The following is a 117,748-nucleotide window of genomic DNA, read 5'->3' on the forward strand; positions in this document are numbered from 1 at the left end:
GTTATAACAATGAATACAAATACAACAAAGACAGAGTGATAACAAATGAGAGTCAAAAGCAAACTAAACTGAAATAAAAAAAACCACACACAGTTAAGTCCCCTCTTTCAGACATGAAAGAGATCAAGTCAAAGTAAGAATAATGTGGTTACGGACAGAAACAGATAAATCAGAAAAATGAATCTACTGCCTACAAATATTTATACTGCTCTCTACCTCCACACAAACACAACAAACATCATCATCATAATAATAATAATAATAATAATAATAATAATAATAATAATAAAGCGTCCAGGAATATTGGTAACTGAAGTAAAATAGAGGATATTCATAGATTAAGGGAAGCATTATTTATTTATCTTCATATTGCACAATTAGAAAATAGAATTTAATGAACGTGAGGTAGTGTTGTTACACACTCATATACAGTAGGGGGCGGTATGCACCGTAAAGTTCCTTGCGATCCACCGCAATAGAAAAGAACAGGAAGAAGAAAGACGCTTTTCGTGACGTAAGCACGGCTCTTACGTCGGACGTAACGCACGTTTGAGTCCAGGAGCGCTGTTTGAACTGCACTTAAAAATTGGGGATATTCTTCAAGTTTTAAATGTAAGAAGAACTTTTAGACACACTTTAAGCTTCTTACGTCGGTTGTTACATTGTGGTTCTAGTAAAGCCGGACGCTTAGTCAGACTGAAGCCTTATTTCAGTTAGCCGACGGTTGTTTTCCTCGGTGTTAGCAGTAGCATCCAGGCTAACGTTAGCTGCAGAGATATAGAGGAGCACCATTGACTCTGTCTCATAACAGCCTGTTCACCCGCTGTGCAGGATAAAGGTTGCAATATTAATGCAGATATAGTGACTGACTCTCTCTGTGTAGTGTCAGCCATCTACGTTGCAGCAGTGAGCCAGAATGTATCGTCCTAAGCCGACACTGAGGGACCGACAGCACCTGTACAGGCTCATCATCAGCCAGCTGCTCCACGACGGCTACACCAACATCGCCAACAACCTCATCAATGAGGTGAAGCCGCAGAGCGTCGTGTCGCCTTCCGAGCAGCTGATGCAGCTGGCAAAGATAGGTGAGAGCTGAAGCTGGCCCAGCTTTCACCATAGTGACGGCAGTTTGTTCCTCTAAGACCAGAGGAGGGCAGAAAACCCCCAAACTACTCGGTTAAAAGTAGAACTACTTCAACATATTTATTACTCAAGTAAAAATGAAAAGTATCCGTCCAGGACATTACTCAAGTAAGAGTCAAAAAGTATTGGGTAAGAAGTCTACTAAAGTACTGAGCAACCGATCAGTCATTTAATGTTTAAACATTACATCATCAGACAGACCAAGGTATAACGTTAAATGGAAATTTATGCATTTTAAAGACAGAAATGACAATAATTTATCTAAGTGACAAAAGATAACAGGCAAAAGACAATTTTTCCAAATCAGTTTCTTTCAATAAAAATCTTGCGAAAGTTTAGTAAAAACTGCAGCTGACTGGTGAATTTTTGGTTAAAACATGTTTGTTTTTCATTCAGCGGGTAAAGAATCCAGAAATGTTACTCGCTTAAGAGTATTGATACTTCATAATAAAATTACTCAAGTAAAAATACTCATAAAAGAACTTTTTCTTTTTTTAAAGTTACTCAAGTAAATGTAATTGAGTAAATGTAACTAGTTTCTACCCAACTCTGTCTAAGACTAACTGTACAGCCTGGACTCTTGTCACAGGGATGGAGAACGACGACAGTGCTGTCCAGTATGCCATCGGCCGCTCGGACACTGTAGCTCCTGGTGTTGGCATTGACCTGGAGTTTGACGCGGATGTCCAGACCATGTCCCCGGAGGCGTCGGAGTACGAGACCTGCTATGTCACATCCCACAAAGGTCCTTGTCGCGTGGCCACGTACAGCCGGGACGGCCAGCTGATCGCCACAGGCTCGGCTGACGCCTCCATCAAGATTCTGGACACAGAACGCATGCTGGCTAAGAGTGCCATGCCCATCGAGGTGAGGCAGGCTGAGGGCAGGGGACGGGTTAGACTCACTGTTGCTCCACTAACACTGTGCTGCTTTTAGGTGATGATGAATGAGACGGCGCAGCAAAACATGGAGAACCACCCCGTCATCCGTACGCTTTATGACCATGTGGATGAAGTCACCTGCCTGGCTTTCCATCCGAGTGAACAGATTCTAGCATCTGGCTCCAGAGACTACACCCTGAAACTGTTTGACTACTCCAAGCCCTCCGCTAAAAGAGCTTTTAAATATATACAGGTCAGAGAATGATTATCTCAGTGGTCAGAACGGCCGTTTGGGAAATGTCCTGCTGCTTTTGTTCATATGCCTGTTGATTTGACATGAAATATTTACATCCACTGCTGTTCAAAAGTATTAATAGTTCTTTAAGCATTTTACTGTCGCAATAACACATTTTGCTGGACGATAAATTGTCCCTGAAGTTATCGCGATACACGATAATATCGTTTTGTTTTCAAGTAATCTAGTGGTAATGGCATAATAATGCAAGAACACATTTTCAAAGATCAGTAAAAGTTACATTCTAATGAACATTTAACACTGGAACTGGAAGACATTTTAAATATCCAACATAAACAAAACAGAAACTGCAAATAAAATGAATCATGAAGTCTCCGTAAACAAAATCGTCTTTCAAACAAAGGGGACAGTCGAGACCAAAACACCAGACTGAAGACTTTTGTCATCCAGTTATTGGTAGGAACAGAGAAAAGACAAAAATGCTAAATCATACAAATGGAAATCATTGAGCTCATTTCAATTTATCATGCGATTAATTGATTTATTGCGTATTGCGACAGGCTTATTTGTTACAGCCATAAACTTCAAGGTTTTACTCAAACCACAACAAATAAACCTAGCAAATTTGTCTTAAAGCAAAAAAAAAAAAATCATAACTACGAAACAATGTTGTAAGAGGAAAAATGTTACTGCAATAATTTGAAGTTCCAAATCTCTGGTAGCTTTCTAACTCTTAATTTACTTCACATCCTCCGTGCTCCTTGGAGGGCATTTCCAGGATTAAACAACCTTACAGACCTCCCAGGCAAACGTCCAGAAAACTACAGAGCTGCTGAAACACAGAGTTCCTTTAAATGATGGCTAGAAATCCATTTTGTTTAGAGCTGCCTTTGATTAAAAACCGGAGCATTATTAATTTTGGTCCGTATCCCAACTTTTCCTCATGTAACACAGTTTTGTTTCCGAACATGTGCTGACCCGTTTTTAATCCGCCACCCAACAGGAAGCGGAAATGCTGCGTTCGATCTCCTTCCACCCCTCCGGGGACTTCCTGCTGGTGGGAACGCAGCACCCTACGCTGCGCCTCTACGATGTCAACACTTTCCAGTGCTTTGTTTCCTGCAACCCGCTGGACCAGCACACGGACACAATCAGCGGCGTCAGCTACAACCCCACCGCCAACAGCTACGTCACCTGCAGCAAGGACGGCAGCATCAAGCTGTGGGATGGCGTCTCCAACCGCTGCGTCACCACCCTTGAGAAGGCGCACGACGGAGCAGAGGTGTGCTCTGCCATCTTCTCCAAGAACTCCAAGTACATCCTGTCCAGTGGGAAGGACTCCGTGGCCAAACTATGGGAGATCTCCACGGGTCGGACCCTGGTCAAGTACACGGGTAAGGAACGTCCGAATGTTCAGGGAGGAACGTCACAATAATGATTTCTGCTGGACGATAACTTGTCCCAGAAGTTATTGAGAAAAACGGTAATATTGTTGTTTGGAGACCATTTTCAAGTCACATAATGGCAATAATGGCATAACAATAATGCAAAAACACATTCTGAAAGAGATCAATAAAATTTAGATTCTAATGAGCATTTAACACTGGAACTGAAAGACGTTTTAAAAAACAATAAATAAAATGAATTATGAAGTCTCTGTAAACAAAACGGTCCTTCAAATAAAGCGCTAGTTGAGACCAAAGCACCAGACTGAAGACTTTTATCATTCAGTTTAAAGATTTTAGCAACAGTACTAAAACCCCAAACAGCACACACTGCAGGAGGAGACACAGACTTCAAGAAGAGAGAACAGCAACAGATTGCTAAGCCAGTCACACTAAGCAATAAATTAATTAATCGCCTAATAAATTAAATCCGACACAGTCGTTTCCATTTGCATGATTTATCGTTCTCCTCTTTCCACCAAAAACTGAATAACAAAAGTCTTCAGTCCGGTGCTTTGGTCTCGACTATCAGATTTTTTGAAGGACAATTTTGTATAGAGAGACTTTATAATTCATTTTATTTGTTGTTTTGTTTATTTTCAGTATTTAAATTGTCTTCCGGTTCCAGTGTTAAATGGAAATTATAAATTCAAGTTTATTGATCTTTCAGAATCTGTTCTTACATTATTATTATAACATTGCCAAAATGACCTCAAAACAACAATGTCATTGTTTATCGCAATAACTTTTGGGACAATTTATCATTCAGCAAAATTTGTTTTTATATGTAACTAGTTTAGTAGTTGATTAATTTCTAACTGGAGTAAACTGGCTAAAGAAAAGCCATCCGCTGAAAGAAAAACACCCTCAGAGCGGTAATTAAGCCAAAACTGTCCAAAAAATAAATACTAATAAATATTAAGATTAAAAACCTTGTCTGCAAATATTCTACACAGAATTCTTCAAATCACTTTTTAGCTTCAGGTCTAAATTCTGTATAAGCATAACACTCCGGTTTACTGTTTCCTGATAACTTTTCCAGAAAATGAAGGAACTTCAAAGCATCAATTAAAAGGCAGACTTCACTAGCACGACTTCCTGAGAAATGGTGTGGCCGATGTTGCAACTGGAGGGGACTTCTGTCTGTTCTGAGTAGCCAGGCGTTAGTTAGTCTGAATTTCTGACTGATGGAAAACTTTTACCGATAAACCTGAACGCTTTATGATTAAGTATGCAGGACCTTCACTGGTCAAGAACTTGTATTTTGCAGCACAACGCTGGCCGCTGTCAACATGGAGGGTTTTCCTTTGTGCTGTAATTGCTGAAGGGGAAGTGTTGCGTTGTGATGCCCACCTCTGCCTGCTGGTGTCGCTGCTGCTCCAGAGCAGCCTTGACACGCCAACAGGCAGAAAAAGAAGGGAGATGGAAAACTCACTAATTGGCAAAGATTTAAAAAAAAAAAATCTCCAGGAACATGTTTGCAGCTTTTAAAGCTCAGGATGTTGTTGGCAGCAGGTGGATAATTTCACCACAAGGTGAGCAGAAATGAGAAGAGTTCCTGGTACCTTCTCCTTTTCACACTACATTCAATCATTCACTTTTTAATTTTGTTTTATTTTTAAGCAGTTATGAGGCATGGTGATGAAAGCTGAAACTGCTGCGTAAGTTACTCAACAGGTTGTTGCTAGGTAACCAAAGAGAGTGAATGAGTAAATTAGTTGATGCCACTTAGTTGGCTTAGCTGACTGTTTGAGCAGCTAAAGCCCTTTCTCTGCCTCCATCCCCCAGAATGCTGTGCAGTTCAGTGAAATAATTGAAAATTCTATCTGATGTATGATCTGTTGTTATTGATCACATCTATCATGATGTATATTATTGATTTATTATTCCAGCCCCAAAACCCAGTCATTTTAGCCCTTTAAGTTCTATTAGCTAGATTTTGAAAAGCCTCTAGAATTCTGATTGATTTTATGGAAGTTTTCAAATTTATCCCTTTTTTACGCAATATTGCAGTAGATGTACACATTTTAACTAGAATTCCACAGTTTTTTTTTCACAACTACGTTTTTGGTCATATTGACAAAATTTATTTATTCTTCCCGATTTAAAAAAAAATATATATATATTTGTTTGTTTCTTTGTTCTTTTTTGAGGAACTATGCCAACATTTTGAGCCGCTAAATAGTTTTGTCTCCTGTCTGAGTATAGATAACTTTTGCCATGCCGTTTTGTTTGAATAAAATGTCTTTTTCACATCAGAAACCAAATGATTTACATGAATAACAATAAGTGCCTGGCTCAAAAAAAAGGTTGCCACCACAAATAAGGTCACATGGTCTAAACATCACTCATTCCCCCAAAGATTTATTTCCATCCAGTGTCGCTTTCACTTTTCACCAAGATCATATATTGATAATGGGAGAGTCCGATCACTGCACTAAGAGTTCACTTCACATTGCGTGTGGAAATACTTTTACTTGAGTAATTTTATTATGAGGTATCTCTGCTCTTACTTGAGTAAAATTTCTTGATTCTCAACCCGCTGGATGAAGAACAAACATGTTTTAACCAACAATTCACCAGATACAGACACACAGCTGCAATTCAAGTTTATACGTTTTTTATTGACAGAAACTGATTTGGAAAACGTTATTTTGCCCGATTTTGTTTTTTCATGTTATATAAATTTACAGTTTTGTCCTTTGAATGCCAACATTTCCACTTAACTTTATATTTTGGTCCATCTGATTATGTAATTTTTAAATGTTAAATGATTGATAATTTGATCAGTTACTCTGTACCTGAGTAGACTTTTCACCAAATACTTTTTTACATTTGAGTCATTTCTTGGATGGCTATTTTTCACTTTTACGTGATTAAGAGTGTGTTGTGGTAGTGTTACTCTTTTTGGGTACTGTGCCCACCTCTAACTAGCAGACACACACACACACAGGATGTGTGTATGGTTCTTGCAGTAGAGTACATTGGTGATGTTTTTTTTATGTGGTGGTTAAGATCTGAAACCACCTGCAGCAGATGACGGTAAAATCATTTCAGACATCATAGCTGTGGTTGTCATAGTTTCTGTGTTTTATTTATTTAATAGAAAAAAGTCAAACTGAAACTTTACCTCCTACTCTTTGTTAGCTATGAACTGGTGAAAAACAAATCAGTTTACAAAAAAAAAATCCCTTCTGTTGGGTTTAAAACAAATGTATTTAGACAAGAGGAGATGGAACTACACCATGTGTTTAAAAAGACGTTGATATTGGAAATAAATTGCATATCTAATGGCAGATCAGAATCTTAGGGTTGGTTTAGTTCATGCAATCCATTCAAGATGATCTCAATTCATCTGAATTGATGCCTTCACTTCAATTTTATTTACTGAAGCCACTGCATACCCACACACTTTTTTTCTTCAGTGAACACTTCCTCTTGTCTGCCCTGGCCTATGTAACATTTTTTAATTTGTAAAACTGAAATTCTTGTGAATTCAGGCACTTGGTATTGCAGATCTAGTTTTCTAAGCTTTGCCTTTGTAAAGCTTGTAATGTAACCTCTGCATTAGGCAAATGAATACCCTAAACCTGAGGTGACATGTTACCTGACATGTTCCTATATAAATGTATATTTATTATACATTTATAAGAGTTCAAATGAAGTTGTTTTAGGAACACAGACGAAGCCTTTACAGACTCTACTTTTAGCAGAAACAGGGATTCTGAATTGCAAAAGGTTTTAACTTTTCTTGTTTTTACCTAATTGAACTTTATTTTAACTATTTTGTATTAGGTTGTATGAAATGGAATCTGAAGAGCCCTTGAGACGACACATTTTGTGAACAGGTGCTATATATCACAGTTGAATTCAATTCAAGTATTTGGTTAATGCTCTGAGAAACTAAAAATACAAGCTATATCTCATACTCTCCAGGCCTCAGTTAGCGTTTAAATTTAGAAATTTAAGCGAAACGGAGAGAAAAACACTAACCAGATGATTGATTCGATTCTGACGGGTCTGTTTGGATTCACGATTCAGTTTGATTGATTTTGTGATTCAGTTAAAGACATCACGCAGTACAAATTTTACTTGGATAGGGAGTTGCAATCTCAGAATGCTCCAAATAGTAGAAACGAACTCTAACCTGGTGCATGAGTAAAAATACGATTACTTACATTAAGAATTTAACAAAATGCAATGACGTACATGATTAATTCATGTACTTTTTATTTAGCATGACTTGACAGAAGTAAAAAAAAATGCAGTGAAATAAATTTAAACCATCCAAACTTCACCTGTATCAGGATTTAGATGTAAAATGTTTGGCCACACAATAATGGCTTTCCATTGAGGTCGGGTCACATGCAACATTTTCCCATCTGATATGCGTCAGTCCAACAAGTTATGCTGTCCGATATATAGGAGACGTTTGGACTGTTTTGTTCTGACGTCTTGTTTACAGAACAGTGTAATAAACATGAATGGTCTGAGTTGTAAAATTTTGCCAAAATTTTACAACTCAATAGTTAGTGTTAAATAATTAATACTCATTGGCTCTTTTGTAGCAGTTCTCTGGGTCTAAAGTCCTAAACTTAGGCTGTGGGCAAACAAGGAAGAACAACAATAGAGTAGTGAGTCATCGGCATGTAAGAACTGTTGAAAAAAAAAGAAAAGGTTCAACATGTTCTGTTTCAGCATATTGAAGTGTGTAGTATAGTACCGTTTATCGACTTCTACGGAAGTCTATAGATACAAGTTCACACTTGAAATTGTCTTTAGCATCTTTATGTTTTTGAGGATTTAGATCCTTTGCTCCAACTGAGATATTTGCAAGAGACTGCCAACATTTCCAAATCCAGCTTTGTGAATGCAATTTAATTACATTTATTTCCATAATGCCAGTTCACAGCAAATCTGTCTCAGGGTACTTAACCTGACAAATCAATCAAGTCAGTTGACTGAAGTTTTCAATCAAAGGAAACACAGCAGATTGCATTGAGCAAGTTGACTTTACAGCAATCCCTCATACCCAGCATGCATGTAGGGACTGTAGAGACAAAAAACAAGAAGAAACCTTGTGCAGAAGCAGAACATGGCTCAGTATGAATGGCCTTGACCCACTGGAGGATTCACAAGACAGAGACACAAATACACACACTAACCTAGTAGTACTTTCGATGTCAATGAAAAGTCAAAAGTTGATGGCAGCTCTGCTGGTTTCCAGATCTAGATAATAAAGAGGTCAAAAACTTGGTTATCTGCTGAGACTCTGGCTGTTTCTCACTTTCTCACAGGCCAAATAAACCGCTGACATGTGGTAGAAAAGTTTTCTTTGAAACACGTTCTTTCCTCTCTGTTGGTCCTCTGGCTTCATCTTTAACATCCCACCGTTAAACACAAAGAGCTCAATTTGAGTCGTCTTCGCTCGGTAAAAGCCAACCAAATACAGCCTAGAAGCACGTAGTGTAGTAACTCTACTGATCAGGTTTTTAATCATCGGGCAGAACCAATCAAGCTGAAACTTGTCCGGCTTTGTCACCAGATGGTTTCACGGTGCGTCTTTTAGGACAGATTAGATGATCTTTCCAAGCCCTTGAAATTGGGAAACGATGTGATCTCCTGTTTTTTGTTTCTCAAACTTGACGTGTGCGGTTGGTTGGTCTAGGGTTCTATGGCGACTCTACTAACGTCTGAGGCGAAAACCTGCAGGGTCGTACAGGTCTGTAGACGGTACAGAAAACCTTCTAAGCCTGGAACTGGGAGCACTGGGACAGTCAGTCAGTGGTCCACCATGTTTTTGAGTTAAAAAAATTGTTAGTTGACAGGAAATTTGAAAATAATACTAGGAAACTTTGGAGTGCTCACTTCTAACCCAGAAAATGAATTAGATTAGTCACTCTTTGGCTTATTTCTTCTAGAAACTGTAGAGTACTCACTATTTAGACCAATATTAAACTTCCTAGATTAGTTTTTAGATTATTATGCAGAGCGACTCCTATTACTGCAACCCAGAAAAGGAATTAGAATTAGAACGAACTTAGAATCCAAAACAATCTTTCAGAACAGGAACATTTAGTTTTTATTATTACTTATAAAATGTGGAGTTCTCATTACTTTTACAAATTTAGAGCATAGTTAGAAAGTCCAGAGAATACTTACTTATACTTATGTAGCATTCCAGAAGTCCAGAGAATACTTATACATACTTATTTAGCAACCCAGAACAGGGATTAGAACAAACGTAGAATCCAGAAAAACTACCTTAGCAACTACGTACATTTTAGGCTCCTATTCTTCCAACCGAGAAAATGAATTAGACCAGAGTATATTTACTTATATCTATCTACCAACCTTAAATAGGAGTATCTAGTTTATATACATGGATCCACATTATTAGACTACTTTTTAGACTCCGGTTCTTCCAAACCAGAAATGAAATTAGACCAGAGGATTCTTATCTAGCAACCCTGAACAGCAGCACCTAGCTTACATACTTTAGATCAACATTAGATTATTTTTCTTCTTTTGCTCTTTCCTTTGGTTTGTTATTTTGTTTGTTTGTCCTTTTAATTCCTGTAAAGCACTTTGTATTGCCTTGTTGCTGAAAATGTGCTGTTTAAATACAATTACCATCACCTTTAGGTAATTACGTGTTATTGGAAGACTTTAACAATAACTAAACACCAACTACAAAGTCTTAGTCAAACACACACACAAAAAAAACATTGCTCAGCCTGGTGGGGACACAAGTTAAGCCTGGAGGCCCGCCAGGCTGATGATACACTGGAGGGAAACCCTGCGGTGGACTGGACTAGACGGAGTTGAGGGCCCTCTAGTCTTCTGCCGTGGATTTAGCCAGAATGACCCTTCATGGGTACATGTGGCGTTTTGTGTTTCAGGGGCGGGGCTCAGCGGTCGTCAGATGCACCGCACGCAAGGCGTGTTCAACCACACGGAGGACTACGTGCTGCTGCCCGACGAGCGAACCATCAGCCTCTGCTGCTGGGACTCCAGAACAGCGGAGAGGAAGAACCTGCTCTCCCTGGGCCACAACAACATCGTCCGCTGCATCGTCCATTCGCCCACCAACCCGGGCTTCATGACCTGCAGCGACGACTTCAGGGCCCGCTTCTGGTACCGCCGCGCCACCACAGACTGAGCCTCGGCGGGGTTGCTCTGAGCGGCTGTCTATTTCACTTCGAGTTCATTTGAAAAATGTGGCGGGGCCTTTGTTGGAACATTTCTAGAGAAAAGCGGCAACATTCGTAATCGCTAAACCTCAAGAGTGAAACGTCTGGCCACCGCTTCCCTACAGAGCGATCCGCTGAGCGTCGGCGTTTAAACTGAAAGTAGGAAGCAGGAAGCGTCAGCTGTGACAATGTTTTTGTTCTCCTGATGACCTGTACATTTGCTTCACTTTTCTTCTTTTTTTTTTTTTTTAAAAAAAAATGTCTTTTGCTTAATTTTGTGTCTGTAATTTAGATTTTTTTAAAATAAAAACAAAAGTGCCAAGAAGCTCTGCTTATCAGTTTGTTGGTTAAAAAAGTCAGCTTAGAACTCCTAACCACAGCTATGGTGATATCCTGTAGATATTTTAAGAAAACAGTTGCTGCAAAACGTGTGCACCACAACACACAACACACACAGCACTCACCCACTCGAGTGACCTGCCTGCTCTAAAAGGATTTAGTTTCTTAAAATATGAGGGGCACTTGGGAGAATCTGCTGCACTGAGAAAACACTAAACATTAATTAAACATTAATTTTGGTCACATTTGAAGTGCAAATATTTTAGTACACTTGAAACAAGACTAACTTACAAATAACTTTTTAGCAAGACACAGGAGCTTGTTTTAAATTCATTCCTTAAATGTCTGAAGTGAAATAATCTGCCAATGGAAGTAGCACTTTTTCATCAGCATTAAGGAATTATTTACTCAAAACAAGCTCCTTTCTTTGCTGAAAAGTTACTTGTAAGTTAGTTTTGTCTTATTTCAAGCATACAAAAATACTTGCTCTTGAAAGTAGAGCAAAATTACTTTGTAAGATTTTAAGTGCGATTACAGTGGATTTTTCATCCCTCCACACAGCAGCCCAGTTCTCCCAGACGCTACATCCACGTTGTCCCGGCAACCCTGAGAAAACCAACAAGAATGTCCAGCTACAAACAACCCCTTCCACCCGCACTCAGTATCTTCAGAAATCAGTCCCACATTGGGAAGAATATGACAAACTTGACCAAAAAAACCCCATCATTTCTGGAGTTAGTTGGAAAAGTAAACTCGTAGAAATTAGCATAGTTCCCCTTAACAGAGCTGATTCTCTGAAGTCCGGAGTAGAAAAGTGTAGGGAGAGTTGCAGCATTAGGTGGGGGAGGGGGAATTTGCTGTGTGACCAATTGGAGCTGCAGGAAATGCTCTGGCTCTGTGACAGGAGCTCCGCCCCAGCCGGGGCTCTGACAGCTCAGACGCAGCGAGGAGCTCCGCCGGGCAGCTCACTCACTCACTCCGTCCTGCTGCGATGGTCCAGTGAGGACGCGCTGTGGACACACTGCAGATCAACCATGGTGAGTCCTGCTGGGCTTTTTCTTCCCCCCCCTCACCCTGAGGGGAGGTCTGGTGGATCTTTAGCGGGACGTGTTTGTGTGTTTGCTGGGTCCAGAACTTGGTGTGCTGTTGCTGGGATGTCAGACTGAGCTGCTGGGACTCGGTGTGTGTGTTTTCTACGAACCGCTTCAGCTTCCACTCGTGAGACTGGAGGTTGCAGAAATGAAAACAGTTTTTTAAATATTTCTGTGAGGTCGGACGGAAGGAACCCAGGAGGAGCTGGGCAGTCTGCAACATCTGGGAGAAGAATTAAAAGTTTCCCCCAGTAAGAGAAGAAGAAGAAGAAGTGATCCGTGGTTCCAGAACTGAAGGATCCGTTGCTAAATATCCCAGAGTTACTGTGATCTCACTGTAGTGAGAAAAATTAAATGCATCACTCTGATAATTCCCCTTTTGCCGCTCTATTCAACCGAACTCATCATCATCATCACCCACTCTGTAAAAATAGACTGCTTTGGCTGATGAGTAATTTGACTGACCTGGTGGAACTTCCGTTCTGCAGGGTTATTTGGAATCGGAGTCGTTCTTTTTTCGGTTTCGTGAGGACTATTTCAGGAAGTCTCATGTGCTGCTGCTGCTGCCGGGAGCAGAAACCGGCCATGGCAGCATCAGGACCAGTTTTAACTCCATGTTCCCTTCGTGCTCTGCGTTAAGCTGACGGACTCGCCTGCTGGTTTTTCCCACAACCAAATGAGCAAAGTTGACTCGGCTCTAAGTTCAGTTCAGGATCCAGTTCAATAAATGTCAGGCTTGATACGGACAGCAAGAAAAAAAAAAAAAACATATATATATTTATCACGTGTGTCAAACTCGAGGCCCGGGAGCCAAATGTGGCCTGCCGTAGATTCTTCTGTGGCCCTCTAGACTCCAAACTACACCAGTTTATCAGTTGTTTTGTTGTTGTTGTTGTTGGAAAAAACCCCTAGCTTTTGAACAAATATGTAAAGCTCGTACAAAATCAACAGATCCTCACATTTCTTTCTGATTTTTTATTTTTTTTTCTCTCTTTTTACTGCAGATTTTTCTCAAAATTAGCTAAAAGCTAAGCATTGGGTTTAAATAACAGCTGCCTCAGTCTTACTTGATGTCAAGTTATAGTCTGTGACTGATATGGCGATTAATAAAAAGTCACATTTAACGTCATATTAGCTCAAATATAAAAAAAATCCTTACAAATATTTCTAAATTAGTGCCACAAAATCTGTGATTTTGATTTTAAAAAACCGACAAAAACTGTTAATAATTACAGCATGGACTGATCAGTGTGAAAAGATGTTCAGATAAATGATTTAATTTTAAGAATAACTTATTGAATGCTGAAAAAAAAGTTATTTATTGATATTTTTGACAGTTTAATGGCTTTTATAATACATACTGGCACAACGGGCCCTTCATGAACATTCAGATCTTTGATTCGGTCCAAAATGAAAACGAACTCAACAGCCCTGCTCTACATCATCCCGGGTAACATGGCAACGTTTTGAAAAAGAGATTAATTTTACAACATGAACGTTTGACTTCCTTTAACCAATGAGAAGGAGGCGAGTAGTCCGTGATGAAGAGTCTCTTCCTTGTTCGGTAGAGCAGTGAAGGACATAAACACTAAGTTCTGCCTGACACGGAACCGAACGACACGAATGCATCAGAACCTCTTTAACCTCTGGATCTGCTGGGTTTTTAAAAAAAAAAAAAATTCTTTTATTTTTCTCTCTTTTCCATCAGATTGATCTTTATGCTCGCTTCCTTTGTTTTGCTACTGCTGCACTATTCAATATCATTCATTAGTTGGTTGAGGTTATGAAGAATGATGCAAAGTAAAGCGTGTTTTTTACTCGAGCTTGATGTGCGCAGGCGCGGCAGCGTGCTGCGATGCAGACGCAGCAGATTTTACTAGCGGCTGTGTAGTTTGCGCCCACGTATCCATCTTCTTTTTTTTTTTTTTTATTGTACTCATGTTTCATCAGCCCATTTATTATTGAACTGTTTTGTATTACGGTGCAGTGAAGCCAGCTGTGTGTGTGTGTGTGCGCGTGTGTGTGTGTGTGGGTGTGTGTGTGTGTGCGCTGGGAGACCAAATCACACTGTAAAAACATTAAGTCGTACCAAGTGTTTTTGATCTAGTTTCTAATGCGAATGCCTTAGTACATTTGAAATAAGACAAATCTAACTTTTAAGTAACTTTTCAGCAAAATATAGGAGCTTGTTTTAAGTCACTAATTCCTTAATTTTGATTTAAAAAGTGCCAGTTCCATTGGCAGATTATTTCACTTTTGTCATGGGCAAAAATTGTCTTGTTTAACTTGACATAAGCTGCGAAAGGAACTAGAACCTTTTCCTCAATATTAAGGAATTATTTACTTAAAACAAGCGTCCATGTCTTCTTGACAAGTTATTTGTAAGTTAGTTTTGTTTTATTGCAAGTGTACCAAGATGCTTGCACTAGAAACTAGAGCAAAAATACTTGGAAAGATTTTGTGTTTTTGCAGTGCGTGAAAAAGAACGAAGAGGCTTGAACTCAATCCCTCCCCCCAAAAACGATCCGAAGGAGGAATGACGAGTGCTGCGGTTTACGACACTCGTGGAACGACAGGAAAGCGGCGGCTGCGTGTTCTGCTTTGTTCTCCATGAGAAGCGCGAGCGCGCAGGGACGAGAGTGAGGAAGTGACGGGTGACAAGAAGCCAGAGTGTGAGCAGTGAGATAAGAAGCGGCCGCGCCGCTGTTTGGAAGAGCTCAGGCTGTCCACGCAGACTGTCCTGCATGTCCCCCCCTCCGGTGTCCCCAGCTTGTCCCACGTGTGGCGTTGCGTACTGCGTTATTTCTGCTCACTCTGGTCACTGCTTCAGCTAGACGTGCGCTTCTAACGTCATGAAGATTGGGCGTCAGTTTTATCTGGCGTTCTGCCAAGTTGCAGAGAAACGTCACATCATCTGCGGCCGTCGACGTCGGTTTGTTCAAGAAACCTTTTCTTTTATTCACTCTGTGGAGAATTATCCGTTCTCCCTGCTGAGTTCTTGATGTATGAGGTTGAAGAAGAGTCAGTGAGTTGAGTCCATGAATTCCATTTATTAACACCAGAATACAGCTGGTCCATTTCTCATGCTACCTTTAGGAGCTAGCAGGACAAAATGGCAACCAAGAACAGTTTGTGATCTACTTCGTTAGCCTCCATTTACACTACGCTGAGGTCTGCCGTGAAATGTGGAGGAGAAGCAGAATCCCTGTGCATCAAACAAAACCGTTTCTGTGTTTTTGCCCAGAGATTTGTCCGTCTAATGTGGAACACTCGATTTCCCCCACAGAATTATGGGAAATCTAATGTTTCACCTTTGGCCGGGAGGATCGCTGAATCTCTACGTTCCAGTCAACGTCTACTCAGACAGGAAGTGGTCTCTGTTGTGCAGTCTCTGCTGCACGTCTGGAGGGATGATGGATGAGGCGCTGACCCGACGCCGGGGTCGCGACCTGTCTGTCAAAGGGCCAAAGGCCGGAGAAAAGAAGGTGGTGTTCCCACACGGTGGCCCGGTCTGACGTTAGTGCCTCTGTGTAAATAGAAGGCCGACCCTCAGGGTTCAAATACTTTGTTTCATTTGTCGTGGCAACCATCATATAATTTAAAGGGACGGTTCAGAATTCCTCAAGTGAGACTTTAAGATCCGTAAAAAGCAGTAACAAACGACGCTGCTGCAGTTTGGGCCAGTGCTGTTTTCAGAACCTTTTAAGGCGCTGTCATGTTTGCATTAACTTACGCAGAACGCCGACGACTTCCTGATAACACAGGAAGTGGAGGTTGGAGAGGTGCGCCACCAGTGATCGTCCCACTCCCTAGGAATGGAAACATGCGAAATGTTTCCTGAGATAGAGCCTAATATAAAAATAGGGCCGACATGCGTAAAATAGAAAACGCTAAAATAGCGCTTTGTTTTATTTTAAAACCATTTTGATTCCTCCTCAATATTCTCAGACGGATCCTCTCTGCATGGTTCCTTCATAATTCCCAGAATTCAGACAGGAAACGGGTCGAGATGGAGGACAAGAGACAATGGTTCCCACGTTGGGACCAGAACCCCTTGACAGCAGCATCCACATATGGGCTAGACCTCCTCTACTGCGCCGCACCGCATCCCATAATGCAACAATTTTAAGCGGCGCTAATCGTAACCACAAATCAACCTGCAGTCTAAGAACCCAACAAACTTGACAAATTGTTTCCCTTTGGCTTTACACAGAAACAATGACTGCTCCGTCCCTCGCTTCTGCCAGAGTTCTGCAACCGTGTTTGTGCAGTGCTGTGTGACTCAAAGGCGGCGTTGCCAAACTCGTGGGTGACGTGTGTTAACTTTGGGTCAGTATTAAGTCATAGATAATTTGCTCCCGGCGGCTTGTGAAGAGTTGAGCAGCCAGTCCGCCGCGGCGGACATTTGTCTTCGCTGGAGCCGCAGCTGAAACCGAAAAGATCAAAGACACCGACTCATTGTCGAGTTTGTTGCTCTCCAATTTACAGTTGTGGTATTTTCTAACCCAGGAATCGGGTCATATTTCTAATGATGACGATGCCAGGTCGCACTGCAAAAACACAAAATTTTACCAGGGATTTTTCTTTCGGTTTTAGTGTAAATATCTCACAACACTTGAAAATAAGACAAAACTAACTTATTAGTAGCTTTTCAGCAAGATACTGGAGCTTAATTCCTTATTACTGATTGAAAAGTATTAATTCCTTTGGCAGATTATGTCACTTAAAACAATTCATTTTTCCCATGATGTAAGTGGAATTATCAGCCAATTGAACTAGAACTTTTTCATCAATCTAAAAAAATTATCAAATTAAAACAATCTCCTATATCTTGATGAAAAGTTACTTGCAAGTAGTTTTGTCTTATTCCAAGTGTACCAAGACGTTTGCACTAGAAATCTTACCAAAAATACTTGGTAAGATTTAGGGGTTTTGCAGTGTATAGCCCTGCTGCAGTGTCTCTTTTTTTCTGTATATATCGCTAAAAGATCCTTTCCTCTCATCCAATCAATTCCTTGCTCTACCCAAATGTTGCTAAATTTGTCTAATGAATTTAGCAACATTTGGGGGCAAATCTTGTTCGCTCAACCTGTCGTGTAAGACTGTTCGAAAGTCACAGCAGATAAGTTGTAGATGGGGGAAATCTTTCATTTCAAAGCCTCCTTCAGTCGGTGATTAATGCCTGTTAGTTGTGCTGCTGATTTTTGGGAGCTTTCAACCGGGTCGGACGGACAAACGAGGCGAACTCCACGTTCGAACACTGGCTTAGGTCCGGCAGGGGGACGGGCAGAGGCAGCTGGGGCTGTGAGGGGCTCGGGGCCCAGCTGTCCGTGCGGCTGATCCAAACAGGCAGGCGCGTGCAGGAATCCCAGAGTCACAGCTGAAGCTGACATTGTTACTGCAAAGCAGTGGTCAGCGCACAGACACACGGCCAACACAAGGCCGTGGGGGGGCGGGGTGTCCTCAGGACAATCCAGCTGAACTCCGAGCATTTCAAAGGTCAACTTGTGGTTTGAACGACTTTGAAATGAGGAATTTAAATAGCAAAAACTAGACCAGGTTGTGGTGGAAGTGCTATGAATGAAACTACCTATTTTATTGTTTTTACACACATGTACCATGACAGAACGGGTCGCAAATAGAGCATCAGACATTGAGGATGCAGCGAAAGCACGTAACAGTCACGGCAGGACCACTAATCTGTTTTCCAGAGTGAAGGTAGAAGGGAAGCCTTAAAGGGCTGGCCATTGCTGCATGTCTGTAGCATGACCCAAAGGATTAGAAAGCCAGTGTGTATGCGTGTGTGTGTTTTGCTTCGAGGTCTGCTGTTGTGAGCGCGCTGCGCAGGCTCGCATCGCGACAGGTGCCGAGTGTGTCGATGTCTGATGGTGAAAGGCCTCTTTGTTGCAGGGAGGGCCGGGCGAGGCCTGCTGCCTTTATTTATCCCTGGCTCCATGGCACACTTCTTCACATGTGTGAGGCTGACCACTCAATAACAGGGAAGTACAGACAGATGGAGCGAGGTGGGTTGAAAAGGTGTGGGAGTGTCTGGTCCGTGGCATGAACCGTGGCATTCACGCCGCCCACCGGTGGCATTTCTAGATTTTAAAAAGCAGAAAACCTGAAAATGAGCCACAAATGAGTCCTAAATTTGAAATGAGTTATTAATCAGTTTTCTCGCCGATTTTTCTACAGATCGGTTTGGTCGGCTGTAGTAAAGGCCGTTCTGGTAAACCGATCTGTTTGTAGTCGATTCCACGATTATCCAGGCACTGCAAAGACACAAAACTGGTACCAAATAATTTTGGTCTGGTTTCTAGTGCAAATATCTTAGTAAGCTTTAAATAAGACAAAACAAGTAATTTCTCAGAGCTTGTTTTAAGTCAACAATTCCTCAACATTGATGGAAACGTTCTAGTTCCACTGGCAGATTATTTGACTTGACAACAAGATATTTTCCACGTTGTAAGTAAAATAATTTCCCAATGGAACTAGAACGTTTCCATCGATATTAAACAATTATTTACAAGCTCCTATATCTTCCCAAGAAGTTACTTATAAGTTATTTTGTCTTATTTCAAGTGTACTAAGATGTTTGCACTGGAAACTGGACCAAAGAAACTTGATAAGATTTTGTGACCGCTGCGTTTCACTGTCTTTGTGCGCCAAACTAACCAACAGCAGATTGTTACGATTTTAAACATCGCATGTCCCAAATTCTTCCCTGCAGCATGTGAAAAGGTCACTTTGTAGACTTTACACCTTCTTGATCTGTCGAGTATTTAGAATTTGTCCCAACATTTTCTCAAAGTCCACACAGGAACGTGGCCTGCACCCATTGTCTTATCGTCGGACTCAAACTCTGCTGCGGGCAAGGCTTTGCTCAAAGGCAGCTGCCACCGCATGCTTGCGGGGAACTTTCAGTAACCACCTACACGCAACAGCACCAGACACCGTGCAAGATGATATTTCGACTGCGAAAAACTAAAACGTTTTACCGCGAACACCTCCTCACAGAAATGCTCGGTGCCGCTGATAAGTCTGTGTGAATCAGTAAGGCCAGCAGTGCATACACCCGTGCAACACATCTGACCGCCGAGTGTTGGCTGTGAACTCATCAGACTTTGCGGTTCTAGTTTAGAAATATATGTCATCTTCCTCCCCCCCAAAAGGTTTGTCTTCCTCACAGCTCTCTCACCACAAGAGCCATCACAGCAAAAGAGGATGTCACTGTTGCTACACTTCCTGTGGCCTGGTCAGGGTTCGATTTCCCATGCGTGGGATGTGGCATGGGCACGTAAAGCACAACGGGGGAGCGCAGCGGGCGAAGAAGGGATGCATTCGGACAAAGCGGCGGCGGTTCGCCTCGGGCTTGGTACGCGATGAGCAAAACGGGCTCCCGCTTTGCACAGCCTGCCAGAGGAACGGTGCAGAAACGTGGTTTTCATTTATCTTTCTGTAGGAAGCACAAACAGGAAGTGAAAATACAGAGAATGTTAGGCCGTTTAAAACCAAAACTATTTCATTTGCAACTACATCTGGTATATGGTCTCAACTGGGTCCCGATACGGGGTCTCTTGTGGTGTAGTTTACTGCTGTAGATGATAGAAAGACCCCTGAGGGTTGAAGAAGGCACAGATCATCTGCGGTGAGTGGTGCGGTCTTCAGATTCAGGGCAGAGCGTTGGTAGCAGTGAAAAGGTGTAGATGACACGACGTCCTGCACTTTTTGGTCATGAAAGCTGTGAAGTGGGACTTGCCAGGCCAGGAAGCACATTGAGGGAGCAGCAGGCCACATCAGAGACATGTGGGTGGAGGACCCAAAAGTTAGACTCAAGTAAGAGAAGGACTACTTCTACATAATTTTACTCAAGTGAAAGAAAAAAATTAGCCGTCCAAGAAATTACTGAAGGAAGTATTTGGTAACAAGTACTGAGTAACTGGTCAAATTGTAAGTCATTTACCATTATTAAAGAGCTACATGAAAATATAAAGTTAAGTGGAATGTTTTGTATTTTAAGGACCAAAATGACAATAAGACAATAAGAGTTTATAAGTAACAAATAGCAAAAGTAGGCAAAATACATATTTTCCAAATCGGTTTCATTCAATAAAAAAATTCTGAAACTTTAACAAAAGACTGCAGCTGCGTGTCTGTGTGTGGTGAATTTTTGGTTAAAATAAGTTTGTGGCTAGAGAATCCAACATTTTTATTCAAGTAAAAGTAGCGATACTTCATAATAAAATTGCTCAAGTGAGTAAAAAGTACAGCGTGGTAAAAATACTCCTGAGAGTAAAATTTCTTCATTGTCTTTTATCCACATAAACTTGAAAAACAAAACTTTGTGACCATAGATGCCAAAGCTGAACAGGGTGGTATCGTTACCATGATAATGGAAGAAAAAAACCCAAAAAAACATTTGGGTTAAATGTAACCAATATTCGTGTGACAATATTTAACAATTATATCCCAATTTAATATTTACTAAATATTCTGCACTGTGGCAGAGTAAAAAACACTCCAGACCTCCTGCATAGTGGAAGCTACTTTGTCTTGATTGTAGATCTCACTGACGGATACGCTCCAGTCCGTACCTAAAGATCTCCATAGCGACAAGAAACATCTTTCATCATCCTGTGATGACTAACACAAGTTAATTCTTATGTTTTGCAAGAGGAAGAACAATTTGGTTTTTGACAATGGGTTGTATCTTTGGTCTTTTTTTTTTTTTCTAACATACTGCCTGCTTCATCATCCTCATCTCCATACTCTCTGTTCTGCGTTCCAGAGTAAATTTGCCAAGGCTCTGTACGACAACGCCGCGGAGTGTGCGGACGAACTTGCCTTCAGAAAGGGCGACATCGTCATGGTGATGGAGCAAAATGTGTCGGACACCAGCGGATGGTGGAATTGTTCCCTGCACGGCCGACGTGGGCTAGCCCCCGCAAACCGACTGGTGCTCCTGCCACAGACCGTGACTGCGGCAGGGCCCCTAAGGCACAGCGCGGAAGAACCCGCTATGAATAAAGCTAAAAGTCACGTCAACGTGCAAAACATCTATCAGATCCCGAGCCCACCCCGACCCATCAGCACCGTCACCTACGAACGCATGGACATGATGTGCAAAGACCCGTCTTTGCCCTCGGTAGCTCCAAGCAGCCAAATCCCGAGGCAGGAGACAAACGGACTGGGCCTGAACAAGGTACAGAAATTTCATTTGTGTGCAGTTTAAGTAAGGAGTCAACCGTTGTTCCACATATTTTGGTGTAAAATCACACCTTGTCCTCCTCTGGAAGGGTAAAACCTACATTATTGGAAATGTACACTGTTGGGGAGAAATGCAAAGCTGTGAAACTCCTGCTGGCAAAAGAGCTTACATATGGGGGACCAGGGGGCTCTCTGTCAGGATAGGCATGCTGCAATATGGTCTTTATGGGCCTATAAAAGACAAACAGACATGGACTTCAGACACTTTTAACTACAAACAGCAATCCCTACTGCCTGGGACCTCAGAAACACACACAAATTTGTACGGGTGCAGGTTGTTGGGAAGAAATGCAGCCATGTGTTCATGATTTCCTCTTCTGCTTCAGGGTAGTGGTGTTCCCCTCGACAGTAGCCACCTAATATCCACTGAGCAGCATGGTTTCTATTACAAAGCTGTGTTAATTGGCCAAGTGTATGCATAATGTGCTTCTCAACAGGCTTCAGAGAAAAACACTGTCCCCATAAATGTGTTTAACGCAGGGGTCAGTGAGGTAGCTGCAGCTTTGATCATGGCACTAACGACATGCCGTTATGTCTGCAGCCTCCGTTCTCCAGCCTTGCTTCCAGCCCAAAAAGGGAAGTCTACGATGTGCCGTCCCAAGCAAGACAAACTTCTCTTTTAGTTGTAAGCATACTCATTGATCAAAATTGGTCTTTTTTTTTCCTTCTTCTACTAATTTTTATTTTTTATTTTTTTAAATATTGCCATCTGGGTGAGGTTCAGTCAGATAACATCATGGGTTTATGTTCTTTCCTTTTCAGGAATCATCACCTCCAGGCCAAATCCCAAAGACAAAATTTCTTGCTTCAGTTTTAGAGCCGGAGAACACGTCTGACACTCCGGAGAGTTTAAGGAGCAACAGTCAAACAAACGCTTATGTAAGTTTCAAATGTCTTCAGAAATGATTAAAACAAGATTTTTTTTAGCAATGTTCCGTCTTTGAAATGCTGTCTCACTATCAGTCACATTATGGCTTATGAGTTCATCTCTTGTAGGTTCACAATTTCAAATTATATATACTTTTTTTTTTTTACTGAGCCAGGGCCAACAGATATGAGCATTATTTCTTAATAATTTTTGGGGCTGCCTAGGGGCCCATCCACAAGTGATGAGGAAGCTGGAATCGTACCTACAACCTTCCAATCACAAGGCGATTACTCTACCCACAGAGCTACAGTCACCCCTGAATGTCCTAAATAAGCACCAAACTTGATTATTGATACAAAAACCGTTTTGTGCAATGCTTACTTCATTGAATGCTTTGTTTTTAGAGAATTATAGGGCTCCTAATTGAATTGGTTTTTTTTAAAGGTGCATGCAGTTCCACCATCTTTGGCTCAGGACTATGCCATCCCTGTTCCCTCAGGCACAGAATACCAACATAAAGTTCCCATTGGAGTCAGAACTCTTCCTAATCCCCACAAACACGAGTGGATCTACGACGTACCGGCGGGTTCTGAGAAGCAAAGTTTTCCCCAAGGCACCTATGACACCTTGCCACCCAGAGCTACTTGCAGGCAGCTCTATGACGCTATACCTGCTCAAAAAACCAATCCAAACTCTTCAATCTATGATACACCAAAACCTTGCATTGCTGACAAGCTATGTCCCCCTAAAGCATTCCCCTGTCCCCCACTCTCAAACATACCTCCAACTCAGCAGCCGCCAGAGGAGTCACCATATGATGTTCCACCCAAAGAAGACCCTCTCCCCCAGGTGGTGAGTGATCCTCTAGGAGATCATAACTCCCTTGAGAGAAGGGGTGACAACAAAAATATTCTGGAACTGAAAAGGGTGCGTCTACAGCGGATGAGGAACTTTTTGGCTTGTACGACTTTTCATGACCTCCCAGGAAGCGGGATGGCAACGGTACCAGAAAACGAGCAATTCAGACCAGGTCTCTCTGCAGTACTTAGTCAAAGAATCAGCACGGCCTCCAGCTCTTCCACCAGCTCTTCCACCAGCTCTTGTGACTCTCTGGCCTTAAGCTCACCGTCCCCTGAGCCTCTTCGAGAAGTGGCACTCAGCCAGGAAGAAGCTTGCCGAAAACTCCTTGAGCTTCAGGATTCTATTTGCGGGGCTATGCCCCAGCTCATGGACTTCGTAAGCAGTAACTGGAGGTGTAAAAACCATTTGGAGAAACACCTGAAAGAAATCAAGGAAGCAACAGAGACAATTGTATCAAGTGTGACATGCTTTCTCAACTTTGCCCTTGATATTAAGGGCAATGCTCGTCATTTAACTGATACTAACCTGCAAACCAGGCTCTACAAACAGCTGTCCATAGTAGAAGATTCTGGTGTGATCCTTCAACAAACGGCGAGCTCTCTGAACACGGCTGGCTGGCCACTCGATACACTCTGTCAGGATGCAGGCCAGACCCAGAACCCTGACCAGCTTGATCGTTTCGTGATGGTGGCGCGCACTGTACCTGACGACGTCAAGCGCCTAGTGTCCATCATCTATGGGAACAGTAAGCTTCTTTTTAAAACTCCTCAAAAAGACCAAGAGCCTGTGAGCAACAGAAGTCCAAAACAGACCAAGAAAAGTCCTGACAAAACAGAAGGACAAGAATTGCAAGAAGACGACAATGACTACGTAGAGCTACAGGTGAAAAATTCTATGTTTTTTTTCTTTTTATCAATGTACATAATACAAAGCCGGTTTTGGCTGTTGTTCATACTTTTCTGTTTTTCTTAGAGAAAATTTGAAGAAAGGAAGCCAGAAGAAATACTTAAAGGTCCAAAAGAAAACATCTCACCAGCCTCTAAACAGGTACGTGACTAAGCAACTCTTTTTGTTTTATGCATTTCGTCTTTTATCTTTTATGAGATGCCTGCCTACAACTTGCATACGCTTCAAGACAAGTTTAATGAAGAACACTGTGCCGTGGAAAAGTTTATATCTTGTTGCTTTTTTCCCCATATTTTCTGAAATCACAACCACAAATTCCAATGCATTTCTTTTTGATAATTTATGTGATCATCCAAATTGATCTTTGACATTCACTACACTTTTGAACCACCTTTGTGCTTGAAAATGGTATTTCTCAGATACATCCTATGTCAAGCACAGAGGTTTGAATAAAACAGCCATCCACATGGAGCATCACATGTCTCAGTGGCAGAGCAGGCACATTGTACACAGATGTCCTCAACACAGTTGGTCCCAGTTTGATTCCCAGGAGTTGAGTCCAGCTCCACTCACAGCTCCTTAACTTGCCAGTGACGGCTCTATAGGCAGGTTTTGATTTGGGGGATTGGCGAGCCCGGGGCCACACCCTCGCCTGCTACCCCACTCACATAGCACCTATGTGAGTGGGGTAAAGTGGGAAGGGCTTCCGATAGCTTTTCAGGCCTGAAACTGCCTCAACCTAGGAGCCAACTGAACCTCCTGTCATTACTCTATGAGCTCCACTCAGACCTAGCTCCTGGTCTCACAAGGTCAGCTATTTCCTGTGGTCTGCCATTCATTAAAGTGTTTGACCCGCTCTTTGTCCTTACCCTCTTCCAAGTCGAATTGGCTGCAGGCAGATGCCCCAAACAACATAGGTTCCCAAACTTTACTCAAACCTTAACACTAAGCTTTCATGAACAAATACAGTTGTTCTTAAAACTGCCCACCCATCATCTTTTCTTTGACTGCAGATATTACTTATTATTGTGTTTATATAGCTTTTTTCCGGGCTGCGCAGTTGGTAGCACTGGTGCCGTGCCGACCTGCGCTCTTTGTGCATGGAGTTTGCATGATCTCCCTGTGCATGCGTGGGTTTTCTCTGGGTACTCCGGCTTCTCCTCCCACAGTCCAAAAACATGACTGTCAGGTTGATTGGTCTCTCTAAATTTTCCTCAGGCGTGTGTGCATGATTGCTTGTCTCTGTGTTGCCCAGCGATAGCGTACCCTGCCTCTCGCCCATTGGCAACCGCCTCCCCTCATAACCCAACAAGGGAAGCATGTTGGATAATAGATGGATGGCTTTTTTCCTATTTTATAGCAGCTTATTCATTTTTCAGTCAAAAGGCCATACTTTTTGCCAGTCCAAAGTTGCAAAGTTAAGAAAAAATGCTCTTATGTGAATGTTAAGGAAATATGAGAAAAATATATGTCTTTTCTTCTCAGGTTGAGAATAAGCGTAACTCGTCTGACTCCAGCAGCAGCACAGAAGAACACCAGCCAACCTCCTTGTCAGAGCACAGCCGACTTTACTTCGGAGCGCTTCAAAAGGCTATTGGTGGGTTTGTGGAAAGCCTTCAAAATGACCAGCCACCGGAGAAGTTCATCTCACAAAGTAAGCTGGTCATCATGGTGGGCCAGAGACTGTTGGACACTCTTTGCAGGGAGGCCCGTCGTCGAGGGTCCTGCAAAAGCCTCCTGTGCAAGAGCAACCACCTGTGCGCTCTCCTCAAGCAGCTGGCCGTGGCCACCAAGAAGGCCGCTGTGCACTACCCAGAAAAGCAGGCCCTGCTGGAAGTCCAAGACTTTGCTAAGGAACTAGCCCAGATAGCACAGCAATTTCGGATATCGCTCGACCTCTGAGCGGAGGCTCCAAACTAATTTGTTTGAAGAGCAAAAGCAAACGTATCGTACATCAGCCTGTGTTTGTTTCCATTTCAGTGACTGCCTTGACAGCTTTTTGATAAATGTCGGGTTTAATAACAAATGCAGGCGTTTCCAATATTAAACGTGGATGAGTGAAGGAGTTATCTTTCTAATGAGCACAGATGACTTCGTTGCACTTTTGGCATACTGGAATGTGCTGTCCCTGATTTTCAAATGCAATTTCAGTATAGGGTTAAAATTCGGTTTTGTTATTCTAATTCATATTTTCGTTCGGTGAATGTACTTTGTCGTTTTTTGTGGGTTTTTTAAATTTCTATTTGAAGAAAATGTCACCTCCGAGGTAAATGTACATCCTGCCTTCTGTAAATTTTCTGTACAAAACACCTTCAACATTCATAAAGTTCAATGTCAAAAACCGAAATACGTTTAATTTTCACTGATGTTATGACTAAACACTGAAAGCCTAATGTTAGTCAGCTTTACAGCTTTAATGTTGGGGTCTTCTGGACTTCACGAAGTCCAGAAGACCCCAAAGCACTTCACAGTACATTCAGTCACTCACACACACATTGTCCTGGCAGTCTGACAGAGGCCAGGCTGACACGCACTAGCGCCACCTGTTGGGCCCTCTGAAGATCAGCAGCAGGCAAGGTGGGTGAGGTGTCTTACCCAAAAGACACAGAGTGACATCAGTTTTCTGTGGTATTTTTATGATATTTTGACTCTGCATCCTGTCAGTACACAAATGCTAACCTTCCCATAACAAGTTTGACCGCAAGTCAAACTTATGAATCATTTTGTCCTTTTTACAGACATTTAACACACCGACCGCCAGAATAGAAAACACAGCATTGTGGACCTTCGACATAAGCATGAAAACCTACTTCTGCTGTAGCTTCAGCTCAAAACCAACAGCAAAACCATTAGAAGTGATTTTATTACTTGCACAGTGCCAGTCATCAACAAAATGTCACTTCAAGACAAACGGATCCAGTTTCTGCATCCAGCAGCATGCAGCTACTGTGTAATCACACAGGCAGATTTGTGGATCAGTAAGGTTTGTGGAGCAGAAACAGAATCCGGTGATCTGTGATGAACTGGCAGCTCTAAGAAAAGAGGAACCGTCTGGCAGAATCTGGGCTAGAAGCTGATATTCTGCCAGATGACAGACATTACAAAGATGAACCAGGGAAATAACCAGCAGTGGAAATGACTCTTCTCAAGACCAATTTTCTTGTTCTTTGGTATAGAAGTAAACAAATGTAAAAAAAAAAAAAAAAAAAAAAGAAAACACACATATATATAAGGTGTGCACATTACTGGTTTGCTGTGGTGGTGCAGGGGTTAAGCACATTCCACATACGGCGTTGTTAGTCCTCTGCCCGGCTGTCGCAGGTTCGATTTCCTGGTGATCTATGTTGCATGACTTCTGTATTTAACTACTTAACTGTCTTAGCACTTTCAAATAAAGCCATAAAAAAAAACGTTTAAGCATGACTGGACACAATACCGGCGACACATCACTCAATAAACAGGTGATTAGGTTCGCAGCATTACGCAGCCTCTCTGTGTTCATCACAGCGCTGCGCCTCACGCACGCAAGTTTAATGAGGAAATGCTGCCCCCTACCGTTAACGATTCACAACTTCATCCATTCCACGAGTGCTGGAATCAGTACTGACTGATTTCTACGAGTCAGTTAATATTATAAAACTGACTTTCTCTGTCAGTTTGATGCACAAATATGCAAATCTGAGTCGACAAAGATTCACCAACTGCCAGAGATGGGTAGTAACTAGTTACATTTACTCAATTACATTTACTTGAGTAACTATTTTGGAGAAAAAAAATTGTACTTTTAGGAAAATGTTTATTATGTTGTATTACTTTTATTTGATTCATTTTAGTATGAACCATCGCAGACACAGACACACACCTGCAGTTTTTGTAAAGGTGTCTCATGTTTTTGTTTTTTTTTATTGAATGAAACTGATTTGGAAAAATGTTCTTTTGTTTCATTTGATTATTTTTGTTATATTGTAATTTTCCACTTAGCTTTACATCTTGGTCCGTCTGATGATGTAATTTTTAAATATGAAATGATTGATAATGTGATCAGTTACTTAGTACTTGCTGCCAAATACCTTTTTTACTTTTACTTTTGAGTAAAAATATGTTGAAGTAGCTCGACATATTTTGTGGTACTCTGGCCACCTGTGCTCACTAGACAGACGAGATCATTGGCAAACACCTGGTCTGGTATTTACTTTGGATGGAGCAGCTCCTCTTTCTAGGAATCTGACTGAATTTATGTAGAGAAGCACCGAAAGCCCAGGAAGGAGAGCATCTGTGCTGTTTTCCACCCAATACCCCCTTGCCAAAATCAGATGAAAAAATAACCTAGAAGGAGTAAATTGGAAAAATATCCCAAAAAAGATTTTCCTGAACAACACAACAGAACAATTAAATATGGTTTTCTGATGAGCTCTCTCTTCAGAGACATTATCTGTTAAGGATCTGAAAGGTAATAATCGCATTGACTTGTTTTGCCTCACAGAAGCCTGGCTGCAGCAGGGGGATTATTATGATAGCATAAATGAGTCAAACACTTCCTCCATTATTTGATTTTTTTTTTTTTTTTTAGATTTCTCAACGAACTTGGTGAAGAGGAGGCGTGGCGACCTGACACATAACGGGTGTGTCAGCGTGACAAGAGTGTAAGCAGCACCGTGGAAACCGCATAATGGCTAGAGGAATTTATGGAAACGGTTTGCATCTTCCTGATTGAACATTGAACTGTCAGCATATGCAGTCGAGTTAAACAGCATGCTAAAACCCGATGAAAAAAAACAGTCCCATCAATTAGAGGACCTGATATCGTTGAACGTTTGTTTAATGGAAAACACACACATGACATACCAGACACTGAACAACCGTACATGATACCTCCGGCTACATTCAAAGCAACCATTCCTGTTCAATACGCTTTCAAAGTATCCATACAACACCTCAACTACGGTTGATGGCAATAAATTCAAAGCCGGGGGACGAAGAACTCACCCAACACGCTGCAGTCTAGAAAGAGCTCAGCAGTATGGAAAATGTGGAGAACACAAACCATGTGAACTTGAAGATCGCATCAGAAATCTGCAAAGAATTTCCTACGTATCCTCTTCCGGAACACACACACACACACACCCACGCACACCCCCACACACCCGCCCACACACACACACACACATTGCACTTAAAAACGGTCAGGGACTTGGGCTGCTCGTGTCGTTTTGGGCTTGTTTATTATTTCTGTCTTCCTTGGTTTCTATTCTTTGAGTAGATCAGCAGTGTTTCTGTTTTCCTTTGCTTCAGTCATTTCTTACTCTAGATTTATTATCTAGTTATTCCAAGTCACCCAGTTTGTGTACTCTCCCTCGACCCCTGTACCAATTTCTGTCTAGCTCTCCTGCCACCCATTTCTAAACATACACCCCAAACACACACACACACACACACACACACACACACATATATATATATATATATATATATATATATGTCTAACATATATTACATATATTATATACATTACATACATATACAGTACATACATATTATATTTATTTATGTATTCATGTCTATCTATCTATCTATCTATCTATCTATCTATCTATCTATCTATCTATCTATCTATCTATCTATCTATCTATATGTAATTGAATTATATAATTCAAAGACCATTTTCATTTGTCTTTGAAAATTAAGACAAATGTAATCATTTATTTGTCTTCAATTTCCCATATTTCATTTAATGACCAAAGCTGGGCGCCGCCGCCGAGCCTCAATGTCCCCGGCGCTCCTTCAGCCTTTCTGCTCCTGCTGATTGATCCTAAAACTCATTCATCAGATCCAGAACCGCTTCCTGACGTAACTTTCCCACTTATTTATTTCACTCCGCCAAAGACGCCGAGCCTACTTTTTTTTTTTTTTCCCCCTCCGGCTCCCGCTGCGAGCGCCTCGGTGCCGTGCAGTCAGCAGGGGGCATGCACATATAGTTATAATAATAATAAAAAAGAATGCACTTCAGGAAAACCAGCTAAGACGAGCCTCCATCGCTTCGCCCGCCCGCTCCGCAAACGCAAACACGGCTGCGGCGGGGATGGAGCAGCGAGCTTAGCTGCATGTGTCCGGCGGGACTGCCCCTGGCTTTTTTTTTCTGGGGAAGATCATATTGGATCATATTGTTTGCAGGACGTTGTTCCTCCTGCAGCCCCCCCTGTCTATCCCGACGTAGTTGTGAATTGAACATGGCGACTGTACCAGTGTATTGCATCTGCAGATTACCTTACGACGTGACCCAGTTTATGATCGAGTGCGATGCTTGCAAGGACTGGTTTCACGGCAGGTAAGGCCGGATGGCTCGTCGAGCTGCTTTCTGTGGCGGTTTGCATTTTGTGGGGGGAACAAACAAAAATGGCGAAGACTCGGCTGCGTTTTTGACAGCTTTGTGGCTCTCAGTCGCCCGTCTACATCTGAAGAGAGGCCGCTTGGAGAAGAAGAAGAAGGCGGAGTTAAATATAGCCGGACCGGGGTTGTGACATTTTTTCGCGAAATATAACGAAACGGATTCCCGTGAATCCTAAACGTACTTCGGAAAATAATATTATGGAGTGAGGGGCTTCGTCTGCTCGTGTCTCCCGTGAGCTGTTTGACATCCTCCCGTATCCCCAAACTAAACTCTGCCTTCCCCTTGTCAGGAGCGGACAGCGGCGGGGGAAGCCTCGGCGGAGTCGCCGTTCTTCTGGGTCTCGTTTTCCCCCTCTCCCTCCGCCGCTGCCACACTCCCTTTTTTTTTTTTTTTTTAATTTATCAGCCATATTGTTGTTAAGTGCTGCCACATATGGAGCGGTCTGTCGGTTTTCGCTCGCTGTTCAAGCGGAGCGTGGTTTGGAAATCACGACCCGAGACCGAGCTCAGAGCCCCGCAGCAGAGTCTTCCTGCCAGGCGCCAGCCATGGCTGACAATAGCCCGTGTTTATGGCGTCCCGACCCGTCAGCAGGGAGAGAAGCGCAGTTGTTGTTAACAGTAATGGAAGCGGCTGGAGCCTCCGGTACTCTGGACTTATGGCCAGCCGCCGTGCTGCCTGTCCGAGCGGAGATGAGCGGATCCTCCGCTCATCTTCCGTTGTACAGGAGTCGCTACGATCTCCGCAGAATCCTTGTCAACATTTGGCATTATTTGCCCCACTTCTTTTTTCACAGTCACAAGCTGCCCCGTCCGAACGTCGGCGGTGGTCTGCGTGTAATTCACACCGTTCGGCTGCACTCCGGGGCGTCTTACTTTAATTAGATCATTTATTTAAAGCGTTTGTTGGAGTGAAGAAGCCCTACGGAGTGATGGACAGTATTTACGCGCCTGAATGTTAACCCCTTAATGCTTCCCCGACTCGCTGGGCTGCCTGCCTGCCTGCCTCGGGCTTTATCTGTGAGTTATACGCAGGGGAAAGAGCCATGACCTGCAGTCAGGCATCAGCAGAAACTCAACAAGTACCTGCATTCAGAGGAGTCATGTAGAGATATAAGATGCAGGTTATGAAAAAAGCCTGAATGCCCATGTTTCCTGCAAACCTGTGTTATAAAGCCCATGGAAATACAGTATGTTGGGAGCTAGCGTACTGTACATGAGCCCTTTAGAGATTTTTGTGTTTTTAGTCACTGTGAGTAGATCCACAGCTCCAGCAGCCTAAAAACACAATCCACAGGGAACCAGTGTGTTATTCTGAAAAAGCATAGTTTCAAAGGAACAAACCTCACCTTGACTGGAAACTAACACCTATAAACACAAAACCTATGAACTCGTACCGTGGCGTTATAAGCATATACTGCTTTATTATAGCCTGTAATATCAGGTTTAGGACACAGTTGGACAAAATAAACTAAATATGCAATATGACGATGTTTTAGTACTAGCCTACTGTCAGAGGGAATGAAGTTGGAGTATTTTTGGGGAAACAGGTGTTTTTTTTTTTTTTTTTTTTGCTGGAGTACATCTGTTCAAACAGTCTGAGTCTATTTCTGTCATGATCTGTGTCTTTCTGTGTTTATTTAGAGTTTTCTGTCCCCTTAAGTCTCTTCGTTGTCCTGTCCTCCCCTTGATTGTTCCCAGGTGTGTCTCGTTTCTATGATTACCCCCAGTGTATTTAGTGTCACCTGTGTGTCTGTTCTTTGTCGGGTCCTCGTCGTTACTTGCCGCCCTTGTCGTTTGTCGTTCCGTTCCTGTGTGCCCAGTCTATTTTTCATCCCTCGTTTACCGGTTGCTACCGGCGTCGAGCCCTGGCTTTAGCTCGGCCGTGCTGCCCGGCATTGGGACTGTTTTGGACTGTGTGTTGCATTATTAAATTCATTATTCATCTTACCTGGGTCCACTGCGTCTGCCTCACCACCATCTACACCGCATATCATGACAGAAGGACCCGACCAATTGTACGGTGAGGCACGCTAATTACATCATGGACCCAGGGGGCTTGCGGAAAACCATAAAGGACTATGTCGAAGAGGTGGCAAGGCCATACCCTGCCCGTCACCGCCTGAATATAGCCACACGCTTGGTGATTATGCTGGACGAATGGATCCCGCGACTTCCGCATCTGGGGCTGGCGGAGTTGCAACAGGAGGCAGAGAGGGAGTGCCTGACGGCGGCTGCCGTGCTGAGAGGTAACCCTCTGCCTCCCAATCCGCACAGTTTCTCCGCCAGCCCAGATCCAGCTCCAGCTCCGGAACCAGCACCCCCAACCGGCGCAGCCGGCGCACCCGAGGCCGTTTCAGCCGGCGTTCCAGCCGGCGCACCCGAGGCCGAATCAGCCGGCGTTCCTGCCGGCGCACCGGAGACCGTTCCAGCCGGCGTTCCTGCCGGCGCACCGGAGGCCGTTCCAGCCGGCGTTCCTGCCGGCGCACCGGAGGCCGTTCCAGCCGGCGTTCCAGCCGGCGCACCCGAGGCCGAATCAGCCGGCGTTCCAGCCGGCGCACCCGAGGCCGAATCAGCCGGCGTTCCGGCCGGCGCACCCGAGGCCGAATCAGCCGGCGTTCCGGCCGGCGCACCCAAGGCCGAATCAGCCGGCGTTCCGGCCGGCGCACCCGAGGCCGAATCAGCCGGCGTTCCAGCCGGCGCACCCGAGGCCGAATCAGCCGGCGTTCCAGCCGGCGCACCCGAGGCCGAATCAGCCGGCGTTCCAGCCGGCGCACCCGAGGCCGAATCAGCCGGCGTTCCAGCCGGCGCACCCGAGGCCGAATCAGCCGGCGTTCCAGCCGGCGCACCCGCCGGCGCACCGGAGGCCGTTCCAGCCGGCGTTCCTGCCGGCGCACCGGAGGCCGTTCCAGCCGGCGTTCCTGCCGGCGCACCGGAGGCCGTTCCAGCCGGCGTTCCACCCGAGACCCTGACCTCCAGCGTTCCACCCGAGACCCTGACCTCCAGCGTTCCACCCGAGACCCTGACCTCCAGCGTTCCACCCGAGACCCTGACCTCCAGCGTTCCACCCGAGACCCTGACCTCCAGCGTTCCACCCGAGACCCTCAGCGTTCCTCCCGAGACCCTCTGCGTTCCTCCCGAGACCCCGACTCCAGAGACCCTCTGCGTTCCTCCCGAGACCCCGACTCCCGAGACCCTCTGCGTTCCTCCAGAGACCCAGACTCCCTACGATCCTCCTGAGACTCCGACCTTCTGCGTTCCCTCCGAGACCCCGACCTTCTGTGTTCCCACTGAGACCCCCTGTGCTCCACCAGAGACCCTGCCTCGGGGGGCTCGTCGTCGCCGTCTGTGGGCGGCCCCCGGGACTCCCCGTTGCCACCTCCGGCGCCGCGGACGGCCGCTAGACCGCCTCCGGGGTTCCCGCCTCCAGCGCCGCGGGCGACCGCCGGACCGCCTCTGTGGTTCCCGCCTCCAGCGCCGCGGACGACCGCCGGACCGCCTCCGTGGTTCCCGCCTCCAGCGCCGCGGACGACCGCCGGACCACCTCCGTAGTTCCCGCTGCCGCGGACGACCGCCAGACCACCTCAGTGGTTCCCGCCTCCTTTGCCTCCGCCCACCCTGTGGGTAGTTTTTTTTTTTTTGTTGTTTATGGACTCTTGGCCCTTCTTGTTTTTCCGCCCACGACTGTGGGTTGTTTTTTTTTGTTAGTTTGGACTCTGGCCCGCCGTCCGGCACCCCTCCACCCACCCTTGTTGGGTTTTTTGGTTTTTTTTGTTTTTTTTCTTGGGCGTCTGGTAGCCGCCCTTGAGGGGGGGGTACTGTCATGATCTGTGTCTTTCTGTGTTTATTTAGAGTTTTCTGTCCCCTTAAGTCTCTTCGTTGTCCTGTCCTCCCCTTGATTGTTCCCAGGTGTGTCTCGTTTCTATGATTACCCCCAGTGTATTTAGTGTCACCTGTGTGTCTGTTCTTTGTCGGGTCCTCGTCGTTACTTGCCGCCCTTGTCGTTTGTCGTTCCGTTCCTGTGTGCCCAGTCTATTTTTCATCCCTCGTTTACCGGTTGCTACCGGCGTCGAGCCCTGGCTTTAGCTCGGCCGTGCTGCCCGGCATTGGGACTGTTTTGGACTGTGTGTTGCATTATTAAATTCATTATTCATCTTACCTGGGTCCACTGCGTCTGCCTCACCACCATCTACACCGCATATCATGACAATTTCTTCATAAAGTTGCTGCTTTTTTTTAACTTCTAAACTTTTTTGTTGTTGTTTTTAATAGTTAAGAAAAAAAATAGTTTATAGACATTTTGAGTGTCAGTGCTGTTGTTGATAACAGATGAGCGTTCTCAATAACTGTCGCTATCATCGCAATCCATTTGAACAACAGTTCAGTTTCAGTTCATCCGAAGGAAGGATACGTATTTTTTACGCGGTCGTCAGAATTCTGGATTTATGACTCGGTTTTAGTTGAACAAAGTCCGAATTTTGGCTCGGCCAGCCAGGGATTTCCCTCCAAACCCAAACCTCAAAATTCAATATGGCTGCTGCAGTGATAGCAGCAGGAGTCACCTGTTCCTCTGATGGGCTGTGTTCTACTCCATCCATCGTATCTTTAGGTCTGAGTCGCATGTTGCTACTTTCCAAATTCTGTGACTTGACAGTGATTGGCCCCCACAAAAAAAATTTTTGGGACCTCAGCCTTGGCCTTTCCCAGTCAGGGTTGTTTGAGTTGGACCTGGTCAGGTAGTGAGAACCGATCATCGACCCAGCTACAAACGTGTTTTTCCAACAGCCAATGAGAAACAGAGGCTGGGAAACAAACTATTGACTAAACACAGTCAAGTGGTGATAAAAAAAACAACAAAAAAAAACAGCAGAGACACTTGAATATTTAGAGTAATATACGGTAAACAATAAAGGAGCTACTGAAGTAAACCAAGCAATTGACATATTTAACATAAAGGTAATCGGATTTAATTTAATGGGATTGTAGTCGCGAGGCAGCAGCCACCCTAGTGGCTCTTGTGACATGTATAATTGCTAGACATGTATAATTACTACATTCTCCAATGAGAATAAATGCATCTGTTGCGATTTGTAATTGCGTGTGTGACTCATCCCAATCAATAATATGCAACTCTGGAAAAAAATGAAGAGTCCACTGCACTGAACCCCATTGAAAACCTCCTGGTTCTTCCACCAAATATTGATTTCTGAACTCTTACTGAGTGTTGTTGTTTCTAAATGAATACAAACTTGATTTCTCTACATTATTTGAGGTCTGAAAGTGCTGCATCTTTTTTGTTATTTTTTTAAATTAATTAATTAATTAAATTTTTTTTTTAAGAAAGGGGGGCCACACCATGTTGAAGGGCCCTGCGCGGTCGACCCAGCATGCCACCGTCAGTCTGAACAGCAGCTCATGGAAGTTGAGTAATTGCTGTTTTCCACATAAATAAACACACCAATGAAATTCAGAACAATAACACAATAGTATGGAGAGGGAGGTGCGAAAAGTTCGCCAGCGTGTCGGACCACATGAGGCCGGAAACAAAACGACGCGATTTTCGTCACGAGGACTGATTTAATCAGTTTGGCTCAACCATTAGCACGTTAGCATGCTGACCCCTTGTATTGTACCATCCACTTGTTGAGTCGTTGATCAGTCTGAGCCCGCGTTTTATCCTTGGGTGTTGGGTTCTTGTGTTTTTATTTGGAACTGTGTAGCATTTTGGCCAAAACAGAATTTCCTCCAGGAGCAAGAAGGGCAGGGTAAGGGTTAGAAAATACAATTGAAATAAATCACAATTCTTTTTGCATGTCTGTTAAATCCCATCAACTAATCAGCCCCAGATCTTCAGGAGCAGACTGAACGTTTACAGCGTAGAGCAACCGCGTTCAGCTCTTCTTCATTTTCCATGTTTCTTTGTCTGCTCATCTAAAGTAGATTCACTGAAAATAAACCTTCCAGGTGAAAAGCAGATTGCAGTACTTGGCAAGAACACGGGGGACAAAAACAAACAAACAACAAAGACAAACAGGAAGTGCAGGGCCGGCCCAAAGCTGTACGGGGGCCTTGAGCAGAATTTGACTTACGGCTCTGCGTTAAAATGTAGATTTAAAAACACAGGAATTTTAACAGTTGTTTATTGTCGCTGTCAGTGCTGTTAAACTTGATTTAATGGTTTCAGTATGGATACATTAACATATTTAACTTGTTTTACATGTAAGTTTTAAGATCTAAAGGAGCTGACAATTTTACTTTGTAAAAGTACAAATCTGATGCTATGAGTTTGTGTTTGAGCTTGGTTTGTTTGTTTATATGACCTCAGCAAACTACAATAATTATTAGTCACTTTTAAGCTCAGGCAATTAAACTGGCTGATGTTCTTAGCGGGAAGAGGGGCCCCTAAATCAAATTCTGCTCAAGGCCCCCGTACAACTTTGTGCCGGCCCTGCACGTCTTGCTTGTTTGTCCCTGTGTTCCTGCCAAGTACTGCAGCCTGATTTCCACCTGGAAGGCTTATTTTCTGTGCATCTACTTTAGATAAGCACACAAAGAAACATGTGAAAATGAACCGAGTTTAAAGCGGCTCCTCTATGCTGTAAAACTTCAGTCTGCTGCCGATCCAGCCGGACATAAAGTGGGTGTGGTCTGACGTATTGACTCATTATTCTAATCAGTTGTTTGTCTAGGTTAAAGTTAAGGATGTTTCAGCTGATGGTTAGAGGTATTGAGGGGCTTTATTTATAGAAGGCAAATATTAAAAACAGTTCAGGAATCTTCTCAGATAGTCTGAGGTCAGACTGTGACGCTCAGAGCAACAACTGGGCCTCAGAGTGTCCCGGCTCCTGGACTTCAAGTTCCTGGTAGGACACGTGGGTTTCGCTGCGCGGAGACAGAGAAATCCAACGGTCCAAAGCGTGAATGTTTCTGTTGGTGTTTTATATAGAACAGAAGTGAAATAAATCCGTAGCTGCAGGCAGCTTATGATTATCCTTGTAATTAGTAAATAAGCTTGTAACCGAGATGCTGGCTCGGTTTTCTAACGTGTCAGCAGCCTGTGAGTGAAGACAGGCTGTAAAGCAGCGCATAGAGGAACATTTGCCTGATTTGGGAAGAGTTTTCCTACTAGAAACACTAAACTAAACCAACACAAAAAGTCACTTTGCTTCTTTAGTCCCTTCATTCATCTTTTTTTTCTGTCTTCTGATTTATTATAGGTCTGGTAATGATGTGGTTCTTGGATAGATCTTGTAGGTCATTTTTGTGAGTAGTTTGGGTTTTTTTTTTTTGCTCAAAGTGTAATATCATATTTATAAACCCAGGATCCAGGACAGAATGATTGCCGCCTTTGAATTCAGCCACAAACACAGGAAGACGCCGGATGCTGGTGAAAGAATGTCGCCTCTGTTGTCTGCCGTTTGACTTTTGGTGTTGCAGATCAACTCTCTTTCAAAAGAAACGGTTTGCTATGTCCGTTTGCTAAAGGTGCCGCGGGAAAAGAAAGGCAGGAAAATGTCCTTCAGCAGACAGCCGGTTCACCAGGACAGAGTGAAGGGAATAGCGGTAGTCCTTCTCAGTGGAAAAGAAATTGGTGCTAGCAGGGATCTGTGAACTTTTTTTTTTAATTACGTTTAGATGTGGTAACACTCTCTTTATGATGATGTAGCAAGCGTCTGGTTTTCTTGGTTTAGTTGGATGAGGTCATGCGTAGAGGAGCCCGCCTGATTCCAGCCTCCGCTCCCACCTTCCATTCCCCACGTCGTCTCGGTCAAGTTTCGGGGTGCAGGATGGCGCGACACGACGTGTTGCCGACAGGACGGAGAGCTTTGCATTTCCCTCAGGCACGCACTAAAACATCACGTTCTCACTTCTTCCTACCCCATTTTGAGCATGATATGTTAACTGAAACAAAAAATCTGTATTTTTCTCTTCTTTTTTATGCACTTCTTATCACTGTGCATTATTTTATTTTTATATTTGTATCATGTTCGAATAAATTTCAATTTCAATTTCACGTCTCGAAGGCGTCATGTCTGACTTCTATTAGGTCTGTGAGCACGTTTTGTCGCCGCCGTTAGCGTCAGCGCTAGTGACGGTGTGACTCCTGCGTTGTTCGTACTTCCCTTCCTGCGACTGGTCAGCTTTGGTCGACATGTTTGCCGGCGTCAGGCTTGTTGACCACAAAACGCCGGAATCTAGCGTTGTTCGATTCCATCAATTTCCTTTCCGATCCAATACCGAGAAAAATGAAAGTTTTTTCAGCGATACCGATCCGATACTTTGTGCAAAAACACTTAGTTTGCCTGTTAGATCTAACAGTATTTGTTGTATTTCAAAGCATAGCTTCCTTAGAAGAGCGACAGACATCACCTCTAATTTATTCATTTTAGTCTCAGAAGTACTTTGAGATAACAGGGTCATTTCCTAAAGCTGCTATTTTAACTACAGCAAAAATCATACAAGATATGTGAAAATGTTGCAAACTCAAAAAATAATAATGGTAAAGTAATAACCCCACTGATATACTGTATATCCTTGAGTAATTTTTAAGAACTACTATAAAATGAAAGCTGAAACAGATTGACTGACTGAGCAAAATATGTACTACACTCTTACCAGGCAGAAGAAAAAGTAGTTCCATGTCAACCCTGTGTCATTTAGGCAAAATCTCAATAATTTAGTCTCTTTCTGACGTGTTCTTGTTCAGCTACATTATCTAAAATGACTGAAGTGTTGATGCTTGGATTTGAGAATCGATCGTAAAGCATATAAATCTTTATGTTTCGATTTCAATCCGCACATCGCTACTGGAAACATTCTGTAACAATTTGCTCTTCAAGCTGGGTAGGGATCCTGTCCGTTGTGTCCGTCCTCCGGTGCGTTTGCGGGACGCAGATTGAGAAATAGTTGAGAGAGTAGAGACAAAGATATGATATTAATGTTCAAATACGTGCATTTAAAAAATACATTACAAAACACATGACCACTAAATAAGTGAGAGCCTGAGCTAAATATAGTTCCAGTGAAATATCTAAACTTTTTAAAGCGAGTGATGTTTGGAGTACCCTGGACTTCACTGAGACTGTTTCACAGTTTCACTCCTCGGACAGAGAAACATGTTTTCATCGTTGTTTTAAAACAGAGAATATGAAGTTTATCTTGAGATTCTGGCCTCCGTCGCTGTCTGAGAGGATCTCTGTATGTTTACAGGCGTCTGATTGGCTCGTATTTTGCACGCCATCAGCAGATTGTTTGCTACAAATGTATTTTGCAGGAGAATTGAGGTTTGTGTTCTTTCAGCATAAACAATAGTTTGATTACTTTGGGCAAACATGTGCAAATAAATTATTTCCAATGGCTCAGAAAGTGCAATTAGGATTTCTAAATATAACGTAGAATAAATAACAAAGCACAAAGAATAGCAGTAGATTCAACAGGTCTGTCCTTATGCATCAGGCACGTTGTCACTGGTAACCGATCGGGAATTTTTAAAATATCGGATAGCTGCTGAAAAAAATATATTAATATCAGATTGGTGGGTCTCTAGTGGGAAGTCCATGGCCTGCAAAGCTCACTGCATCGCCGCCTGCAGGCTTACAGAAAATCCTCCACAGAGAAATTCTTTGGAAGCATTTGTCAAACAATATTTGTCGGTTTCTTTATTTTTTATTGTACATTGGCTGTTCTTCTCCTAAATGCAGTGACTGAGCAAATGAAAGTTGTTTTTACGTGTTTGAGCTTGTAAAGCTGTTGGTGTGTTTCAGTTTGCTGTACTGGCGCAGAGTTATCAAATTGATTCGCACTTCAGTACCTTTATGTCTGTGTTTGAAAAAACGGAAACGTTTTAAGTAGGGATGAACTCCATATCGGCACCGAGATCGGTACTGGCCGATATTAGTCATTTTTTAATATATCGGTATCGGCCCAATATAAACAAACAACATTTATTTTTATCTGTTTCTGGCCAGGTTTTTTCCAAAGGTGTTGAAAAGGCAGTAAAATATGTATAATATCGCTAAATATTTCTGCGGATACTAAACCTCAGGTATCGGTAGTGAAAAAAGTGCATCGGCGCATCGCTACACAGCATGTGGAGTTCCCATGTCTTATATAATTATATATAAATGTATTTATAAGACAAAACTAGAGACTGTACAGTAAGGGGGCAACACAAGAAAATATCCCTATGGTCTTGTGTCACATTAGTATTTGTTTTGCCCTAATAAAGGAATTTTGTCATATTGTAATTAATCATATTTTTTGCTCTTAACTAGAATGAACCCAGTGTCTCCAAAATAAAGTTGCTAGGGTATTAAAATGGTATGGAGTATTTCTCTTGCTATCTGTTTGGAGTTTGAAGTTTTCGCCTGGTGAGAAGCAGGAAGGCTTTCCACTGATCCTGCCGTCCAGGTTTGATTACATTCACAGGGTTGGTGTATTTCTAGGCTGCTGCTTTGTGTGGGCGTTGCAAAGATTGTAAACATCATCCCCAACACAGCAACAGGCCTGATTTTAATACTCCGATGGCCTTATGAGTCAGTAATAAGCCAGCGACCCAGATTCAGACTAAGATTTTCCTGTGTTTGGACCCAACAGTTTCTCTCTGAATGAGCTGATTTGAATTTCTGAAACGATTTATTGATCATTCACAAAGTAAATTCTACAAAAACTGCTGGAAAGCACAGACACAGCTAATTTATTTATTTATTTTTAATTGTGGTCTATAGGAAACTCTATTTCCTATAGAGTTTGCCTTTTTAATCTCCACAAAAAAGTTTGTAAATAATGCAGGAAAAATAACGGAGACAGCTTCGTTTAATCCAACGTGGACAAATGGATCCCTTTTTTCCATCTGTTCAGGTCATAAAAATAAAATAGAGCAAGAATGTGACGAAATAAAACAATTCTAAATCAAATTCAAATTCTAAAAGTAGTTTATTGATCTCGAAGGGAAATTAAATGATCAGGTCCATATAAGTAAAATTTTAACTTTTTCATTCCCCTCACACACGCCTTCAAGAAACAACAAAAAACTGTGACAAGAAGTCAGAGTGTTTGATTCTGATTACTAGAGTTTAATTCCTAACTCTGACAAGTGTGACGGACGTGATCAGTCCGTCTCTGAAAATGTTTTTTTCCTTCGCCCAGTTTATAGAAACTCTTTTGTTCGGCCGATGAGATGAATAAGTGGTAAAATCTGCCTGGAGTTCCTGACATGCAGTTTGGTTGCGCCTGTAGAAAGAGAAGCAGAGGAGCGTCTGAAGGAAATGACTTCACTTTCCATCAGCTGTGGTAATAAACTCAGTTAGTTTCTGGATTACCTAATAATCTGTCAGCTGACACTTTTCTCCTGCTGGCTGCATAGAATCCTCCATTCACGGTATTGCAGTGAACTAACAACAGTCAAATTATTGGAGGAAATTGGACGAGTGAGCTGAGGTCTAAAAACAAACGTTTTCAGCATTTGCAGAGACAACTTCAACATAAACGCCATGATTAATGCGTCAGTTATTCACGCAAAAATCAGTAATAATTGAAAGTTGATAAGTTTCTATACATTGGATGACAGGTATTATTTACTCTGACACACTCAAAGGTAGATTAGAATGGTTTGAAGTGAGGTTAGGATCAGGAAGAGCTTCCTGACATGTGGTTGGAAGAAGTCATCTCACCGTGACCTTGGGCCAAATGAGGTCAGTCCAGGATGGTGGTCAGAATCTCTTCTCTTTTCATCGACTCCATCAGTTTAAATCGAGCCCGACAGAAAACGTCGTGATCAGGTTGGAGCAGCGCTCAGTTAGCAGCTGTTAGCACCCTGACCGACCGACTGACTGGTCCAGCTTGAGCTGCGTTGTCCAGAAGAACTTTGACCCTGCAGAGTTGCGTAGTAACAGTTACATTTACTTGAGTATGAAACTGAGTTTAAACTTTTAATGAGTCAATTCTCATGGTATATTTCTGAGGTATTTTTGGCTTGAAAAAAGCGTGTTTGATAACGTTTCATATTCATATTTCATAATTAAAACTTCTCAATGTTTGACATTGTCTAGCAAAATGTTTTTTTTACGTCAGGCTACATGGCTGCTACATCGATGAGCTGCTCTAAGCTGTAGTTGGTGATTTGTTGTTTGTTGCTGAGCAAAATCATTTTGTGGCTTTAAACAAACATTATTTTTACATCAATTCTAAGTTATGTGAAACTTATGTTAAAATCATTTGAAGACTCAGAATCAGTCCAGTTCAAATCCACATTCTCAGAGGAGAAAGACTCAACCAGTATAAATAAAAGTTTTAGGTATTTGAGTAACGCTTAAGAGAAATGTATTTAATCAAAGAATGTCATGAATGTGTGTGTATGTATTCCATCTTAAGTTTGGCTGCACCAACTGCAGTTTTCTGGCTGATCCCTGGTTACCGATCTTTAAAAAGCCTGACCTGCTGATTTTGATTTTGACTGATATTACATTTTTTTGTCTGAAATGTCGCTAAATATAGCAAGAAAGTCACTGAGTTGCAACAGTGGGGTGAATATTGTTAACTGCAAACGTTCAGACCTGACCTGGTGGGCCGGTCTGTCAGTCAAACCTCTCACTGCAGAGCAGAAGAGGACAGAGGCTGATTTTTAAACCTTTGCTGACGAAGATAAGACCAGGGAATAACATGGGCTTCACGTGTAAGTATCGTCCAATCACGATCCCCCAAAATTAAGAAAATCGGCGCCCAGAAATCAACTGGCCGATACATGTATCCTATATTATACATGTATATAATGTAAACAGCACTGCCAGAGATGCAATAAGTTCATAGCAGTTGTGTGAATGATATAATGATCGGACTGCTGATTGCAGCCAGTCCACATTGTTAGCAGAACTTGAGGGCCCCAAAACCACATTTTGCTTAGGGCCCCATGGAGGCTTGGGCCGGCCCTGCCTACAACACATGGCAGAGGTCAGAGTGTCTCTGCTGCCGTCTGTTTGTTGACAATAAGCCACGCTGCGGTTCTGCTTTCAGCTGTGTTGGGGTGGATGAAGACGATGCGCCGGACATCGACATCTATCACTGCCCAAACTGCGAGAAGACCCACGGCAAATCCACATGTGAGTAACAGCACTGACTCAGTAGGCCACTGGGTGGCAGTGTGGGCCTCTGTTTTAATGGTTTCAAATTTTAATGAGATTTTGTTGAAGACAAACGTTTATTGACTAGACGTTTAAAGACTAAAAATGAGAAAATGCTTTTTTTTAAATTCAAATGCATCGTGCAGTCTCTATTTCTTCTTGCTTCTGACTTTTCAGTGAAAAAGAAAAAGAACTGGAGCAAACACGACACGGGGCAAAGCACAGACATCCGGGCGGTTCAGAACGGCAGCCAGGTTTTCATCAAGGAGCTGCGCAGTCGAACGTTCCCCAGGTGAACACCTCTCTGTCCCGTTGATTGTTTCCGAGAACAGGCCACTCGGTGTTCGCTCCACCTTAACACTGAATGACTGTTTTCGATGTTTGCTGGAGAATTTCAAGAAAACCTCGCTGGAAATGCTGGCGTGAAGCTGTATATCACACTGAGTTGAGGGTTGCTGTTTGAGGTGGAGCGGAGTTGCTAATGAGCACAACCATCATACATAGTTCCTTGCAGATATTTTGAAACTTTAATGGAGTTTGTTGGGTCTTTATCCCACAGACACACGTTAATATTAAGCAGACAGGAAATGATACTTGGCTTCCATGTCTTATTTACAAATGAAAATCTGATAGGTGGGATGGTCAGTGTGTTTCCAGGCCTGCTGGGTCAGTACTTTGTAGATCCGCAGCGACTTCAGGTCATCAGGGTTTCCACTTCACCGGCTTTGAACATCTACAGCACATGTGTCAAACTTGGGGCCCAGGGAGCCAAATCTGTAACGCTGTAGCTTTTTAGACTCCAAATTACACCAATAAATCCCTCCAGTTTTTCACAAATCCACAAAATTTACGCAAAATCAACAAATTCCCACATTTTTAAAATGATTTTTACTGAAAATGTTTCTCAAAATTGACCATAAACATTGGATTTAAGTGACTGTTGCCTCAGCCTCACTTAATGTCAAGTTATAGTCCGTGACTTTTTTAAATAAAAAGTTGCATTTAATGTCAGACATTAGCGCAAATGTAGTAAAAATTACTTACAAATATTTATAAATTATTTGTAATCATGAAAACCCCCACCAAAATCAATCACAAAGTCCTGGATGGATTTTATGATGTTCCATAGTGAAAAGATGTTTAATATTATTTAGGTTTAAGACACAATTGCTGAAACAAACAGCTACTTATTGATATTTTAACAGTTTAATGGGTTTTATTAGTACACTCTGGCACAACCGGCCCTTTAAGAACATTAAGATTTTTGATATGGCCTAGATTTTAGCGGTTGAAGAATTTCTCTTTTGTTGTTTGCTAAAGACAAAGAGCCATTTCTTCAGCTAGTGCCAAACTATCTTGTTTGTTTTGGTTGTATTTTACCCACAATGCCCTGGCGCTGTAGTTTGCATTTTGCTTTTGGAGCGGTCTCCGGTCTCTGGCGTTCACATATGCATTCGAGCCACAGCAGAGTTCGCTTCAAACCAAACTGAGACCGAAGAGTTTAGGCAGACAAAAGTTTTCTTTTAATTTTTTTATCCAAATCAGAGTTTGATTACGCATTCACACCTCCCCAAATGAACCGGACCTTGCAGACAAACAACCTAGAGTTTGATTGATGAGGACTGAACAAGACTGGTGGGAACCACTCTGCATTCCTTGCAGGTCTGGGTTCATGGCTCTCCATGGTGCTGGTTGTTCTCAGTTGTTCTCTGAAGAACGTCTGCAGACAGAACAACTGGAGTAGTGGACCCTACTTACAAATGGGCTCCACGCTCTAGAGATATCTACATGGAGAAACCACACAAGGGTGAATGAATGGATATTGATGGATGGTCAGTTTTCAGCTTGTGTTCCACCACCTCCAGCTGCCTCCACATGGGGGTGCTGTGGTCCACCCTTCAGGGCCTGCCTTACGTTAGTTATGGGTCCGAGCCGGGTCCAGCCGGTCACAGTAAAACCAAACTCCTCTCTCTTCCAGCGCTGACGACATCGTGGTGAAACTGAGCAGCAGTCAGCTGACCCTGGACTACCTGGAGGAGAACGGCTTCAACGAACCCATCCTGGTTCAGAAGAAGGACGGTCTGGGCATGTCCATGCCTCCCCCAACCTTCTACATCAGTGATGTGGAGAAATATGTTGGTAGGAAAACATTCCAACAGCCTATCTAGAGCTCCCTGGTAGCGTCAGCGCCTCTACTGGCCCGTGAGGAAATGTAAAAGCACCTGATTGGAGCGCAATATTTCACCATTAACACATAATCTGTTCAATTTTAAAATATACTTACTTTAAACCAGGGGTCATCAAGCTGTGGCTCTGGGGCCAATGTTGCTCTTTAGACCTTCCATGATTATAACATTGGCTAAAAGTGATAAAGAACCAGCCAATGTTTTAAAATCTGGATTTAATAACAAATGCACATTTTTGATTTCTAGTTGTTTCCTTTAAATATTAAATAATTACATTGAATGTTCAGAATGACACTGAAAGTACCAATAATAATACTTTAGAACCATTTTTTATTTTATAAGGTTGGAAACCAAGCACTTTATTATATAATTTTCCACAAATATCAACATCCCATAGAAGAGTTTTCCATCCTTCTTTATTATACAAACTAAAAATTTAAATAAAAAGTTGGTTCTTTCCTTTTAGTACAGTGTATGTGACTATCTGGCTGCAAATGTATGGATTTCTATTATTATTATTTTATTTATTTTTTTATTTTTTAGTATTTCCTCATGTTTGGTTCCAAACATGGCTACCACCACCTGTTGACATAATTTGAAACAACTTAGTGAAATTCTGCTGTCTTATAAGCAACATGTTTCACATAACACATACAATTAATTTAATAGGACAAAGTGTTATGTGCCTCTGGAGTTCATGTAGGAATTACATGTTTATTACTGAACTGTTTTAAATAATTGTAACAATATTTAATGATAGGATTATGCCATAGAGGTGCATGAGTAATTATAACAGATGAGTGATTTAAATTTAAAGCAGGATTTTATTCTGCTGATTGAAATGTATCCATAACAAAAGTTGTTATCTGACTGACTTATTCGTATGTGTTCATTCTGCTGAACTGTCAAATGAAACTTTAGTTGTTTTTTTGCCTCCTGTTGGAAACTATATAAAGTTCCATTGTTTACAGAACAAGTAGGGAGTAGGGATAAACCCAATGAAGGAAAGCAAAAGTTCCAAACGCGGAGCTGGGAATCTGACCTGCACGCAGTGCCATGTGATCTCCAACAGGGGGAGCACCTGCTCTCTGAACACGCCGATGTTTGGGTGGTCGTGACAGAATCCCACCAGAGATGTGTTCAGCTACACTGACTTCATGACATGTTGACCTCATCTGTAGGTTCTGTGTCTTATCGGGTCCTGTCCTGCTGTCTCAGGTCCAGACGTCCCCGTGGACGTGGTGGACGTCACCAAACAGACCGACAGCCAGATGAAGCTCAAAGAGTTTGTTGACTATTACTACAGCACAAACAGGAAGAAGGTTTTGAACGTCATCAACCTCGAGTTCTCAGACACCAGGTAGCGGCTCGCCGTCTCGACTGTGATGTTTGAAAACAGGGAACTTTTTCTTCCAGACTGAAAGCCATTTTTTTCCCCTCCCCTTGCCCACCCAGAATGAGCTCCATAGTGGAGAGCCCGCAGATCGTACGGCGGCTGTCCTGGGTAGAAAACTACTGGCCCGACGACGCCTTGCTCGGGAAGCCGAAGGTCACCAAATACTGCCTCATCTGCGTGAAAGACAGCTACACCGACTTCCACATCGAATGTGGTGGAGCCTCGGTGTGGTACCACGTCCTGAAGGTCGGTGGCGGTCGGGCCGTGGAGCGGTCACTCAACCCTTCCTCAAAGCAACCACAGTCCGTGATGCTGAACACCTGCTCATGTCCACAGGGAGAGAAGATCTTCTTTCTCATCAAGCCCACATCGGCCAACCTGTCTCTGTACGAGCGCTGGAGGTCGTCGTCCAATCACGGAGAGATGTTCTTCGCCGACCAGGTGGACAAGTGTTACAAATGCACCCTGAAGCAAGGCCAGACGCTCTTCGTCCCTTCAGGTCAGAGTCCGTCTCACTCCGCGCTCAGAAAGTGAGAAGAACTGGCGTGGAGTAACTTTAGGAGCACATGTGCTGAAACCCTGTCTAAAAACTCACTTCAGAACGATAAAATATGCTAAAGAAGATTCCAGGGATGCACGATATTATCGGTATCGCCTGATATTAGCTGTAAAATATAATATCGGACATCAGCCATTCTGTCAAAATAATTCACCGATATAAAAGGCGTTCTTATATGACAAACCAGTGACATGATGCCGGCAGCACAGCAGAACGTCATAGGAAACTGTTAAGTATTAATGCACGACTGATGTGCTTTTCACTTGTTGCTTGTGAACAGGTTGAATTTAGCTTTGTGAAGATTTACAAATTGGCACTGTTTGAGTGCTGTCATTGTCTTAGAGAGAGCAGATGTCATGAATAAATTTGACATTAAACATAATATAAGTTGAAAGTGTTGCATCATTTTCAGCCTCCTTTTTAGCATTTTGCGTTTGGCAGCAGGCTAAATTGACAAAGATAATTCAGTTTTTAAATTCCACAGTAGAGAAAGCCATATAGTTTCAGTAAGTAGGTATAGGAAAAAATAACAGTATTGGTATCGGCCAAATGAGTTTTAATATATCGGTGTATAGGTTTATCGATCAAAAATCCAATATTGTGCATCCCTAGAAGATTCATTCTTTGACTATTTGACAGGAAATGAAAATCCAAGCAGGCATATTCTTTTGTTCTCATCACCGGTCCCGGGTTCAGTCGTTAGAAATGTCTGATTGATTGTGTCGTTTCTTGCGGAATCAGGATGGATCAACGCGGTGCTGACTCCAGTCGACTGCCTGGCTTTCTCCGGACACTTCGTCCACAACCTGAGTGTGGAGATGCAGATGAGGTTTGGCATCCTGTCTTACGCTGCACACTCATCACAAACAGACATAAAGTTTATGAACAAGGCCAACATTTGTTTGTTCGGACTAAGATGACTCTACAACTAAGGAGGCGGAATTGCTTTTTGACTCTCTAGACAGTAAAAGTGTGAACAATGTGACATTACAGCTTCATGTTCATGAAGAATTAAAGACACGGCCCATAGATAGTCCGGGAATTTTGATGTCAGATTAAAACACAAGAACTCTTCATATCTCCCTCCTACTGTAGATTAGTTGTTTAGATTAGTTGACAGCTGTCCTGTGGTGATGCCACGGAGGCACTAGAGGGTGCTGTAGCTCCCCCTAAAGAAGTCATAACCCCCTCATAGAACCTCTAAGAATTTGTTTTTTTTGTGGGTCTTTTGTGGGCTCTAGTGTCCCTTATAAGAAAGTAGGCTGACAGGAAAGGGGGAAAGACATGCGGCAAATGTCGCCGGGTCCGGGAATTGAACCCGCGACGGCCGCGTCGAGGACTCAAGGCCTCCAAACGTGGGTCGCGCTATCCCCTACGCCACCACAGCACGCCCTCTAAGAAAATTTTAGATGATTATTTTCTTTCTCCAGCCAACATGGAAAAAATTTAATGTTGTAAGTGAAATAATCTGCCAGTGGAACTTTTTTCACTTTTTCATCAATATTAAGGAATTATGTACTTAAAACAAGCTCCTGCTGAAAAGTGACTTGTAATTTTGTTTTGTCTGAGTTATTTGCACCAGAAACCAGCCCACATCACAATCATTTCCACGAGTAAAAAAAATATGACATAGCTTTATCTTTGCATTACCCCCATTTGGTAGTTTCCCTTTGGCCTCCCGCAGTTGTTGTTGCTTAATGCATGTAACCTGCGTGGTGTTTAGTTAAAACATGCTTCACTCTCCTCAGAGCGTATGAAATCGAGAAGAGGTTGAAGGTCAAGACTCTCACCCCGTTCCCCAACTTTGAGACGGCGTGCTGGTATGTGGGGCGCCACTTGTTGGAGCGGTTCAAAGGTGAGCTCTTGATCCCTGCGGGAAGTAGTTGTTTTTTTTTTTTACAGCAGCTTGTGGCCATGTTTGCAGAAAAGCTTCTATCCTCTTGAAGTTTCCAGAAGAATGCATGAAGCAGAGAAAAACGCACAGTCAGGAAAAGGCTCTTTTTGTTTTTCTTTCAGAGCACGGCGTTGTGTCTGCCGTGCAGATGACAAGTTGGATGCGCTAATATTGTTTCAGTCATTAAATCGGCAGATGGGAGAGAGAGCAGATGACTAGCTTCAAAAGGCCTGGCCCCTGTTAGAATGGCTTGCTTCATTGCAAGCCAGTGTTCCATCTCCCCTCGGCTGGCCTGGACCAACTGTTTATGCTTGCAGCCTTGTCGGGATAATGACTTCCTGTTTATCGAAGCTCCGCTGCTTCTCTGGGTCCTGCACGACACTTCTACCCCACAAAGTTGTGCTGTTAGCATGCCTTCATTCAGTTTAGCCTCAGGGGTTAGCTTTTTCGCCACAGAGAAACCTCTGGAGGAGTTTGAATTAGGGATGCACCGATTGCAGTTTTTTGGCCAATCACCAGTCTTTTAAAAAGTCTGACCTGCCAATTCCGATTTTGGCCAAAACCAAATATAGCATTGCTAAATATAGCAAAAAAAAAGTCACTGGGTTGGCAACTGAGGGGCGACTGTTGTTAGCTGCAAATGTGCAGACATGACCTGGATAGCAGGGCTAACAGTCAAAACTCTCCCACGGGAGAGCAGAAGAGGACAGCAGATGATTTTTAGATCTTTGCTGAGGTTGATAAAATCGGAGGATAAGATCGGCTTCATATGTAAGTGTTGGCCGATCACCGATCTTCCAAAATTAAGAAAACGGGTGTCGATAAATTGATGCGCCCCAATCTGTAGCTCCATCTTTGTGGTGGTTGGCAAAACATTGAGCACGCTCTCTACGTGTGACGTTATTGCGCCCTCTACTGCGCATGTGTGACACTTTCAAGTCGTTTTGCAGTTCACACTGGATGTCGCATACAAGTCGCATATACTTGGAAGCACCAAAAAGAAATCCTATTTCAAAAAAAATCGTAATCGAGCATTAAAGTGCAGTTTGCACTTAGCTTTACAGTCAATGTGATGGTGCTGTATAGATCTTCTGAGGTTCAAGTTCTGTTACTAGATGGCAAAAAAAGCTTTTCTATCACTTTTCTTTACAGCTGCTTTCTCATGGTTCTATACAACATTAAAAAAAAGTCAATTCAGTCTAGTCACTCAGACAGATTCCAAGTAAAGTACATTCCATTTGATCCTATCAAAAAGAAACAATCTGTTCTGTTTGGGTTTATTATTCAAACTGGTAAAATAAAATAAGTTTCTATGTGCAGCATTCGGTAGATCTCCTGGACAAACTTTGTGTTTTGTCGTTGACTCTCCATCAGTCCCTCATACCCACCACGATGTTCTTAATCTATAGGTTTACACAAAGCAAATAAGCAGCCAGCTCCATACCTGATACACGGTGCCAAAATCATCAACGGAGCCTTCAGAGCGTGGACTAAAAAACAGGTATGGAGAGTGAAACATCGGCCTCCTGCGGTGTTCCCGGCGTTCCCACGTCACCGCAACTCTGCTTGTTTCTGCTCGTAACAGGCTCTCCTGGAACACGAAGATGAGCTACCAGAGAACATGAAACCTTCCCAGCTCATCAAGGACCTAGCCAAAGAGATCAGGCTGTCAGAGGTAACTTTGATTTTATAGATGTGGAGAGAGAGTGACATCAGGGAAGATTTGAAGTCTTTAGCTACGCTCTGCCTCATTTTGCATGCAATACGAGGCTTTAGTGTGGAAACTGAAACGCTCATCTCAAACTCCTTTAAGACATCAAAATCAAATATTATAACGTTACTTCTGTCAAGTGGTGGTGAAAAAGACTGCTGCTGCTTAGCAACATCGCTAGGCCGGTCACAATATCGAATTTTGCTGGACGATAAATTGTACCAGTGGTTATCATGATGAAGAATAATATTGTTGCTTTGAGACCATTTTCAAGTAATATAACGCAGGAACATGTTCTCAGAGAGCAATAAACTTCAAATTCTAATGGACATTTGAAAACTGCAACTGCAAGACATTTTAAACGTCCAAAATAAATAAACAAAACAACAAATAAAATGAATTGTGAAGTCTCTGGAAACGTCACAATTTGAATTTCCTTCAAAAATTCAAAATAAGAACTGGTTGAGACCAAAGCACCAGGCTGAAGACTTGAAAAGAAATGAAAATTATTGAGTTCATTTTAATTTATCATGAGATAAATTGATTTATTGAGACAAGCGTAAATATCGTTACAAGTCAACAAATACTATAAAAATAATGTTTAATCCCAGTTTGTGTTGTAATGAAAGACATATTCATCAACTGAAATGATTGTAAAATGAACACGTCTAAGATATCGTTGCTGACTTCAACGATGTTCTCTTATTATCTCTGCTCTCTCTCACAGAATGCAACAAAAGCCATTAAGAGCGAGCCCAGCATCAAGGCACCCGTGGAGGAACCAGCATTTACCCACTCCGAGCCCGACGAGCCCGTTTCCCCAGCAACCATCCCGTCTCCCAGCAGAGAAAAACCCAAGAAAAAAGCCCCCAAATCCCAGAAGCCTCCAAAGGCGCCCAAGGCCCCCAAACCTCCGAAGGTCAAAGACGGGGAAAAGAAGAAAGTGAAAAAGATAAAGGAGTTGTCACCGCCTCCGAAGCCTTCCAGCTTTGCCGCCCTCGAGTCTCACGCCAAGGAGATCTTGAGTCAAATGGACCAGCAAAAGAAGCCAAAGGTGAGCACATTTAGAGTAAAAAAAATGTGATTGCTTTTAGATATTTTGTTGCCATAGCCCCCAATAAACCGAGAAAGCTTCTGAATGCCGGGCATTAACAGGAAGGAACAAGAAGATATTTTTCTGCAACTGCCTTTTCAAGTTCAAGCTCCAACCTAAACCAGTGGTGTCTGAACCTTTTGCCCCCTGGTGGCCAAAACTGCCAAAAAAAAAAAAAAAATTTAGATTTACCTGCTCAACAAAAAAACTTTTATGAAACCTGTATATCATTAAATATCCAAAACCTAAAAAGGGCGTCGGACCGTTGCCTTAATAAAAGAAAACAGGCAATTTATAAAAATTCTGGGTCATCGGCTGCACTTTGGACACCCCTAGTCTAAACCCACCTAATTTTAAGAACCAGGAATGCTTTGTCTAAGCATTCCTGAATGCTGAAACAAGCAACTGTTTGTTAATATTTTAACAGTTTAACGGGTTTTAACAGTACATTCTGGCACAACCGTCCCTTTAAGAACATTCAGATTTTTGATATGGCCCAAAATAAAAATGAGTTTGACACCCCGGCTCTACATGTTCCAGGCTGGGTGAAAGCTGCGTTGGAGGTCTCTGCGACATTACAAAACAGTTTGCTGATTGTACATCCAACAGCGTTTCAGGTTCCAGGTTCTTCTGTTAAACTTTGTGTCTCTGCTTTAAACTCCCAGGTTGTCAAAAATGTCCTGAGTGTGTCCGAGAAGGAAACGTCAAAGCAGAACAACATGGACAAGTTCGAAATCAGAGAGCAAAACAAAAACAAGACGGAAGCCAAATGGAAGTACAAGGTACATTTTGCTATCATTTCTGCTTTTCCCATGCCAAAGTAAAAAAGCATCTTCGTTTGCTCTAAGCTGAACCAAACTTCTGCCCATGTTCTTTCCAAAAAGTCACAAGCCAATAGGCTGATCTGACAAAAAAAAAATGACCCTGAATCATCTAAAAGCAATTTGCAAACTTCAAAGTGGGAATTAACAACGATGATATGGCCAAGTCTTAGATCTCGGCTCTGCAGTCCATCATCCACCCTCTCGGAGTTTACTTAATGGAATTAAGCCATGTCCACATCCAAACACCTTCCATTTAAGTGCTTACACATGTCCACAAGGGAAAAGAAAAAAGAAAAAGTGTTGTGTGATCATCGCTGAATAATTGGAGGAAGCTTTTTGGGGGGAACAAAAGTGTAATTTTGTCAAACAGAAAACATTAGAGAGCTTCGGTTTCACGGAAAATGTAATGCCAGAGTGCTGAGGAATGTTTGCAGCCTCTCTGCTAGCCGCTCCGCTGCTTCGCATCGGGCCAAGCATTTACAGATGGAGAGGAGATCATCGCTAGGTCTTCACCAAGGTTACTGCAGAACCTTTTTCCTTTTAACTCACGTAAAAAAAAGTCAAAGAAACAAAGACACAGCCCCTGTGTGTGTCTTGTGCTAGCTATTAATCGTCCCCAGAATGTCAGGGCTGATTAGAAAGAAAGGCATTCTGAATTACAATCTCAGCATACACAATGCTGTCACACGCCTTTAATTAAAGAAGCAGAAATGTTTAATGTTTTGAACACTCGGTGGCGGATGCTTGATTACAGAGTCCGCTCAGCTTTTATGGCTGCCATTTTGGATTTGCCGTGCAACATCTGGATTGGCACGAGGCAGGTCAGAAGGCTCTGAATGTGTCATCTGGAAACATTAGCACTCTGACCGTTAGCGGTTAGCTTGTTTTCACTTATAATTAGACAGTTGATCCTAATAATCATCTCAGCCTGAATAGGGAGAGCAACATATCAGAAAACATGGACTTTACATGTTGTGATGATAATGACGGGAATAATCTCCCATGTTCTGGTTCGAGTTTCTTTTTTTTTTCTCCTACATGACATTCTTCTCGTCTCTCTTCATGCGCTTCAAGAGTTAACCTCAAGAAAAAAAAGAAAAAGAAATCACACACGGACAAAATTGTTTGCTACCCTGTTAATGACTGAAAAAAAACGCAATGGTCAATGAAATAATTCAAAATTGGCAAAAGTAATAATAATAAATAAAAACTGTACTGAAAATGAACCAGTGAAAATCAGGCACTGCTTTTGCTTTGTGGTTCAACAGAATCGTTACTGGTTGTGCCAAAACCTCCGTAAACGCCTGATAAAGGCGAACCCAGATGAAATCAGCTGCTGCTCTTGAGCTCATTGGAGTACACGGAAAAGCTCAGTCTCTTTGTGAAGATATCTTTTCAATATTTTTGCTGTAATTAATATGGAAATATTAAGTTTGTAAGGCAAAAAAAAAAATAAGGAACATTTCTGCCTCACCTGCATTTTCCTTGTTTATTTCTACGCATGTACACATGAAGTATTAAAGAAATGAGCTAGAGAATAAAATATAGCTGTAGAAAGGCTTGTCCATTTGCATTTCAAATTTGATTAAAAAAATAAAAACAAACCCCCAGACTTTTCTGGACATGTTTCTGTGTGTTGATGTTCAGGCAACCTGTTACAGCAGCTCCCATTTAAAGTTTTTTTATTCTGTTTCTATATACTGCGTCTTTGCGGGAATCTACTTGCTTTGATTGACTTTCAGAAATTTCCCCACTATGCAGGATATTTGTTTTGTAAAATTGAATGCGTTACAACAACATTTAATTTTTTTCTTGGAAAATTAAGTTTGTGAAACTGAATTTCTGAACCAAATTGAATTGAAACGTGGTTCTGATACCTCAGTAGTAGCTGTGCACCGATTGCAGTTTTCTGGCCGATCGCTGATTACCAATTTTTAAAACTCCTTACCTGCCAATTCCGATTTTGGCCGATACCAATTTTTTTTGTGTCTGAATTGTTGCTAAATACAGCTAAAACGTTGCTGAGTTGGTGACTATTGTTAACTGCAAACATGCAGACATGACCTGGTGGGCGGGGCTAACAGTCAAACCTCTCTTACAGGGAGTAGAAAAAGACAGTGGCTGATCTTTAGACCTTTGCTGAGGTACATAAGACCGGCTTCACTTTTAAGCATCACCTAAAATCAGAATGAAGAAAATCAGCGTCGATAAATCGCTGCCTCCCTACCTTACTTTTTTTAAAAAGTCATTATTTTCTGATTTTAAATGTTTTAAATGTCTAAAGAAAAACTTACAGCTTCTTGGACTGATGTACCTGTAATGACTTGGTGCCGCTACGTTCTGTGAATGTCTTGTCTCTTGATACTTTACACTTGCATTACTTCTGCTTCCCTAAGTATTACTTTGATTGGACCATTACAGAACAGTAAGCCGGATTCCTTGCTGAAAATGGAGGAGGAGTGCAAGTTTGACAGAATACCGCTGTCAGGCAATAAAGACAGATTCAGCTTTACTATGTCTCACAGGAAACTAGCCAGGTACGTATGGCATGGCCTCCACTGCCAAATAAATACTTTATGGTAGGCTTGAAGAGTCAGGCCTTCTGATGTGGTCTATTATGGTGATTATGGAGCTATGTGGCAATCAGCACGATATCCATTAAAGCTAACTGGAGGGTTTCTCACTGTCAGTGCCTCGCTCAGCTTATTCTCCTGCGGTTTCTGTTCCAGCTCCAAGATGCTGAAACCTCAGACCAACTCAAGTATTTTCGGATCGTTACAAAACCTAAAAGAGGACAAAACCAAGCCAGTGAGAGACGAGTACGAGTACGTCTCGGATGAGGGCGAGCTGAAGATAGATGAGTTCCCCATCAGGCGGAAAAAGAACACCGTTAAGAGAGATCTTTCCTGTGAGTGTTTTCAGATTAAGCGTGTAGTGTTTCACTTTTGTTTAAGCCAATAACCATGGTGGGTACAAAAGCACTTCACAGCATCAGCTTTAAATACCTTAAACTTAATTTGATGCAAGTTAAGGTTCCTTTGACTGCAGCTTGACATTCCTTAGTTAAAGCCAGAGCAGGGCAGAGTGCCCAAAACTTGTACTCAAGTAAGAGTAGCAATACTTCAACATATTTTCATTCAAGTAAAAGTAAAAAGTAGCCGTCCAAGAAATTACACAAGTAAGAGTAAAAAAGTAAGTATTTGGTAAGTAAAAAGTATTTGGTAAGAGTAATTGATCAAATTATCAATCATTTAGTTAAAAAAAAAAAGACATAATCAGATGGAGCAAAATATAAAGTTAAGTCGAAATTTTGGTATTTTAAGAAAGAAAATGACGATTCTTATCAGTGAAATAAAATAAGTAAAAAAAGGCAACCAAACATTTTTTCCAAATCAGTTTCTTTTGATAAAAGAAAACTTGGGAAACTAACAAAAACATCAGCTGTGTGTCTGGTGAGTTTTTGGTTAAAACATGTTTGTTCTTCATTTAGTATGTAGAGAACCCAGAAATTTTACTCAAGTATGAGCAGAGACACTTCATGATAAAATTACTCAAGTAAAAGTAAAAAGTACAGCGTAGTAAAAATACTCTTAGTAGTACCTTTATTTTTTATCAAAAAAGTTACTCAAGCAAATATAATCGAATAAATGCAACTATGTACTACCCAACTCTAGTTAAAGCAGAGAGTGAGCTCTGTGTTCCTGTCTGTTATGCATTCAAAAGCATTTCTTGAACCAGTTTTAGCCCGTTATCCATTATCCTCAGTTAAACTCCTGTCTGCTCATATGACCAATTCTTAGAATGTTTTATGGTTCATACATTCATACATTTTTGGGGAATGTTATGAAATGGAAGGGAAGAAATGTTATTCTAGTCTAATCATACACACTGGAACTAATCATCTGGCCAAACAGAAATTACAAATTCTGAAAAATGACTTCCAGCATCATCTAAGCACAATTGAAAAGCTGAAAACAAAAGTTTTTGTCAGTGGGCCAGTTCTGGATGAGGAGGAGAGAATGACAGCAGACTGCTCATCATTAAAAATGGCTTTTTAAAGAATACTCTTCTAGCAGGAAGGATCTTAACCAAGCGGGGGAAAGACTTTTCAACGTTGCTGGAAAGATTCAACAGCAGGACCGTAATCAAGTCCAGAGGACGCACTCTGGACCTGATTATCAGTAAGATCTCAACCACAGGACAATACAAAGAACAAGATCATTGTCCCAGCACAGATTCAGCAGGATCACACTCTCCCCAAACAAACTGATACGTGTGGAAACATAAGTTGGTGAGGCCTCAAATCGTCCCACTTCTTTAGCACCCAATGGGAACAAAGACTCTTTATCGGAGGCTTCGTCTCATCAACACCAGAATGGCTCGTCAGAAATTTCGTCACCTGAACTGATGTTTCTTATCTTTAGTGAGGAAATGGATTGTCAATTTTCTCTAGGTTTTTCTCTCCTGAACGCCCCCCAAAAAAACGTGTTTCATAGATAAAATGAACGACCGAGTTCTGCTTGCTACCTTTCTCCTTAGTTCTCAACACTTCATTAAAACCCCCTGACTCTGATTCCCCAGAGCACCCACCACTCTGCGTAACACAGGTCAGAGACCAGGGTCCAGGCTTTAGCTCTACACCTGCCTTCCTCCAGCAGTGCGATACGAGACAGTACCTGTCTGGATCACTAACAGAACACTAACAAGAAACAGAAAAAACATGAAATGCAGTGGTCAAAAATAAAACCTTGGATTCATCTCCAACCTCAAATTCATGAACTATCTGCCACCAAGCCACTTAAACTGCCTCTGCTAAATATAAGACCACTATCGGCAAAAGGACTATTTGTTAATGACTTCATCACTGAGCAGATTATTGGTGTTATGTTCCTGACAGAAACATGGTTGGATGACAATAACGAATCACCTGCACCAACTGGATCAGCGCCTCGTAATTACAATTTATTAAGCGAGAGTAAAAAACATAATAAGAGAAGGAGAGGTTGCTGTAATATTTCACAAGTCAGTAAACTGCAAAAAGGTCTTTCAAGAGAGATTAAATCCTTTTAAATATCTGGGAATTGAGGTAAAATGCAGTAAACGTTCTCCGACACTTACTTCATACAAAACCCCGAAATGTGTGGAAATTTTCTTCATTGACTTCAGTGCGCTGCTGTCTGTTATGCAATGATTATGACGGTTTATTAACATGCGTTGCCGTTTATCAGAACTTCTTCTACTCTGATGTTTATGAATGAACTCTTCTTTCTTGCCCAGTCTTATCAGACATCAGAGAACCCCTTCAGCCGGCCAAAAAGGCAAAGTCGCAACCCTTAGTGAGCAAGGTATGTATGCCGACCAGAACCTGAAACTGCTTCTGCAAAATACTAATGCTGCTCATCTCTGTTATCTGATACGTAAGAAGCTGTGACTTGATAGTGGACATGTTATTAAAAATGTGAGAAATGCTTCCTGAGCAATTGAAAGTTGACATTTCTGTTTGGTGGGGATCGCTGAGGTTTGGTCTGAATGGAGGAATTAGTCCAGATGTTCTGATGTTCCCGTATCTCAGAACACACAGAAACCCTGGCTTCGATTGTTCTGATACCTAGAAGACTTCAGTTACTGTGAAAGGCAGACAGAATGCGTGTTCTTGCCTCGGGCCGCTTCCTGTTAAACTCTCTCGTAAACACGTTTCTTCTTTGTGTCATTTCCTCCTCCAGCAGAGCGTGGACTCCTCAGACGAAGAGACCTTGCACATAGACACGGAGGCCAAGCCTGAGGTCAAGAGCCGCAACTCTAAGGTGAAGAAGAAGAGCGGAAGTGCCGCAGGGATCCTGGACCTGCTGCAGGCCAGCAAACAAGTGGGCGGGATCGACTACAACACCAACAGGTAGGATAAATACCACCACATAAAACCCCGCGTGAAGTTGGCCCCCTCGTCTTCTTCAGATCTAACAAACTTGGTGTCAAACGTTTGTGCTGGTTTGTGCAGCAAAACGTTTTTGTTTGTGCCTCTATTATTTGAAAGATATGGTGACCTTTCATGACCTCTGAAAGCATTTATTATTATCTTTAAAATGATAGAGGCACAAACAAAAAGTGTTGCTGCACAAACGCAGCACAAACGTTTGACACCAACAAATTTGGTGTCAAACGTTTGTGCTGCAAAAAATATTAGCTTGTGCCGCTATCACTTTAAAGATATCAATAAATGTTTCCAGAGGTCATGAAAGGTCAACCAGCCCCCCCGCTTCCCCCCAACTTCTTCAAATCAGACAAAATTAGTGTCAATCAGCTCGACTACGTTTACGCAGCAAACATTTTCATTTGTGCCGCTTTGGCTTTGAAGATATTAAAAGAAGTTTTAAGGTCAAAAGGTCAATCCCCCTCTCCCCCAAATTTGCTTAAATCAAACAACATTTATGTCAAACATTTGTTCTAAGTTTGTGCAGAAAAGAAAAATGTTTCTCTGGAAACTTTTATTAATATCTTTGAGATGTTTGTGCCTTTTGAAGCACAAATATTTGACACCAATTTGGTTTTAAGAAGGCGGGGGAGTGGGGGCGGGGCAACTTCACTCAGGTTCACATGAAACCCCCCATTGCCCCGCCCTTCTCCTGGGCAGTACCGCATGCACAGCATTAATCTCTTAATGGACCCCCTGAGACCCTCTTTCTTCTCAGCAAATGAATTTCTGGCCTCTTTAATGGGCCGAGTCTCTGACAAACAAACGAGCCGCTCTGTGATCGAATAAAAAAGTTGAGTTTTCTCATTTTTTCTTGGAGCTGAAAGGCAACAGGCGGTTTACAAATACTCCGTCAGCAGTTTGTGTTAAATCAGTGTTTGCATCCCGTCCCACACTAATCTATCAAGGCCTCCATGGCTCCAGGCGCTTCCTTCTGCCTCACTCTGTTTGCTGTTTCCCTTCACCTCTTGATGGTCTATTTCCACCACACTGAAAGCTACAAATGAGGAATGAAAGAGAGAAACAAAACATTGTTGAAATATGTTCATTTTTCGGAAAGTCTCTGTGCTTTGAACAGGGGCTGAAGCGATTACCGGGTATTATCGGGATGTTTGATAGTGGATTTGTCATGTCGGTCGCTGACTGGACTTCCTCTTAATGCGTTTCATTTATGTTCAGATTCCGACTTCATGTTCAAACCGCATATTTACACGCAGTGCATAAAAAGACATGTAACTGTTGTGACTAAAGGTTTTTTTTATCTAGTTCCATTAGAATAAAAAAAAAAAATCAATTTGCCAAAACAAGAGACAGACTGTCATCTTGCATGGCACCGTAAAACACACGTACCGCGTACATTTTGTATGGTTGTAGTTTTGTTTTGGGTTTTTTTTACGTTTCAGTCTTAATGTACAGCACTTTGGCCACCCAAGCAGTTTTTGAAATAAAGCTATAGGAATAACATTGATTGATTGATAAGAATTGTCCTCCTTAATGGCAATTGTTCCATTGTTGGTCATATGAAATGATAATAACCAGTCCTGTACCTACATGGGTGTCAATGACCATAATTGGTCATTTCCTTTGACCAATTATGGAATGGTCATAAATACAAGTCTGAGAACATCAAAGCAATCATGAGGGAGGCTGGTGGCAGTATCATGTTGTATCAAGGTGTGGTGTGTGTGTGTGTTTGTAATACCTTGTGGGGACCATTTTCCTGACACATACTACGTTGTGGGGACCCACTGCTCCTCACTGAAAGGAGAGGAGCAGTGTGGGGACCAAAGCCTGGTCCCCACAAGGGGAAACGCTGTTTTTGGGCCAGGGGTCAGATTTAGGACTAAGGTGTGAATTGAGTTTTGTTTAGGGTAAAGGTAAGGTTTAGGCTGTAGAAATGAATGCAAGTCAATGGAAAGTCCCCTCAAAGATAGCCACACAAACATGTGTGAGTGAAGAAGCCTACACACCTAAACTGCTCCTCCAGTTCCTCGTCAGAAGCAGAGGTGGGCAGAGTATCAAAAAATTGTACTGAAGTAACACTACTTCAGCATATATTTCTTCTTCTTCTTTTTACTTGAGTAAAAAGAAGAAGAAATTTCTAAGAAATTTTTCAATTAAGAGTAAAAATAAAGTCTACTCAAGTACTGAGTAACTGATCAAATTATCAGTCATTTAATATTTAGAAATTACCTCATCAGACAGACCAAAACATACATTTTGTTGAAATTATGGTATTTTAAGGACCAAAATGACAATAATTCATATAAGTAACAAAAAATAACAAAATCAGGCAGAAATATGTTTTTTTAAAATAAATCAGTTTCTATCATTATAAAACTTAAGAAACTTTAACAAAAACTGCAGCTGTGTGTCTAATTTTTGGTTAAAACATGTTTGTTCTTCATTCAGTGGGTCGAGAATCCAGAAATGTTACCCAAGAGTAGAAATATTTAATAATAAAATTACTCAAGTAAAAGTTTTTTTTTTGTTTTTTTTTTTAAGTTACTCAAATAAATGTAACTGAGTAAAAGTAGCTAGTTCTGTCTCTGATCAGGAGGAATGGGACCAAATTCCAGCAAACTACAGTGACAAGCCTGTTAAAGGAAACCCACAACACAGAACCCAAATCATAGTTTAATCTACCAAACATGTCTCTCTCTCTCTCTCTCATTATTCTCATATTTAACAAACAGAAACAAACATGGTAATAGATCTAAAATTGGACCAGTTTAATACAATTTTATGATATACGGTAAGCAGGTTGCCTGTTTTTTTGTACATCTGGTTTCAGATGGCATTTTTCTTGATGCCAGTTGACATGTAACGGGTTGCTCTGTTCGGCGCTCATTCCCCTGCAGCCAGCCGCCTGCGTCTCCCAGCACACAGGAGGCCATCCAGGGCATGCTGTCCATGGCCAACCTGTCCTCCTCGGAGACCCTGGAGCAGCCGTGGAGCAACAGTCAGTCCAAGAGCAACTCGCATGGCTCGCAGGCGTACAAGAAGAGCGGCGCGGGGGCCGGCGGGAGCAGCAACAGCAAGCGGCCCACCAAGAGGCTCCCGAAGAAACCCCGAAAAAGCAGCAGCATCGAGAGCCTGGACTATGACGACGACGAGCAGGATCACATGGATGCATGTTTCAAAGACTCCGACTACGGTAAGCAGAAGAAAAATGTCCCATCTTTTCACCGAAGTAGGTTTGAATATGGTGAAATGTTAAAGTTGGCTTTATTTTTGAAAAATCAACACTGCTCTGGGTACTGTGCCGTGCTCTGCTCTCAGGAGGAGTCTCCAGAGAAACTGGAGACGACGCTTCGAAGTAGAGGGAGAGGAAACACTGCAAAAACACAAAATCTAATTTTTGGTCTAGTTTCTAGTGCAAATATTTTAGTGCACTTGAAATAAGACAAACTAACTTATAACATGAAAAAATTACCTTTTTAGCCAAATAATCTGTCAATGGAATTAGAATTTTTTTCATCAATTTTAAGGAAATTTGGCTGCGTTCACACTGCAACCTGATATGACCCAATTCCAATTTTTTTTGCCTTAACGCAACCTGTATCTGATCTCTTCATGACAGTCTGAACAACACAAGTCGGATTTATTTCGAATGCGACCCAGACCACTTGGGTGTCCGATTCAAATGTGACCTAACGTCCAGGTCGCAATCATCCGATCTGAACGTCACTGATACTCAACAAATGTCACTTTTCTGCTTCATGATATGGGCAAGCAGAAAGAAAAACAACAACCATGACGGACTGTAACGAGGGTTAAGTTGTTAATATGCTGCTCTGGTTGGCAACAACTTCAAAATCGTAAGATGCTCCACTGTTAGCATCCATGTTTACTTCCGCAAACTTTGAGCACTTCTTCTTCTTATGGCTGTTAACAAAACACTGAGAACATTGACGTTATTGCGCCCTCTACTGCGCATGCGGGACACTTGCAGGTCGTTTGCCCACTGGAGATCACATACAGGTTGCATATGTTTGGAAGTATGAAGGGTCACGGCAAAAAAAAAAAAAAAAAGAATTCCGATTTGACAAAAAATCGGAATTGGGTCACTTAAGGCTGCAGTGTGAAAACGAACTCTGATATCTTGTTGAAAAATAACTTGTTAGTTTCGTCTTATTTCAAGTGTACTAAGATATTAGCACTAGCGACTGGACAAAAAAATGACTAGTGATTTTACAGTGGGTTTCTTGTGGAGCGAATGAGAGCAGCTCTGACGTCAAATTGATATTTTACAAACAAAATGCTCAAATAATTACATTCCCTGGTTGAATTTTTTCTTTTGCTGATGCCAACAGGTGCCGCTAAAAACCAAACCGGTTCCCGATGAATGGGCCTGTGGCTCTTTTACTTCTTACCTCTTGTAGCCGCTTCATTTGGAGCGGTTGATCGGAGCTGATGTTTATTCTTCTGTGTTGTTTCCAAACGTTCTCCGCCGCGTCGCCCGGCCTCCTTTGTGAAGCCCTTCCAAGCGCAGCTGTTTGAACCGAGCGCGCTTGTTAAGAAGCCATTAACACTCGTTGCGTTCTGTTGTTTTACTTGCTTTTTGAACTCCTAATTAGAGTCTAATTAGTTGTTCGTAGCACGAACATTCCTGCTGTGTGATCCCGGGGCCGGGCCGGAGCTGCTCTGCCTCTGTAAACAGGCCATTCTTTATCTTGATCACCCAGTTATCAGATATTTAAGTCTAGATTGGGATGATCGTGCCGTGAGCGGGCTGAGAGCGGGGAGCGGCCAACAGCTGGCCAACAGCTGTCCTGCAGGCCACCGCTGGAAATATCTTCCATGTTAGAAAACACAACCGAACGAGGAACCGTCTTGCTTTTCGTTGTTCTTCTTCTTTTTCTTTGTTTGCTGATATTTGTTGTCTTGACAAGCGTAACATTGCATTGGCCTGTAACAATGTAATGTTGCAAACCAACATTACATTGCTGGTCTGTAATGTTTGTTCTATGTGCACTAGTTTGTAGGGAAAAAAAGAAACGAGGTGTAGAAAACCTAAAATAAAGTCAACGTTTTAGTAAAAAACAACAACAAACAATCTACTCAATGGACTTTAGCTGGCGTCCCGTCAGCGGAGCATCACGCTTGTCATGCAGTCACGCGCTGACCTGTTTGGGTTTCAGTGTACCCGTCGTTGGAGTCCGAAGAGGACAATCCCGTTTTCAAATCGAGATCCAAAAAGCGGAAAAGCAGCGACGACACGCCGTACAGCCCGACAGGTAAGCGCCGCGCCGTCGCGCCACTCTTGTAACTCGCCGCTTCCGAGTCCTAAAAGCGCTGTTGTTGCAGCGCGGGTCGGACCCTCGGTACCTCGGCACGAGCGACCGGCGAGAGAAGGAGCCCGCGTGGCTTCGATCGAAACGGGGCTGGCCGCCGCCGCGGCCAAGCTGTCTCACCAGGTAGGCACCCCGGAGCGCCGGACCAGGCGGACGCGCGGTAAGGGTAACCGCGTGTCATGTGTCCTGCAGGAGGAGCAGCAGAGGACCAAGAAGAAAAAGAAAAGCGGCAAGAAGAAGAGCGCGGCGGAGCCGCCGAAACACTCTCAGGACAGCAGCTCCCCGGACCACAACGCCGACTCGCAGGAAGGCAGCCTGACCGACCACGAGTTCACCACCGGCACCGCCAAGTCCCCGGGCGGGCCGCAGCCCATGGCGCCGGGGATCTTCCTCAGCCAGAGGCGGCCGTCGGTGTCCTCTCCCAACAACAGCACCAACTCCACGAGCACCAACAGCAGCAGCGCCGCCAGGGCGGACCGACTGGGCCCCGCAGACGCCAAAGGTCCGCAACGCAACTTTTGTCTGTTCTGCGTCACATTAACAAAATGATTTCTGTAACTTTATGAAAAATATTTGTATTTGAGACTTTGCCGGCATGTGTTTGACGGAGCAGCACACCTGAACCGTTTCTACTAGCTTCTCTCTCTTTAGCTATTAACTCATCGGATTGGAACAACCAAAGTGAACTGGTTGTCTAGTGAATAGAATGGAGCAGAATAGAATATTAATTGACAACTACTCCATCCTAAGTGTTAAATATTAATAGAACAAATATAATTATATGCGATAAAATTGTATGTATATATATATATATAACAACTATGTAAGTCATTCAGATATGACTGAATATAAGTAAATACATAAATAAATAAAATAACAAGCATGCACATGCAGATATGTTAATCTCTAAATAATCTACGAATGAGCGCAGAGAAAATTAGATGCAAGTTACTCAGAGTTGTTCATTGTAAAATCTTATCAGCTGCAGGCAGAAATGAAATGAAGAGGAATTCAGTTGAGGTCGGACTGCTGAGGATTTCAAACTGGACCCGATCCATAGTGATTCTGACTCCTAAAACCAAGATTGTTTCACTTATTATAAGATAATTTACCTATGTTATTATAAAATAATCTGCCAATGGAACTAGTACTTTTTTTCATCAATATTAAGGAACTATTAACTTAAAACAAGCTCATAAACCTTGCTGAAAAGTTATTTGTAAGTTTTCTCTTATTTCAAGTGTACCAAGATATTTTCACTAGAAACTAGACTAAGAATACTTGGTAAGATTCTGTGTTTTTGGTGGTGTAGCTGGACATCCAAACTCATTTCCCGTCGTTTCTCCTTCTCTCCACAGCTAAGCGGCTAAAGAAAGGCATGGCGACGGCCAAACAGAGACTGGGAAAGATCCTAAAGATCCATCGAAACGGAAAGCTCCTCCTGTAGCAGCAGCAGCAGCAGGCCGTTAATGGACTGGGCCGGTTGACCGACTGGCCGGTTGACCGACTGGGCCTCGTCCCAGACTCGCAACCTGCTCACTAACAAAAAGTCAACAAGAGGAGAATTAGGAAAAAATAAAAAATAAACTGAAACGACGCAGGAGCGGAGGAAAATCATGCATTTTTCAATTTCTAAGAAGAACATCACTCAGATAGGTTTTTGCCTCTACTTATACTTTATAACTTTCAGATATTAAAGTGTACAGAAGCTATTATAAATATTTTTTAAGAGAACATGTCTCATTTTACTACAGCTGTCATTTTATCAGGGGTTGCTCAATAGAAGTACATTGCAGTCATTCCAAGATTTGCGAAAGTATCCCCTGCATGTGTATGAGTTGCATGCGTGCTTCGGGTCGGGGGTCGGCGGAGTAGAGGGGGTTCGGGAGGGTGCGGGGGAGGGAGGGGCTCCTACCCACGGATGCAGCTTATCATTGTCAGACTGAGCCGGAATCTTCCTGGAGCGTCGGATCGGATCAGCACCGACCCCAAGCAGCATTTATGCCTTCACATCCACACTTACCGTTCGCAGAGCACTATCAGCGCCGCCACTTATTTATTCTAGTTCGAGTCGTTAGGTAGGAAAACGGAAACCAACGACTGTAAAGCACAAAGCACACCGAGTCCGGACGTTTCTCCAACGTGAACGTAGGTCGACGCACATCGGCGGACCGGACCAGGGAGGTGGGGGGGGGAAAGCGGAGGAACCGGGACGCGACGCGGGAACACGACGATGAGCCTCATCCCTGACAGAGACGCAGTCACACGGGGATACTTTCTCTCTTCCTTTGCTTCCACAGGCAGCACGGCACACTTTCCACTTGTTTCTGTGTTTTGTTTTGTTTTTTTTGTTTTAATGGCTCCACTGTATAGAATGTAGCTTTGTACATAGCCTTTTAAGTTTTTGTATCTTTTTCTTTTGTTATTTTTTTGCCTCCCACTTAATTCTACATTTTTACTTTTTTTAAAAATATAATTTAATTTGAAAAGTTTCTATGTATGTATATGAATTTCCGATATTGTCCTCCTTTTCCGCCTCTCCGGTCATCAGTGCTGCCTTGGGAAACAACAGAAGGAATTAGCCGACATGTTTATCGTCATATGGCCTTACATACACAAAGCTAACTGTATTGTGATTCTGTTTGAGCGAGAAGTGAAGCTTTGAGGAGAAAAAACTGTAGAAAAGAAGAAAAAAAACAAAGTTTCTATGACCAGCCACTTGTCCGACTTCTAGTATCCTGAAGGTTTCAGAATTATTTTACTAGCACCTTGTGAAGTGTTTCTGTGTCAGTGATGTAATTTATTAATGTTTGTAGCTTTTTTATACTTGTACAATTCTTAAGAGGTTTTGCTTTTGGATATATATCATCAAAGTTGTGAAACGACCCTTTAATTTGTTTTGTTTTTTTCCATGTTGCGGTGCGTGTCGGAGGCGTCGCACTAGAGCTCGCCGGTCGCCCTCCGCCCCGTCCCGTCAGACGTGTGTCACGTGTTCCTGCAGCTGCGTCCATCGTGTCTCCACCGGGACGTTCTCTCTCCTCTCGTCCTCTCAGCAATTACTTTTTTTTTGTCCTTTGAGGTTTTTAATTTGTACAGTACATGTGTTGCTTTGTCGTGATTTATTTTTGTATGTCTGACTCATTAAATGCATCCACTGTGCCCCAGCAGTGAATCCTACTTGCTCTTACTGTCTTCCTTGCTGTTTCACCTCAGTAATGTTACAGATGTTTTTTGTTTTTTTTGGTTTGTTTGTTTTTATACTTGAAGTTTTTTGTAGTTTGATGTTTTCTGCTTCACTTTCCTAAGATGTGGAATATTTTCAAACTCCAGGAGCTTACAGACATGTTGCTGAGTGATATTGTTGGTGACATGTCTTTCTCCCATACGACTAGCAGTGCAGCAATTTTTGCAGTTTTCTGGCCAATCGATGATTGCCGATCTTTAAAAAGCCTGACCGGCCGATTCCAATTTTATTTTTTGTCTGAAATGCCACTAAATATAGCAAGAAATTTGGCAACAGTGGGGCGACTATTGTTAACTGCCAACTTGCAGATATGACCTGGTGAGCCGATCTGTCTGTCAGACCTTTAATGAGAGAACAGAAGAGGACAGAGTTCAATTTTAGACCTTTGTTGAGGTAGATAAGATCGGCTTCATATGCAAGTATCGAGCGATCTCCCAAAATTAAGGAAATCGGCACCAATAAATCGGCCGGCCAACAAATCGATGCACCCCTAGTTCAGAGGTCGGATCTGTTGCCTGATCAGAGGAACCGTTTTCTCCAAGGTCGTGGTCGGATGCTAAGTATTCCCAGAGTTTGGTTGAAGGGTAATTTGTTTTCTTTGCCGGATACTTGAGAGAATTGTTGAAGGAACAGCTGGATGTCATCTGCATAACAGCTGAGATATTCTGAAGATATTCCAAGTGGGCCCGGAAGACAGCCATGAGTTCCCTCACACGTTAAGACCAGTTGGAGTCTTGACATGTGGTGGTTTATAACAGAGTCTCTAACTCGCAATGAAATCACCAAAATAAATGAATTGAGGCTTGACTCTGACTTAGGATCAAATTCTTAGGATTTGACTTGGATTTAAGAAAAAGTTACTTTTAAATCTGGTTTACATGGAACCTAAAGGCTCTGAAAATAGTTCCAAAGATCTTGACTAAACTATGCAGTTTGCTGATTAAGACGGTGGACTGACAATGTCAAAGGTTTCTAAAAAACCTAACGAGACTCAAACGGTATCTTTCACAGGGATTGCAGCCATCATGGTGTCACTGGGCGCTTTGAGCAAAGCTAAAGGAATCTGTTGAATGCATTTTATGAAAACCAGATTGGTATTTATTTATTTATTGCATTGATCTTGAAGAAATTAGGGTTTTTTCTTTGTAAGATGTTTTTAAATAGCTCTAACTTAGAATCGGGCCTGTAATTAATTAGCTGAAAGGAGTCTAAGAAGTTTTTCTTAATACCAGGTTTGATAACATCATATTGTCACCTTCCTAAAATAATACCCTAAATCACTACTTGACAAAAAAAATAAAAATAGGAAGGTGGCAATATTTAAAAGGGAAGGAGAGAAAACCAGTTCATCTTGGTCAACAGAAATCAGCCAAGATAACAAAACTATGAAGCTCTTCAAGTCTGGTTCGTCCCTGAGTCCGATTCCCAGATGTCTGAAGGTCATGGCTACAGACAGGGACGAGTGGCAGGGGAATGCCCATCCATCACACTGTCCAGCATGGAGACGGGTTCTGTGTGCTGGAGACGAACGGGTTTTGACGTGAAATGTCTAAATCAACAACAGAACAAAAGATGAAGACCTTGTGAAGATGCCAGCTGGAAATGAAAAGACGGGAGTCATTATCCAAAGTGAAACATGTCCTGTACCGACGTGGGGTGAAAGGTCACTCAGAGAGGAAGAAGGTGTTTCCCTAAAGCATGACGTAGTTTGTGAGTGGATTCAGAGACTCGCACCTTGTGCTGTTGAGGTCGTGCTCTGATTAAATGTTAGTTGAAGCGTTTGGCAGTAAGTTACACTGAGCGGGAAAACGAGGGAAGTTTGTAACCCTGGCAACACCGTCCCAACTGTGAAGGGCAAAGTTCCAGTCAACTGAGAGACGTTTGTAGCAGGAACCAGAGTTGGGTAATAACTAGTTACTTTTACTCAATTACATTTACTTGATCAACTTTTTGTGGGGAAAGAAAGTATTTTTAGGGGCATTTTTTACTGTGCTGTACTTTTTACCTGAGAAATTTTATCATAAAGTATCTTTGCTCTAACTTGAGTAAAATTTCTGGATTCTCTACCCACTGAATGAAGAACAAACATGTTTTAACCAAAAATTCTGTTTTGTTTTTTTTTTTATTTAAAAAAATTGAAAAAGACAAATTGAAAAAATTTATTTTGCCTGATTTTTTGTTTTTTATGTTACTTATATGAATTACTGTGATTTTGGTCCTTAAAATACTAGAATTTCCACTTAACTTTACATTTCCGTCCATCTGTTGATGTAATTAACATTAAATGATTGATAATTTGATCAGTTACTCAGTACTTGAGTAAATAGAAATAATTTTGAAGGAGCTACATCAGGATAGCTCTCATCTATTGTAACAACAAACAGTGCTAAAAGCATTATTGTGGACTTTCATACACTGTGTAAATAAATAGTTTCAGCTCTCTCTATATATATGGTAGTTATATTGACTGAAATTTCCTTTGCAAAACTGTATCCCTATTAGGTGAATGTCTGTTATGGCGCATCACCTTGCTATTGGCCTAATTCAATCATGAATTCAGACAGGCAGAACTCTTGGCCACTAGATGGAGCCCAAGAAATATTTGAGCAAAGCCTGATAAAGGCATAAATAAAACACTTTGAGCACTGCAGCTCAATCACGTTATTAAAAAGGTGTTTGCAGTTTCATTGTGGAAAGGAAAAAAATGTTACTTTGGTGTGTTAATTTGAGGTATGTTCAATATTTCTCAATTTGAAAAAAAACATTGAGAAACAACTTCTGTCTCAAAAATCTCAAAACTGATCCTCAACAAAACAAAAGGTCTATTTTATTGAATGTGACTGTAAAGTCATAACCCGCCATCCAGACTGCATCTGTGTAAAAGTGGATTTAAAAAAGACAAAGTTTAGTCCTTTTCTTCTTTTTTTTTTTCAAAGTAAAAGACTTTCCTAAATATAAAACCAGCTCACAGCCCCGTTGTGTTTTCACCCCTCTAAAGCTTTTAAGACATTCTGATCGTTTCTTATATTTCATTTACGATCACATCCAGGTTTTAATCTCTGGGATGGAAGAGAAAGTTTTAGCAGCAGATGTCGAAATAACTTCGTGGAGTGAAAGAAAATTAGGAACAGCACAACGACTTAAATTTGAGTCTGAAACCTGAATAAGTCAATTATCTCCCCATTTGTGTAATTTAAGATGCATTACACTAATGGGGAAGTTATTTCTTGCATTCATCACGGTGCTGCCTTTTAATTCCACACTAATAACACATCTGGACACAGTTGATGGCGCAAAAATAAAGCAGGCGGCGATCTTCATGGGAATTTATTTCTCCATGATCGCGCGTCTCTGTTGGCGTGAGTGTGAATGTGTGACGCAGCGAGGACGCTAAAGGTCATGACCCTGCTTCCACTGTGCTTAGCATCAAAGTGGGTTCTTGTCGTTAGCTTAACGGTGCTGCGGACGAGTCACACTGAACATTTTATTATATGAAGCAAAAGCATGGGCACACACACACATGCATACATGTTTGCGTGGCTATCTTTGTATTATTGACTTCCATTCATTTCTACAGCCTAAACCTTACCCTTATTCTAACCCTATCCATTACATACCTAACCCTAACCAAAACTCAATTCACACCTTAGTCCTAAATCTAACCCCTGACCCCAAAAACGTTTCCCCTTGTGGTCCCCATAAGGTATTACAAACAAACGCACGCACACACCCCCACATGCCTATACACACACACACACACACACACACGCACACACACACTGCAATACAACAAAATAAAATGGTACAGGACAATTCTAAGTATATTTTAGCTCGGCCTTTGTTGATAAAGTAAAGAACCTCAGATATTCAATTTCAGTTCACTTTATTTAATAATAAATTGAACTTCATCGCAATGCTTAATACCTAGTATCAAATTTGAATATATGTGCTTGACTTTTAATCTGTTTCTGTGATTGGATTCTCTTTGTTTCATAAAGTGCCTTGAGATGACATTAGGCGTTAATTGGTGCTAGGTAAATAAACTGAATTAAATTTGAATAATTTTTCAAAATGATGCACAAAAGTATGTTTGATCTTTCACTTAGCTCTTTATAGTCTTTTTTTATTATTATTTCTTATTATTATCAGGGATGTACAATATATCAGCATTGGCCGATATCAGTCCTTTTTAAGATATTGGTATCAACTAGATAAATACAACTGGGCCAATATTAACAACCGATAATTATTTCCATCTTGTTGCCATCTGTTTCTGGTCAAAAAAAAATTGCCATAAATGTCAAAACAGTTGAGAAATTCAGCTCTGGAAATAATGAAGAGCCCACTGCACTGAACCCACTGAAAGCCTCCTGGTTATTCCACCAAATATTGATTTCTAAACTCTTCCTGAGTGTTGTTGATTCTAAATGAATACAAACTTGTTTTCTCTGCATTATTTGAGGTCTGAAAGCGCTGCATCTTTTTGGTTATTTTGACCATTTTTCATTTTCTGCAAATGAATACCAAATTGTTGCTTGGAATTTCAGAGACATGTTAGCAGTTCATAGAATAAAACAACAATATTCATTTTTACTCAAACATGTACCTATAAAACGTAAAATCACAGAACCTGATCAGATTAAGTGGTCTCTTGATTTATTCCAGAGCTATATACAATATCTGTAAATATCGATTATCAGCCAAAACAATAATGTTAATATTGTATATCGATATCAGCCCAAATTTTCATATCGGTCCCTCCCTAATTATTATCAGTAGTTTTGGTGTTATTTTCATTATCATTAATGTGTAATTTGTCTTGAATAAGCTCACTGAGGTTGAGTAAAACATGGGAACACAACTAACATTTCACTGGTCGATATAAAAACTCGGCCTGGGAGAACACCGCCTCCCTGAGCACTTCATCGTCTTCTCTCCCCATTTCTGGTCCTTCAAAGGCCAAGTGGGGTCACAATTTAAACGTCAGAGTTTGAACAACAATGCCTGCGGAGTGTTACAGTCTAAATGCGTTCAGGGCCGCCTTAGGATTCACAGATGTGGGCGGGCTGCCCCGGTCCGCTTTGAACGAGTCTCAGGTGGCGAGGAGAAACGGGCCACGTGACAGATGTCCGAATTACTCAGGAATGTCAGCCCCGGCTTTGTCTTGCGGAGCCCTGCAAATTTTCCCCTTTTCGTGTCACCATCATCACAGCCTCCGGAGCACCTTTATTCTTCCCAGTCTTTCCAGTTCAGACCTGTCCTCTTCATAAAGCACGTTGACTCATCTGGTAACGTTATGGGAGCACCTGCAGCAAACTCCTCACCCAGTTTTTAAATTGTTTTTTTTTTTATGGATTGACTCTGTCGGATTGCTGCTGTTGGACTCACACAGCTTAAGAGTTGCAGAAGGAAGATTGGTTTCTGTCTATGTGCTGCATGCAGTACCTGTGGTAATCATTCCTAAATATTTCCTTAATTTTGCTGGCGCAGAAGAGACAGGCCCAAACGTAAAAACTGATGTCAAATGCACTGTAAAAACACAAATCTGACCAAGTATTTTTGGTCTAGTTTCTAGTACACTTGAAATAAGACAAAACTAACTTGCAAGTAAAATAAAGAAGCTTGTTTTAGGTTAACAATTCCTTATGTTGGTGAAAAAGTACTAACTCCATTGAAAGATAACTTCACTTATAATGTGGGGAAAATATCTTGGTATAAGTGAAATAATCTGACAGTTGAACTAGTACTTTTTGACCAATATTAAGAAAATATTTACTTAAAACAGGCTCCTATATCTTGCTGAAAAAATACTTTTAAGTTAGTTTTGTCTTATTTCATGTGTGACAAGACAAAACAAGACCACACATACTTGGTAAGATGTTGTAAGATGTAAGATGTTGTGTTTTTGCAGTGTGGATGAGAGTCTTATTGTTTCAGCTTCTTGAAGACATGTCACATAAAGAAAGGTTGTTTTATTCAGGAGATCTCAATTTCACTCACAGTATTAAAAACAAACATCAACACACCGCTTGTTTTTCTGCGGGGTTTTTTTTGTTTGTTGTTGCTCTCATTCAGTTATTACACATTATTAATATGACCACAGTCATTTCAGGGTGCTTACCCAGATGAAAGTCAATACAGGTCCAATACATTTACACAGATTCCAAATCCAACGAAGCAATTTCAACACCGTCTGTAAATAAACATCAGTTCATTTATAGACGGTGTTCACACAGCAAGTCTTGATGCTCAATTCTGATATTGAATTCCGTTTTTTTATTGTTGTTCTTTTTTATTTTCTGCATGGTCATTCATGCTTCTAATAAAATGCGACTATAGTCAGACTTTTATGTGAATGGTTTATAAACCCAAAATGAAGACGGTGGGCGTCACGCAGCCAGCAGCGCTCTGTACAGAAGTAATAATGGACACCACATCTATGGATGATTTTAAAGAGGGTACCATCTGTGCATAAGGGATTTCTCCTGCCAGTGCTGTACCAGCAGCAAGAGAAGCTGAAGAAGCCAGTATCATCCTGTGAAGTTTGCGTCTCTGTTAGATGGGACTCAGAAGCGTTTTGATGAAATTATGAAAGAACCTGAACTCATTGCTACTGCTGTACTCCTACCTGCGTTCAAAACAAACTGGATTACAGATAAGAACATCCTAAAAGCTGGTCAATACAGAAACATCAATGTGTGTGTGTGTGTGTGTGTGTGCGTTTGTTTGTAATACCTTTTGGGAACCATTTTCCTGACACATACTACGCTGTGGGGACCTACTGCTCCTTGTAGGGACCAACTAAGGGAAACTTACTCCACTTCACATGTATACAAGTAGCAACAAACTTATTCAGGGGACAACTGACAGATGAGAAATATTTTTTTTCCCTAGTTCTTGGATGCCCCACCCCTTTCTGACACCACCCAGGTCAAATGCCCATATCAAAATATCAAAAATAATATCAAAAACCACTGTATGTGCATTTTCAAAAATTATTTATTGTCTCAAACCAAACATGTCTGAAGATGATCAGTTTTCCAGGTTTTTATATTCAGAAAGTCATTTTTGTTTTAAACGTTAATTTAGAAACGTCCCTCTCCATTCATTTCCCATGAAACTTGTGCGATGAGACGACAGTCAGAGCAACTGGCGTAATTTGTGCGTATGAAATTTCGAGCTCATACACGTAGATGTGCAGATGAGGGCTAGCAACGCGACACGGGTGGGAAAATGTCCAACTTTGTCGCTGTCTGCTGTAGTGAAAAACTTTCGCCTTACTTTCTTTCGTTGCTCTCCTTATGTCGAGTCATAACGTGATGCTGTGAACTAGGAAACCCTCTGTGGAAGAGACTATTTAGGTGAAGATAGGTAGTTGGATTAATCTGCATTATGTAACATTAACAAATTAAATGTCCAGATTAATTGCATGCGCCAACGCGTTGATGTTGACAGCCCTAATTTCTACATTTAATACATTTTTTGTATTTAAATTCCTAGTTTAGCTTGGATGGTGTTTTTTCTACACCATACTGTTTTGTATTCTGGTTTTATTATGTTATTATTTCTGCTAGTCTTATTTTGTACTGTGCACTTTCTGTCATGACAGTCTCAATTTCACACTTAGGGGACTAATGGAGGATTATCTTCTCCTATTTTATCTGAACTACAATCCTCCAAGATGACAAAGGCTGGGTAAAGGTCTCAAAACGTCAAAAAGTTGAAGAAAAGGCTGGTTGCCTTTGATTTAACTGAGGGAATGTAATCAGTTACCACCCACCTGTGGTGGTATATATACATGGTGCTATGAAAATACCAATCTGAAAATGTTCCTTTTCATTTAACAGGCAAATTGCGGGAAAGCAATAAACATATTAGTATAAGCAGCAGATTTGTGATAATGTTAAAGTGACTTGGGTTTCATTTTGGATGCGAAAATGAACCCTGGTCTGCCAAGACTGGGAGTCTCCCAAGTGCAATTACTCTGTTTACTCTGGTTGGAAAAGGAGGGAAATTACATTTGAAAGCACTCCGTGGGCTCATAGAGTCGTTGCCGTGGATGTGCCCGATGTTTACCAAAGTATTTCAAAGGAAACAAGAAGCCACGTCACGCATCGACAAACGTCTCAGCGGCCGCATGAGGGGCTCCGTTTGTAGCTCGCCTGCAGCAAAGGCTCACCTAATCGTTCGGAGAGGCTCCTGTGACGGACCGCCGCCACTGGAGCGCTGTCCAAACAAACAATCCTAATCATTCTCGAACTCGTTCCTTCAAACGGTTCTGTGCCTGGCAATGCGGAGGTCGAGCGGTGCGTCTGAAGCTGCGGCGCGGTCATCTGGGTGTGATTATTCATCATCCTGCACAACAGTCCCACTAACTGGGCAGTGGCATCACGCTCCTCTGGAACAAGTGGGGGTTTATTTTCAGGCCTCTGCTTTTCCTCCCCGCTCCAGATTGCCCCGGGAGATTGGCTTTCTCCGCCTGTGAAACAGATACCATCTAAACCATTAGCGCTCATTCACTGCCATGTGCCACTCTGTAGCTCATGTTCCTGCGACCCTGGGGTCAAGCGGCTGAGAGCTCCCTGACCTCCAGCACTTCCTCCCGATATTAACAGGGTAGTTATGTAGTCAAAAGTCCTGATATAGAACATTGGTTTATTTCGATAATTGCCAATCAGGCCGAGCGCCGAGGAGAGCGGTGATCTCCACATGATGGCCGGGTCTTTATGTGGCTTACTGAGGGCATAATGACAGCAAGCAGAGGAAGCGTAGGCCTCTCTGGCTGAAATTATGCGGTCAAAATGCCTGCTGGCTGTAATGAGTTCTTCTAGCTCAGCTAAACGCAAAAACAAACCTGTTTCACAATGATCATTGCAGATATTACAGCAGCTGCTTGCAGGCCACCGTATAACACCTTTTTACGGTGCAAGCCCTGAGGTGCAAACCACTTCAACATTAACATAGCACAGTTACAAATTCAAAAACACAACATTAACGAAGCACTACAACAATTAACGAAACGGAAAGGGTATGTCCCAGTTGGAGACCTGAGAGATCACTGATTGGACGACAGTGCTTTTGAACCGGAAGTTATCGCTTAGCGGCTCGGCCCGTTGTTGCAATACGTTATAGCATCCGCCATATTGAAAGTGGCTTATCTACCAGCAAGCTAATACAAATAAATGGACCGAACTTCGTAAAGTTCTGTCCATTTATTTGTCCTTATCTGCCCTTCTGCAAAGTATTTCAAGTTAATGAATGCCACTGACACAATCTCTCACACACTATTAAATATAGGAATGAAAAAAACAAACAAAGGACAACGTTTCAAATTTTTTGATGTGATTAATTGTTTTGAGGCACAATAATTACATTTGATACAGCTGATTCTGATAAATCGTTTTTATTGATGAACACACACACCTTTACAGTGGTGTATTCATGAACATATTAACACAATTCCATAACTCAATGTGCATTTGCTATTTCAAGATACTAATAAAAAAACATAACTTAATTTAAATTTTTAGGTATTTTATTGTAAAGACACACAGTGCTATAGACAGCAGTGTGAACAAAATCTAACAGACTAAATGATTTTTAATTTCTTTACATAAACTGCCATAATACCCTAATACTTCAAATTGAGATATTTTACTTAAAATACACAAAAAGTGAAAGAAAAAAAGTGTACAGTACATTACAAATTAATTTATATTATACTGGCAACACAGAGCACAGGCAGGGGTTCAGTCTGCTGGTCAAGCTGGGATCAGTTTGGTGACTGGGATTTCTGAGACATCTGGCTGGCCACAGGTTAAAGCAATGATAATAAATGATCTAATTGTGTAATAGAAAATACATCCCTGATTTATTCACATTCAGGATAAAAACAGCTCCAGCTCTGATCTTTATGGACGTGTCCTGATGAAATCCCCCGGTCTCCACGCTGCTCTCTGGATTAATGTACACGGCTCAAAAAAATAAAGGGAACACTCAAATAACACATCCTAGATCTGAATGAAAGAAATATTCTCATTGAATACTTTGTTCTGTACAAAGTTGAATGTGCTGACAACAAAATCACACAAAAATCATCAATGGAAATCAAATTTATTAACCAGTGGAGGCCTGGATTTGGAGCCACACACAAAATTAAAGTGAAATAACACTACACGCTGATCCAACTTTAATGTAATGTCCTTAAAACAAGTCAAAATGAGGCTCAGTATTGTGTGTGGCCTCTACGTGCCTGTATGACCTCCCTACAACGCCTGGGCATGCTCCTGATGAGGTGGCGGATGGTCTCCTGAGGGATCTCCTCCCAGACCTGGACTAAAGCATCCGCCAACTCCTGGACAGTCTGTGGTGCAACGTGACGTTGGTGGATGGAGCGAGACATGATGTCCCAGATGAGCTCAATCGGATTCAGGTCTGGGGAACGGGCTGGCCAGTCCATAGCTTCAATGCCTTCATCTTGCAGGAACTGCTGACACACTCCAGCCACATGAGGTCTAGCATTGTCCTGCATTAGGAGGAACCCAGGGCCAACCGCACCAGCATATGGTCTCACAAGGAGTCTGAGGATCTCATCTCAGTACCTAATGGCAGTCAGGCTACCTCTGGTGAGCACATGGAGGGCTGTGTGGCCCTCCAAAGAAATGCCACCCCACACCATTACTGACCCACTGCCAAACCGGTCATGCTGAAGGATGTTGCAGGCAGCAGACCGCTCTTCACGGCGTCTCCAGACTCTGTCACGTCTGTCACATGTGCTCAGTGTGAACCTGCTTTCATCTGTGAAGAGCACAAGGCGCCAGTGGCAAATTTGCCAATCCTGGTGTTCTCTGGCAAATGCCAAGCGTCCTGCACGGTGTTGGGCTGTGAGCACAACCCCCATCTGTGGACGTCGGGCCCTCATGCCATCCTCATGGAGTCGGTTTCTAACCGTTTGTGCAGACACATGCACATTTGTGGCCTGCTGGAGGTCATTTTGCAGGGCTCTGGCAGTGCTCCTCCTGTTCCTTCTTGCACAAAGGCAGAGGTAGCGGTCCTGCTGCTGGGTTGTTGCCCTCCTACGGCCTCCTTCACGCCTCCTGTTGTACTGGCCTGTCTCCTGGTAGCGCCTCCAGCCTCTGGACACTACGCTAACAGACACAGCAAACCTTCTTGCCACAGCTCGCATTGATGTGCCATCCTGGATGAGCTGCACTACCTGAGCCACTTGTGTGGGTTGTGGAGTCCGTCTCATGCTACCACAAGTGTGAAAGCACCACCAACATTCAAAACTGTCCAAAACATCAGCCAGACAGCATAGATACTGAGAAGTGGTCTGTGGTCCCAACTGCAGAACCACTCCTTTATTGAGTGTGTCTTGCTAATTGCCAATAATTTCCACCTGTTGTCTATTCCATTTGCACAACAGCAGGTGAAATTGATTGTCAATCAGTGTTGCTTCCTAAGTGGACAGTTTGATTTACTTGGAGTTATATTGTGTTGTTTAAGTGTTCCTTTGAGCAGTGTACTTTCAGTCCACTTCAGGTTCGCTGTTATGAAGCCTAGGCGCAAATTCAAACTGGAAGACTCTTTTATCCCCACCGGGACCCGTTAATTGAAGCGACCTGCCCACAATCGTCGACCTATCAACGCCGGATCAAGCCACGTCACGTCCAATCATCGACCAAGTCCCAGCTGATAAGGACCTTCGTTCATGGTGTCCTTCGCTCTCCAGCCGAGCTCAACCCACCACCACCCCTTCACAGAAAACACAGAACACAGAAAAGGTTCCCGTCAAAAGTTGTGTGAACACCTGCTTTCTTGCAGTTTCCTGGTGAAGTAAAGAGAATAGTGAAAAAGTGGGTTTGTGTCTGTGCATGTATGCATGCGATGTGTTGTGTTTGTGTGTGTGTGGTGAAATATGGTTCATAGCTGCAAGGAAACATATAGAATTGGACATTTTTAAAATCTTTTTTACCCTTCAACTTGACTGCCAGGTCAAATTGACCCGAACAGTATCTATGTAAAAGGTAGACCTAGGGGTTGGTACAAATGTGTAAAATGAATAAATTTTCAATTTATTTGTAGAGTGCACCTATTAAGACAAATAGAAGAAGTTTCATGCAAAAAAAATACTTTCAACAATTTAAAAAAAAAAAATGAAACTTTAAAACGGGTCAATTTGACCCGCAAAATAACAGAAGGGTTAAGAAATTTGATGTCACAAACACATCTCAGAATGCCGAAGAATTTTGTTGAATTTTTTCATTTTCACAATATGTCCTACTGCACATGCCAGTGATTGCCTACATCTAATTATTCATTTTAAAACTAGTTTTAGCTAAATTTTACGTCTAATTACTAAGTACATATTTCTTTTCACACTGCGTGGAATTTGTTACAGTTGGTCAACATGCTAGTGCTAGCCTAGATGCCAACGATAGCATCTTTAGCTAGCTTTAGCATTTTAGCTAAATTTAGCTTCTTGATGGATTTTTTCTCACTGCATGGAATATGGTACTTTAGGTCAACATGCTAGTGCTAGCCTAAATGCTGTCATTAGTATTTTTGTTAGCTTTACCTTTTAAGCTAAATTTAGCTTGTATATCTTTTCTAAATTATTCTACTGATATGAAAACATTTTCACATCAGTTTGATTCATATTTCTTTGACATAACTCTGACATTGTTTTTGTAATTTTGACTACCTTTATTTTCTCTCTCATTTTGCTGTTTGGCAATTTTCATGAATACAACAATCATCATTGTTCCATAAATTTTTTTTGTTTATCTTATCACAAAGGTCATTGTTAAGATTTATATGTGGCTCAGACCATTTGAAGAGGACGGAGCAGGGAAAGGTTTCATGGTTTTCAAAACCTGTCTGAAAAGTGTGTTATGGATTTGTGTTCCGCTCCCTATCTACTCTGGTACCACTAAATAAAATGTGTTCCAAGCATTTTGTCCGGTGCCTAAATTAACAGAGTGTTTGGGAATTTCTCTTAATATCTCTTAACATGTTGACATGTTGGGAAACAGCAAACCTGTTAGCCTGTTGAGAGTTTGTCCTCCCACAGACTCGCTATCTGTCCTTTAGTAAGTGAAGGACATAGCGGTGTGTTTGTGACACATGTCTCATATGTGCAATGTGTTTTTGCATATGGCAACATCAAGAATGGTGACACACTTTAGACGCTCGTCAGTGATGCAAACGTTTTAAAGCAAGAGTCGGAGTTTCCTACCATCGCCTGTTGTGCAGAGCGTGGGGAACGCTGTCCCAAGCTTGAGTGCATGTCAATTACAGCATAATTCTCCTTGACCTCAGTGAGTAAATAAACACCCTAAAACCAGAGGATAATCATCGCAGGCACTCTTTTTTTTTTTATCAGCGCAGTCCAGATGATACATGGAAACTGCATGCAGGCCGCCCTGCCCTCCACTATAAATAGTTGACAGCAATCAAATAAAATAAATGAACTGTCAGAGCACAAGTGTTTACAAGCACGACAAAATTTAAAGTAATTAGAAGTAAATTTGTTGCATTTCTGAGTAAGTGGTAGCAGATAGGCCTCTGACAGGGAGGCAGTGAGGTGTGACTGGCTGATTTAGAGCAGTGAAGCTGCCCAGCTCTGTGTAAACCTTTAAAACCAACAAGGAACGTACCCCCCATACCCACACATGCGCACACCCACACACACACACACACACACACACACACACACACACACACCCCCACAGACACACACACAGCTGTGTTTTTGTATTTTGTGGGGACTTTTCTTCCATTCATTTTCTACAGCCTATCCCTTACCCTACCCCTATTCCTATCCTTAACCAAAAGTCAATTAACACCTTAGCCCTAAACCTAAACCCTATCCCAAAAACAGCATTTTCCTTCATGGGGATCAAGAAAATGTCCCCACCACCCCGTAGAGTAGACAGAAATAGGTCTCCACAAGGATATAAAAACCTGGTTCACACACACCCACACACACACACACACGTCACACATTGTCACTCACACATAGCTGCACGTCAAGCAATACCTGGTCTCAGTGCTGCTCCTGTATAACTCCCCCAAACAGTTGTTAGTACATTATTTCCAAAGTTGGGTAATACCTAGTTACATTTACTCTATTACATTTACTTGAGTAACTCTTTTGGGAAAAAAACCCTTTACTTTTAAGAGGATGTTTATTACGCTCTACTTTTTACTTCTACTTGAGTTGTGCGCTTTGAAGACCTCTCCATGGCCTCGATTATGTGGCCGGCTGAAGAGGACCAGCGCTGATTACAGAGCGATGTGTGCAGCTGAAACAATGTGCTGTCATGAACTTGAGCTCGGGGAGAAACGCTTTACATGCGGTGGCTATATTTGGGAATTTGAAATCTTTCATTTGGAGAGACCGCAGCATTTGTTTGAAGACCGTTGTCGCTGGGGCTTTTACACAGGCCAGATAAACAGAAGGTGTGGAGAGCAGCGGGGGGAACCTGGACGGAGGTGTTACCACCATCCAAGTTGATGAATGAGCGTGCCATGAATTCAGCAAATCTTCTCCCCAAGAAACACACACACCAGACGTCGCCCTTCTCTCCCCCTCACCAAGCCCCTTTTTTTCGGGGCGACTCCGCCTGACCATGAGTAAATGACAAATAAGGAATGATTTGCTAAAAGCAAAACCCTAAAAACAAACAAACCATTACGCCGTGCTGCTTGGAGGGCTGAGTTAGTGCTTCTAATTCAGGTGAACTGCACACAAATTTCCCCCGGCTGGCACACTTACAGCTGTAATAACACACACACACACACAGAGGGCTGCTGGTGAGCAGTGTGTGTGTAGGCTGAACAGTGTCCACGCATCGCCCTCATAGCAAACGTCTCACGCTGCAGACCTGACCACGGAGGGAAAAATCCCTTTCACAACCTGTAAACATCCAGAACATTCCCAGGAACAACAGTCTACGCTCAATCCATCCAGCTGTGTTCAAGGAAAAGAATGGATTTAGCCACAATCCTGTACAGAACGTTTATTCATATAAAAATGAATAACTATTAGTCTTTATTGCTCCTAAAACGAGCAAGACTGAGATGTTCTGTTTTGTTCTTGAAGCCGATAAGAACAAACTCTTCCACTGTTTGACCATGTTGCTTACGATGCATTCACACCAGCCCTGTTCAGTCCGCTTTAATCGAACTGTAGTTTGTTTGTCTAGAAGGTCTGGTTCGTTTGGGGAGGTGTGAATGCATACTCGGACTCTGAAGCAAACTTTAGTCCATCTACAAACCCTGGTCTCGGTTCGGTTGAAGTGAACTCTGGTGCATTTCAAATACATACGGGTCCAAAAGCAGGAAGTGGACTACAGCGCAGTGCATTCTGGGCCAACAGAGCCAAAATAAATGAGCGAGTTTCATGCTACGTAAAGAAATGGCTCCACAGACGAAAGAGAAACCCTACAAACGCTAAAATCTGACGGACGCTACTCCATTTCCATTTCCTGAAGAAGGAAGATGCGTTTGCGTCTTCCTCTGAGGTTTCTGTGTTGTTTCCTTCAGTAGGAGATGAACAGGTTTTTCGATTAGTTTGGATCGTTTCACTCAGGGCAGTGTGAAGGCAGAAGACACATATATATGCTCAGCCAATGTTGCCAATTTGGTCCCCAATGGAACTGAGTCTACTGGACTATCAGGTGTTAAAGAACCCAGATAGTGTCCCAGTTAGAAACCCCACACATGCTCATTTGGCTAGTTGATTTTTTTTAGAAGCTAATCAAACATTGGTACTACACATCTAAAAGCATACATGAAATATGGCTTGGTTTATTTTTAATACCTGAGTGGTGTGTGTTTGTGTTGTTTCTAATACTTTGTGTAGACCATTTTCCTCATATTGTCCCCACAAAGGACGTTGTGAGGACCCACTGCTCCTTGTGGGGACCAGACTTTGGTCCCCACAAAGGAAACGCTGTTTTTGGGTCAGAGGTTAGATTTAGGACTAATGTGTGAATTGAGTTTTGGTAAGGATAAGGGTAAGGTTAAGGCTGTAGAAATGGATGGAAGTCAATAGAAAGCCCCCACAAAGATAGCCACGCAAACGTGTGTGTGTGTGTGGGTGTGTGTGTGTGTGTGCGTGTGTGTGTGTGTGTGATTTTCTTGCGTTAGTTGTTGAGGACAAGAAGCTGAACGTGGGATAATCTCGGCCGGAGAGACACAGCGGGAGTATATTTGTCTGCGTTTTCTTATCCGTGTTTATTTTCTGTTTCTTCGGTTTCAGAGCGTGGGCTCCAAAACTGCAACGCGAATGATTAAAATTAAAGCGCTCAGATTGAAAGCTGTTTTTTCCAGCCTGCGGCACAAACATTTGGCATTTTGTCCTTTTATAGGGATCCTAATGACCTGTTGGGAACGCTCGGCTCTAAATGATGTGTTACAGGAAATAAACTTCAGAGGGATTTGCCTCCGTGTCGCCCTGCCTCAGATTATGTAAAGAACTTTTAATGGGTTTGATGTTTACAACAGTTAGCATTTGAAGCTCTGAACGCTTGGAGAAAAGTAATGCGGAGCAGAGCGCTCAGTTATGATTATGGTCGATCTGAGCGCCAAGCAAAGTGGGGGGTTCTGTAAACAGGCCAGAAGACATCAGGGAGGAGGATAAGGACGTTTTCACTTTGAATCCACATCATTCAGGCCCACACACACACACTTGGGTTCTTTACCTGTGAGTTTTGCGAGGAGTTCAGGTCTTTTGTGTGCGCCAACATAATGGGAGGAGCAAAGTCTTGGATCTGAGCGCATGGATCTAGAAAAGATGTGGTGGCACCCAGCTCACCATAGATCTCCTTTCAGTGGGCGGTTATTACCAGAAGGGGGCAGAGTTCCCAAAAACATCGCTCTACTTCAACATATTTCTGACTCAAGTAAAAGTAAGCAAAGAAGTATTTGGCAAGAAGTCTACTCAAGTTCTGACCAAATTATCAATCGTTTAATAATTAAAAATTACATCATCAGACGAACCAAATTATAACGTTATGTGGAAATGTTGGTATTTTAAGGACCAAAATGACAATTTAAATGAGTAACAAAAAAATAACAAAATTAGTAGAATTTTTATTTTTTCCCAAATCAGTTTTATTCAATAAAAAAATTATGAAACTTTAACAAAAACTGTAGGTGTGTGTCTTTTGAATTTTTGTTTAAAACTTGTTTGTTCTTCATTCAGTGGGCAGAAAGTCCAAACATTTTACTCAAGTAAGAGCAGCAATACTTCATGATGAAATCACCCAAGAAAAACTAAAAAGTACACTGTAGTAAAAAATACTCCTAAATGTATTTTGTTCCGCAAAAAAATGTTTTTCAAGTAAATGTGACTGAGTAAATGTAACTAGTTACTACCTAACCCTGGTTATTACCTGGAGGTGAGCGCCTCCTACCCGCTGCTCGGAGGGGAAACTCTGAGTTCTGGGTCTGATGAAGCTGCAGCGGCTGCTGGTTGGTGAAAGGAAAACCTGTGGAAGTGTGGGGAGGCCGTTAGCCGGGCCCAGGCCCTGGAAACACATTGAGGCTGTGATGTGTGTTTTCACTGCTGCTAAACCTTTCTGCTTTAATGACCGCGTTGACTAAAGTGGAAAAAAAAAAAGAAGCTTATTTACCAATTTTGAAAATCTTCAGTGATTCAACAGATTAATTGCTCAGCTGAGCATTAATCAAGCGGGTGAGGTCCGGAACAGAGGGGGACAAAGTTCACCTTTTTTCTTTTCTTTATGAAAACGGCAACTTTCTTTTTGAATCCAGCCAGGTTTCCCCCCCCCGTCAATCAAGCCTAGTAGCAAACACACTGGCTTCCAGTGTCTGAGCTATCTGACAGGTGTGCTGCTCCTTCCCCTCACATGCGCAATCAGACACTGTTGGTAAACAGGCTGTCTTTTCTCAAGGGGCCGGGGGCCTCAGGGAGACTTTGGCCAGGAAAGTCAAATTGCTGCAGAAGGACCTCATTTGGCTCCAGGCTGCAACTTCCATGCTTGGCTGACCTTAATTGGTGCTGAGGAGGTGATGGCGAAAAGGGACGGGGGGGCAGCAGACCCTGGCTGGGGGCTATGCTATCTCCTCCCGTTGGCGTTCCTTGATGCCAGCGAGCGCTCCGAGAGGGGATTGGGTCAGGAAGTTCGGATCTCAGTTAGCCGTCCTCGGGTTGGTCTGGCTCACTGAGGTTTACCGTCGGAGCACCGAGGTATTTTAAATGGATTACGGTCCCCGTTTTGAAATAATTAGGTTTAATTGAGGCATGCACAGAAACAGATTACTTTAGAAAATTGGTTTCATCTTTAGAAATTATTTGCCATTTGGACAACAAACCTGCGTGTAATCTATCTCATCTTGTTGCAAGGAAATTGCTGTTGGCCCGCTTTGGACTGCTAACAGCAGCCGTCCTGCAGAATGAAGACTTTGTGAAACTCGCTGAACTTCCCTCTGTTAGCATGGTTTGTTCAGTGTGTGTGTGTGCATGTGTGTGTGTTTATCCAAGCAGACATGACTTGGCCAGGCACAGCTTCATGTTTGGGTGTCGGGCCTCAGTTGTCAACATAGATGCTTTATGAGAGTATTTCCTGTGCTGTCCTGACATGTGCTGTCACCTCGGTGTGGCAGACACTTCCATCTGCCCATTAACAGCCAATCCTGTCAACACACACACACACGCACAAAGGTCGGTGCATGTTTGTTTTAATGCCCTGGTTAGGCGCACAGTCACACATCCCTCCATTGTCTGATAACTAAAATCAAACTGAAATGAATTTAGTTAATTAGCTCAATTACATTTACTTACTTGAGCTGGGTTTTTTTTGGGGGGGGGTACTTTTAGGAATATTTTCATCCTAAAACTTTTGTACTTTTTACTTTTACTTGAGTAATTTTATTATGAAGTGTCTCTTCTTTTACTTGAGTAGAATTTCTCAAGTAAATTTATTTTCTACTCACCGAATGAAGAACAGGCATATTTTAACCAGAAATTCACCAAACTCACACACACTGCTGCAGTTTTTGTTATAGTTTCAGAAGTTTTTCTGTCTTTTTTATTGAAAGAAACTGACTTGATTTTTTTTCTTCTTTTGCCTGATTTTGTTATGTTTTGTTAAATATATGAATTGTTGTTGTTTTCGTCCTTAAAATACCCAAAATTCCACATAACTTTACCTTTTGGTCCGTCTGATGCTGTAACTTTTAAATATTAAATGATTGATAATTTGATCAGTTACTCAGTACTTGAGTAGACTTTTTTTTACCAAATACTTTTTTACTTTTACTTGAGTAAAAAATAAGTAGAGCTACTCTCATTTAAGTATAATTTTGAGGCTTTCTGCTCACCTCTGAATGTAAATGAACGACCTTGAATAACCCCGTATGATGGGACTCAGTTAATTATTTTTTGTTTGTTGATTATTTTTTTAAGCAACCATCGCTGTGCAGTGGAGGTGAACTCAAATCACTTCAGTTTCAATTGAATTCTGCTGTTTTTCAGGGCTGTAACGAGTCATCCTGCTCTACTTTGTGTCGGTGCGTCACATAAAATCCATACGTGACCCGTTCACGCTGAAGCGTGACCGAAATGTGGAAAAGTTTCAATGCTTTCACAAAGCAGCGAACCATTAATGTAAGAACGTGTCTTATAAACTCACAGACACAACTCTCCTTACAGACAGTGACATGATTTTAACTCCCTCCGTGGGCTGTTTTATGACGATGTAATCAGCATACTTTCAAAAAAAACAAACAAAAAAACAAAATTATGAATAAATAAATCTATTTGCTGCACACGTGTTCAGCTGGAAAAACAGCTGACGGGTCGCCTTTACGGCCAGAGTACAGTGGGCCGGGACAACAAAAAAGGAGGCAGATGATTCATGCAGGTGCTGTCAGACGGTTTGTGTGAGCAGGAAGCGAGACCACCCCATGGGAGCGGCCGTTTGTTGGCCGTGATGAATTGGCTTCATGCTTGAACCCAAAGGTTGGCAAATTAACAGTTAATTAGCAGTTGATAAATGACAGATTGTCCCAGGCCCTCCGCCACCTCCACCCTCTGCCGCTATCTCGCTGAAAGCAAGTGTTTATGTGCTGGTAACAAGTGCTGGAGCAGACTGTTATGTCTGGGCTTTGTCACAGGATGGGATTGCTCTCAGATGTTCCCAACGCCGCTCTGCCTTTACTAACCTTCACCACACATCGCTTAGTCCTGCCACCCCCCAGTTTACCTCCTGCTCACACCCACACGCCAGCTCCTGCTTTGCTCTACGGTGCTTAATTTGTTTCATTTTCCTCTCTTTGTCCAGCTTCATGAAACTCAGGAAATTTTAATCTGCCAAAGGCAGTTCCAGCTCTTCACTGCAAAAACACAAAATCTTACTTGGTAATCTTTAAGTAAGTAAATCTTAAGTAAAATGTACTTACTTAATTCTTATCTGCTTAAGTAAGATTTACTTACTTACTTGAGTAAGTAAATATTACTTAAGTAAATAAGATTTACTTTTTTAAGTAAGTAAATCTTAAATAAGATTTACTTACTTAAATCTTAAGTAAATCTTACTTAAGATTTAAATACTTAAGTAAGATTTAAGTAAGTAAGTCTTACTTACTTAATTAAGCAAATCTTACTTGGTAAGTACATCCAAGTTTACTTACCAAGTAAGATTTGCACTAGTTTAGTCCATGTGAAATAAGACAAAAATAATATATAAGTGTAACTTTTCCAGAAGATATAGGAGTTTGTTTTAGGCAAACAATTACTTTATATTGATGATTTTTTTTTCCATTGGCATATTATTTTATGTATAACATCTTGTTATAAGTGAAATAATCTAACAAGGGAACTAACACTTATTCATTAATATTAAGGAATTATTTACTTAAAACTGATATCTTGCTGAAAAGTTACTTTTAAATTAGTTTGGTTTTATTTCAAGTGCACTAATATATTTGTAGAAGAAACCAGACCAAAATGTCTTGGTAAAGTTTTTGTGTTTTTGCAGTGTTGTCAGTGAGCAATAACATATTTGAATATAGCCATGGCGCTCTCCCTGCTAAGCAGCAACTAAAAGGATGCAATAAATTTTGTTCCAGTGATGTCATTTAGAGGGAAGTCCCCCTGTGCTGGACATGTACGTATGTAATGAATGTAGAGGAAGAAATGTGTAACCTCTTAAAAGTGCCTGTCACTGTTAATAGGCTGTAAGTGACCTCATATTCACATGGACCGTTTTCCGTTTTGCACATTTTCACGAGTTTTTCCTTTCAACAATAATCTACATGAGCGTGTATGATTCACGAGCCTCAGCACATGCAGTGCAATTACTGAATGTGAATAAGTGTCAGTTCTGAAGCATGAAATCAGTTTTGTCCCTTGTGGGAAAATAAAATGTCAATAAAATATCGCAAAAATACTATGTTACCTTTCTGCATAAATGGTATCTGATTGTTGCTGAAAGGAAGCTGCCCTGAGCTGCTACAGGCTCTGCTAAGAAGAAAGGTGAAAAATAAAAGCATTAATTTTACTGGAACTAATGGTATGGACTAATGGTAACACTGTTATTGTTAAATTACACTTTGACGTACTTAATGGCAAATGGTCAAAGTTTAAGTTCAAAGTTCCAAGTTTCGGATTAACTAGAAAATCCTTTTCATTAAATATTTTTACAGTTTACAACCAGAACAAATGGTACTTTAACTGCTGGCCTCTAAACTGCTCAAATTTCTGACAGTAAAGTGCAATGAGTTCTGTAACTTTCAAGTAATTACTATGCTATAAATCACTGTGGAACGTTACACAGCTGCCTAGACCTAGGAATCCTTAAAATAATTTTATTTGAACTTTTCCTCATTTACTTTTATAATTTCCCAAATTTTGTTGTTCCTTGTCACAGCTCCATGTATTACAGATTACTTATGAAAGTATTAGACCTAAAATGTACCTAATTGAGTGTTTGACGTAATCAATTTCAACTGCTCAGAAGAAAAATAATCAAAATTGATTGTGAATTTGTTTTGCCAAAGGAGAACACTGGACTTTAAAAACCTATGTGTGCGAATTATTGGATCAGTTAAAGTCAAATAAGACTGCACCAACGTGCAAAATGAATGAAGATAAATAAAAATGTAATGACTTTCGGTGTGTTTTAGTTAGTTTTTTTATAAATCCATGACATAGCTCCCGTTAAGTTAGAAATTTGTAATGTTTTTATTTAGTTCAGTTAACAAAAATGTTTTCTTAATTTCAGTTTCAGTTATTTTGTTTCTTTTTCATTAACTTTAATAACCCTGCAAAAGCGCTTCACACACTGATAGTGACTAGCTACTGGATGGTAGCCACAGCTACCCTGCACAGGCCGACAGAGGCCAGGCTGCTGTGCACCAGCGCCCCCTTCTGGGCCCTATGACTACCATCAGCAGCCCAGGCGGGTGAAGTTTTCACAAAGACAGAGGCAGAGCGGGAATCAAATGGGCCACCAACTGGTTGCAGGACCAACATGGATGCCACCATCGATCCGGTTGTTTGGAGGATGTTAGGAAACACTTTTCAACACAACACCTTGCTTGTTCCCGCTGTCAGCGCTAACTTTGAGCGAACCGCCGCCCAGGCTACTGCAGGTGGCAGTTCTCTTCTCGCGAGGCTAGTGGTTGAACTCAGGCACAGCAGCGCTTTAAAAAAAAACAAAAACTAGCGTATTATAATATGCTAAACTTATGGGGAAATACTAATACGGGAGGACGGCGGGAAAAGAGGGGAAAAGTAGTTTCCTGTCCAAAACGGGAGACTTGAAAGCCGTGAAGTAAAACCCAAACCTGAGAGTTTTCAGTTATTTCAGAAAAAACAGAGAAATAGTCGTCGCTTAATATTACGCGCCCGTCTTCTCCTCTCTGATTGGACACGGAGGCGGCCAGGACTCCGCCCTGTTTCTCTGACGTCAGCTTGCTCTACTGCTAAACATCGATGGCTCTCTAGATCTGTAAGAGAAGGCAAAGAACTGGGCTTCACTCACTGAGACATACGCAGTGCCTGCCAGGTTTCCTATCCAAATGTTTGTATCCCTGTTCCCGTCTGAAACGGAACGTTTCTTTATTGTTGTTTTTTTTCTTCTTCTTCTTCTTCTTCTTTTTTAACAACATCCCTGCTCCAAAAGCCTCCGCTTTGTTTCTCCGCTTCTGGGCGCCATTTTGGTTGCTGTAGTTGCTCAGAGCCAGCATGACTCGCAATGCTAATGTCAGGGACATTACTCTCATTATTTCATGGTTAGTTTGACACACTGCTAATATTCAGATGGCAGGAGTTGAAAGAGGAGGCCAAGGAATATGAAGTGCAAATTTGAGGGTGGGAGGTCCACGCAGAGAGAGAGAGTGTGTGTGTGTGTGTGTGTGTCCTCATGAGAGTGTGTTGTAGGTGTAGGGAGGGGCATCTGGAGTCTGCCAAACAGTTCCTGACAGAACAGTGCCTCTCTTGGCTATTTCTTTCAAACAGCAATCAGGCCAAATCGAAGCAGCTGCTGCACTCCTGAATACTCCAATTGCACTAATCAAGTCCGTTTAGCTGCTCCACGGCTAGTTAGGGTCTACTAAACATGCACATATATTTATACACGCACACATGGCCTGGGCTGTTTAATTTTTTTTTTTTTACCTCATTCCACAGTTCAAAACTGCAGTCAGAGATAATAACACTTATTTCATTAGGCTAACTGGAGTGGCGCCAGCAGCGTTTAACAATTTTCTCCTTTAAAGTGATTGCAATAGCCGTTGAAGAGTCACACAAACCATCCGTTCGCCGTCGACTCCCGGTCGGCCATGTTACTCTGTGGAGGGCGGCTCTGTTACCGCGCGGCAGCTGTTTTGTTTGTTGTGTGTGACAAATCCAGTCTAAACAACTCGCCACTAATCCATTCATTCAGATGATAGCAGTTCAGGTTATTGTCGTTCGCTGAAAGCTAATAGGCGGCGATTCCAAACAAACTGCCCTCTGCCCTCCTGTGCAGGACCAACTGTGTGTGTGGGGGGGGGGGCGCACACACACACACACACACACACACCACACCGGACGCTGATAACAATGCTAATTGTTCTGACTGGTGTCCCGGTTCCAGCTCAGAGACCCGGCCCGCTAATTCATTTGATTACTTCATCCCCGTATCCCCTGCTCGCTCTGATCACCGTTACACAAATCCTAACATTTAGCAACACAAAGCTGGAGGAAGTGAAAGCACACTGAAAACGCTTCAATGTGGTCCGGCTGTACAACCTTGGCCCAGGCAGAGACTTCCTCTGTGAAGTATTTAATTTTGGAAGCCTTCCCTCTCCAAACACGGAGCACCTGGGACAACAGCGGCGGTTCCAGGGCCGCTGTTAATCAGCAGCTGTGGCCGACCGGCAATCAGCTGTGCCCACAAGAATACAATTAATACACTATGCTGACTCCTGATAGGACCGTGTTAAACTGCTCTAAACATTTGGGGAGAGGCTGTGTGGTAAAACTAGAGAAAATTGTCCTGATTGCTTAAAGGATTTCAAAGAGTTTTCATGGAAACTACATGAAACAGAGGGGGTAGGCGGAGGGGGGGGGTCTAAGCTTTTTTTGCCTCACTTCTGCCAAAAAAGAAAAAAAAAGAGCAACTTCTTTGGAATTAGTCACAGAGCCGGAGAACATTTTAAGTTGAGCTGTCCAGAATCAATAGTAATAAGACTGTAATTTATCCAGGATGTAAACAGAAACCTTCTATTAGTTATAGATGTCAACAGAGACAATAAATCATGTGCACGTGCGATGCACCAGGGGAAAACATGGGAACCAGAGCAGAAGCAAAAAGCCGCCTGAAAAATGACCAATTTCGGAGAAAATGATTATTATTGTTGCAAAATATACTCTTGGAGAAATCATTAGATGCTGTAAATAGCAGTTTCTCTGATTTTTAAAGGGTAAACATGTTTACAGGCTAAATCTAAACCGGGCTTTATTGGCTATTCACACACTTTCTTTTTATGGTTTTGGCCAATAAAACGAAAGTTTGAAAGAAAAAACACACGGCTACAACATTTATTTTGTTTTATATCAAGGTCCTGAAAAAAGTTCAATAAAATACTTTCCATCCCAACAACAACAAGGGTTTCATAGAAAAGTTATTTCTGGTTAACATTTACTGATTTGGCCTTTGAAGCAGCTTAGCTGCAGCGTTCAGTGATGTCAATAAAACAGGTAGGTGAGCATGCCAGATTATGCCACAATGAGTCTTTTAAATGTGTGATTATGGATTATAAATCTGTATTTTTATACACTATTAAAAAAAGACACATAAGTATTTCTTCCCTGTCAAGGGATGCTCTTAAAAGTCGATGCTTTGCAGTGAATCGGACAGTCGGGTGCAGACTCTCTCCCCTCAGTCTGTAGACACAATGGATATTTTGGGCCAATCTGAACTCTACCTGAAAGTCCTGGCTAAGGAGAAGCATCAATACGGACCGCCGATTAATGGTTCAAGCTGAAGCTATGTTGGACACCACGGTTTTCTTTGGTCTGACCAGTGATGACATGTTCAGTTATTTAGAAAGCACCAATTCACAACAAAATGTCACCTTGAGGCACCTAATTGCGAACAAGCCGTTTCAAGTCAGCCATACGTCAGAAAGTGAGGACAAAAGACGTGGATGTGTCTTTTTTACTTTCTGTATGTAAACTTCTGGTTTCATCTGCTCATTCCAATTCATCCTCATTGTCAGACGGTGCAATAAGGTCAGTTTATTATTCAAATTAGCTTAAAATATGGTCTAAGGAAACCCAGCAGATTGCACAGAGACGTTGACTTGCAGCGTTCACTCCTCATGGATGAACACGCAGCGACAGCAATCAACTTGGGTTGTGTCGCTGACTTTACAGCAATCCCTCATACCAACGATTTCATGCTGCATGTGTTTGTGTTGCTGTGCAATCATCTTTTAATTTGACAACATTTAAATCAACAAAAACCAAGCAATGACCTCAAAAGTTTGAAAAGCATGTGCTGAGACAGACTTGTCTATTTGTCCGTTTTGTAATTGGGCTCACTGTGATCAGAATTGATTATTGCAGCTTCAATAGACATAAACCAGTGTAGTGTTATGGGAGTTCCCATCGCAATTACGTCAATAAGAGCCTGCCATGACTTCCTGCTGTTTACACAAACATTATTACTGTTTAAAACCACTTTAAATTGAGCATTACATTGCGAAGACAAATGAAGCGTAGCATGACCTCCTAACCAGCTAAACTGGAGGCCGAGTCGCAGCGAGAGCACTTCTCAACACTGTAATATTCAAAAGGCTGCAGACTAATTGCCTTGTTTAAAAAAAAGAAAGGCCACACTGAGTCCATATGAGAGCGGTCAGTTTCTGTCATTGACTTAATTCCAGACATAGCTTGGTCTAAACACAGAACCTTTTATGGAATCATCCTAATTAGCCAGGCCATTAGCCTTAATGGGGAGTAATGGGCAGTTAGATGTTATTTGGTAAAACAACACGCCAGAGGCTGGAGGTGTTTTATTACTGCTCTATATTAGGCACATCTCTGGAAGGTAAAGAATGTTTCCAGTTCGCGGGCAAAATTACCCGGCCGCTAATGGAGTTTCTGCGTGGAGCCGGGGAGAGACCACCCAGCAGGAGAGGAAAGCACCGCGAGATGCTGAGGCTTCTCGACAAACCGTCTTCTCAGCAGACTGTCCTCACAATTCAAAACATTTACAAGTTACAGTAAAAAAAATAAAAAAACACTGCTGCTTCAGTAGGTGTAATAGAAACTAAGGGCTTCCATGTTCTTGAAATATGATTACTGAAATATTGTTAGGCATATCTGAGTTACAGACCATGACTATTTACTATGTTCTGGTATTCTTGAGAAGCAGGACTGAACCTTCCATCCTCTATGAAGAGAATGTAGTAAAAATGCTAATTTGTGTTTAAATGTCTGATGGCTTAGCTTATGAGAAGGAACTTATTAGGAGGGACAATGTGTGTTGAAGAGTTATGCTAAATTTAATTTATTCTTTTGATTGACCTTAGATTTGTTCATTTGCAATGATTTGTATTCATGTAAATATTTATTGGTACTTTTATTTATTGGTTTATGTGTTCTTTGTGGTGTTAGATTTGTGCATTAAAGGCAGCCGGTTGTTTTCAGTGTGTGATGATGTTCGTGTGCACATAACCTGCAATAAATCCACCTTATATTGAATTTTATTATTGTGCCTCTCCATTAAACATTGAGCTGGTCAAAAAGGGACAGTTGGACCTAAAAAAGTTGAACAAGAATGTCTGGGTTCCTTAAAAACAGAATAACGCCTCCTGCCCAAAGCTAGCACCTTTCTGGGATGGAATCTGTCAAACCATCGGGACGATACTGGGTTACGTTATCTCCAGAGACCCCCAGGATTTTCCTGTTGGGACTAATCTCTGGAGAGGTGCTGCAAAAAGAAGACGTGTATCTTTTTCAAATTGTATCAATTGCATGCAAAAAAAAGCCATCATCCGTTTTTGGCTAAAGAGACCCCAGCCCCAGTTGGATCGCTGGCAGGGAATCGTGGAGGAGATTCTGTAGCACTTTATTTGACGGGGTGTGCATAAAACTGACATGACTTTTTAGGTGCGGCAGTTTGTGGGGCTAGCTTCATATTATCGCCGTTATGTGGAAAATTTTGTAGTGTGTGGCCAAACCTATCCGACTGATGAACAGGCGGTACCGTGTGGGTCAGCGATGAAGCTACACAGCGTTCCCAGTTTGGTGCAGTCAGCGGGGAAAGAGGAAATCCGTCAACAGCAGCTACACCTTGGCTATCAGTCTTATCATCCATATAACATGTCGTCACATGAGGCGTGGATGCTACGTTTCCAGCACCACCATGACTTGGATAGAAATGGGCTAAAGCCTCACCGCAGTTTGTCGTTCGCTGGTCCGGTGTTGTAAAGGGGTTGTAGTGTCCTGATGGCGGCGGGGTAAGCGGCCATGGTGGAGCATATTCGGCAGCTTCGCTCGCGGCTGGAGTTAATTCCATACTCGTCACCCGCCGATCATCACCACGCCACTCCATTTCATCACACAAACCCGCATTGTCCTGTCGGGTCTCTTCTACGTCCATCACGAAGGGGTTTAAGCTTACTCTTCGGCTCCTTCCCTCTAAGTGCGTCGATACTTCGGCAGTAGTGTTGGCGCCTGTCACAGCCATCTTGGGAATTCCCACAAAGTTCTTTTGGCTTGCTTCATCTATTTCTTGCTGTTCCCCACCCGTTTTTTTTTTTTTTTTTTTTTTTTAGCAGAGCGATCCCGGACGAGCCCCCAGTGTTACCTTGGTAAATCCAGAACAGGCTGGTGTCTATTTCGGCTCGTTTGCTGGTAACAAGCTCATAGGCTCTGCTCTGCTGGCGGCAAAACAAGGAGGAGGCAGATGAAGAACTTATCGAACTTTATTTCTCTTCTTGGCAAAAACGGACAACTACAACCACTCCACCGCTCGAGTCTCTAACAGCTAACACCTTCACTCCTCTTCTTCTCCGTGCTACTACTGATTGCTCTCTACCGCCCCCCCTAGGGAGAGGCTGGGCCTGTAACACCTGTCATGAACATGACAGGTGTTGCATTTATGGATGTTTATGTTTATTGTCATGAAGTGTTGTTCGGTAAAAAAATGACATTTTTAATGCAAAGTTAGTCATTATTTACCAAATGACACTTCATGACAACAGTCATAGACATAAAGGCCCCTTCATATTCATGCCATGTGGCTTCGGTCTGAAGCCACATGGCATGCTGTCTTCAGATCTGCAAAGACCACAAGCCCGACATGAAAAGTCGCCCCATACATGACTACTTAAGCCGGAGGAGGTGTTTGGCTGATTTCCAGAGCAGGCGCTGCTCACCATTTCCCGGGGAATTCCTTCAAATTAGCACTTCTGTAAACAGCTCCAATAACAAGCTAATTGCTTGCCACGGTGAATGCTAACAAGATATTTTGGGGGATGAGGAGGGAGGAGGGGTGTATAAATCTCAGGTAGAGTACCACCACCGGCATCACTGTCTCTGAGATTTATGATATTTCTTGTAACTAGTTTAAATACTGCCTCTGTGTTTGAACTGAGCCACGGGCCATTAGCTTTACACAAGCACTATTAGTCTGAAGCTGACTGTGCGTTATCTGCCGCAAGGATCCCGGCCAAGTCAATAGAACCTTTTCATTAAGTGTATTCTTCTTACCTTGAATGGCCTGTCACAATAGAGATTAGAACGGTCTAATCAAAACACCGTTTTACAGCACAATGAATGACCTGACACTCTCGAAGTAAGAAAAGGGTTTGGGCATTTTTTTGGGCAATAAAAACCTTTATTTAAAGGTTTTTTAAATAAAACCTTTAAAAAAGGTTTTATTCAAAATAAAGTAAAATCCAAAGATTTTAAAAAGAAGTTTAATTATTTTTACTAGGCATGCATGATAATATCAGCATGGAGCCGGTATCGGCCAGCATTAGCTGTAAAATTTAATATCGAACATCGGCCATCTCGTCAAAATAACTCATCAATATAAAAAGCGTTTTTGTTTTTTGTGACAAACCAGTGACAATGACGCCTGCAGTATCAAATTTGTACTGTTTGAGTGTTGTCATTGTCTTAGAGAGAGCAGATGTCATGAATAAATTTGACATTAAACATAATATAAGTTGAAAGTGTTGCATCATTTTCAGCCTCCTTTTTAGCTTTTGCATTTGGCAGCAGGCTAAATTGACAAAGATAATTAAGTTTTTTTAAAATTCCACAGCAGAGAAAGCCATATAGTTTCTGTAAGTAGGTATAGGAAAATAAATATCGGTATTGATCTCGGTTGAGTTTTAGTATATGTGTTTTAGTATATGTGTTTTAGTATATCGGCATATGGGATGCTGACCAAAAATCCAATTTCGTGCATCCCTACGTTTTACAAAAGGCACACCCTTAGTTCTAGTCCCCCTCTGTTTATAACTGTAGGCATCAGTTTCTATTGAAGGGCACACAACGTGCTTGTTGCCTCCGTGCTTCGAACAACTCAGGTAATGACAAAACCACGTGCCGGAGTGATCCCATCTGGGATTGGTAATGTCTCCATTCCCCCCTGAGACTCTGTGATCTCCTTTGATTGCATGTGGCAGCCTCTGACCCCGCGCTTCAGGGCTTCTCCTGACATGGAAGATTGGCAATCGTGGTAATTTGCTTTACAAGGCTGTGCAGTCTCTGAGCCAGGGTCGCTGTTTCAGAGCCATCGCTGAAGCTGAGCACATCAAATCAAGTTCATGTAGGACAAACGATTGAGCGTCGAGGTGATTCTGATGCTTCGATTTTCAAATCTGAGGTTCTTTGAAAGCTGGAACGCCTTCTGAGGGAATCACTTCCTGTATACTGCATAGAAACAACAAACACCAGGAGTATTGTGTTCTGTGTGGAGCGAAATCTGAATCTATATTTCATCAAGGAATCTGATCTTCTTCTTGTTGACTCTTTAAAAATTGTCCAATCCGTCTTCAACACAAAAAAGAAACAATACAGATAATTGCAAAATGCGTCAAAATAAAGAGCTTCGCTTTTCACAAGAGAACATAGTTGCACTTAAAAATTCTTTTCTTAGTGAGAGAGACTCATGGCGCTGAATGAGTAGTATTAAGATTCAAACAGGACAAGAAACTAAGTAGCATGAAGGCAGAAAAACGTGGAGTAAACGTAGCTGTTTTTGTTGTGTAGTCCTGGTAGTCTGAGAGAGATTTGTTCCAGATGCCAAATTAACTCATGTTAAAAAATGCTAAGCGGCAAACAAAATTTCCCCGGAGTCATTGAAGCAAAAACCTCAAAATGAAAACATGCTAAATGGCAAAACCAAAATAAAAAATAAATAAATAAATAAAAGAGGAGGATTTGTAATTGAAAGCGTCAAGCACCTCCACCTGCTTGTGTCTTTGCCGTCCCGCCGCTGTCTGTGTCAGCAGCTCGGCTCGCCGTGGGGGAATTCCTCCAGCATGTGGAGAGATGTGCTGCAGGAACCACAACATTACTCTGCTCTCACAGCGGACATTTATTTAAACGTCATTACTGTCAGATATCTATTAAAGCTTTGGATCGTCCGACTTTGAGCTCGTTTGGCTCAGCTAGAGCGACATAGTGGCAAAAAACATCAGACCACACTGCAGGCGGAAGACTGTTTTATTTTTTTGCTTTTTGTGTTTCTGTGTACATTAGATACACACAACAGCTTCATTTGAACTAGACTGTTAGGTTTTGGTTGGTGGAGGAGATCTTAGACACGGACACTGAAAACAGCACTGATAGTTTCTAACTTAAATGTTAGAAACTAATAGAAACTTTAGTTTCTAACTATTAGAAACTTCAGTTTCTAATACTAACTTAATACTGTTAAGTTAAAAACTTAAAGGTTAGAAACCCAAGTTTCTAACTATTAGAAAATATTATAAACTTAATAGTTTCTACCTATTAATAGCTCCTAGTGATTAAGTTAGAAATTTAAATTTAAGTTAGAAACTGAAGCTTAATTTCTAACTTAAATATTAGAAACTTTTAAGTTAGAAAAGGTTTAAGTTTGTTTCTAACTTTAAAAAATTGAAATAAGTTAAGTTTAAGTTTAAACCATTAAGTTTAAGTTTCTATCTTAAAGTTCAAAACTGTCATGTTTCTAACTTTTAGGTTTCAATAATGGTTTAATAGTTTCTAACTCGGAAACTATAAAACTATTGTAAAAATGTAGAAACTTAAAAAGTGAGAAACTTAATAGTTAGAAGTTTAACTTGTTAGGTTAAGTTTCTATTAAGACAATGAAAATTAATTTTGCTGTTTGGGAAGGAAGCAGAGAGGAGTAAAAGTAGAAGACAGATTCAGACTGACTGAACGAACTGGCTGGTGTTTGCTATATCACACAAAAGTAGATGTAATTAATTTAGTTGAGTGTTATTGTCGTTAAACAGTTTTGACCAGTTCCATGCAGCTGATGCATTTTAAACAAAATGAAAAGCTCAGCAGGTGAGTAATGAAACTCAGATGCAGCGCGTCTCACTCCAGCTTCCTGTCAGGCCTGACAAGCATGCGGTCAATTCCTCACAGTATTTAGTAAGTATGCACATTAGAAAAATTAACTTCAACACACTCTATGCTTCTACTTTTTTATTTCTTTAGCATCTGGAATGTGTTCACATGCTGCAGGATTTCATTAACATTTCCATGTTGGGCCAAATCAAAAATCTGAATGTTCTTAAAGGGCCGGTTGTGCCAAAATATATTGATAAACTCATTAAACTGTTAAAATATCAATAAAAGCTGTTTGTTTCAGAATTCAGTAAGTGTTTCTTAAATTTAAATATTTTCACATCGATCAGACCATCCCCAGTTTTGTGATAGTTTTTGTGGGGTTTTTTTTTCTGCAATCAAAAATGAAAAACAGATTTTGATTGCTAATTTAGAAATATTTGTAAGGAATTTGTACAATATTTGCGCTAATACAAGATGTTAAATGTGACTTTTTATAAATCAGTCACGAACTATAACTTCACATCAAGTGAGGCTGAGGCAGCTGTTACTTAGAACCAATGCTTTTGGGGAATTTTGAGAAAAATAAATTGCAGTAAAAATCAGAAAAAAATAGAGATGTGCTGTTTTTGTGTGAGTTTTACAGATTTGTTGAAAAACTAGGGGTTTTTCAACAAAAGAAATTGGAAATTTTTTAAAATTTGGAGTCTCCAGGGCCGCATACAAACCTAGGGCAGGCCAGATTTGGCCCCCAGGTCTCGAGTTTGACTTTGACACATGTCCTGAAGTGTGTGCTGATACTTTAGATGCACTCGAGGCAAGACGCTCACAGCTTTTCCCATGTTCAGGAGGAAAATTTTTTAAAAACTCCCTCTATTGTAGATGTTAATCCTTCGCTTTCCATTTATCAAACGTTTGGGCTTCAGCCAGGCAGATCGGCCTGTTTGAAAGCACAGGAAAAGATCACTCTCAATCAGTGAGATCGCTAATCTTCTCGCCGTTTTTAATAATAACGATAATAACAATAACACCGGGTTACAAAAAAATATTTTTTGGAAGTTGTCTATGTGTTTCCAACTGAGTTAGGATTATTTTTGCACTACTGAATCCAAAAATGACAAAATTTTTCTCAGTCAGGTTTTTATTCTAATTTGACTTTGGAGAAATCTGATCTTCCGACTAAATTGACAATATTTTTGTGACTTTATCATTTCTGTTAATATTTCCCATCAAAAAAAGGTTGTAGGAGAAAAAATATTGTCTTCTTACAGTGTATTAATTAAATGTTACCAACTAGGATTTCTGTATACTGAATAATAAACATTGATAAGGGTAAGAACATGTGAATTGAACATTTCGTCTTCATTGTGTAAAATTCTCCGTCTCTTTTCTGTCCTGATGGAGTCTCTCCTCCTGCTCATCACTCACTGATCCAGATTCTCAGCAAACCGATCCAGATGTGAGAACAAATCATGCATTTTGATGCTCATGTTGCTCCATAGTTCAGAAATTTGACCTGATGGAGCAAAACCAATGTGATTTCTGGATTCAGCTCATCGAAATGACCCTAAAATAGTTGATAAAAACCCCAGACAATTTTTTTGGCTGTTCACCAGTTTGATAATAACACATTTTTTAAAGGGACATTTCAAGCCGTACAAAAATAGTCTACGTCAATAAATAAAAAAATATAGAAAATAAAATAGGGACTAAACATTAAAGATTTCAATTTGAGACATAAAGGTGTCATAAATAAAATTATTATTATGAATATTATTCTAAACTGATAACTGGGAACCAGAGGTGCCATATAGGGGGGGAACAGTTATGTTAATTCTAAGGGCCCCTGACCAACAGGGGGCCCTTCACAATTTATTTATTTCTTTTTTGTTCATAGAAATAAAAATAAAACAATTGGGGCCCTGTCAATTACAAAATTGATCAGATTGTGTTTTCCGAGATTGTTTTTAGCAGTAAAAATTTTATGTTCCCACTCCCAGACCAAAAAACACACATCCATATTTGCCCTGAATCCCCCTGGATCTGCATGAAATGGTTCGTTTCTCATTTAGCAGTGAGTGAATGAAGTTGATTGACAGCGCTAAGACCCTCCTTCTGGTTCTGATTGGTTGTTTTTGGTCAGAACATTGCACTACTTTAGTCCAGTGGTTCTTAACCTGGGTTCGATCGAACCCCAGGGGTTTGATGAGTCGGTCTCAGGGGTTCGGCGGAGCCTCTGCCGCGGAGGTAAAGACACACTTGTGTAAAGTCGTGATGACGCGCCCCGCTTGGCCATCACTGGCTGCAGAGGATCATGTTACATTGCTCGGCCAATCAGTGCTGCGGGGAATTTAGTGTGTGCAGTATCAGCAGCTGTTGTAGTTGTACGTCGCGTGGTTTCTTTCTTAATATTTTAAGCCACACTAAATATGTTGAGCAAAAAAAGAAGAAAATGAACAGACTTTGCTCTGAAGATGCACTTGCCAAGGTGAAGCCACGCCTCTCTGAACTGGTCTCCCAAAGACAAACATCAGATGTCACACTGATTTGCAGGTATGTAATTTGTGCAATACTTTATTCTGGCCCCCAAAAAGTATTTTGTGGATTCAAAACGACAAAAAACAAACTAAATTTTAAATAAAAAAAATTAAGTTATTAAAAAAAATTTTAATTCTTTGAAAAAAATCCACATTTATTTTTAATTAGTAAAATAGTAAAAAAATATTTTGGGGGGCTGAAATTCTTTTATGGGGCCAAAATATTTTTGGGGGTCCAGAATAAAGTAATACTGTAACTTGCTGTGAGTTCATGGTTTTGTTCATTGAGCAAAGGTGACGTTCATGTGCACCAGCAAAAAAACATATACCTGCCTTGAATTTGGAAATTTTTTTTTATTTATTTATCACTAAAGAAGGGTTCGGTGAATGCGCATATGAAGCTGATGGGTTCGGTACCTCAAAAAAGGTTAAGAACCACTGATTTAGCCAGTAATAGCAGTTCAGGGTGGAGGTGGAGAAGATTGATTGTTAAAGCTGTCACCATGTCATGACAGTTTGTTATGAGACAGATAATCTATGAAAACAAATATGGAGAAAACATTTTTTTATTAAAGTTATATACTGCAGCTTGAATAAAATTTAACTACATAGCATTTTTTGAGAAGTCAGGATTGCTTCATGTGTATTTTGCACGTTGCCTATGACTGTTGCTCGTGGGGAGAGACATTTCAGTAATCTAAAACTGATACAAAACATTTAAGCAACCTACTTGCATACTGTATGTGGATTGTTGGATGTTAAATTCATGAGCAGTAAATATCGTGCTAGTATCAGTATTGAACCAAAGAAAACAAGGCAGTAGCAAGCCTTTAAAATTGTGACGCTTTTGATGGGTCAGATAGACTCAAAAAACTGTAACAGCAGCTGCGTGGAGGGGCCCAATTAAATTTTTTGTCAGGGGGCCCAAGATTCCTGGCGGCGCCCCTGGTGGGAACACATTCAGATATTATAGTAGAGTTGTTTTCTACTGGACCAGACTGAATCAGTGATTTGATTTGTTTGGTAGTTATTTCATTCATTTTCTCACATTTTCTAACCAGTTTTGACGCCTACGTTGAAACTAATTAGAAAAACACATTTTGAGGGACGCGGAGGAGTCCAGTGTCAGCGCCTCCTTCAGGCCCTCATCAGATTTCAACGGTCTCAAATTGGCAACGTGACGTCTCTTCACAGAGCAGAATTTAAGCAACACGCTTATTTCCAGAGCTGTGTTTGAGAGAAAGTTTGACCTTGGTGGAGAGTATTAAGTTTTACTGTAAATTTAGCAAAGGAGCAGGATTGAGGCTTGGGGGGGCTGGAAGGGTTGGTGGGACAGGAGGAAATAGGGGATTTAATGTTCTGCATCCACTTTGGCAAGACACCCACTTGCTGTCGAGCCAGGTCAATGCTCTGGAAAATGAAAGAGTCATTATGAGTGGAAACACTTGCATTCAGATCGTTACCTCACGTTGTAATTATTGCATACAGAGCGTAATGAGTCATTGCAGGAAGATTAGTTTGTTAATCTCTAAGAAAGAAAGAGCCACGGAGGACGCGCAAAAAAAAAAAAGAGACGTCGGAGCAAAAAAACATCTGTGCACGCAGTTCCAGATAAGTGTTTATTTTGCAGAAAGCGGTGCAGATCTCCCGACTGCACCGCAGCTCTGGAGAACATCCGCCGGAGAGGAGACTTCAGAACCGACCGGCTCATTTCCATACGAAAAAGGCCCAAACTGGACCCCTTACGCCTGACAGCTCCCTATTGAATAGATGCTTAATCCCTCCAACAGGAACAGTTTTCATTTCCAATCTGATTGGAAACAAATGGCATTATTCCCTAAAATACCGGCGCGGCATATCCATGCAAATGCTTTTGTGTACAAGGCTGCGACGGGGTAACAAATTGCCATATCATGTGTTACAATTACCTCCTTGCTTTGGCCAACCAATACATCTTCCCAATGAAATAGGTTGAAAGCTATGAATTATGGCCATATTTCAGTCTAAAAGAAACAAACCACTAATTGCGACGTGGCCTCTCGGTAATTTTCAACAGGGAACCCAGAAGGGCGCTGCAGCGTTTGGGGAAAGCAGGGTTTCAAGTAACAGACACTACTAATTTGGTGTGGGCCTGACCCCCTGCCATCCCACCCCATGGCCGCTGCCCCCCTCCGTCCCCCTCATGCTCCACAGGGAAAAGTCCAATCAGCCCCCGTCGCCTCTGACTTTTCTTCTTCTCTCTCTCTCTCTCTCTCCCTCTGCCCTCCTCTTTCCATTTTCTCTTGAAGGACCTGCATGCTACCAGCAAACAGGGGACTGCCTTTTTTCCTGAAATGTTCCTGCTAATTCCCATTTCCTTAATAATCACAAACTTTCATGTGAGTGGCTGGTCTGGCTGGGGAGGGGAACGGTAATTACTCCGGGGTCTCGGGCATTAACCCGGCCAGGTGTCACTGGATGGCCTGTTTACCTCGGTGATTAATGAATGGACCGCCGGTCTCTCGCTGCACCCCTCACCCTCACCCACACCCACCCACAGCTCCTTTTATTCGGCGAGGAGCACGCCGCTGAAGCAACTTGCAGAGCAGTGACAGGTCCGGGCCGCGTTAGGCCTCCAGGTCCAGGCAGTACCCTTGTCGCCCCACCGAACCGCCGCCCCTGTTAGCCGTGTTCGCTTAAGGACGACCAACGAGCAGCCTGTGCCCTGAGATAACACTTGTGTGCGGGAGCTATGATAAATTCTTCTTTATGATAAATGAACTATGGAGTGTTTTCTTGTGTGGAAACCAAAAGATGAAAGAAAGACAAGCTTGTGTTTGCACTCCATAAAACACAAGTATCCATAATCCCGTCTTGAACTGACAGAGTAAAACCGGTAATAAGCGTCAGCCCAGCATGCATTAAAAGATTAACTTTTCATCATCTCATCCCCTCCTTCTCTCCCCCCTTCCCTCCCCGATTCGACAATAGGCCGTGTCAGACTTCACCTGGTGGTTCTGTGCAAACAGCATGAAATATGTTTTACCTTCTCTCAGACTGCAGCAAAGCTGTGAACCGCACTGTGATGAAAAGGGGTGTGAAAGCAGAACTGCGTCTTCCCCTCATGTCTGTCAGAGAGGATATGGAGGCAGAGGAGTGCGCAGGCTTTGTGTACACAGGTGATTACCTAATCAGCATGTCCTCTCTAAGAGGGGCCAGGGAGGGTTCATGTCACTCAGCTGCCACAACCCAACCACCTAAAGGTAAATAATACAAGCTCACTGAGACAGCCTTGACAAAATAGCACAAGAGGAGGGATGAAAAGTGAACATTTCCCCCGTTAATGTGATTTGGGTTTTTTCTTCACTGAATAGAATCAACAAATGATCTTCAATATCAGGCCACTTTTCAAGTTATTTTCATGAGTAAATAGTAACTTCTTTTTGTAGCATCAATTCTAGATTTTTGAATAGCCTATATGCCACGAGTATAATGGTGACGCACTTCTGTTTAAATTTAAGCCACGTCGATTTCCTGTTACCGCTCGCTCCAATCGTTGCAAGAGCTGTGCCATGAACAAGACACAAAAGTTAAGATATCTGTAAGCTACCGGTTTTGTTGTGTGCCGTTATGCCCAATAATTAGCCGGTACAATCCAGTGCTAAGTTTTTTCATTTTCCTGCTGATATCAAGGCAACAAAGGACCGTAGCCAAAACTTAGCTACAAAACTTAGCTACAAAACTTAGCTACAAAACCATTTCAAACCTGAAGACATTCAGGTTTGAAATGCCATCTTCCCATTTCCAGTGTCAGAAATGGGAAGGCGGAGGTTAAAAAAGGCTGCTGTCCGTGCTTCGTTCAGTGAAATAATTTATTGGAAGACAATAACACTTTCTGGGAGGAAATCTGCCGCTACGGGGAACAGGCTGAAATCAGAGGCAGAGATTTGGAAGTGCTAAAATGGAAGTCCATGGCATAAAGTCAATTGAGGATCAGTTAAAAAGTTACAAGCAGATTCAATCTTACTTCTCACTTTATCTTTATTAATTGAAAAACTAGATTTCTTGGTTCTGGACACTAATAGTGATGGCTATTCTGAGTAGGTCCAGGACTACAGTGGATTTCCTAAATCTAATTTAAATTAAATCTCCTGCATCATTTTCCTTCATTCATGAACAAAACCCTGAGATACTTAAACTCCTCCACTTGAGGCAGGACCTCCTCTCTAAACCGGGGGAAGGCTCTCTACCCTTTTCCAGGTCAAGACCATGGCCTCAGATTTGGAGGCACTGATCCTCAACCCGGCCATGTCACACGCATCTGTGAACTACTCCAGCAAAACGTGGAGATTACAATCCCCTGAAGCCAGAAGGACCACCTCACCTTGAAAACGCAGAGACACAATCCTGAGGCCACCAAATCAGATCCCCAACATCTTATCTGCGCCAAGAAATTCTGCCCATAAAGATTATGAACAGAATCGGTGACAAAGGGCAACCTTGGAGGAGTCCAACTCTCACCAGAAACAAGCCCGACTTACTGCTAGCAGTGTGGACCAAGCTCTGGCGACAGTGGTACAGAGACCTAGCAACCCGTACCAAAGGGCCCAGTACCCCATACTTCTGGACCATACACCTCAAGGTCCCAGAGGGACTCGGTCCAAGTCCACTAAGCACATGTAAACTGGTCGGGCAAACTCCCACACACCCCTAAAGGACTCTAACGAGTGTCTCAAAATCCTTATGAGTGGCACCGGGTCATGGTTAGCCTGTGGCTCTAAAGAGGAACATTCAGAAGTTCAGAAATGCCACGTTTAGCCATTAGAACAACTTGCAACAGTGGGACTTTTTGTGATGCCCTCCTTGGTTTTCCAAGTGAAAACCATCACTTACTATTAAACCAACTGATATTAATTTACACATAGCAGCAGTGGCAGTTTCTGAGATAGGCAACCGCCCATCTTGTTTTATTTCATAAAACCAGATTTCATCCTGTCTTATTTTATAAAATGTTTGTTTCATTTCACATAAATTACCAAATTTGCGGCAAATGACACATATGTGGTTACAGTTGGGGTCATCCAGCCACTGGCAACTCAATCCCCCTGGATTTGTGGTTCATGAATGCATCACTTCAAGCCTCTCATCAGTCACCTGGCCATAGCTCTCCTCATTGCTCTACTGAACTTGCTCAATTGACTTCAAAAACCGCAGTTCTAACTTTTTAGGTAGTGTCCAAGTCCCGCTCTCTGGTCAGAAACAGACTAAGCATTGAACGATGCTGCATAGTGCAGAGATAATTCCTTTAAAGACTCTTGTAATCCAATTTCAATTGAGTCATTGAGAGACGATAATGAAATGATGCAGTTTCTCTATACTGGCTACGTGTCGGGACAGAACGCATTCCGACTTATGCATTCAGGCTTAACTGGCGTGCCATGACATCAGCTAATGGTAAACTTTAAGACGGGCCATTAACAGAACTGATGAGTAACAAACTGCTGCTGCTATCACCTCTGAGCTCCTAATGGATTGCACTTTGATTGTGTCAGCTAACACTCGAGTGACCCTTTCATGCGCGAGGCTCTGCCATGTACTTCCAGCAGCTGCTTTTTCTACGCCGTCTGTCAAAACAACACGGCTGAGTCAGGGCGGAGGTGGGGGTTACGGGAAGGTAAACTGTTGTGACTAGCGCAGGTGGGGACATGGAGAAGGAGAAGCATGACGAGTCGAGCCGTCACTGAAGAATGCCGCCGTATTGAGGAGCGTTCGGCATTCACCATGCAGGTGTACTGGATGCTCACGGGGATTAAGTACAGTGTCGATGGAACGAAAACATGCCAAAATTGATCCGGCGTGCTCATTGGGGTGTTTTAACACCTGCGTTTTCCTCGGTGTGTCGGTCTGCGCCGCGTTTCACGTGCCCAGAGGGGCAACCGGGGGGGATTTAGGCCATCATAAGCATTGTGGCGAAATATCGCCTTTCTCAGAATTACAGTTCCAACAGGATTACAGCAGTGATTATTGGGGAGGACAAAACGTATTGTTCAAAAGCACAGTCAGCATCATAGCTGTGTGTGGTCTCAAGAGCAAAGGTTTTTCAAGGCGTCTCTATATGTATATTCTTTCTTTAGTCTGCGTGTGTGTGTGTGTGTGTGTGTGTGTGTGTGTGGTGTCCAGGTAGAAAATGTCTCAGCATGACTTTGACAGATGGCAGCAAATATCCTATTGAAAAGTATGAAGTCATGATAAATTACGCCACGATCCAGTGAATGCAACCTGATGATGCAAAGCCAGACCTGGCAGGTTTCAGCCGATCTATGGAAATACTCTCAGCATCATAAACGGACATTAACAGCTCTAAACAATGGAGGCAAGTCGCTGCGAGGGAATTGTTAGAAGTGTACTGAAAAGCCTTTTTTTTTTGTTTTTGTTTAAAAAGAAAATTCAAACTTTTTGTAACAACACGTCTCCCGAAGTTGTTTCAATGAGCCACTCTGAGATTGTCCTGATTAAGAAACGGTTTGTGAGATTCGCAGCGCATAAATCTGTTCTTCAGCTGTGTCTCAGCAGGCCGCCACTCGTCATCACAAACCAGAACTCTTCCATCTGCAGTAACTGAGAGGCAATGGACCATTAAGTATAAATCAGCGGTCCTTATTTCAACATGCCCGGAGGAGTGGAATAGTACTTAGAGCTGTGAAGCATGTGACATTAGCTCCATTTACAGCATTTGCTTTCAAGTAACAATTCGAATGTGTGGGGGGGGCGGGGGGGGGGGGATTTAAATACGCTGCGTGTCCAAATTCAAATATCTGCAACAGCCTGAGTCCCTCAGCTTGAGTCAGGATCAACCGGCCTGGTTGTTCTCCAGTCCTGAAGGTTTCATGAAAGTGTCAGAGTAGCCAAAGATTGTACTCAAGTGAGAGTAGCACTGCTTCAACATCTTTTTACTGAAGTAAAAATAAAAAGTAGCCACCCAAAAAAATTACTCAAAGTATTTGGTAAAAAGTCTATTCAAGTATTAAGTAACTGATCAAATTATCAGTTGTTTAATATTTAAAATTAGCATCACCAGACGGACCAAAATATAAAGTTCAGTAGAAATATTGGTATTCTAAGGACCAAAATGACAATGATTCATATAAGTAACAAAAAAATAACAAAATTAATTTAAAAAAGGACATTTTTCAAAATCAGTTTCTTTCATTATAAAAAATATGGAACTTTAACACAAACTGCAGGTGTGTGTCTGTGTCTGGTGAATTTTTGGTTAAAACATATTTGTAGATAGCTTTGTAATGTGTTACTCTTCATTTATCATTCTGAACATACAACCATTACTCACCCAGCTGACACACAGTTAAGACAGCGTGTCATCGCCATTGTAGATAGAAAAAATGTCAATAAAGGAATACATTTCAGAAATTTCACTCAGAAACTTTCTAGAAAAGCCCTAGACATTTGTGAGTTCCAAAAGTCAAAAATGTGCAAGAATAAAGTCTGAAATTTTGAGATTAATCTCAGAAAATGACCTCATAGATGCAACAGACTCATAGTCAACATCAAACCCAACTTCTTCTAGTTCCACATTTGAAGTGTGGCTCCCAAATTATTATTTTTTCTCAGATAAACTGAACAAGTTCTTAAAGCTGCTATATTTATGTTTCCTGACATTGTTGTGTAGATTAGTTTAATATTTCTCTGACTTCCTGGCTAACACAGCTGAATTTTGCCTGCTGCAGGACGACTGTGTGAGACTGACTGCAGTGCTTAGGAAGCGGGGTGCGACTTGTTACGATTTGTTGCTACTCGCTCTTTTGAAAACAAGTGCGGTGCCTGAGAAGTCGCTAAATGTAGTGACAAAATAAATCCCCACTGCTCAGCCCCACATTAGGCCCCGCCCCCTGTGGGAGGGTTGTGCTTTCACTGGTGGGGGGTTGTTTATACCTTAAAAACAGCTGTGATTTGCTGTGACCAAACTAACCCCCATTAGCACCACAAGCTAATGACAATGTATTTATCTGCACTTTGAACTTTCAAACACTGGCAAACACTGTTCACTAGAGCAGGCTGTGTTTTATGATTTGTTGTAAGATTTATTGCGGTAAGTCTCATAAAAAAATGAGTGTTAGCTGTCAATCGGTTATCTGAAAGAAAGAAAAAACTGAATTTTGACCACAAGGTTTGTGAGAAACTCGAGATTTCCCCACTTGAATGTTTTGACTTCACCGAAACTCGGAAATTTGTGCTTCTGAGTAAAGCTTGACATTTAACTTTGCATTTTCCTTTTTAACAGTCGGGGAGCATCAACAAAAGAGAGCATTCTTTTTTTCATCTTTTTTCATGATTTTGCTTATATAAAATTACACAAACCGTCAAAGTCTTGTTGTGCTGCAAATTTGAAAACTCTGTCACTATAGGGACAATGAGGTAATTTAATAATAATTGGAGTGGTACTTGAATTGTCAGTCTTATGTCCAAATATTGTACTCAAGTGAGAGTAGCACTACTTCAACATATTTTAACTCAAGTAAAAGTAAAAAGTAGCCATACAAGAAATTACTCAAGTAAAAGTTTAAAAAAAAGTATTTTGGTAAAAAGTCTACTCACGTACGGAGTACCTGATCAAATTATCAATCGTTTAGTATTTAAAAATTGCATCATCAGACGGACCAAAATATAAGCTTAGGTAGAAATTTTGGTATCTTAAGGATGAAAATGACAATAATTCATATAGTAACAAAAAAATAACAAAATCAAGCAACAGAAAATTATTCCAAATCATTTTCTTTCGATGTAAAACCTCAGAAATTTTAACAAAAACTGCAGCTGTGTGTCTGTATCTGGTGAAGTTTTAGTTAAAACATGTTTGTTCTTTATTCAGTGGGTAGAAAATCCAGAAATTGTACTCAAGTAAAGGTAGAAATACTTCATAATAAAATGACTCAAGTAGAAGTCAAAGGTACAGCGTAGTAAAAATACTCCTAAAAGTACTATATTTTCCAAAATGTTACTCAAGTAAATATAATTGAATAAAATGTAACTAGTACCTTCCCAGCTCTGGGTAATACTATCATATCAATGCAAAGTCAAACACAAAAAGTAAAGTGACTCAAACAAAAGAACTCATGCAGCTCTTTCTGGTGCTTAAAAGACCTTTTCAGAAAAGACCAAGCATCCAGCATCTGGCTTAAACCTGTTCTCTTGTTGAAAGATTAACCGGCTCGATAGCACTTCAACGTGTAAGTTCCTCTACACAGAGGAGACAAGAAGTACCGACAAATGACGATTCTTGTACACAAACGGGCATCAAGGGCAATCTTGAGCAGTCATCCATCAGGGTTTCCTTTGTAGACGCAGGTAGTCTGGCAGCCAGGTCATCGGTCAGCGTCTGGTTTACACCTCTCGCTCTCTCCGTTCCAGCCAGGAGTGGCCCGACTCCTGAGAGGTCAAGGTATTGATCTGGGTCTTAGTTGGGAGCCCTTGACCCTGCGCCTCCATTTAAAAGCTATAAAGAAAGCCTCTCTGCTATCTAATGTTTTCCGCCGACGTGCCAGTGGAGGCGGAGGACACCTGCACTTCGTCAGCGTGTTTAGATTGGGAGCTGTGGCTGATCCGGCCAGCCGGGCCGCTCCGGTCTTACATCCAACAACACTTACAATCGCAGAGGGGAAGAGCAACACAAAAAGCCATTCCATTAAGCCTTATTTATGGCCTTTGATGACCAGAGTGAAACTTGCCATCCAGCCCGAACGTTAGCTGGATTAATTGATTCAAAGCACTTACGGAGCTCATCTATTGTCTAGTGCTGAGACGCTTGTCCGCTGTAAATATTAGGATTAAGAAATTTTTCACCCTGTCAAAACAAAGCTGCATTTACCAGGCTTAATCTTTGGATTCTTGGCTCTTTTGTTTTTGGTTTACGGCTTACAGATCTATTCAAAGCTGTGACATTTTGTTTAGCGTAGAGTGCTGTGAAAAAGCATTTCCTCCCCCAACATTCTTCTGATTTCACTTTTTGTCGCGTTTAATTCTTTCAGATAGTCAAAAACGGTTTTCAAATGACGATTTCATTCATTGAAAATGGGGGGGGGAAATGCTGTGCAAACTGACCTGGCCCTATGTGAATAGAAATGACCTCCTCAAGCTAATAACTGATCCTTCCACCCTCGTTAAAGAGCATTTGATGTAGCTGGTATTGACTCTTTTACGTTGCTAGCGAGGAACTGTTGTTTTACTTCAGCCATGCTGGATGATTTTCCAATGTTTCTAGCGCAACATCACCTCAAACATGTTACTCAAAACTTTGAGTAATGAACTACTAAACCTTCATATGATTTATTCAGGGTTTTTTTAAGCTATTCTTGTTAATGTGAACAATTTTCCTGATGCATAACCCATGTGTGCTCGAGCCTAAGGTCACAAACTAACGGTCAGACATGTTCATTTACGATTTCCTACTAGAAAACAGAATTCATGACCCATAAATTACCAGGCCATCGTCCAGGTCATCAAGAAGCCGGGAAGGAATATCATTCTACTGCCGCCATGAATGTACGATGTTATTTTTCTGAAATGCTGTTCGTTCACATCAAATGTAACGAATAACCTAAACAAAAAAAAGAAAAACAATCACTTTTGTCTCAAAATGAAAAGGCAACAACGTGTAGCACTGTTGACCAATATTCTCATGCATCTCACACCACAGTAATAGTGAAATCCAATAGAGGAAGGAGAACAGATGTCAAAATAAATCAGTTTGTGTTTTGATGAAAGAGCAGAATGTCTTAGGGTGAATGCTAATGCTTTTTTTAAAACATGTGTTCATCCTGTTCATCAGCATAGCAAAGTTTTAAAAGTGGAATTTTAAGGCATTTGCAATAATACTCTCACTCTATAAAGCAATGGACTGAACTTATATAGTGCTTTTCCACTAGAGTCACATTTACCTATTAACACTCACAATAATTTGGGGTTAGGTATCTTACCCAGGGGGCCAGGAATCAAACCTACAACCTTCTGATCGCAAGCCGATCACTATACCCACTGAGCCACAGTCGTCCAACGATAGTTAAATACTCGCCGTGCTGCTTCACAACCTGCTGACAGATTTTTCACAGCAGTTTCCTCTGTGCTGTAAAAACTGTAACAGAACAACCTTGTATCTGGGATTGTTTCTAACTCTGCTAACAATAGAAAAGAATCAACTGGGCCACACCATAGTCAAACTCAGGTCAGTTAAACCTCAGGTGGGTTTTTAGAAACTAATAGCATCATTTTCCCCCTTTTCTCATTTCCTAGAATATTCAACTTGTTAACATATTCATTATGTTGCGGGCCATCTGAAATGATCCGACGAGTGATCCTAATGATCGGTGTAATTACAGAGCTCCATAAAAATTGTTCCGCCGGTAAATAAATCCATGAGACGGGATTTTAAAGCAAAAGGTTGCCACCACTACTTCCCATCACGTAAATGTGTTGATGTTGGACCGGGTCGTTTAATGGAGCTCCTTTACGAAGACATTCCAGCACTCATCCTCAGTTTACAGCTCCACTCGGACAAAATCAGAGCGAATGATGCTTCAACGGATTCAGAAACACAAACAAGGTAAACGAGTTTGAATTTAAAGTGGCTTTTAATCCATCCCAACCCAAAATTACACATCACTATAAAAACGTATTTGGCCCTTCGTAGATTTGTTTTTCTTTTTCACACTTAATCAATTTACCTTTAATTCAAATAATCAATAGAATCTTAACTAAAGACAACCTGAAGTTTTCAAATGACAATTTGTTTTTTTCTTTTATATTTATTTATTTATTTTTTTAACCCCTCCAAGGGGTCTTTTGTGGTCTAGTGTCCCTTATATGACAGTAGGCTGACAGGAAACGGGGAAGGAGAGGAGGGAAGACATGCGGCAAATGTCGTCGGGTCCGGGAGTCGAACCCGCGACGGCCGCGTCGATGACTCAAGACCTCCAAATACGGGTCGCGCTATCCACTACACCACCATGGCACGCCCCCAAATGACAATTTAATTTATTAACCTATAAAAGATATCCAGACCAACGCGACTCTATGATCCATGTGAAGAGCTTCAAGGCCAAAAGAATATAAAGGTCTTATTGCCAAAACCAACCAAAAAACATATTTTTTGTAAAAGTTAGCCCAATATGATAAAATGTAACAAGGCTTGGCGAAACAAAGGTAGCACATACAGTAGGTTGCTGTGATGGGTTTTTTCCACTCTGATTGGCTGCTGATACGCCTACCGATTTTAAGCTGGATGTCCATTCATTGCATTTTTCTTAGACACCTTTAAAAATGATTTCTATTCACGTGGCTTTTTGTTCTTTGGAAACTAATAATCCAGTAATGCGTTTCTCTTTTAAGGTTTACTGTTAATAACTACAGAAACAATAAAACTAAAGATGGCAACAATAATGATAATATAAGTAATATTAACCATAACATATTACATGATAGGCCATCAAAGCAGCCTATATCTTCTTAAGGGACCTAGATAATGGAAAGGGGGGTGCTGGTCCAACAAAGGTTGAGAAACACTGTTCTAGGGGAAGTAAAATGGAGAAATTATTTGTAAAGGAGAACAGCTGCTGCATCAGGACAGCTGACTGATGAACTGATCATTGGGCTTAAATCTAATTGAAGTTCTTTAATGTCTCAGTTTGGTTCCAGACAAGCTTACATACACAATTTACTCATCCATGTTCAGATGTTATTTTTTTATTTTTTTTCAGGCTAATTGCCACTAGTCACGGTTGTATAATGCCTGATTATGACTGTCAATCGTCTCTACTCTTTTACAAGGCATCCATAAAATTACTTCCAGTTCATGTGCCAGAAGTTTCCGATTGTTTTCACACACAGGCTCCACATCAGGCTCGGGAGGAAACGTCTCGCTTGATTCCACAGTCATGTGAAGCACATCTGGGAGATTACTGTAGCTGTGTGTTCCAGTCAACAACCTCCCAGGGGCCTATGCTATTTTAATCCACGTTGCATTATTGCAAATGACTGCAAACAAACCTAATGGCAGCGGATTGGACCTACAACACAGGACTGAACCCCTCAAACATTTGCAGAGAATTGGGGAAATGTGAGTTGTCATGTTTAGATTGTAGAGTTCGAGAATGTTTCTAATGTTCAGCAATGAGTTCTTCTGACATCTTGTAATGATGCTGTCTGAAGCCTTTTAAAAAATGATTACAGCCACATCAGATCTTTGTTTTCTTCCTAAAGTTTTGTCTTTCCTAACAAACAGTTGAGAGATTGTTTGATATAAGTAACTGAAAACAGCTGCCGTCCAGTTTTCATGTGTTAGAAATAGTAAAAATGTTCTCTTTTTTTGACTGGAGAGGTCAGCAGAGGAAAATGTTGTTCAGTTATTCCCTCACTTACCACCAAGCAAAACTGTATACCAGATAAAAATAGTTACACCGATTGTATCCTGGGCAGGACGTCACAGTCTCTCTGGTCATTAGAAGTGTTACATCACAGCATTTCAAATCCTCATCAGGGCTTTTGAACATTTACCTGCAAATACAAATAAAACTCGGATATTCCAATCCTGCACCAGCGATCCAATATCCACAATGCTCCACAAAGAGATCACTCCCAATAAAGACACCTCTACTAGAATCTTGTTTCTTCTTTGGTTGCGTTGCTTGTTGCTTGTGGTTTAATGCCATAACTCCCCCTGAGGTTCCTAGAGAAACCTCTAGTGCTTGTTCTAAACTCCACCATTTGTGTCTGAACTCGAAACGTCTCTGAACGAGAGACCAGAGTCAGTCTGCATTGGATGAAGCCTCTTCAACTCCTGCATGCACGCCTCTGGCGCCCCTCAAGGTTGTGTGCTCAGTCCACTGCTGCTCATGCTCAGAACACACAGCCGTGCCTCGCAACACATGGAAAACCTCATCAGTAAACTTGCGGATGTTGCCAAGGTTGTAGGACCTTTTCAAAGAAAAGTTGAGTCAATGTACAGGAAAGAAGTCAAACAATTAAAGGGCTGATGCGGAGATAACAACCTGGCGTTCAATGTGGACAAAACAATTAGACGATCTTTGACCCCGGTTGAAGAACACAAGGGTCCAGCAGAGACGGCCATTTCTGAGGAAGAGAAAACAAACATTTCTCCCCAACACCATCCTCAAAACATTGTTGAGCTGAGAATATGTTGACCACCTCACAGTGTTACTCTAGCTGTTGTGTGGCAGTCGAGACCCAGATAAGGTAGTGTAGGGAGCTAAAAGGATAATTGAGGCATCCCCCAAAAACCTAGATACGCAAGTGCACTCACGCCCACACTGTGATCCAATGAACAAGGTGCAGCTCATGTTTCTAATGCCATTTCTGCCAGAATTCAACATTATCAACACATTGTTTCAGCAGAATAAGGGAAATCCATTGAACACGCTGGAATGTTGGTTTCTTCTCTTTCCCTCGTCTCCAGTGTGGTGAGGCTTGATGAAATCCCCACGTCAGATGAACAACTGCTGGCAGCCAGTTTAACAGACCAAAGTGTTTTGTCACCGGTGAGTGTGATTTTGTTATGGACTCACCTTCACAATTGCACTGGACGAGGCAAAAATGGAAAGTCCATCGGAGAGAAAGATGAAAAGCAGGCGCAGAAACTTCTCAGTGGAAGCATGGAGACAAATCCAACAGATTTGGATAACACTCCAGATATGGAAATCTATGACTGTGTTCAGTCCAGCTGTCATTCTGTCACAAGCAAAACAACAGCTCTGATTACGATCACTTCTGAAAATGCATTCTGGCAATTTCCACACAAAGTATCAGGCTGTGAAGTACCATCTACGAACAGACAAGGAGAACACCCAGACAGAGGCATTTTGGGTTGAAGTGCTCGATTACAAAGATGACAGGCTTTAGGTGAACTTTCCCTATTTACCCTGTCTCTGCTTGCAATGCCTTTAAGCAATGCTGATGTAGTTGTTCTAACAAATTAACCTGGTCAAGTCCAAACAGAGAAATGGAATGGGGAAGGACACACTCCCCAACACACTCCTCATAAAATATGGACGGAAGAGGGAAAGTTTGGGCTCCAAGGATTTTGTTCCAGGCAAGGAGAAGCTGGAGCGTTTTAACAATCACTCTGTGGGAGGAACATTAGGACGCACAGAGACAGAGCCAAATGAAAATAGTGAAGATGGACTGTAGTTCAGGTAAAAGTTATTTTTACATCTTTTTTTTTGTTTGTTTTTATCTGTG

General features: G+C 41.8%; 3 protein-coding genes and 3 long non-coding RNA genes across 9 annotated transcripts; 3 read left to right on the plus strand and 3 right to left on the minus strand.

Moving 5' to 3' along the window:
• The first annotated feature begins 460 nt into the window (after window positions 1-460).
• Window positions 461-11,243, plus strand: cstf1 (cleavage stimulation factor, 3' pre-RNA, subunit 1). Its single transcript, XM_028003872.1, has 6 exons — window positions 461-612; window positions 884-1,085; window positions 1,733-2,010; window positions 2,080-2,277; window positions 3,284-3,674; window positions 10,628-11,243. The coding sequence occupies exons 2-6, from the start codon at window positions 917-919 to the stop codon at window positions 10,885-10,887; spliced, it is 1,296 nt and encodes a 431-aa protein (XP_027859673.1). The 5' UTR covers window positions 461-612; window positions 884-916; the 3' UTR covers window positions 10,888-11,243.
• An 883-nt stretch (window positions 11,244-12,126) lies between these two features.
• Window positions 12,127-26,597, plus strand: cass4 (Cas scaffold protein family member 4). Of its 2 annotated transcripts, none has more exons than XM_028004010.1 (7): window positions 12,127-12,294; window positions 21,137-21,550; window positions 22,157-22,240; window positions 22,378-22,494; window positions 22,928-24,226; window positions 24,317-24,391; window positions 25,736-26,597. In XM_028004010.1, exons 1-7 carry the CDS (start codon window positions 12,142-12,144, stop codon window positions 26,150-26,152), a joined length of 2,559 nt encoding a protein of 852 aa, XP_027859811.1. In that variant the 5' UTR covers window positions 12,127-12,141; the 3' UTR covers window positions 26,153-26,597. The 2 variants fall into 2 exon arrangements, with proteins under 2 accessions (XP_027859811.1, XP_027859812.1); XM_028004011.1 differs by lacking the exon at window positions 12,127-12,294 and adding an exon at window positions 14,786-15,280.
• Window positions 26,598-30,223: 3,626 nt separating this feature from the next.
• phf2 (PHD finger protein 2) lies at window positions 30,224-67,854 on the plus strand. 3 transcript variants are annotated; one of them, XM_028002802.1, is made up of 22 exons: window positions 30,225-30,575; window positions 43,646-43,731; window positions 43,930-44,044; window positions 45,731-45,891; window positions 47,157-47,298; window positions 47,394-47,580; window positions 47,671-47,833; window positions 48,635-48,722; window positions 49,642-49,748; window positions 51,197-51,288; window positions 51,373-51,462; window positions 52,226-52,552; window positions 53,257-53,373; window positions 55,837-55,952; window positions 56,145-56,323; window positions 58,693-58,760; window positions 59,142-59,308; window positions 62,245-62,540; window positions 64,528-64,623; window positions 64,694-64,803; window positions 64,873-65,182; window positions 66,039-67,854. In XM_028002802.1, the coding sequence occupies exons 1-22, from the start codon at window positions 30,352-30,354 to the stop codon at window positions 66,125-66,127; spliced, it is 3,330 nt and encodes a 1,109-aa protein (XP_027858603.1). In that variant the 5' UTR covers window positions 30,225-30,351; the 3' UTR covers window positions 66,128-67,854. The 3 variants fall into 3 exon arrangements, with proteins under 3 accessions (XP_027858604.1, XP_027858603.1, XP_027858602.1); XM_028002801.1 differs by having other exon boundaries at window positions 30,226-30,575; window positions 59,139-59,308; XM_028002803.1 differs by lacking the exons at window positions 64,528-64,623; window positions 64,694-64,803; window positions 64,873-65,182; window positions 66,039-67,854 and adding an exon at window positions 62,666-62,771 and having other exon boundaries at window positions 30,224-30,575; window positions 59,139-59,308.
• Window positions 38,652-43,081, minus strand: LOC114135484 (uncharacterized). Its single transcript, XR_003593598.1, has 3 exons — window positions 42,307-43,081; window positions 41,956-42,027; window positions 38,652-41,866 (listed from the first exon to the last, which is right to left on the minus strand). It is a non-coding gene; the product is annotated as an uncharacterized LOC114135484 (long non-coding RNA).
• LOC114135483 (uncharacterized) lies at window positions 62,593-64,521 on the minus strand. The gene is made up of 2 exons (XR_003593597.1): window positions 63,760-64,521; window positions 62,593-62,720 (listed from the first exon to the last, which is right to left on the minus strand). It is a non-coding gene; the product is annotated as an uncharacterized LOC114135483 (long non-coding RNA).
• A 9,666-nt stretch (window positions 67,855-77,520) lies between the features above and the next one.
• LOC114135485 (uncharacterized) lies at window positions 77,521-102,627 on the minus strand. The gene is made up of 4 exons (XR_003593599.1): window positions 102,122-102,627; window positions 82,996-83,003; window positions 79,140-79,147; window positions 77,521-77,531 (listed from the first exon to the last, which is right to left on the minus strand). It is a non-coding gene; the product is annotated as an uncharacterized LOC114135485 (long non-coding RNA).
• Window positions 102,628-117,748: the final 15,121 nt, after the last annotated feature.

This window comes from Xiphophorus couchianus, chromosome 20, assembly GCF_001444195.1.
Source record: "Xiphophorus couchianus chromosome 20, X_couchianus-1.0, whole genome shotgun sequence".
Classification (NCBI taxonomy): domain Eukaryota; kingdom Metazoa; phylum Chordata; class Actinopteri; order Cyprinodontiformes; family Poeciliidae; genus Xiphophorus; species Xiphophorus couchianus.

Excerpts from the sequence above, each read along its gene's own strand:
- cstf1 (XM_028003872.1), top strand. The coding sequence starts at position 917 with ATGTATCGTCCTAAGCCGACACTGAGGGACCGACAGCACCTGTACAGG. Across the intron at positions 1,086-1,732 it reads GATGCAGCTGGCAAAGATAG|GGATGGAGAACGACGACAGT; the intron begins GTGAGAGCTGAA and ends CTCTTGTCACAG. Across the intron at positions 2,278-3,283 it reads GAGCTTTTAAATATATACAG|GAAGCGGAAATGCTGCGTTC; the intron begins GTCAGAGAATGA and ends GCCACCCAACAG.
- cass4 (XM_028004010.1), top strand. The coding sequence starts at position 12,142 with ATGCTCTGGCTCTGTGACAGGAGCTCCGCCCCAGCCGGGGCTCTGACA. Across the intron at positions 21,551-22,156 it reads ACGGACTGGGCCTGAACAAG|CCTCCGTTCTCCAGCCTTGC; the intron begins GTACAGAAATTT and ends TTATGTCTGCAG. Across the intron at positions 24,392-25,735 it reads TCTCACCAGCCTCTAAACAG|GTTGAGAATAAGCGTAACTC; the intron begins GTACGTGACTAA and ends TTTTCTTCTCAG.
- phf2 (XM_028002801.1), top strand. The coding sequence starts at position 30,352 with ATGTGTCCGGCGGGACTGCCCCTGGCTTTTTTTTTCTGGGGAAGATCA. Across the intron at positions 64,624-64,693 it reads CACGCCGTACAGCCCGACAG|CGCGGGTCGGACCCTCGGTA; the intron begins GTAAGCGCCGCG and ends CTGTTGTTGCAG. Across the intron at positions 64,804-64,872 it reads CGGCCAAGCTGTCTCACCAG|GAGGAGCAGCAGAGGACCAA; the intron begins GTAGGCACCCCG and ends TGTGTCCTGCAG.